This window comes from Pristiophorus japonicus, chromosome 21, assembly GCF_044704955.1.
Source record: "Pristiophorus japonicus isolate sPriJap1 chromosome 21, sPriJap1.hap1, whole genome shotgun sequence".
Lineage (NCBI taxonomy): Eukaryota > Metazoa > Chordata > Chondrichthyes > Pristiophoridae > Pristiophorus > Pristiophorus japonicus.
The window spans coordinates 65,490,595-65,607,676 of record NC_091997.1 but is presented as its reverse complement, the minus strand read 5'-3'; the positions used below and the strand labels follow the sequence as shown (position 1 = coordinate 65,607,676).

The window sequence follows — 117,082 nt, the reverse complement described above, 5'->3', positions numbered from 1 at the left end:
AAATGTCACATTAATACAAAGAGGTTGGTTTTAAGTAGCATCTTAAAGGAGGTGGCGAGGATTAGGGAGGGAATTCAAGAGCTTAGGGCCCATGCAGCTGAAGGCACGGCCGCCAATGGCGGAGCAATGGAAATCTGGGATGCACAAGAGGCCAGAATTGGAGGTGCACAGACATCTTGGAGGTTGTCAAATTAAAAAAAAATCTCATAACACTCCTTGGGACGTTTCACTACGTTAAAGGCGCTATATAAATACAAGTTGTTGTTGTGGGGCTGGAGGAGGTTAGAGAGATAGGGAGGGGGTGAGGGCCATGGAGAAAGTTAAAAACAAGGATGAGAATTTTAAAGTTGAGGCGTTGCTGGACCAGGAGCCAATCCAAGGCCACATTAGCTCCCCGATCAGTCATGCGAAGTTTACGAGCATAACTTCATATTTCACATAAGCCTTCGCAGAGGGACAGCCAAACACAACACAACACTTGATCTCAATAATTCTATTTTTTCATTAAATGTCGGTAAATCCTCTGAGGGATTGGGATCAAGGGGACGGATTGTTGTGCTGGCCCATGGCGGAGCAATGCCAAACACAATATCCGTATCTTTCGGCAGGGAACAGCTGAACCGGCAGAGGGGAATCTGTGGCCCCCGCCCCAACTATCCAACCGATGAAATAGCAGCCGACATGGGTGGGAGAGACAGACAGCCGGGTTCCTGGGGAGAGAAGGGGGATTGAAGGATAAAGCGAGATGGAAAGCACGCGGTTGCCAAGAGATTGTGAAACAGTGCCGGTCAGAGGAGACGGTAATTATCCAGCTGCAACTGACCCTCAGACACTGCGTCGCAACTCCGCTCCTTGCCGTCAACTCGCTGAGGTACAATTGGCAATTGTGATAAACAGACCCTGTAACAGGAATGGTTGCCGTTACCCGAGTATCTACTGCCATCTAGTATTCGCCTCTGGAACACTCGCAGGGGATTGGACACACATTATTGGAAAAACCAAGCGTCCGAGAAATGCTTGGCTTCGGTTTCCTGATGGAGGACGCGCTCTCTCGCCAAAGGGTCACATCACAGTCCTGTGGGGACCATCAGCAACAAACAATTGCCATTTATATAGCACCAAAGCTCTTTGCAGGAGCGTTATCAAACAAAAAATTTCACAACGAGCCACAAAAGATGGTCGCCATATTATAAAAAGGATATTGAGGCACTGGAGAGGGTGCAGAGATTTACAAGGATGATACCAGAAATGCGAAGGTATACATATCAGGAAAGGATGAACAGGCTGGATCGTTTTTCACTTGAAAAAAGACAGGGGTGATAGAAGTCTTTAAAATTCTGAAAGGTTTTGATAGAGACAGAATGTTTTCACTTGTGGGGAAGAGCAAAACTAGAGTCCATCAATATAAGATAGTCACCCAGAAATCCAATGGGGAATTCAGGAGAAACTTCTTTACCCAGAGAGCGGTGAGAATGTGGAACTCACTGCCACAGGGAGTGGTTGAGGTGAATAGTATCGATGTATTTAAGGGGTGGCTAGATAAACATATGAGGGAGAAGAGAATAGAGTGTTATGCTGATATATTTAGATGAGGAAAGACAGGATCGAGTGGAGCATAAACGCCGGCATGGACTGGTTGGGCCGAATGGTCTGTTTCTGTGCTGTATATCCGATGTAAATAAGGACAGGTGACTAAAAGCTTGGTGTGACTCCCCAATCGGGCAGCTCAGTTCCACTCTGGTTTCAATCCGTGGTATTTCAAATGAAGAAAATATAGACACACAGATTGCGTAGATTTAATATATTTTATTTGAAAGACAGAATGCAAAATGACACTTTACAAAAAGTAACACTAGCTCACAGACAAGTCCTATTTAAATATTACTGTACACTTCACAATAACTGAATTCAAAAGTCAAAGGATGTCACAGGAAACAGATACACAACAGTAAATATTAATAAAATTAGTAGTATTTTTTTTTTAAAACAGACAAGCTACTATTACAAAAAAAAGGTTCAAGAGGTCAGAATAAATTAAAAGAATTTAAAAATAAATGGACATTGATAAAATTCAATGATGATAATGAGAGCAGAACAGGGAGAGAGCTTCATACTGAGCTCAACCCAGCTTTTGTGTAACAGCCCGAGGGACGGGTCGGTGCCGCCCTGCAGATTCCCATTCTCCAACCCAACCGTTGCAATCCTCCTCCCATCTCTCCTCAAGGTGCAGACTGTTACTGGGAGTACGTTCTAGTGTGTGGACTGCCCTGTCTGACCAGCTCACGTGTCAGCCTGGACTGTGGGTCGTGGCAGGCTATTGGCCCGTGGGTCGTGGCAGGCTATTGGCCCAAAGGGGAGCCAAGATGGCGCCAGTACTCCACACGTGCGGACTGAACAGCGATTGGGAGCGGGAACACGGACTGAGAACAGCTCGCTCGCTGCAGACCTGCTCTGGGAGGGCAGACGGGGCAGTACATTTACAATCGAGCCACCGAAGGGTTTGGTTTTCAGAGGGCGGGAATTCCACATTTTTGGGGGTGGGGGGGCGAAGAAAGCAATTTTAAGCTGACCCGCCTGTCTGGAAACTGACAGGATTGGGAGCAATGCTGGTGTGAGCCCCCCCCCCCACCTCGCCCGATACTACTCCAATATCGGGCAGGGTGTAAAACTGGCGCTCCACCCAATCCCGTGGGATTCCCACCCCGTGAGTCCCGTTACAATCACCTCCACTTTGTTTCTCAGGCCTGCAGGTTTTTACAGAATGAAGCAGCGCATGCTTGCAGTGGCTTGCTCTGGTGAGGACACACCAGCCTTCCCTCAGCTCCAGAGTGCTGTGAGGCAAGTCAGTTAGAAAGGACGGCCTCAAGGATTTATTAAAGTTATTGGTAAGGGCAATAGTTCAAAATCACTTTCTGTTATACAGGACAAAAATTCTTTTTATAAACAAAAAATGCAGATGATAAAATATTGGTATTAAAAACATTTATACATCTGGGCTGAATCCATCACCAAAATATTAGGCCATCATACAGTCCGTAACCCTGTCCTACATCCCAGATTTCCATTCCCAACATATTCTGCTTCTTACTCAGGATATCGCAGGCAGGTGGACACATGGTAAAAAATGTAGTTTCTTTTTTAAAAGAAAGGATAGTGCAAATGGTGACTAAATTCTTCAATGGGTGAAAAGGATAATAGTTTCAATGCAAGACCCTCCTCCGCTATCTGCCCGTTATCTCCTAGTTTCACTCGTGTTTCTGTAGGCTGAGGGAAGCTTTCAGTTCCTCACGCTTGTCCCAGGTTTATCCCCCCTCTCGATTCCTGTACGCACAGGTCAAGGTGAAAGCGGAACAGCCAGCACTCACAGACTCAGCCAGATTCAAAGTACCCATACCTCCCGGAAAAACACTGCCTGCACCCAGCCCAGAAAGTCTCATTCAACCCTTTTACCAAATCAGCGTTTGGTTACAATTGAACAAGAGGGCGAAGCGTTTCTGCCGGTGACCTGATCAGGGCTGCGAACAAAACTGGAAAAAGCTTCCATTTGCTAATTTGAATACAGGTGTTAGAAAATGGCTGAGCGTACTGTGCAAAACAATTCCTTGGCTCTATAAATCAGTGAAAGGAGAATCTTTGCCTGTGTACAAGAGAGGGAGCTGGGAGAGAGAGAAGAATTTCTGTTCAGGTTCTAGAATACAAGACTCTGCATCTGGGATCTAGAGTGGGAGCGAACTGCCTTTGTCGAGATTCAATAATGAAACCTTTGGGTTCCAGAGTACGAGAAAGAAATTAACTGTTGTATTGATTCAAGAATGAGATGATGGTTTGGGTTCTAGAGAAAGGGGCTACCCCTGTGTCTATGAGCCGGAACCACCTTTATTCAGTACGCGAAAGCACCCATGAGTTTGAGAACGAAAGGTTGTTGGCCAGTGGCACGAGGAATCGAGAGGTGAAACCTTGTCCGGATTCTCTCTGAACCAGAGCCTTGGAGGTGAAAGGCCAGTGGTTACACGTTGCACTGTCCATGCTGGTACTTCTGACAGTACAACCTGACCAAACAGATGTGTGGCATGCAGGGATAGCATAACTCCAAACAGTAAAGAAACTGCCCCACCCCCCTCACATTCTCAAGCCAAACAGTTAGCAACAGGAAACGCAGTTTCAGAAATAGTCACGGCAGAAAACACTTAGAAGCAAGTTCATAACAAGCTGACGTAAAACTCTTATCTTATAAAAAAGAAAAATAAATGCTTTTTTAAAGCATGAAAGGTCCATACAGAATTGTGTCCGTGCATTAGAAATATACAGTTCAATTTGGCTTCACTTTAGGCGCGAGTTCTGCTCTTGACACGAGCTGCACAAAGATCCCATCAGACACATGATACAAGATTGAGTCCATTCCTTATTCTGTATTCACACCTGATCAGAAGGGACGGCCTGATCAGAAGGGACGCGCTGCCCCTTCATGCCTGTGCATTTTGCAAACAGAATTCTCACATCACAAACACCAAACCATGATAACAACCCTCAGCATTCAAGGTCCGTGGGAACACCTCAATAAGCTCTTCTTACACAATTTCTAATCACAGTGCGCTTACTGGCATAGTCTCTCGCCGCTGGCGACCAAGAAACAATCGATCCTTTCCAAAAAAAAAACACCCAGACTGTAACTATCTGTCTATTAAGGCATTCAGGGGGTGTGTTAACCTGTGTTAATCCTTGCCACCGGGTAAAGGCCTAGCTCTGTCAAGCCCGTGTGGTGGCTGATGTGTAACGGTCACCACACGTTAAAAAAATTCACGCACAGGTATCTTCCAACCCTCAACTGGAGTTCAGGACTGGAACATCGGGTCCTTCATTGAAACATCTGTGAACTCTCGTGGAAGCAAGTCATCCTCGTTCGAGGGACCACCTATGATGATGATGATAACCTGTACAGTATAGCAATTTAAAAATATAGTCTTTTCATCATCTTGATATCAGTAACTCTTGATTATATATTATTTAAATTCCTCCCCACACAACTGAGGAACTGCCGTGCGAATTAAGAGTGATAAATTATATTTATATTTAACAGGGAGGGGTAAGTCGCCGATTGCACTGACCTCCGTCAGACCGAGGGGAGGGAGAGGGGGTCCGCGGTGGGGGGGAGGAGAGCTTTGTGCACCCCAAGGCCTTTCTCTGCTTCCTTAAAATTCTAACATTTCACAAAATGTTTGGAACCTGCAGAAATAGTTTCCCTGCATAATTGGTGCGTGTTTAGTTTTGGAGAACAAAATTGCAACTCTCTAAGGGTTAATGTTGAAAATTAACCCAGTGCCCAGTGACTGCCCTCTGGTCCCAGTGCCTACCCTCCCAGTCCCAGTGCCGAGTGATTTAAATGGAAATTACTGCAGTCGATACATTTCAATTAATGCCACCTTCTAATCAAAGGATCGGGTATTTTATTTTGGACGAACGCTCTCTCGAAGGTGCAAAGCGAGCGGGATTCCGGCTCCGCTGGTGTTGGCTGCCCTCCTACACTTTGCCTGTGTGGCCATTTGTGTCGGAGCCTGGGCAGGGCATTCGATCAAAAAGGACGTGGAACTGTCCAAATCCAACACAGGTCGTTTCCAGGCCGGGGGCAGTGACTGATATCTCCTCCCCACCGCCCCCCCCGCACCCACAGGCATTGTGGCAAAGGGCAGCCACACACCTGCTGCCCCAGCCGAGACCAGCTGGAGAGCCCAGCTCAGCCTCACACCCAGCAACAAGTGTGAAACAATGCCGAAGAAATTTATATCTTAACAGGGGGTTTTAATTTGTGGTTTAGACATGTTGCAGATTTAGACAAGTGTAAAAAGACTAACATTTTATAAAATGCAGATTTTCTGGTTTAGAAGTGAAAAGCTAAGATTTAAAATCTGTAAACAATTTGCATTGCATGTCACCTAAATAAGTCAATACGGTACAATCAGTCGCCCTGTGCTGGGGTGGTTATTTTCTGGCAATGGTCAGCTTAAATTGAAGAACATTTCAACCTTAACCCAGCTAAACAGACGCACAGTTAAAAAACACAACCAAAGCCGTGACTAGTGCTTTAATGATTAAAAAAGTCTAGCTCCAAATGTGCCATTCTGTGAATGCTCTTCTTCACTCTTTAGTGTCCAGGTATATCCCCCCCCCCCCCCCCTCCCCCACCCCCCCCGCTCACCCCCAAAGTAACATCGCGGCGGTTACATCCGGTCTGTCCTGAATGTGTCTTCTATGGTGGGGTCAGCCAGGACCAGGTCCGGATCACTGAGCATGCTCAGTCCGTCTAGGCTAAGTGGTTCGATTTTTAACTCATCGTCCAGTTGGAACTGGCCATCGGTGTCAAAGGTCATGTCTGGGACGCCGGCCAGGGCGTTGCTGATGTCCTTGGACAAGCTTGGCGGAGAGTCCCCTAGAGAGCAACAGGAGGAGAATGAAGGAACGGACTGGCCCAGGGATCCCATCCGGAATTTACAAACCGTTTTTCCCTAGTTTGTCGACTGCTTTTCACGGCGCCAGTTTTTGGTTCTCTGCTGATCCCACCGGCCTTCGAAAAGCACTGAACGCTCTCCAGTCCTCAACCCAAGGGACCAATCCTTTTACCGAGAGAACATAAGAATTAGGAGCAGGAGTTGGCCATTCGGCCCCTCGAGCCTGCTCCGTCATTCAATAAGATCATGGCTGATCTTCAACCTCAACTCCACTTTCCCGCCCGATACTCATATCCTTTCATTTCCTTAATGGTGTGTCAGCTAAGGTTGTGGGATCAAGTCCCATTCCAGGGACTTGAGCACATAAATCCAGGGTGACACTCCCAGTGCAGTGTTGCAGGATCCGCTGCACTGTCGGAGGTGTGGTCTTTCGGATGAGACGTTAAACTGAAAGTGGGAAGAATGTGAAACTTGCTTCCACAGGGAGTGGTTTGAGGCGATTAACATGGATGCATGTAAGGGGAAGCGAGAGAGAGAAAGGAATGGAAGGATCGGTTGACTATCTGATCAATAAGTCAGGGTTGTGTTACCAATTATAGGCAGTGTTTACAGCCTTACTAGGAATTAATACGCACGATTAAACCAACTTTCTCTTCCAAACCCCTTGGGTACTAAAAGTCAATGGGAAGAATATTCCAACACTTGGAATCTTCCAGTAAAATCCCAAGGAAACAAAATCATTCCTGGGAAATATTCCTGACCTCAATGAGGCCAGTACTGGTGATAGAGCGGGTTACAAATAACATCCAGAGCACAAACAGGCCATTCGGCCCAACAGGTCCGTGCCGGTGTTTATGCTCCTCACAGCCCCCACTCCCACTCCTCTTCATCTCATCCCATTAACATGTTCTGACAAAGGGTCATCGACCTGAAACGTTAACCGTCTCTCTCCCTTCACCTGCCGAGTGTTTCCAGCATTTTCTCTTTTTTATTTCAGATTTCCAGCATTCACAGTGTCCTGCTTTTGTATCTATCCACATAATCCTTCCATTCTTTCCTCCCTCACGTATTTATCCAGCTTCCCCAAGCCAATGTTTGGATTGGGCTGGGTTGAATCATAGAAATTTACAACACGGAAGGAGGCCAGTTCGGCCCAGCGTGTCCGCACCGGCCGACAAAGAGCTACCCAGCCTGCTCCCACTTTCCAGCTCTTGGTCCGTAGCCCTGCAGGTTATGGCAGTTCAGGTGCACATCCAGGTACTTTTTAAATGTGGTGAGGATTTCTGCCTCTGCCACCCTTTCAGGCAGTGAGTTCCAGACCCCCACCGCCCTCTGGGTGAAGAAATTGCCCATAAACCTCCTACCAATGACCTTCGGTCTGTGCGCCCTCTGCGAAGGGTAGCTCACCTGTTAGGATGATGTTGGGGATATTGCCGGTGCAGGTAGAGTACAACATGTTGGGTTTCAGCTGGGACTGGTCCTGGAGGCTCCCGTGACTCCCGGTCAGACCCACCATGGCGGCCTGAGAGTAGTGCAGGCTGGAGCCCGGGTTGTAGAAGTTGTTGCTGCTCATCGGCAAAGTGTTGACCGGACTTTCCAACATGTTGAACTGCTCCAGCTGTTGGGGGGGGGGCGGGGGGGGGAAAGGGTAAAGGGAGAAAGAACAGGCTTGAGAATTTCACCTCTGTTGCAGGTCAGGTTACTCACAATGCTCAATGTGTACAGCAGGAGTGTCCAAACTAAGGACTGTGGCAACCAATATTCTCTCATTTATTTCTGGCGCCATGCTGCCCCTTTAAACGGCTGCGTGGGCCATTTAAAGCGCAGGGCATACGCGGTTTCTGTATTGACAAGCCGGCAAGCTGGCTGCACGGATCCCTGGAGCGCTGCATGATCGCGCAACTTACAAGGAACATTGGTGGCAACCGAGACAACTCCGGTCTGCTTGGGCTCACTGTTCTTGCTCACTGGTTTGCCATTTGAATTTTGCGAGGCCTGGAGGTTTGGAAAGAACTATTCGCAGCACTTTCACCTCACTGACAGATAAATCCTTATTCAGAACACCAGGATCTGTCAGCTGTGGCTCAGTGGGCAGCACTCTCGCCTCTCAGTCAGAAGGTCATGGGTCCCAGTCCCACTCCAGAGACTTGAGCACATAATCCAGGCTGACACTCCCAGTGCAGTGCTGAACGAGCGCCGCACTGTCGGAGGGGCAGTACTGAGGGAGCGCCGCACTGTCGGAGGGGCAGTACTGAGGGAGTGCCGCACTGTCGGAGGGGCAGTACTGAGGGAGCGCCGCACTGTCGGAGGGGCAGTACTGAGGGAGTGCCGCACTGTCGGAGGGGCAGTACTGAGGGAGCGCCGCACTGTCGGAGGGGCAGTACTGAGGGAGCGCCGCACTGTCGGAGGGGCAGTACTGAGGGAGCGCCGTACTGTCGGAGGGGCAGTACTGAGAGAGCGCCGCACTGTCGGAGGGGCAGTACTGAGGGAGCGCCGCACTGTCGGAGGGACAGTACTGAGGGAGCGCCACACTGTCGGAGGGGCAGTACTGAGGGAGCGCCGCACTGTCGGAGGGGCAGTACTGAGGGAGCGCCGCACTGTCGGAGGGGCAGCACTGAACGAGTGCTGCACTGTCGGAGGGGCAGTGCTGAGGGAGCGTCGCACTCTCGGAGGGGCAGTACTGAGGGAGCGTCACACTGTCGGAGGGGCAGTACTGAGGGAGCGTCGCACTGTCGGAGGGGCAGTACTGAGGGAGCGCTGCACTGTCGGATGAGACGTTAAACCGAGGCCCCTTCTGCTCTCTCAGGTGGATGTATAAGATCCCATGGGCACTATTTCGAAGAAGAGATGGGGAGTTTTCCCTGGTGTCCTGGGCCCAATATTTATTCCTCAAACAACATCACTAAAAAAACAGATTATCTGGTCATTATCACATTACTGTCTGTGGGAGCTTGCTGTGTGCAAAGTGGTTGCCTTGATTTCTACATTACAACCGTGACTACACTCCTAAAAGCAATTCATTGGCTGTGAAGTGCTTTGGGACATCCTGAGATTGTGAAAGACGCTTTAGAAATGCAAATATTTCTTTCTTTTATCGGTAGCTCAAGGAATCAGCAGGTTAATGGGGACCGGGATTTAAAGTCTAGGCGCTTAGAATGAACGAAAGCTTAGACACTCCTGACAGACTAAGAAGCAAACATGGATCGGCGTATTTCTGTGCAACGGCATCAGAAATTTAAACTATGACGGAATATACGTTCAAATTGTGAAGATGGCAGTGGGGGTGGGAGGTACACAGTTTATATTTAAATACTTCACACAGAGACCACACAGGGAGACAGACTGCATCAGTGAGGTCAAGGGGGAATTTGCCAGAGAATGTGACGGGCGGGAGGGATAGAGGACCTGGTACATCTTGAACATTGGATCACACATGGAGTGCAGTGGCTTCTTCCACTCTTCCACTTTCCTCTGGTCCTTTTTGGGCGCTCGCTGGAGAAGGTACTTGTAGGTGAGCTCAACGCAGCTTAGAAGGTCACAAGGTTCATGGCTATGGGATAGGCGAGGGGGAGGTGGGTTGCCGAGGGCGGCAGGCGAGGGGGAGGTGGGTTGCCGAGGGCAGCAGGCGAGGGGGAGGTGGGTTGCCGAGGGAGGGAGGCGAGGGGGAGGTGAGTTGCCGAGGGCAGCAGGCGAGGGGGAGGTGGGTTGCCGAGGGAGGGAGGCGAGGGGAAGGTGGGTTGCCGAGGGAGGGAGGAGAGGGGGAGGTGGGTTGCCGAGGGAGGGAGGCGAGGGGGAGGTGGGTTGCCGAGGGAGGGCGGCGAGGGGGAGGTGGGTTGCCGAGGGCGGCAGGCGAGGGGGAGGTGGGTTGCCGAGGGAGGGAGGCGAGGGGGAGGTGGGTTGCCGAGGGAGGGAGGCGAGGGGGAGGTGGGTTGCCGAGGGAGGGAGGCGAGGGGGATTGCCGAGGGAGGGAGGCGAGGGGGAGGTGGGTTGCCGAGGGAGGGAGGCAAGGGGGAGGTGGGTTGCCGAGGGAGGGAGGCGAGGGGGAGGTGGGTTGCCGAGGGAGGGAGGCGAGGGGGAGGTGGGTTGCCGAGGGAAGGAGGCGAGGGGGAGGTGGGTTGCCGAGGGAGGGAGGCGAGGTGGGTTGCCGAGGGAGGGAGGCGACGGGGAGGTGGGTTGCCGAGGGAGGGAGGCGAGGGGGAGGTGGGTTGCCGAGGGAAGGAGGCGAAGGGGAGGTGGGTTGCCGAGGGAGGGAGGCGAGGGAATTGCCGAGGGAGGGAGGCGAGGGGGATTGCCGAGGGAGGGAGGCGAGGGGGATTGCCGAGGGAGGGAGGCGAGGGGGAGGTGGGTTGCCGAGGGAGGGAGGCGAGGGGGAGGTGGGTTGCCGAGGGAAGGAGGCGAGGGGGAGGTGGGTTGCCGAGGGAGGGAGGCGAGGTGGGTTGCCGAGGGAGGGAGGCGACGGGGAGGTGGGTTGCCGAGGGAGGGAGGCGAGGGGGAGGTGGGTTGCCGAGGGAAGGAGGCGAAGGGGAGGTGGGTTGCCGAGGGAGGGAGGCGAGGGAATTGCCGAGGGAGGGAGGCGAGGGGGATTGCCGAGGGAGGGAGGCGAGGGGGATTGCCGAGGGAGGGAGGCGAGGGGGAGGTGGGTTGCCGAGGGAGGGAGGCGAGGGGGAGGTGGGTTGCTGAGGGCGGCAGGTGATGGGGCCATATTCTAAGCAGCATTGCTGAATAAAGTTAGTGAAAATCTAACTGGTTTGCAGCAAACACTGCCCACTGACTGATGACAGTGACAGATGAAAAACAGCTAAATGCAAACACCACAAGACCTTGATTTTTGTTGGTGGGGGCAATGAATGAAGAATGACAGGAACATGTCACACTGTGATCACTACGATATACCAGGGTGTAAAATAATTAGCGTACCATAACCCGATCATATTCTGACATCGCTAGACTGCTGTGGATCTCCATAGGCCTGCTGATGGCAAACCTCCATACCTGCTGTGATAATGGCTTGGGCTGTCTGCCAACCAACTGCTGCTCAAAATATGGATCGTCGAAGATGTTATCCATTGTGTCATTCTGTCAAACAACAAAGAACAGTTCACGCAAAAAGCTTGAAATAATATTTGACCTAATCCACTCCTGTGTTAGCACAGGAAGTAAAATAACCTGGATTATATTATATAGTACCTGTACTACAATCTATCCAGGCTGACACTCCAGTGCAGTGCTAAGGGAGTGCTGCACTGTCAAGAGATGCCGTCTTTCGGATGAGACGTTAAACCGAGGCCTCATCAGCCCTCTCTGGTGGAAAAGATCCTATGGCACTATATCAAAAAGGAGCAGGGGAGTTCTCCCCAGTGTCCTGACCAGTTTTTATCCCTCAATCAACATCACTCAAACAGATGATCTGGTCATTATCATATTGCTGCGTGTGGGAGCTTGCTGTGCGGCCATTAGCTGCCGCATTTCTCACATTACAACAGTGACTACACTTCAAAAAGTACTTCATTGGCTGTGAAGTGCTTTGGATAGCTGGTGGACATGAAAGGCGCTTTATAAATGCAAGTCTTTCATTTGTTACAACAATTTGGTCTTTACCAGTATTGTCTGAACTGATTTTTTGCAAAAATGTATAATGTGTATGCAATGTTAAATCCAGCTGGTTATCTTAACACTGAGCTAGTAGAGATGGATCCAGGCTAGTTATTATTGTAATTTGGAATGTCAATTAGCAAACAAAAGAGAGATTGTACAACCCGTGAAATGAAATGGTTCCTTTAACCAAGTGGCTAGGTGTTGTCTTATTCCATTCACCCAACAGGGGGCTTAACTAAACAAGCAATTGTCTGCCCAAGAGACCTCTTATTTGGGTGAGCCAAATCCCCGACAGCACGGACTTAAACAACAACAACTTGTATTTATATAGCGCCTTTAGCTTAGTGAAACGCTTCACTACAGTATTCTCAGATAAAAAATTTGACATCGAGCCGCGCAAGTAGAAATTAGCGTAGGTGACCAAAGGTTTGGTCAAAGAGCTATGTTTTAAGGAGCGCCTTGAAGGACGAAAGAGAGGTGGAGAGTTGTAGAGATTTAGGCACGGCCACCAATGGTGGAGCGATTATAATCAGGGATGCTCAAGAGGGCAGAATTGGAGGAGTGCAGACATCTCGGGGACGGTTGTGGAGCAGATTACAGAGATAGTGAGGGGTGAGATCATGGAGGGATTTGAATTTGAGTAAGGATGAGAATTTTGAAATCGAGGTGTTGCTTAACCGGGAGCCAATGTAGGTCAGTGAGCACAGGGGTGATGGGTGAGCGGGACTCGGTGCGAGTTGGGACACGGGTCAGTGAACACAGGGGTGATGGGTGAGCAGGACTCGGGCAGCGAGCACAGGGGTGATGGGTGAGCGGGACTCGGTGCGAATTGGGACACGGGTCAGTGAGCACAGGGGTGATGGGTGAGCAGGACTCGGGCAGCGAGCACAGGGGTGATGGGTGAGCGGGACTCGGTGCGAGTTGGGACACGGGTCAGCGAGCACAGGGGGTGATGGGTGAGCAGGACTCGGTGCGAGTTAGGATACGGGCAGCGAGCACAGGGGTGATGGGTGAGTGGGACTCGGTGCGAGTTGGGACACGGGTCAGCGAGCACAGGGGGTGATGGGTGAGCGGGACTCGGTGCGAGTTAGGACACGGGTCAGCGAGCACAGGGTGTGATGGGTGAGCGGGACTCGGTGCGAGTTAGGACACGGGTCAGCGAGCACAGGGGGTGATGGATGAGCGGGACTCGGTGCGAGTTGGGACACGGGGCAGCTGAGTTTCGGATCACCTCTTGTTTCTGTTGGGTAGAATATGGGAGGCCAGCCAGGAGTGCATTGGAATGGTCAAGTCTAGAGGTAACAAAGGCATGGATGAGGATAAAGCAGGTAACTGAGAAGTTTCTGTCTCTTCACAGAATGAGCTACAAAATGGGCAGGCAGCAGAAAAAACTTGTTTACATTTTAAAACTGAATCAGCGAACTTTGGAACAGCTTAGCTCAAACCTCCGTCCAGGGTATCAGTAATGCTGCACCATTACTGTTTTCAAATCCCTCCGTGGCCTCGCCCCTCCCTATCTCGGTAAGCTTCTACATCCCCCTCCCCCGCAAGATATCTGCCTTCCTCCAATTCTGGCCTCTTGCACATCTCCAATATTCATCGCTCCACCATTGGTGGCCATGCCTCCAGCTGCTTGGCCCTAAGCTCTAGAATTCCTTCCCTAAACCTCTCCGCCTCGCTATCCTCCTTTAAGACGCTCCTTAACATGTAAAGAGAAAAAGGTTAGTAAAGACAAACGCAGTCAGAATCAGGGGAAGTCATAACGGGGAACAAAGAAATGGCGGACCAATTGAACAAGTACTTTGGTTCGGTATTCACTGAGGAGGACACAAACAACCTTCCGGATATAAAAGGGTTCGGAGGGTCTAGTAAGGAGGAGGAACTGAGGGAAATCCTTATTAGTCGGGAAATTGTGTTGGCGAAATTGATGGGATTGAAGGCCGATAAATCCCCAGGGCCTGATGGACTGCATCCCAGAGTACTTAAGGAGGTGGCCTTGGAAATAGTGGATGCATTGACAGTCATTTTCCAACATTCCATTGACTCTGGATCAGTTCCTATGGAGTGGAGGGTAGCCAATGTAACCCCACTTTTTAAAAAAGGAGGGAGAGAGAAAACAGGGAATTATAGACCGGTCAGCCTGACATCGGTAGTGTGTAAAATGATGGAATCAATTATTAAGGATGTCATAGCAGTGCATTTGGAAAGAGGTAATATGATAGGTCCAAGTCAGCATGGATTTGTGAAAGGGAAATCATGCTTGACAAATCTTCTGGAATTTTTTGAGGATGTTTCCAGTAGAGTGGACAAGGGAGAACCAGTTGATGTGGTATATTTGGACTTTCAGAAGGCTTTCGACAAGGTCCCACACAAGAGATTAATGTGCAAAGTTAAAGCACATGGGATTAAGGGTAGTGTGCTGACATGGATTGAGAACTGGTTGTCAGACAGGAAGCAAAGAGTAGGAGTAAATGGGGACTTTTCAGAATGGCAGGCAGTGACTAGTGGGGTACCGCAAGGTTCTGTGCTGGGGCCCCAGCTGTTTACACTGTACATTAATGATTTAGACGAGGGGATTAAATGTAGTATCTCCAAATTTGCGGATGACACTAAGTTGGGTGGCAGTGTGAGCTGCGAGGAGGATGCTATGAGGCTGCAGAGCGACTTGGATAGGTTAGGTGAGTGGGCAAATGCATGGCAGATGAAGTATAATGTGGATAAATGTGAGGTTATCCACTTTGGTGGTAAAAACAGAGAGACAGACTATTATCTGAATGGTGACAGATTAGGAAAAGAGGAGGTGCAGCGAGACCTGGGTGTCATGGTACATCAGTCATTGAAGGTTGGCATGCAGGTACAGCAGGCGGTTAAGAAAGCAAATGGCATGTTGGTCTTCATAGCGAGGGGATTTGAGTACAGGGGCAGGGAGGTGTTGCTACAGTTGTACAGGGCCGTGGTGAGGCCACACCTGGAGTATTGTGTACAGTTTTGGTCTCCTAACCTGAGGAAGGACATTCTTGCTATTGAGGGAGTGCAGCGAAAGTTCACCAGACTGATTCCCGGGATGGCGGGACTGACATATCAAGAAAGACTGGATCAACTGGGCTTGTATTCACTGGAGTTCAGAAGAATGAGAGGGGACCTCATAGAAACGTTTAAAATTCTGACGGGGTTAGACAGGTTAGATGCAGGAAGAATGTTCCCAATGTTGGGGAAGTCCAGAACCAGGGGACACAGTCTAAGGATAAGGGGGAAGCCATTTAGGACCGAGATGAGGAGGAATTTCTTCACCCAGAGAGTGGTGAACCTGCGGAATTCTCTACCACAGAAAGTTGTTGAGGCCAATTCACTAAATATATTCAAAAAGGAGTTAGATGAAGTCCTTACTACTAGGGGAATCAAGGGGTATGGTGAGAAAGCAGGAATGGGGTACTGAAGTTGCATGTTCAGCCATGAACTCATTGAATGGCGGTGCAGGCTAGAAGGGCCGAATGGCCTACTCCTGCACCTATTTTCTATGTTTCTATGTATCTCTCTGACCAAGCATTTACATCTCCGTATGTGGCTTGGTGTCAAGTTTTGTTTGATAACACTCCTTTAGAGCACCACGGGCCGTTTTACATTAAAGGTGCTATATAAATGCAAGTTATCATCCTTTTTTCTTAAAATGAGCTGTGTAGTAAATTCACGAAGCTCAGTATGAAAACTTTAAACTGCCCATTCATGTATTTTTGTAAAATAATGCAATGTGTTGGTTTGAAGCCATGACTCACCTCAATAGTGTGCTTATTGACCACGATGGAAAGGTGAGATTATCAAGCATTTTGCCTATCAATCTATTAAATCTAATTTGATTCTAAAATTTGAAGGAGACGATTTGATCATTTTGTTTGGGCATTTGAGCGGGCAGCAGGTCACCATAAGTGGAGCAAAGGTCATCTTATGACATCAATTAGTGGTAAAACACTGCCTCTATCCAGTGGACGACATGAACTCTGATGTAAAGCTGTGCTGTGCACTTTTCTTGATGTGTTTTAATGCCTGAAGCTGTCAAGCTAAAATTAATGAGATTATGGTAAAATCACACACGTAGATAATTGGTTATTGAGCGAGAAGATCTGATGTAAAATGAAACCCCACAATATAACGGAGACCTCACTGAAGTGTATGATATAGTAAGCGGAATACAAAAGGTTAATCCGTTTTAAGTTAAGCTACGACTGCAGGATAAGAGAACGTAGGTACGAATTAGCAAAAGGCAAGTTCAGGACTGTCATCAGGACAGTAAGGGTAGGGGAGTGAGGCTTCAACTCTGAAGCCATTCAGGAGGTGATGTAGACACTGCGATGGGAGGACTGGAGGTTGCTTATGAAAGGGCGAGATAAATGGCTTCATTCGTCTGCACTTAATCTTTGCGTGATGAAATGTTAGGAATACTTTGTTGGCCATCTTGTGTTACAGACAAGACAGGACGCTCGCTGCATATAATAACGGAGTACTTACGCAGGGAGAGTGCAGCTCCAATGGCGATGGCTGAGAGAGGTGATGCAGTGGTGAGAGTGGCGATTGTCCCTGTGGCTGCTGGGATTGTTGCATCAGCTGCTGGGACTGCTGGACCTTGTGCTGGGATTGGTGCAGGGGCTGCTGGAGTTGTTGGTAGAGCGGATAAGGCGGCAGGTGTTCCATTGTCATATTGCTCGTGTCCAAGGGAATTCCCTGAGAACCAAAAGGCAGATTTAGACTCAATGTCAGGGATGGAAAGGGCTGGCTTCTCCCCCACAACCCGGACAGCATTAGCCCCGAACACACACTCGTCATGTCCTTCTGATTTCTGCTTTTGCACATTTCTCAAACTGGCAGCACTTTTAAACGAGCATCGCCTCGCCTCTCTGCACCTTCTTCAGCTGCCTGGCCCACAATCGGGACAAGGCTGGGCTGGGGCACGTGGCTGGCTCAGGGACCGATTTCTTGCCTCTCAGAAACATGCTGCAACCTCGAAGCAGTGCTTCCCTGCTCAATGCTTAATGGACAAAGGCTCAAAACTGCTTAAATTGGAACAACAAACAAGGCAGCATGCGGACTTTGAAAGGTTTAAGTACGATGCAAACTGCTTTTCTCCAGAAAGCATTGACTGCTGGATTGCAGCGGAGTCGGCTGCACTCAGAACCTTTGTGCAACTGCCCATTTTTGTTCTGTGAGCTTAGACTGTGAGTGTCAGCAGACTATTGGACCAAGCCCCATCGTGTCCTGTGACACACTGCACCCAAGGCTGCCTGACCGTGATCAGGAGCAGGAAGCCTGGCTGAGGCCAAGGACAGAGTTCTGGGATTACCTGACGCACCCTGGCTGGTCTGTATGGCTTTAGCATTACACCAGAGCTGTGCTGTTATTACTAATGTGCAGCTCCAACAACACTCAAGAAGCTCGACACCATCCAGGACAAAGCAGCCCACTGGATTGGCACCGCATCCACCCACCTTAAACATTCACTCCCTCCGCCTAGCCAAGGCTTCTTCGACAGCACTTCCCAAACCCGCGACCTCTACCACCTAGAAGGACAAGAGCAGCAGGCGCATGGGAACACCACCACCTCCAAGTTCCCCTCCGAGTCACACACCATCCTGACTTGGAAATATATCGGCCATTCCTTCATAGTCGCTGAGTCAAAATCCTGGAACTCCCTCCCTAACAGCACTGTGGGAGCACCTTCACCACACGGACTGCAGCGGTTCAAGAAGGCGGCTCACCACCACCTTCTCAAGGGGCAATTAGGGATGGGCAATAAATGCCAGTCTTTCCAGCGATGCTCACATCCCAGGAACAAATATAAAAAAAACCCTCCTGTTATCAGAAAGTAATTGCATCCCGTTACACCGGAGACACGTTTAAGAGGTCACACTTACTTGTGCAATTGAAGACAGGGTCGGTGACATTGTTGGCGAGAACTGTTTGTTCAGAGACCTGCGAGACTCCATCCCCGGCGAGAGGGTCAGCGGGCTGACCGGTGTCTGCCGTCGCCGCGGCGAGCTGTTCAAGGCGGTTGGGATGGACGGGTTGCTTAGCGACGAGCGGAGCGAGGAGTGGATGGAGGGGTTGCTGAGGGAGTGGTTGTTTAGAGGGGACTGCAGCAACGAGTTGCTGAGGGAAGCCTGGATCGACGGGTTGCTCAGAGAGCTGTGCAAAGAGGTGGACAGACCTAGAATAGGGGGAAAAAAAATCAAAAACTGAATAATAAGCTCAAGATCTGGAACGCATTGTCTGAAAGGGCGGTGGATGCAATAATTTTCAAAAGGGAATTCAAAAGGAAACATTTGCAGGGCTATGGAGAAAGATCAGGGGGAGTGGAACTAATGGGATCGCTCTTTCAAAGAGCCGACACAGGCACGATGGGCCAAATGGCCTCCTTCTGTGGTGTGATTTGAAGAGTTTTAACAAATATGGCTGCACAAGAACTCCTCTACATTAATTCCACTCACTAACTGTTGGTAGACATGCTCTCAGTCTAGAATGTAACCACACAGTGCACCAAGGCTCCAGGTTCAACACACAGTCTGCTGAATTAACTGGCAGTAGAGGTATGATAATCACCCTCAGTGTCCCTGGGCTCCCAGTGGGAGGGTAATGGGGAGTCTGCCTGGGTTACCAATCGCTATCCAGTGATCCCGTGCCGGACAACATAAGAACATAAGAAATAGGAGCAGGTGTAGGCCATTCAGCCCCTCGACCCTGCTCCGCCATTCAATAAGATCATGGCTGATTTGATTTTGGCCTCAGCTCCACTTCCCTGCCTGCTCCCCATAACCCTCGACTCCCTTATCATTCAAAAATATGTCTATCTCCACTTTAAATATATTCAATAACCCAGCCTCCACAGCTCTCTGGGGCAGAGAATTCCAAAGATTCTCGACTCAGTAGAAATTCCTCCTCATCTCCGTTTTAAATGGACAAGGCCGGTGTGTGTGGCCATCAGACAGGTGCTAGTTGTGTGGTGAATCACCTCAGGCACTGAGGGTTTAACTGTGGAGATACTCAGTCTTCCCTTCCCCCAGCACACCTTCAGGCTTTGAAAAGCCAAGCTTGGTCCCACCTAAGTGTTGGTCCCCGATGGACCACGTCTTGGCTCTTGCTCTTTTGGAGGTGTCTTGGATTATGGGCCTTGACCGAGGCTTCCCCAATAAATGAAAAACTAGATAGGCTGGCTGGTTAAAGCAGCGCCGATCAAACCTCTCACCTTGAGAGTTGCTGATGCCCAGGTGTGTCATGGTGGCGGCCAGGTTGCCGGTACTGTTGCCTCCGCTGATGTTGGGGAAGGCACCGTCCTCGGGGTCCAGGGGGGTCGGCAGAGGTGATGGGAAGTGGAGGTTCGTGAGGTCGGGCAGAGAGCCTCCTGTGTTCAGTGACCCTTGAAAATGTGACAACCCAACATTCTGGTCCGGGGATGGATAGATACTGGGAGGACGGAAGCACAACAACAAATTCTCGTCGCATTTGAAAACCCTCGACATGTGAACTACTTTTTCAATGAAGTGCCGACAAAACAACAGACAACAGCAGCAGCTATTACACGCACAGCAAGATCCCGCAACATCAGTGAGATGAATGAGCAGTTAACTTGTTTTTCGTTGAGGCAGAACGGTTGGCCAGGGCACCAGGGGAACTCACTGTTCTTCTCTGAGCACGGGAATCTTTAGCATCCACCGAAACCATCATGGTTTAACATCTGATCTGAAGGATGGAACCCCTCAGCACTACCCCTCCGCCAATGCAGCATGCCTTCAGCACTGCCCCTCCGACAGTGCAGCGCTCCCTCAGCACTACCCCTCCGACAGTGCAGCGCTCCCTCAGCACTGCCCCTCCGACAGTGCGGCGCTCCCTCAGTACTGCCCCTCCGACAGTGCGGCGCTCCCTCAGTACTGCCCCTCCGACAGTGCAGCGCTCCCTCAGTACTGCCCCTCCGACAGTGCGGCGCTCCCTCAGTACTGCCCCTCCGACAGTGTGGCACTCCCTCAGTACCGCCCCTCCGACAGTGTGGCTCTCCCTCAGTACCGCCCCTCCGACAGTGCGGCACTCCCTCAGTACCGCCCCTCCGACAGTGCGGCACTCCCTCAGCACTGCCCCTCCGACAGTGCGGCACTCCCTCAGTACCGCCCCTCCGACAGTGCGGCACTCCCTCAGTACCGCCCCTCCGACAGTGCGGCACTCCCTCAGTACCGCCCCTCCGACAGTGCGGCACTCCCTCAGTACCGCCCCTCCGACAGTGCGGCACTCCCTCAGTACCGCCCCTCCACCAATGCTGCACGCTGTTAGTACTGCACTGTGGTGTTGGCCTAGATTATATGTTCAAGCCCTGGAATGGGGCCTGAACCCACAATCCGCTGAAACGAAGGTGACAATGTTACCGATGAGCGAAGCTACCTCTAACAACAATGCATCCAAAACAGACACCTATTATGGCAAACCTCACTGCAGGAATAAATGTCACACAAATACAAATTGTTTTAAAGGAAATGAAATGGTGTTACCGGTTGTTACAGACAGACTCTCTCACTGGACTCAGTGAGAGGCTAATCATTCCACACCAAGATGTGACGGGTTCAGCATCATGTCTCTGCACACGAGATGTCATTCCGCTGTGAGCTTTCCCAAATTGAATTTAGGGAACGGGAGTGAGACCAGCTCCTAGCAGCCTGGAGTTCACCAGCAGCATAACAACATGCTCCAATGTTACCGGTTCAAAGGAAAGTCCAAGAAATCCTCCAAGATCTGTCTGTCCACCCGGCTCATTAACAAATTTATCTCGAGGCCAGTGAGGGAACGTCTGCATCTACAGCAAGTGTCAGCCGTGGCTCAGTGGGCAGCACACTCGCTGAGTTAGAAGGTCGTGGGTTCAAGTCCCACTCCAGGGACTCGAGCACATAAATCTAGGCTGACAATCTAATGCAGTGCTGAGGGAGTGTTGCACTGTCGGAGGTGCCGTCTTTTGGATGAGACGTTAAACCGAGGCCCCGTCTGCCCTCTCAGGTGGACATAAAAGATCCCACGGCATTATTTTGATGAACAGCAGGGGCGTTATCCCCGGTGTCCTGGTCAATATTTATCCCTCAATCAACAGAACAAAAACAAATTGTCTGGTCATTATCACATTACTGTTTGTGGGAGCTTGCTGTGGGCAAATTGGCTGTTGTGTTTCCCACATTACAACAGTGACTGCACTGCAAAAGTACTTCATTGGCTGTAAAGAGCTTTAGGACGTCCGGTAGTCATGAAATGCGCTATATAAATCTAAGTCTTTCTTCCTTTCTATCCTGGGTGAGGGAACAAGGCAGAGCTGATGGTGTAACTTGGGTCTGCTTGTTCCCCCTTGCTCTTGGCAGGTAGAACCCCAGCCTAAGCTTATCTTGAATCGTGGCACTGATTCTACAGCCTTTCAAACAATAGCTGTCCCTCTCTCGTTAGCTTATGGTGTGTTGGAACACAGATCACATTGCACCAGACAGGTGGGGTGTGGATAGATACTGGCTGAGGAAAAAACATGGTCAAAATTTCATACCAACACCTCATCGATGCAGCATCTCATCGCACCTTAAAGCACGGCACATGTGCATTATTTTTGCAGTGAAGTGACTATTATGGAGGCAAACGCAGTGACCATTTTGCACACAGCAAGATCCCACACACACACTCATCAACAGAGTGACCAGTTGAGGACATGTCGCGAGCCAATCCCAAGGGAACAAATAAAAAATCCACTCACCTGATGCCAGGGACCTCACAGGACTTGGGACGAGACGACAAGGATTGAACCTGAGGAACAGAGCAAGCAAAGAGATAATTCCGCATCACCCTCCATGCCCGAGGTCGGCGAGAGGGACTTTGGCAGCTCAACATTTAGCCGCGACGGAGAACCACTCCACACCTGCGTGTAAAAGGCGTGAGGAAAGAAGCAACCCACTCTCTCTCCGGCTCATCTTGACTTCAGCTATTCAACCAGGAAAGCAGCATGCACTTTAGGCCCTTGACTTGCATAAAGTCTCGCTTAGAGCCTCTTTCTTAGTGCGCTTTACCTCAGGGGAAATAATGCTGGAGAGCGCTCAGGTCAGGGTCAGCGACAAGACAGGGGAAGCAGCACAGACGCACACGGGCACACACACACAGGCACATGGACACACGGGCACACACACACAGGCACATGGACACACGGGCACACACACACAGGCACATGGACACACGGGCACACACACACAGGCACATGGACACACGGGCACACACACACAGGCACATGGACACACGGGCACACACACACAGGCACATGGACACACGGGCACACACACACAGGCACATGGACACACGGGCACACACACACAGGCACATGGACACACGGGCACACACACACAGGCACATGGACACACGGGCACACACACACAGGCACATGGACACACGGGCACACACACACAGGCACATGGACACACGGGCACACACACACAGGCACATGGACACACGGGCACACACACACAGGCACACTCATCATCATCATCATCATCATAGGCAGTCCCTCGGAATCGAGGGAGACTTGCTTCCACTCCTGAAGTGAGTTCTTTGGTAGCTGAACAGTCCAATACGAGAGCCACAGTCTCTGTCACAGGTGGGACAGAGAGTCATTGAGTGAAGGGGTGGGTGGGACTGGTTTGCCGCACGCTCCTTCCGCTGCCTGCGTTTGATTTCTGCATGCTCTCGGCGACGAGACTCGAGGTGCTCAGCGCTCTCCCGGATGCACTTTCTCCACTTAGGGCGGTCTTGGGCCAGGGACTCCCAGGTGTCAGTGGGGATGTTGCACTTTATCAGGGAGGCTTTGAGGGTGTCTTGTAGCGTTTCTGCTGCCCACCTTTGGCTCGTTTGCCGTGAAGGAGCTCCAAGTAGAGCACTTGCTTTGGAAGTCTCGTGTCTGGCATGCGAACTATGTGGCCTGCCCAGCGGAGCTGATTGAGTGTGGTCAGTGCTTCAATGCTGGGGATGTTGGCCTGGTCGAGGACACTGATGTTGGTGCGTCTGTCTTCTCAGGGGATTTTGCGGAGACATCGTTGGTGATTTTTCTCCAGCGACTTGAGGTGTCTACTGTACATGGTTCATGTCTCTGAGCCATACAGGAGGGCAGGTATTACTACAGCCCTGTAGACCATGAGCTTGGTGGAAGTTTTGAGGGCCTGGTCTTCAAACATTCTTTTCCTCAGGTGGCCGAAGGCTGCACTGGAGGCGGTGTTGGATCTCGTCGTCGGCGCTTGCTCTTATTGATAGGAGGCTCCCGAGGTATGGGAAGTGGTCCACGGTGTCCAGGGCCGCGCCGTGGATCTTGATGACTGGGGGGAGTGCTGTGCGGTGAGGACAGGCTGGTGGAGGACCTTTGTCTTATGGATGTTTAGTGTAAGGCGCAAGCTTTCGTACGCCTCAGTAAATACATTGACTATGTCCTGGAGTTCTCCTCCTCCTCCTCCAACATGTGGTGAGTTCCATGGCTGTGACCCCCCTGCCCTCCCACTCTGAACCCCGGTGGGCCACTGACCCTCCCAATGCCTGCCCCCAACCAGGCCTCGGACCACCTACCACCAGGGGCGCTACCCAGTGCCGAGCCTGCGGCCAACATCTCGCCGAAGGCAACTAGGCCCATATAGCAGTGTCTGGTCTCCAGTCGTCTTGGATCCCCTTGCCACTGGATCAAGACCTTACTCAGGCGCAAACACACACACACACACACACAGTCACAGGCGGACGCGCGCGCACACACACACACAGTCACAGGCGGACGCGCGCACACACACACAGGTGGAAATTAGAATGCTGGGAACAGGGGCTCAGTTTGTATCGGTACAGAGGAGGAGGGCCGACATTTCCCTCGGGGTCAGATATCCACTGACCCTGCTGCAGATTTCTAGCATTTTGCGACTTTATTTCAAAAAGTTTGTCGGCTCTTTAAAATCTAACTTTTTGCACCGATTGCTGAAGCGGTCTGTAAAGAACTCATTTCCGCTTTTGTGTAAACACTTCTCATCCCCTCAACAACTCCGGGCTCTCTGTAAAGCTCGGCGACAGCAGCCATATCTGGGGAGGCTCGTCCAGCAGACAACACACTTAGAACACAGGAGCAGGGGGCCATCCAGCCCCTCCAGCCTGTTCTCCCATCCACTGGGCTTTGGCCCACATCCCTAGATACCCTGGCATAATTTAAAATGAAATTAGTCAACAGATAAGTGATTCCTTTCTTAGCTTTGGCCTCCAACCTCTGTCTTCATCATGGTCCTTCTCATCTCCCTTCCTGTTTAGATAATAACAGAGTTACTATTCCTCTCATCCCCAGCCCCAGATCCCCTGTCCCACACTTCCTCCGTCCTCCATCCTCACTGTGCTGAAATCAAGACTGACTCTGTGCCTCAAAACTGACACTCCTTCCTTGTCTCTGTCTTCGCTTCTTCCGCTTTTAAAATCCCAACCGTGGTGCCTGCTAACCCAACTTCTCCTGAACTACTTCACCTTCTCGCCAACTCTTCTCAACTCGAGCGGTGTCCAGCATGCTGGGCCTGCATCGTAGATCCTGAGCACAGGTGGGGGAGGGGGAACAAACATTCTCAGATGCTCAGCGCAGACATTAATACAAAAGCATTACTGCGGATGCTGGAAATCCAAAATATAAACAGAAAATGCTGGAAATACTCAGCAGGTCGGGCAGCATCTGTGGCGAGAGAAACAGAGTTAACGTTTCAGGTCGATGACCATTCGTCAGAACATGTTGATAGGCTTTGATGAAGTACGGTGGGAGGAGGCTCATGTGGTTTTATTCTATGCTGTACATTCTGTGTAACACACCCTCTCACCAATACTCGCCTCACTGAGGTCAGGAATGTTTCCCCAGGAATTATGGTTCTGACAAAGGGTTATCTACCTGAATCGTTTGTTTCTCTCGCCACAAATGCTGCCCGACCCGCTGAGTATTTCCAGCATTCGCTGCAGACATGAACAGGTCAGGTTTGTAACCCTTAACGGCAGAATTAAAACTGGTGGTTCCGCACCCACCCCCCACCCCCAAACCCTGCATTTCAACATTTCACAACTGTTTTGCAAGTTTAATTTCTGTAAAATTCGAGCCCTATCACAGTGGAGGAGCCAGTGCCGAGTGGAAATGATATGAGGAAGCTACACAAAAGCAGCATGGGATTGTGGATTCCAACAGAAAGGTGCAGAAACTAGAAGCAGCGGCGATGTTGGCGAAAACCGGTTATTGCTGCAATCTGCCACTCACCTTCTTGGCTTCCCACAGCTGTTTTGGTAAAGGTTTGTTCAGCTTTAAGAGACTGTCTTCACTTGTCAGGACCGGGAATGAAAAGACTGAATAAAAAGCAGTAATCTATTAATAATGCAATGAGGATGGTGGAAAAAATAAGATTGGATCAAAAAAAAACTTAAGAAAAATAAAACGAAATGATTAGGATAATATGAAACAATTTCATAATCGAACATTGAATCGATTACTGAAATAATTAATCGATCACTGTATCGATTAACTAGACGCCCAGGCTCCACCTAATCGAAGGTTTTTATTTCAGGTGAGGTCAGAAGTTTGGTCTCAGAGCACGCCACAAAGCATCTGCTCCCCTCGAATAAATTATTTATACTGCGTCACACGCAAAAAAAACAATTATTCAAAGGGGAGACTCAGTCCTGCTGTAAACCTCTGTGCGTAGTATGAACAGCTCGACAAGGGACAAGGCTGAGAGCCCGGCTAAAGGCTCCTGGCAGAGCGTGGCTGCAGTTTTAGGGGAAAGTGATTTGGGCAGTCAGAGATCTTGTGATTGTTGGTAAATTCTAGGTTTTCCGCCGTCACTGAAGACTGAGTTTGGCAGGTGGCTGCTCATGATCGTCAGACTGCCACCGGCTGTCAAAGTGGATTAACGGGTCCGTGCCGGTGTTCATACTCCACACCAGCCTCCTCCCATCATACTTCATCTCACCCTTCGATACCTTTCTCACTCATGTATATATCTAGCTTCCCCTTAAATGCATCAATGCTATTCAAGAACAGAAGAATTAAGAACAGAAGAATTAGGAGCAGGGGCAGGCCATACGGCCCCTCGAGCCTGCGCACAGTACTCCAAGCGTGGTCTAAGCAAGGTTCTATATGCTAAGCCTGCACAGTGAACACTAGACAGCCGGGGGGGTACCACTGCTGACCATGATCCTGCCTTTATCTGTGCACCGTTCAGCAGGATTTGCTGGTCAGTGATGCCGAGCAGAAACCCTGGTTGATCCTGCCCCTCTCTGACCCAGGGATGGAAGGCAAGAGCGACTGCAGCACCCCTACTCCCACTCTGGCGGTGACCAGCTAACGCAGCACCAGCAGGGACCTGGTCCCTTCCTGCTCTGTGCGGGTCAGCACCACAGCCAGGGAGAGCAGCTGTCCCAGCATAGGCTGGGGGTGGAACCAGGAACGCGAATGCTCAATTTGGATCCACATGGGAGGGTGCAGTTACCCACTGGGGCAGCGGGGGCACCCAGTGGGGCATCGGGTGAGCGGGGGCACCCACTGGGGCAGCGGGTGAGCGGGGGCACCCACTGGGGCAGCGGGGGCACCCACTGGGGCAGCGGGTGAGCGGGGGCACCCACTGGGGCAGCGGGTGAGCGGGGGCACCCACTGAGGCAGCGGGGGAGCGGAGGGAATTGTATTTATTTCAGGAAACTTGGCTGACTGAACACAGAATTCTGATAATGTAGGCAATCAAAAGAAGCAAAGTGTTAAATATTCTACAGACCTGGGGTGGTTTGGGAATGATTCATTCGGAGTCTGCAGCCTGTTTGAAACTCTCACCTGATTAAGTTATTTTCATGTCAAAGTGCCTCAAAGCACTTTTTACACAGCAAGTCAGAGATGTGGTGGATGTCGGTTTGTCGGCAAGCAGCAACTTTTATTGCTGTAACTAGAGGGTGCCGACAGGATTACTCCACCTGCTGGTGACAAGGCTGGGTCGGAGGAAAGCCTCCAACCACTGGATCTGACAGTATGCCATCCCTACCATCTTCCCATCCCTCGCTCCTCTTAAATGAGCCCAGGAGCACATCGCCAGCTCCTGATCACCCTGACATCTAGTGACAGAAAAGGACTGAAGTCACAGACCGGGAGTAGACAGCAAGCAAGCTCTCAATTGGGATGCAACCATATGAATGAGCTCAGGTGCTGGGCGTGGATCCCTTTGCAATATTTCCAACCCTCTGACGTGACTTCAGCCTGCGCAAGAACTCGCAACAACATGAGGCCATCGAGGACTCACCTTCCCCCAGACTGTCCATCTCATAGTTTACTGCAAATATAAAGAGAAGACAATTGTAATGTATTTGCTTCATGGGTTCTTTGCTTAAGAATTCATAGCAACACATTGCTATTAAGAACAGTTGGTTTATTAGCAAAAGGTTGAACAATCACACTACACATTACCGGTTCATCCACCTGCCCCATCGTGGATCCCCCAAATCCAACTGGCCGGGGTTTTATTGAGTCTTGTGAACATCACGTGACTGGCTAAGTCACTCACAAGGCAACAGCTCTACAATTATTTTTGTAGACGTCTACAGCACCTGGTATTCCCAGTCGGTCTCCCTTCCAAGTACTAACCAGCTCTACAACTATTTTAAGTTGTGATCAGTAATTTAGTGCCCCCTGATTAAAGGGGGAGGGACACTCCAAAAACTTTTCAAGTGCCCCCTTGTTTTTTTTTTGGGGGGGGGGGGTTTGAGGGCACTAAAACACAAATTATACAAATGCCCCCTGGCTCTACAAACCTGTGAGCATATTCGCAGGTGCATTCATTACAACAATCACAGAGCAGAGCGCGTCACCAACCAGCTAACAGTCACAGAGCATCATCATTTCAACAAGATGAATCCAGCCTACACTCTGACCTTTCTGGAGCTCCAAAGAATTCCAAACTTTACTCCAGCGAAATGTCACTGGGCTGGAAAGTGAGAGAGCAAAATGTTTTATTTTTTAAATTCTCTCTTTGACTTCCTTCTCTCTGGACGATACCCTACCTGGGCACAGTTTCACGGGCACTAGCAGTCCACTGCCACCTCACTCAACAGATCATTCTTCATGTTTCAACCTGAACGATGATTGCGGGCAAGCTATTCTACCATGTAAAGCATCGCAGCCGAACTCAAACCCGCCTTCACCCGATAACCACACGCATGCCCCCACCAGCAGACTCGGAGTGGGAACCCCGACTGACAATAACATAAGCAATAGGAGCAGGAGTCGGCCATACGGCCCCTCGAGTCTGCTCCGCCGTTCAATAAGTTCATGGCTGATCTTCCACCTCAACCTCACTTTCCCGCCCAATCCCCATATCCCTTGATTCCCCTCGAGTCCAAAAAATCTATCCATCTTGATCTTGAATAGACTCAACGACTGAGCCTCCACAGCCCCCTGGGGCAGAGAATTCCAAAGATTCACCACCCTCTGAGTGAAGAAATTTCTCATCTCAGTCCTAAATGGCCGACCCCTTACCCTGAGATTGTGCCCCCGAGAGCCAGCCAGGAGGAAACAGCCTCTCAGCATCTACCCTGCCAAGCCCTCTCAGAATCAATGAAAACATCTCTTTTTCTTCTAAAATCCAGATTATTTAGGCCCAACCTACTCAACCTCCCCCCCATCCTGCCACCTCTCTAACCCCAGGACACTTCAATCGTCCCAGATGGCCAGGAGACATTCTGCGTGATCTCACCATGCCGCCGGTCCTGCTGTGGAAACAACTGGTTCCCTCCCATGAAGGCATCCTGCGGATTGGGATTCAGAGCACTGGTGTGCAGAGCAGAGTCCGAGTTTGTCCTGCAGAAATGACGAGGAGAGAGTGAGACGAAAGAAAAACAAGGCAGGCTTGCATTTAAAGCGCCCTCGGGGTCCCCAAAGCGCTTGAAGTACTTTCAAAATGTAGTTACTGTTGTAATGCAAGAAACGTGGCAGCCAATTTGCGCACAGCAAGCTCCCACAAACAGCAATGTGATAATATCCTGTTTTTAGTGATGTTGATTGAGGGATACATATTGGCCAGGACACCGGGGTTAACTACCCTGCTCTTCTTCGAAATAGCGCCATGGAATCTTTTATGTCCACCTGAGCGCGCAGACGGGGCCTCGGTTTAACGTCTCATCTGAAAGGCGGCCCCTCCGACACTGCGGCGCTCCCTCAGAACTGCCCCTCCGACAGTGCGGCGCTCCCTCAGCACTGCCCCTCCGACAGTGCGGCGCTCCCTCAGCACTGCCCCCTCCGACAGTGCGGCGCTCCCTCAGCACTGCCACCTCCGACAGTGCGGCGCTCCCTCAGCACTGCCCCTCCGACACTGCGGCGCTCCCTCAGAACTGCCCCTCCGACAGTGCGGCACTCCCTCAGTACTGCCCCTCCGACAGTGCGGCGCTCCCTCAGTACTGCCCCTCCGACAGTGCGGCGCTCCCTCAGTACTGCCAACAATGAGGGGAAGCATAGTCCCCAACACTTGGGATTTTGTTAACGACGCACGGATCACTATTCACAGGGGTCGAGGGGAGAACTTTCTCACTCCCTCTCTCCATCTCCCTCCCTCGCTCCGCCCCTCTCCCCTCCACCCGTCCCTCTCTCCACGTCCGTCCCTCCCTCCCTCCCCGTCCCTCCCTCCCTCCCTCCCTTCCTCGCTCCCTCCCTCTCCCCCATCCCTCCCTCTCCCCCGTCCCTCTCTCGGTCCCTCCCCCTCGGTCCGCTCCCTCTCCCCCAGTCCCATGGATCGTGTTTACACAATTGACCGTACCTGCAAATCACTAACAAAATTCTTAAATCATTAACAAAATCTCGAGTATTTGGAAAGTCATCTGAGCTCCTTGCTGCTGTGAGCAGCACTGGCTTGGGGGCAGGTCGGTGGCCAGTTAGGGGAGTGGGAATGAAGAAAATAGGGAGATTAATGCTGGTCCATAAGAATTAAAAGTAACACACTGTTGATATGTCAGAGGCCTGCTGATTCCTGGGAACTGGAACAGCAGGAAATCCTACTGGAAAAGGCGGTGGTAATTCTATAGGTAGAGAGCGCCCGGAGATGCCGTTGAGGATTAAGATTGTGAAAATGCGTCACCTGCTAAGGGCCGAGATCAGTCTCAATCCAGGCGGTTTCTCCTCACTGCCCCATGGCGGGATGCTCCTTTACAAAGCAGAGAAAATGGACACAAAGAGAGAGGTCTTGATTCACTTTGACTCTCCACCTACGAATGTGTTAGTGAGAGAGAGAGAAAGGCAGACAGCAGCAATCTAGTGCAGTCTATAGGTTACCAAGAGCAGAGGGAGGCAGAGCGAGAGAAGTGACCAGACGTGATTTGTTTTAGGGGACTGCACTTGTCCTGTGCATTGAGAGATCAAGGCACAAGATGAGTTGATACCAGCACCCAGCAATACCATCGCGCTCTGTTTATTTAAAGTAAGTTCCTCCCTTTCCTGAAGGCGCTGGCTTTTGCTGGGTACAGTCCCATCATCAAACCCTGGTGAAGTAGAAATTAATTTTCCGAGGGTGGGTCTCAGGCAAATTATTAGGACAGTGTAGAGGGAGCTTTACTCTGTATCTAACCCGTGCTGTACCTGCCCTGGGAGTGTTTGATGGGACAGTGTAGAGGGAGCTTTACTCTGTATCTAACCCCGTGCTGTACCTGCCCTGGGAGTGTTTGATGGGACAGTGTAGAGGGAGCTTTACTCTGTATCTAACCCCGTGCTGTACCTGCCCTGGGAGTGTTTGATGGGATAGTGTAGAGGGAGCTTTACTCTGTATCTAACCCCCTGCCCTGGGAGTGTTTGATGGGACAGTGTAGAGGGAGCTTTACTCTGTATCTAACCCCGTGCTGTACCTGCCCTGGGAGTGTTTGATGGGACAGTGTAGAGGGAGCTTTACTCTGTATCTAACCCGTGCTGTACCTGCCCTGAGACTGTTTGATGGGACAGTGTAGAGGGAGCTTTACTCTGTATCGAACTCGTGCTGTACCTGCCCTGGGAGTGTTTGATGGGACAGTGTAGAGGGAGATTTACTCCGTATCTAACCCGTGCTGTACCTGCCCTGGGAGTGTTTGATAGGACAGAATAGAGGGAGCTTTACTCTGTATCTAACCCCGTGCTATACCTGCCCTGAGACTGTTTGATGGGACAGTGTAGAGGGAGCTTCACTCTGTATCTAACCCCCTGTACCTGCCCTGGGAGTGTTTGATGGGACAGTGTAGAGGGAGCTTTACTCTGTATCGAACTCATGCTGTACCTGCCCTGGGAGTGTTTGATGGGACAGTGTAGAGGGAGCTTTACTCTGTATCTAACCCGTGCTGTACCTGCCCTGGGAGTGTTTGATGGGACAGTGTAGAGGGAGCTTTACTCTGTATCTAACCCTGTGCTGTACCTGCCCTGGGAGTGTTTGATGGGACAGTGTAGAGGGAGCTTTACTCTGTATCTAACCCACTGTACCTGCCCTGGGAGTGTTTGATGTGAGCTTTACTCTGTATTTAACTCTTTATATTAGAGACTTATAAAAGTGCTCGGATCCTGAGGTTGATTCTGCCCTATACCCCTGTGCTGTCAACACAAATCTGGCACTGATGCATTTACTGTATCTGTTACACATCTAAACTGTCAATTAGACCCAACCCCTCCCCACTGGAAGATGTTCTCGATCTGTTGGTTTACGAACAGATGCTTTTCTACAGGAGACAACACATGTACTCGATTTTAGCTCAATCTAACACAGCTACACTGAGACACAGTCTAAGTGCACAGCACTCCCTTGCCGCATTTACTTTGATTGCATGCACAGCTGCATCCCGAGCTTACATTTGCAGACCCAACTTTTCTTGAGTCACTGACATCATCTGTTTGCTGCAGACCAGCTGGGTTACATCAGTGTTTTGAAACTTCTCTGTCGGGAACCCTTTGCGACTGACGTCACACTCCCAGGACCGCAAGCAAACTCAGATGCAACACTGCAGTATTCCCACAAATATTGACATACTTTGGACCCTCTGCAATTGACACGAGCCTGAAACCTCATGCAAATACCAATTCCATGGGACCCCCTGTAAATACCAACACACTCCCAGGGACCCCCTGTAAATACCGGCACACCCCCGAGGACCCCCTGTAAATACCGACACATTCCCAGAGACCCCCTGTAAATACCAACACACTCCCAGGGACCCCCTGTAAATACCGGCACACCCCCGAGGACCCCCTGTAAATACCGACACATTCCCAGAGACCCCCTGTAAATACCGACACACTCCCGGGGACCCCCTGTAAATACCGACACACTCCTGGGGACCCCCTGTAAATACCTTCACACTCCCGAGGACCCCCTGTAAATACCTTCACACTCCCGAGGACCCCCTGTAAATACCGGCACACTCCCGGGGACCCCCTGTAAATACTGACACACTCCCGGGGACCCCCTGTAAATACTGACACACTCCCGGGGACCCCCTGTAAATACTGACACACTCCCGGGGACCCCCTGTAAATACCGACACACTCCTGGGGACCCCCTGTAAATACTGACACACTCCCGGGGACCCCCTGTAAATACTGACACACTCCGGGGGACCCCCTGTAAATACTGACACACTCCCAGGGACCCCCTGTTAATACTGACACACTCCCGGGGACCCCCTGTAAATACTGACACATTCCCGGGGACCCCCTGTAAATACCGACACACTCCTGGGGACCCCCTGTAAATACTGACACACTCCCGGGGACCCCCTGTAAATACTGACACACTCCCGGGGACCCCCTGTAAATACTGACACACTCCCGGGGACCCCCTGTAAATACTGACACACTCCCGGGGACCCCCTGTAAATACTGACACACTCCCGGGGACCCCCTGTAAATACTGACACACTCCCGGGGACCCCCTGTAAATATAGACACTCTCCCAGGGACTCAGTGTCCTAACTTTTAGAACAGGGTTACTCAGACGTAAACGGAAACAAGTTGCTTGAAACTCAACAAAGAAAGAGAAGCACAGAAAGCGGATGATCCCACTGAGCTCCTGGGGTCAGAGGTCCCAGAATTAAAACCTATGGTTTGCTCTTTGCTGGGTGTATGACGTGTTCCAGGCTACGCCACACTGCCAATACACGAGCCGTGGGATCGGGCTGGTTTGGTGGATTTGGGCACGAGACCAAAAGGGGCTGGCCATGATTCAGAAACATTCGCACTGTGGTCGAAATGACCAAGCTATTTGCTGTTGGTTTTAAAACTCAGTCTTGTTCAGACAGAACTTTGTTCCTTACTACCCGAAGATGGTGTGTTAACTTGCAGTTAGCGTCCTCAAACAGTTCTGGGGAAATATTCTGTTGAAGTGTGTGGACACCACACAGAGTATCCAACGTCCAAAAATTACAAGCAGAACATGGGGAGGTAACTGAGTTTTGAGAAGCCATTGCCTTTGCACGTCCCTCCACCAACCTTTCCAAAGAAAGACTTGCATTTATATAGCGCCTTTCACAACCTCAGGAGGTCCCAAAATGCTTTACAGCCAATGAAGCTGTAGTGTAGTCACTGTTGTAATGTGGGAAACGCGGCAGCCAATTTGCACACAGCAAGCTCCCACAAACAGCAATGTGATAATGACCAGATAATCTGTTTTAGTGATGTTGATTGAGGGATAAATATTGGCCCCAGGACACCGGGGAGAACTCCCCTGTTCTTCTTCGAAATAGTGCCATGGGATCTTTTACATCAACCCAAGAGGGCAGACGGGGCCTCAGTTTATCGACTCATCTGAAAAATGGCACCTCCGACAGTGCAGCGCTCTCTCCCTCAGTACTGCACTAGGAATGTCAGCACATATCTCTGTATTAATATGAACACAGGCAGCCTCTCGAAGCACATTTGGGGTGTGGGTTTAACTAATAGGGGCAGGAAACGATCATAATCCACAAGAGGGGCCGAGATACAGTGACCCTTCGAAAACAAGTTACCTTCTGATTTGCTGCCTTTAAGCGTGATAGCATGGGAGCACGTTGAGACACAAAATCCCGTTAAAAGGAGGACTGGGTGAACAGGGATCTCCTCTACACAGATTAGCAGCCTCACACACCATAGGTCTGATATAAAAAGGGAAAATGCTGATTTAAAAAAAAATATAGCTTCAGGAAAACCCTGATAGATACAGCTCAGTTTGATAAGTAGCTCGTATACGGAGAAAGGGAACGAAAGCGCAGTCAGAGGGAGAGACAAAGCAAACATCACAAAGACAGTCAGATAAATAGAGAGTGTGAGAAAAGGCAGCTTGTACCAGACAGATGCACACAGACAGAGAAACACAAGGACAGAGACAGACACACAAACATACAATCGGAGAGAGGCAGGTAACAGCAACAACTGGTTATATAGCGCCTTTATCATATGAAACACCCCAAGGCGCCTCACAGGATTATTATGAGATAAAACAATTTGACACTGAGCCACATAAGTAGAAGTTAGCACAGGTGACCAAAAGCTTGGTCAAAGAGGTAGGTTTTAAGGAGCGCCTTGAAGCAGGAAAGAGAGATGGAGAGGTTTAGGCAGGGAGTTCCAGAGCGTGGGGCCCAGGCTTCAGAAGGCACGGCCGCCAATGGTGGAGCGATTACAATCAGGGATGCTCAAGAGAGCAGAATTAGAAGAGACAAAAATGCACAGACAACGCACACACGGACAGACATGGACGCGAGGAGAGAGTAAAGAGAACAAGGGAGAGACATTAAAAGATACAGTATCTGAAACGGATGGTTAGATGGCGATTCTCTCAGATTCATCAGCAGCCTCTTCTGTCTCCCTTCGAGCACCTTTGCAGGAGGTGAGTGGCGTACTGACTGCTGCGGATTTATAAACCAAGGCTGACGTAAGAAAAGACTGCACACTAAGAGCTCGCTGGCATCGCAGAAACCACCAGATTCAGGCCTTCCTCCTTAACCTCTGTACAGCATGTGCGCCTGACCAGTTATGTTGCAGTTTCGACGAGAAAGTGGACTACAGCTTTATGTAGGTTTTAGTTTATCTGCCTGTGCCTTGCATTGGTCTCATGCACACAGTGAGGGGCCATTGCTGTCAGAGAAAGATTGTGTGTGTGCGGGCAGGCTATGTTTTTCTGCAGTGTGAGCACACCAGCCCACTTGTACTCCTATTCCTCATGAATCTGCACAAACGAGCAGGGCGAGTATTCCTGCACTGTCTGTGTCCGGACTGGATTCGAACAATGGTCCAGGAACAGGGTAGCCCAGCCATCCGCTGTGTATCAGAGAGGGAGGGTATTTAAAAGCTGGAAAACAGGAGGGATTACACTGCTCTGAAATCAAGCGACTTTGCTTAAAATAACAAATACCACGGAAACCCCAGTGGCATCTTGTTACAGCACTCTGCGCATGGAGCTGAAAACAAGTTTATTAATTGGAGTTAGTATAAGCTCAAGTTTGAATTTCCTCGGCAGGCTCCCTGGTTAATGGAAGGAGTTAGTAACCAGCAGGATCCGTATTATTTAAGGAATTAAAAACAATGAAGGAAGAAGACTGTGTTAAGTACAATATAACAAAGATTAGCATTTCTTAAAATAATGCACTTGTTCTCAGTACAATCAAGGCCGGTACAAGTATTAGATTACATATTTACGTCAGGAATGAATGGTGCTCGAAGCAAACTGGCAGATGTACAAACCGACAGACCTCTGCTTTCAGTTATTTTTTTCTCTTATTGCTGGTCCCAGAAGCAGCTCAACTCCTGACACCGCCAACCCCTGAGAACAATCACGTTGTTGGTTCCCACGAGTTTGTTGCAGGGCCTGACCAGGCAATGCAGTATGGGTGGCCTAAGGTTAGAGCAGGTCCAATGCCAAGTTCACTTAGTCTTCACCAGTCCAATGTTCTGCCACTGCTCCCCCCACCCTCTAGCGGAGGCTGGGGTACAGTCCCATACCTCACTCAAGCAACCACCCGTCACACGTGACCCCGGACAGCAAGTGTCATCAGGTGTCAGGGAAAACCACACCTGGTGAGGCCACACCTGGAGTACTGCGTACAGTTTTGGTCTCCTTATTTAAGGAGGGATATACTGGCATTGGAGGCAGTTCAGAGAAGGTTCACTCGGTTGATTCCTGAGATGAAGGGGCTGTCTTATGAAGAAAGGTTGAGCAGTTGAGCCTGTACTTATTGGAGTTTAGAAGAATGAGAGGTGATCTTATTGAAACATATAAGATTATGAGGGGGCTCGACGGGGTAGATGCAGAGAGGATATTTTCCCTCGTGGAGGAATCTAGAACTAGAGGGCATAGTTTCAGAATAAGGAGTCGCCCATTTCTTCTCTCAGAGGGTCGTGAATCTGTGGATTTCTCTGCCCCAGAGAGCTGTGGAAGCTGGGTCATTGAATATATTTAAGGTGGAGATGGACAGATTTCTGAACAATAGGCGCGTTAAGGATTGTGGGGAGCGGGCAGGGAAGTGGAGCTGAGCCCAAGATCAGATCAGCCATTATTGAATGGTGGAGCAGGCTCGAGGGGCCAAATGGCCGATTCCTGCTCCTATTTCTTATATGGTTGGACTGTGGCTGGAGGGGCTCGGAGCTGACCCGATCCTTTCCTCACACACACACACACACACACACACACACACACACGTGTGCACTGTCAAGCAGTCACCGGACAACAATCAAGGAGCACGGATGCTCAGCTGATGACTCTCCTTCCCAGAGCAGGACGCAGGAGGCCAATGGCAGCACCCTGGCTCAGTCAGCACAGCCCGGGGATGGAACACTGCGACCCTGCTGCACAGTAGCAGTGGACCCAGAGGATCTCCTTGGAGAAACACAGGACGGATTATGGGAATTAAGCTCTCCTCTGTGTTAAATATTAAATCACAATCACCCACCAAACACTCAATCCGAACTAAACAGTAGTGTACGAGGATCTGCAACCTTCGGACCCGGAAGCAGGGCTGAGCCAAACAGACTGAGCAATCATCAAAACATTTTATTTTTAAAATTTTAAATGATGAATGCCAAGTTTAAATCCATTTAACTTTTCCTTACGGAACAAATCCATCTATTTACATGAGAATGTGGGGGCAAGGAACTGAGAGTCAAGCTTGCATTTATATCACTCCTTATCCATCTCGGAAACATCCTACACATACTTGACGCACAATTATTCTGTGATGTAACGGTTGTAGTTACAGAGGAAAGCGCAAATAAAATGAGCGTTCATACAGAGCAAGATCCCACAAGCAGCAATAGGATTAAGGACCAGTATAGTGAGAGAGGAATGTTGGCCAGGACACAGAACTCGAATAGTGCCGCGGGATCTTTAACCGGTACACGTCGCCTAACATCTCCGAATAATGGCACCTCCGACAATGCTACACTCCCTCAGTGCAGTGTCAGCCTGCTCCAATCCCAGAGTGCCATTACAAACCCACAATTATCTGATCCGGAGGCGAATATGCTTCAACGAAGGCAAGCAAATTTTAAAATAGACAGGCACCTAACTACAAGAAACTCTCGGCGGTCGGCAAGGGCGATTCCGGGCATCAGGAATTTACTTTATGAGGAAAATCGAAGGAAGTCAGGTTTGTTTACTTCAGGATAAAGGAGACGGTGAGGTGAACCAATTGTAGTTTTCCAGATTATGAGAGGAACGGATCCAGGCACATTGTTCCCAGTGAAGTGTGCAAATATCAGGACAAAACAAGGAAGTTATGAGTAAGAACATGAGAAATAGGAGTCGGCCATTCGACCCCTTGAGCCTGCTCCGCCATTCAATAAGATCATGGCTGATCTACCTCAACTCCAACCCCTTGCCCGATCCCCATATCCCTCGATTCCCTTTGTATCCAAAAATCTATCGATCTCTGTCTTGAATATACTCAGAGACTGAGCATCCACAGCTCTCTGGGGTAGAGAATTCCAAAGATTCACCACCCTGTGAGTGAAAACATTTCTCCTCATCTCAAACCGAAATGGCCGAGCCCTTATTCTGAGGTTGTGACCCCTTGTTCTAGCCTCTCCACCTAGGGGAAACATCCTCCCTGCATCGACCCTGACAGGCCCCTTAAGTATTTTATACGTTTCAATGAGTACGAAGAGAGATCAGGCACTATTCACCCAAAGGGTAATCCAGTTGTGGAATACATTTTTCGGGAAGCTTACTGAACAAGACAGTTTAAGTGGGTTCAGGGGGCAATTCGGTGTGTTTCAGGCGAATGAAAGGATTAAATGGCATGTTGGGAAACTGAGATAATCTGTCAAAACAGAGACTTGTTACTGAGCACAATGTCCTTTTCCCATCTTTAAATCTTTCTTGACATTCCAGAACCCTCATTAACTGGAGATTACAGGAGCAATTTAACACCTGAAGTCCCAAACACTGCTTGCAACTTGAGGAAGAGCCCTCAGAGGGCAGCATGGGTCTGAGACCTTGCTCTTGCTCGGTATGGCCCGTTGCCACAATGGGCGGATCCTTCTGCAGCTCAGTTTCCTGCGAGTCGGATTGCGTTTGAAACAGGTTTTACAATCTGCATTCCAGCCACGAATTAAACAGGAAATACCTGGTGGAAAGAGCAGGGGCAGGACTGAAATGCACAGTTCGATGTTGCACCGTATGGGTCAAACAAACATTGGGCTTGTCTTCATCCTTGTAGCATTGAACTATTCAATGCAACTCCACTCCCAGTGGGTGGAAAACTTTCAAAAACTTGTGCGAACTCTTTGACCCAGTGGTCCAAGTAGTTTAATAGCAGGTTAGTTACACTGCACAGCTGATGAACCTACAAAGGGTGAAAGGGCTTAATCTGGAGGTAGCCTCACACTTCTCGGGCTGTGCCGCAGGCTTTTTAATCCTCTCATTCTGAAGCCGACCCACTCTTCCCCGTGTCTCACATGGAGAACAGCCGGTTTGGTGAGGTGCCATAGCGAGCCACAGAACGGTGTCAGAGCGAGAAAAGAGGTGAAGCCATGGTGAGCAGCCCACGGAATAAACAGCGCAGTAAATGACCACTCGTCATCAACCCGATTCCACAGAAACAGAAGGTGGCCATTCGGCCCATCGTGCCTGTGCCATCCAAGAGCGATCCAATTAATCCCACTCCCCCTGCTCTTTCCGCACAACCCTGCAAATGTTACTGTTGAATCTGCTTCCATCGCCCTTTCAGGCAGGGCTTTCCAAATCACAACACCTCGCTGTGTGAACCAAATTTCTCATCTCCTCTGCCTGGCATTTTTACCAATTATTTTAAATCTGCATCCTCTGGTTACCCCCACTCCCCCAGCCAATGTAAACAGTCTCTCCCTAACTATTCTATCAAAATCATTCATAATTTTGAACGTCTCTATTAATTCTCCCCTTAACCTTCCCATACTGAGACCAGCCTCAGTTCCATCAAACCAGGTCCCAGCAGTAAGTTGTTTCTGTACCAACCATGGCAGAGTTAAACTCTTTCAGAATTAATGGGCACATGTCGGTGAAAGTTAAGCAGGGTAACAACTCGTTACAGCGCGGGAGAAACGAATGAGAATCTCCAACACAAAAGACATCACAACAAACATAGAAAGGTAAATTGTCTTACCGTCTCCAACTTGTGTCGGGTGGGGGAGAGAGATAAACTGATCCGTACGGAGAACTGTCGAGGTGCACACGTTAAGGAGAAGTGGAGTTTTAACAATTGTTGTACATAACAAGTCTCAACATCGTCATGCATTTCATCCAGCACTGCAGGAACCACATATAACACACTGAAACATAGAGGGTGTGGGGGGGGGGGGGGGGGTGGGGGGAGATGCACTGAAGCAGACACCAAACCTTCACGAACAAGTCAGCTGTGGTTCAGTTGGTAGCATCCATGCCAGAGTCAGAAGGTTGTTCGAGTCCCACTCCAGAGACTTGAGCACAAATATCTAACCTTACGCTCCAGTGCAGTGCTGAGGGAGCGCCGCACTGTCGGAGGGGCAGTACTGAGGGAGCGCCGCACTGTCGGAGGGGCAGTGCTGAGGGAGTGCCGCACTGTCGGAGGGGCAGTGCTGATGGAGCGCCTCACTGTCGGAGGGGCAGTGCTGAGGGAGTGCCGCACTGTCGGAGGGGCAGTGCTGAGGGAGCGCCGCACTGTCGGAGGGGCAGTGCTGAGGGAGCGCCGCACTGTTGGAGGGGCAGCAACGCCTCGATTTCAAAATTCTCATCCTTATTTTCAAATCTCTCCACGGCCTCGCCCCTCCCGATCTCTAATCTCCTCCAGCCCTACACCGGTCCCGCCCCTGCGCCCGAGATGTCTACGCTCCTCTAATTCTGCCATCTTGATCATCCCTGATCATAAACGCTCCACCATCGGTGGCTGTGCCTTCTGTTGCCAAGGCATTAAAGTCCCAAACCTCTCCGTCTCTCTTTCCTCCAAGACATTCCTTAAAACATACCTCTTTGACCAAGCGTTTGGTCACCTGCGCTAATTTCTACTTTTTTAAATTCCATAATACCCCTGTGAAGTGCCTTGGGAGGTTTTACTACTATACAGGCGTTATATAAATACAAGTTGTTGTTGTTATAGGGAAGGAATCCCAGACAATTCCCGGCCTCTGCCCAGTTCCCAGTGGGCACGGGCCCATAGCATTAAACTAATTCAGCACGAATGCGCAGTGGAGCTCGGAGAGTGCAGGGTGCCCCGGGGCGGGGGGGGGGGGCGCAGGGTGCACGCAGGGTGCTGGGGGGGGTGCCCCGGGGGGGGGGGGGCGCAGGGTGCAGGGTGCCCCGGGGGGAGGGGGAGCACAGGGTGCTGATGGAAGCAAGGCAGTTGGAGCTGCTTCACTCTGCAGCCGATATCGACCTGGGAACCGGAAAGCAGCCTGCATTCCATTCCCCAGCACCTGCCACCTCATTGAGCACAAAAACACGTGTGGAAATGATCCACTTTATTACAGAGGTGACCCCAGAGAAACCGAATTGAGAATCACAGATTCCAGTAACTATAGAAGCAGCAGATAAGTTGTTACCTTATTTGGACAGTGCACAGTGCGACCCTCGACCCCAGCAGCAACAGACCTTTGCCGGCACTGGAAGGAGTTATGGAAAAATCCGCGGCCTGAACTGCCCCAGCCTCCTCCTTGAAGGAACATTGTGTGTGTGTGTGTAGGCTACAGCTCTCTCAGGGGCAGAAATATTTAAAACAAGAGTCTGTTTCTGAGCATTACATCTATTTAAACCGAACTGCCACACTGCGTCTGTCCTTTGAGGGGAGGAGAAAAAAAATGAAAACTGAAAGTTACAACTAAAAGTCAGAGAAACATTAATCGCTCACTGATCTTACTCGGGCAACCGGCCACCCCACTGTGATCCGGACAGTCCGGCTTTTGGGCGCATGGAGGGTGAGCACCCAGTACCTTCCTGCACAGTCCGGCCCTATAGTGTTCCTAACACAGATGAGGCTGCACACAGGGAGGTCAAAGTAACTGTGACCTCAGTCTTTAATAAGACACTCCAGAGTGAGGAACAGGCCTTAGGGGCCGGCTTCTATACAGTGCTCCCAAGGGATGCTGGGATCCCTTGGGACTTCAGGGGATGAGCTCCCTGGTGGCGGAACATGGGAGTGCATGCTTTACAGATACACAACAGACCCGTGCAGCAACTATACATCCCTGTCTGGAGTAAAAGTAAAACGGGGAAGGTGGCTCAACCGCGGCTAACAAGGGAAATTACGGATAGTGTTTAATCCAAGGAAGAGGCATATAAATTGGCCAGAAAAAGCAGCAAACCTGAGGACTGGGAGAAATTTAGAATTCAGCAGAGGAGGGCAAAGGGTTAATTAGGAGGGGGAAAATAGAGTACGAGAAGAAGCTTGCCGGGAACATAAAAACTGACTGCAAAAGCTTCTATAGATATGTGAAGAGAAAAAGATCAGTGAAGACAAACGAAGGTCCCTTGCAGTCGGATTTAGGTGAATTTATAATGGGGAACAAAGAAATGGCAGACCAATTGAACAAATACTTTGGTTCTGTCTTCACGAAGGAAGACACAAATAACCTTCCGGAAGTACAAGGGGACCGAGGGTCGAGTGAGGAGGAGGAACTGAAGGATATCCTTATTAGGCGGGAAATTGTGTTATGGAAATTGATGGGATTAAATCCCCGGGGCATGATGTCTGCATCCCAGAGTACTTAAGGAAGTGGCCCTAGAAATAGTGGATGCATTGGTGATCATTTTCTAACAGTCTATCGACTCTGGATCAGTTCCTATGGACTGGAGGGTAGCTAATGTAACCCCACTTTTTAAAAAGAGGGAGAGAGAAAGCGGGTAATTATAGACCGGTTAGCCTGACATCAGTAGTGGGGAAAATGTTGGAATCAATTATTAAGGATGAAATAGCAGCGCATTTGGAAAGCAGTGACAGGATCGGTCCAAGTCAGCATGGATTTATGAAAGGAAACCATGCTTGACAAATCTTCTGGAATTGTTTGAGGATGTAACTAGTAGAGTGGACAAGGGAGAACCAGTGGATGTGGTGTATTTGGACTTTCAAAAGGCTTTTGACAAGGTCCCACACAAGAGATTGGTGTGCAAAATCAAAGCACATGGTATTGGGGGTAATACACTGACGTGGATAGAGAACTGGTTGGCAGACAGGAAGCAGAGAGTCGGGATAAATAGGTCCTTTTCAGAATGGCAGGCAGCGACTAGTGGAGTGCCGCAGGGCTCAGTGCTGGGACCCCAGCTATTTACAATATACATCAATGATTTGGATGAAGGAATTGAATGTAATATCTCCAAGTTTGCAGATAACACTAAACTGGGTGGTGGTGTGAGCTGTGAGGAGGATGCTAAGAGGCTGCAGGGTGACTTGGACAGGTTAGGCGAGTGGGCAAATGCATGGCAGATGCAGTATAATGTGGATAAATGAGGTTATCCACTTTGGGGGCAAAAACACGAAGACAGAATATTATCTGAAAGGTGGCAGATGAGGAAAAAGGGAGCTGCAACGAGACCTGGGTGTCATGGTACATCAGTCATTGACAGCTGGCATACAGGTACAGCAGGCGGTGAAGAAGGCAAATGGCATGTTGGCCTTCATAGCCAAGGGATTTGAGTATAGGAGCAGGGAGGTGTTACTGCAGTTGTACAGGGCCTTGGTGAGGCCTCACCTGGAATAATGTGTTCAGTTTTGGCCTCCTAATCTGAGGAAGGACGTTCTTGCTATTGAGGGAGTGCAGCGAAGGTTCACCAGACTGATTCCCAGGATGGCTAGACTGACATACGAGGAGAGACTGGATCAACTGGGCTTTTATACATTGGAGTTTAGAAGGATGAGAGGGAATCTCATAGAAACATACAAGATTCTGACTGGACGAGACAGGTTAGATGCGGGTAAATTGTTCCCGATCTTGGGGAAGTCCAGAATCAGGGGACACAGTCTTAGGATAAGGGGTAGGCCATTTAGGACAGAGATGAGGAGAAACTTCTTCACTAAGAGAGTTGTTAACCTGTGGAATTCCCAGCCGCAAAAAGTTGTTGATGCCAGTTCATTGGATATATTCAAAAGGGAGTTAGATATGACCTTTACGGCTAAGGGGATCAAGGGGTATGGAGAGAAAGCAGGAAAGGGGTACTGAGGGAATGATCAGCCATGATCTTATTGAATGGTGGTGCAGGCTCGAAGGGCCGAATGGCCTACTCCTGCACCTATTTTCTATGTTTCACACATGAACATTCACACTCAATGCCCCGCCCCAACAAGTACACGAGGGCCTCATGGAGGAAATGCAGGGAGCCCGCAATCTAACTAGTACAGGCTGGGGGCTCACACACTGGCTCAGTTTTTAATTTATTATTCGTTCAAGGGATGTGGGTGTCGCTGGCAAGGCCGGCATTTATTGCCCATCCCAAATTGCCCTCGAGCATCTCGCTGGGCCATTTCAGAGGGCAGTTAAGAGTGAACAACAGTGCTGTGGGTCTGGAGTTACCTATAGGCCATCCTTCCCTCCAGAAATGCCCAACGAAAAAGAGCGAATTTAGTGAAGGCCAGAGATCGAACCTGGGCCCTCACTAGTCCATGTGCAGCATTTGACTGCTCCACAGTTGTGTGCTGGGGTTGGAGAGGGGATCTGTCTTTGTGTAAAAGTGTTGGACAAACCTTTTATTTTGTTCCCTGAACAGGATACAATGTGAATCATGCTAGACGGCGTCACTGGAGTGAATTGAACTGCAGCTCTTGGGAGTATTCTCCCTCAGAAGGTGAAACTGAGAGGTGCATGTGACATCAGGGTCAGGATTTTAAAACATCCGATACAATAAATCTCCATTTTGCTTTTGCCAACTGAAATATAGGCATGGTGAAATCTTTAATCCGCCCGTTTTCTCTCGCGTTACTGTCTCAGTGCGTTCGTGGTCTGCTCTTTAGTCCTAGTCTCGGGCAACAGGAGATGGAATTCATGAATTAATGTCACAGCAACCAAGACAGGAAATGTGGATTAATCACCGCTCCCCGAGGGGCTTTGAAAAGAGGATCACATGGCTGCAAGGTCTGTGAAGCGCCTTTCATCTGGGAAATGTCAGAGAGCAAAACACTGCACACATGGCTCGATTGGCAAAGCTCAGAAACCCAGCCGTTGACACCATCCTGACAACTACACAAACATACTGCATTCTGCAACAGGAAACAAAAAACAACCAGTGCTTGCAGTTGTAGAGGATTTCACATCTGCAGGAAGATATCACTAGATACCTCATAGTAAGAGGCGTAAATAAACAACACAGTGGTGGGTGAGCAGGCGGGTCCAAGGGAAAATGGAATGGGTTCGAGGGGAGTGGGTGAAGGCAGAGAGAGTCAGCACCTTCAGGGACTGTACCCCAGGGAGAGTCAGCACCTTCAGGGACTGTACCCCAGGGAGAGTCAGCACCTTCAGGGACTGTACCCCAGGGAGAGTCAGCACCTTCAGGGACTGTACCCCAGGGAGAGTCAGCACCTTCAGGGACTGTATCCCAGGGAGAGTCAGCACCTTCAGGAACTGTACCCCAGGGAGAGTCAGCACCTTCAGGGACTGTACCCCAGGGAGAGTCAGCCCCTTCAGGGACTGTACCCCAGGGAGAGTCAGCACCTTCAGGGACTGTACCCCAGGGAGAATCAGCACCTTCAGGGACTGTACCCCAGGGAGAGTCAGCACCTTCAGGGACTGTACCCCAGGGAGAGTCAGCACCTTCAGGGACTGTACCCCAGGGAGAGTCAGCCCCTTCAGGGACTGTACCCCAGGGAGAGTCAGCACCTACAGGGACTGTACCCCAGGGAGAGTCAGCACCTTCAGAGACTGTACCCCAGGGAGACTCAGCACCTTCAGGGACTGTACCCCAGGGAGAGTCAGCACCTTCAGGGACTGTACCCCAGGGAGAGTCAGCACCTTCAGAGACTGTACCCCAGGGAGAGTCAGCACCTACAGGGACTGTACCCCAGGGAGAGTCAGCACCTTCAGAGACTGTACCCCAGGGAGAGTCAGCACCTTCAGGGACTGTACCCCAGGGAGAGTCAGCACCTACAGGGACTGTACCCCAGGGAGAGTCAGCACCTTCAGAGACTGTACCCCAGGGAGAGTCAGCACCTTCAGGACTGTACCCCAGGGAGAGTCAGCACCTTCAGGGACTGTACCCCAGGGAGAGTCAGCACCTTCAGGGACTGTACCCCAGGGAGAGTCAGCCCCTTCAGGGACTGTACCCCAGGGAGAGTCAGCACCTTCAGAGACTGTACCCCAGGGAGACTCAGCACCTTCAGGGACTGTACCCCAGCGAGAGTCAGCACCTTCAGGGACTGTACCCCAGGGAGAGTCAGCACCTTCAGAGACTGTACCCCAGGGAGAGTCAGCACCTTCAGAGACTGTACCCCAGGGAGAGTCAGCACCTTCAGAGACTGTACCCCAGGGAGAGTCAGCACCTTCAGGGACTATACCCCAGGGAGAGTCAGCACCTACAGGGACTGTACCCCAGGGAGAGTCAGCACCTTCAGAGACTGTACCCCAGGGAGAGTCAGCACCTTCAGGACTGTACCCCAGGGAGAGTCAGCACCTTCAGGGACTGTACCCCAGGGAGAGTCAGCACCTTCAGGGACTGTACCCCAGGGAGAGTCAGCACCTTCAGGGACTGTACCCCAGGGAGAGTCAGCACCTTCAGGGACTGTACCCCAGGGAGAGTCAGCACCTTCAGGGACTGTACCCCAGGGAGAGTCAGCACCTTCAGGGACTGTACCCCAGGGAGAGTCAGCACCTTCAGGGACTGTACCCCAGGGAGAGTCAGCACCTTCAGGGACTGTACCCCAGGGAGAGTCAGCACCTTCAGGGACTGTACCCCAGGGAGAGTCAGCACCTTCAGAGACTGTACCCCAGGGAGAGTCAGCACCTTCAGGAATTGCACCCCAGCGAGAGTCGCACACGCACACGAACAAATGCAATTTTTAAAAACAGAAACTTCCTTTGCTGAGTGAGTGCGTTTGAGCACAAAGCAAGTTCAGTCACTGTGTCAACCTTCGTGTAAGCTGCTTATTTAGACTTTAAACACCATCTCACAAAGCACTTACAAGTTAAAATGTCTTTTTTTCCTGGTGGGATTAACTCATGGGATGTCCAGGCCAGAGTTAGAGCCCTCTGCATCGCCCCAAGTGCTACACGCGCCAAGAATGCAAGCCCAGTGCACTAGCTGACTTCTAAAAGCTCACATATCAACAAACTTTCCTCCCATTGCACAGACTAAAAGATCTGAATAATGTCCTCAGAGCAAGCAAAAGAAGGTTTTTTTGGAAAAGAGCTTCACCGAAGCACATTTTTTAATCACCGATGCTCCCAGTGCAGTACTGGGGGAGTGCCGCACTGTCGGGGGGGCAGTGCTGGGGGAGTGCCGCACTGTCGGAGGGGCAGTACTGAGGGAGTGCCGCACTGTCGGGGGGGGCAGTGCTGGGGGAGTGCCGCACTGTCGGAGGGGCAGTACTGAGGGAGTGCCGCACTGTTGGAGGGGCAGTACTGAGGGAGTGCCGCAATGTCGGAGGGGCAATACTGAGGGAGTGCTGCACTGTCGGAGGGGCAGTGCTGAGGGAGTGCCGCACTGTCGGAGGGGCAGTGCTGAGGGAGTGCCGCACTGTCGGAGGGGCAGTACTGAGGGAGTGCCGCACTGTCGGAGGGGCAGTGCTGAGGGAGTGCCGCACTGTCGGAGGGGCAGTGCTGAGGGAGTGCCGCACTGTCGGAGGGGCAGGGCTGAGGGAGTGCCGCACTGTCGGAGGGGCAGTACTGAGGGAGTGCCGCACTGTCGGAGGGGCAGTACTGAGGGAGTGCCGCACTGTCGGAGGGGCAGTGCTGAGGGAGCGCCGCACTGTCGGAGGGGGCAGTGCTGAGGGAGCCCCGCACTGTCGGAGGGGCAGTGCTGAGGGAGCGCCGCACTGTCGGAGGGGGCAGTGCTGAGGGAGCGCCGCACTGTCGGAGGGGGCAGTGCTGAGGGAGTGCCGCACTGTCGGAGGGGGCAGTGCTGAGGGAGTGCCACGCTGTCGGAGATGCCGTCTTTCGGATGAGACGTTAAACCGAGGCCCCGTCTGCTCTCTCCGCTGGACGCAAAAGATCCCCGGCACTATTTTGAACAACAGGGGAGTTCTCCACGTGGGAGTGTCATTGCAGTGAAAACTGCACCAATTTCTAAAAGTTGAATGTCCTGAGCAGGTATATAATCAAGACCAGACAAGCTCGCTGTGAGCTGTGACATGCACTGCCCAGTGCGGTACTGGGGCCCATGCAGATCAGGAAGGATCCTGGTTTGATTTTAGCCTGCGCCAAGTTCTGTGATTAAAAACTGGGATTGTCCGCAGCACCACTGGTTCAGAGAAGTGAATCGAAGCTTCCGCGCCCTCCCCCCCGCGTCCCTACCTCCCCCTCCCCGGTCTCCAACAGGACCCCCCACCCCCACCCAATCTCCAACAGGATTCCTGACCACCAATCTCTGTAGCGATCCAGTAACAGCCTTGCCAGAAAATGGGGCTGCGGGATTGTGTCTGGGAAGGATCGCGCTCGGCTCCATTACCCCTCCCCATGGCTGCACCGCTTGCTGTCGCAAGGTGGGCTGCCCATCGACCACACCCTTGCAGCAGTGCTAAGAATAGGCAGGCAGTATTAGCAGCAAAGAATGAACAGGAAGCCTTGCTCAATCTTATTGCAGCATTCAGTCACACAGCTTCTTGTGCAGGTTGGTGACTGGATAACAACTCACTGTTCTAAATGCAGGACCAATAAACAAGCTCAGCTCCAGAGGAAGATAGATAGATAGATATTGCATTTATATAGCGCCTCTCACGACCTTATGACACCCCAAAGCCCCTCACAGCCAATGAAGCACTTTTGAAGTGTAGTCATTGTTGTAATGGAGGAAACGCGGCAGCCAATTTATGCACAGCAAACTCCCACACACAGCAATGTGATAAAGGCCAGATAATGTGTTTTATTTTGTTATGTTGATTGAGGGATAAATATTGGCCAAGGACACCGGGGAGAACTCCTCTGTTCGTCTTCGAAATAGTGCCGTGGGATCTTTTACATCCACCTGAGGGGGCAGACGGAGCCTCGGTTTAACGTCTCATCCGAAAGACGGCACCTCCGACAATGCAGCACTCCCTCAGCACTGCACTGGAGTGTCAGCCTGGATTTTGTGCTCAAGTCTCTGAAGTGGAGACTTGAATCCACAACTTACTGTCTCGGAGGCGAGGGTGCGAGTCACTGAGCAACGGCTGACACCTAGCAGTTAACGTTTAGCTGCAACACACAATATAATCGAGCAGCCTGCTGCCCATTGTGCTTTTTATTGGAAAACATGACTAATTCACAAAGTGCGTCAAGTATGTTCAGCACTCGACACTTCCTGCCATAAAAGGAAAAATGTGGTGGTTTTATTTCAAAATATCAATCCAAGTGGCACAAAAGTTGTCAAATGGAAGAACCCGCTGCTGGGTCTGTGGGTTTGGGGCTACCTGAGACACCCAGCACGGAGGGAACGGATCAGCAAGTCCAGGTGGACTGTGAACTGCTCTGATCACATGTAACCTGCGTGCTTAGTGTAAATAAATGATACGGCTTATAAAAGAGCAGAAACTTGAGAAAAATTAGCTGTGAGAAAGGAGTAGGATCCACAGTGCAAAACTGCTCACAGATTGACAATCTCACTCAGACACCACGCTCGGGAAATATATTGGACTCATGCAGCAAGGATCTGGTCTGAGCATAGTGTTCGGGAAATTTACTCTGTATCTACCCCCGTGCTGTACCTGCCCTGGGAGTGTTTGATGGGACAGTGTAGAGGGAGCTTTACTCTGTATCTAACCCCGTGCTGTACCTACCCTGGGAGTGTTTGATGGGACAGTGTAGAGGGAGCTTTACTCTGTATCTAACCCCCTGTACCTGCCCTGGGAGTGTTTGATGAGACAGCGTAGAGGGAGCTTTACTCTGTATCTAACCCCCTGTACCTGCCCTGGGAGTGTTTGATGGGACAGAGTAGAGGGAGCTTTACTCTGTATCTAACCCCCTTTACCTGCCCTGGGAGTGTTTGATGGGACAGTGTAGAGGGAGCTTTACTCTGTATCTAACCCCCTGCACCGGCCCTGGGAGTGTTTGATGAGACAGTGTAGAGGGAGCTTTACTCTGTATCTAACCCTTGCTGTACCTGCCCTGGGAGTGTTTGATGAGACAGTGTAGATGGAGCTTTACTCTGTATCTAACCTCCTGTACCTGCCCTGGGAGTGTTTGATGGGACAGTGTAGAGGGAGCTTTACTCTGTATCGACCCCCGTGCTGTACCTGCTCTGGGATTGTTTGATGGGACAGTGTAGAGGGAGCTTTACTCTGTATCTAACCCGTGCTGTGCCTGCCCTGGGAGTGTTTGACTGACACGGAGAAGATATTCCATTCCCTTAAACCAATACCCCTCAACTTTACAAGGTTTAAAAATATATTTAAAAAAATGTCAAACAGGGAGTGGAGACCAAAATATAAAAATTGCAGGAAGTTTGTTTGAGCCCATGGAGCTTTATCTGATGGAGCAGAGCTGTGTCAGAGAGGAAGACAGAAACAGCATGTAGGTGTGCGTGGGTCAAAGATCTGACTTCACGATAAATCTCACAGATCTGTGAAACCAACAACTCCGCTGAATGAGATTTTATCATGGGTGGTTTTTAGTTTGTGAAATTGCAATGGACTGGAACATCCTGTCAAATTCCTGCTCAGTGAACAGAGCCAATGACACAGGAACGCCCAGTGACGATGGACTCACGTCCCAACATCACTGAAGCCGCCTTATGCTTGGTGAGAGACAGACCCCCGCTATCCCGTCCCCCGCCCCATCCCACGCTGCCCCACCCCCCCTCCTCCCCATCCCCCACCCCCTGCCCCATCCCGTCCCCCGTCCCCACCCACCCCTGCACCCCCCCCCCGCCCCAACCCCACCCCCGTCTCTCCCCCCCCCCACTGTCCCACCCCACCCTCCAGTACTTCGCTTGAGTCAGCATTCTCTCTGTGACAGCCCAGATCCTGCTTCACATGCACCGTCCCGGGATAAATCATTTACATCTTCACCCCATTGGGACGCAGCATTACATCGAATATACGGCACAGAAACAGGCCATTGGGCCCAGACAGCCCACGTGGGCCGGTGTTTATACTCCACGCTAGCCCCCTCCCATCCTTCCTCATCTAACAACAAAATACTCAATTCCCTTAGAATCATAGAATGGTTACAGCGCGGAAGGCCATTCAGCCCGTCAAGCCCTTGCCGATCAGTCCCACTCCTCCGCCCTTGCCCCGGAGCCCTGCAAATTTCTTTCCTTCAGGTACTTATCCAATTCCCTTTTGAAAGCCACGATTGAGTCTGCCTCCATCACCCTCTCAGGCAGCGCATTCCAGATCCTAACCACTCGCTGCGTAAAAACGTTTTTCCTCATGTCGCCTTTGATTCTTTTGCCAATCGCCTTAAATCTGTGTCCTCTGGTTCTCGACCCTTCTGCCAATGGGAACACTTTCTATCTACGCTGTCCAGGCCCCTCATGATTTTGAACAACCTCCATCAAATCTCCTCTCAACCTTCTCTGTAAAACGTCTAGGGACATCCTGAGGTCATGAAAGGCAATATGTAAGTGCAGCTCTTGTTTTCTGGGTTAGTGTGTGACCAGGGAACGTGACAGCGTGAGGCAATGCATTTGCTCAGAGCTCCAGAAATCTTGTTCAAATGTTATCAGCTTGTTGCTGCACCTGTTATGATGTAGAGCTCTATTAAATTCGCAGCGTCAGAAATCCCACCCACTCCCGGGCAGCTGAAGTATGTTAGAATTCCCCACTATTAAAAGGATTCCGTTATGGGTCAGGCCAATGTGCACTCAGTGACTTCTGTATCTCAGCTTTCGGAGATAAAGGGTTATTGCATTGTAAAACGCAGGGAATTGCTGCTGGAGTTTCAGTATCCATGGTCACAGCAGTCAACCCACAACTCCCCATTTCATGCTCACTTCCTCCTTACTCTGGATTTCAAAAGAAAGACTTGCATTTATATAGCGCCTTTCACGACCACCGGACGTCTTAAAAGCGCTTCACAGCCATTGAAGTACCTTTGAAGTGTAGTCACTGTTGTATTGTGGGAAATGCGGCAACCAATTGCGCACAGCAAGCTCCCACACACAGCAATGTGATAATGCCCAGATAATCTGTTTTATGGATGTTGATTGAGGAATAAATAATGGCCCAGGATATCGGGGAGAACTCCCCTGCTCTTCTTCAAAATGGTGCCAGGGAATCTTTTACATCCACCTGAGAGAGCAGAATGTCTCAGTTAAATGTCTCATCTGAAAGATGGCCCCTCTGACAGTGCAGCACTCCCTCAGCACTGCACTGGAGTGTCAGCCTAGATATTTTTGAGCTCAAGTCTTTGGAAATATAGAAACATAGAAAATAGGTACAGGAGTAGGCCATTCGGCCCTTCAAGCCTGCACCATCATTCAATAAGATCATGGCTGATCATTCCCTCAGTACCCCTTTCCCGCTTTCTCTCCATACCCCTTGATCCCTTTAGCCATAAGGGCCATATCTAACTCCCTCTTGAATATATCCAACGAACTGGCCTCAACAACTCTCTATGGTAGAGAATTCCACAGGTTCACAATTCTCTGAGTGAAGAAGTTTCTCCTCATCTCGGTCCTAAATGGTTTACCCCTTATCCTTAGACTATGTCCCCTGGTTCTGGACTTTCCCAACATCAGGAACATTCTTCCTGCATCTGACCTGTCCAGTCATGTCAGAATTTTATGTTTCTATGAGATCCCCTCTCATCCTTCTAAATTCCAGTGAATACAGGCCCAGTCGATCCAGTCTCTCCTCATATGTCAGTCCTGCCATCCCGGGAATCAGTCTGGTGAACCTTCGCTGCACTCCCTCAATATCAAGAATGTCCTTCCTCAGATTAGGAGACCAAAACTGAACACAATATTCCAGGTGGGGCCTCACCAAGGCCCTGTACAACTGCAGTAACACCTCTCTGCTCCTATACTCAAATCCCCTCGCATGCCCACTTTCAATGACTGATGTACCATGACACCCAGGTCTCGTTGCACTTCCTCTTTTCCTAATCTGCCGCCATTCAGATAATATTCTGCCTTCGTGTTTTTGCCACCAAAGTGGATAACCTCACATTTATCCACATTATACTGCATCTGCCATGCATTTGCCCACTCACCTAACCTGTTCAAGTCACCCTGCAGCCTCCTAGCATCCTCCTCACAGCTCACACCCACAACCTTCTGACTCGGAGGCGAAAGTGCAACCCACTGAGCTACAGCTGACACTAAAGTGATCAACAAAGTGATAATTCACTGCTTCAGGTCTAGGCGACGTGGATTTGAAGGAACATTTCACACGAGTGTGGGACCGAGACAGGCAGATCAGGCAGTTCCAGCTTTGGTCTGTTCGGCGGGTTAACTATCTTAGCTGGGGATTAAAAGGTGTGTGTGGGTTGGGATGGGCGGGAGGAAGTACCCAGGATTCCATCGCCTGGAGGCTCCTCACAGACTCCAACTACAAGGCATGGGCTTCAGGTGAGAGCAGGGCTTGGCTGTGATGCTTCCATGCTCAAATATCCTAGTGACACACAAGCGATAAGGCCAGGAACACGCCCTGCTTTTCTTTGAATAGTGCTACAGGATCTTTTAGTGTCTGCACCACAGCCAGAAGAGGCAGCCTCAGCTTAATCCTTTATCTGAAAGACAGCGCCTCTGACAATGCGGCACTCCCTCAGTACTGGACTGCCGAAATTGCAAGACAGGATCCCACAACCTTCTGACTCAAGAGGCGAGAGTGAGGAGGACCGACACTCCAAAATCTGTCGCACGCCAATCACATCTTGCTCGTAAGCAATTGCTTCGCCTTTCAAACCATTGCAAACAATGCACTGTCCAATCACATGCAGTAGTCCTGGTCCCTCTCTCTCTGGATTACTGGACTGTGCTGGCAACTACCTGAAAAACTGCTTTTTGAAGCCGCGATGAAGAGCCAAGGCCCACAGCACAGTATAACATGACGACTGAAGAGCTCGAACACAAAGTAATTCAAGAAATAGGGGTTGAGGTGACTCCAGGCTTAGATTGGTCCCACCGTCATCACTGGTAGTAACAGCACTGTAACCCTGAGTACTTCACCCCAGTGTCATACAGTGCTCTCTGCAAACACCACCCAAACAGGGTCAGGCAGCCTATAATCACACTGCAGGCAAAGTTCGTTCCATCCCATTTATCTTTTGACCCATTCAAAATTCTGCGCATGCGTGATTTTTTTCCCCTTTAAAACCCGGTGAGCCGGCTGTCAGCTTATAGGGAACACTGAATGAAGGCGTTTTCTATAGCTGAAGGCAACATAATAAAGTTTCACAGACCTAACATTACTCTCCCTTGAATTCCAAGTGAAACATTATGTACCATGGTCTTCATAGTGTAATGCAAGTGTCGAAGGATATCGGTCGGCCGTGTTTATCCACTGGGGATTGGCGGCGATGGGGTGACATCATGTGACTTCGCTCTCTGTGAACCCTCTCCACCAAACCGTGGTGCCGTGTTCCTCGTACAGAATCCACAGTGGGATGGAACGACGTCTGCAGTGGGGAGAGAGAAAAAGCAATTTTAAAATACTGCCCACCACTCAACACTGTTCGGTCAATGGGTCACCACCAATCGCCCCAAGCCCCATTGAGGGGAAATACCATCAACCGGAGGGGGGAGGGGGGAGAGGGGGAGGGGCGGGGGAGGCAGGGCCTCACCCCTCTCTATCTCTGCAATCTCCTCCAGCACCCCCTCCTCCCCCCCACCCCCCGAGATGTCGGCGCTCCTCCAATTCTACCCTTTTGAGCATCCCCGGTTTCCATCGCTCCACCATTGGCGGCCGTGCCTTTTGTTGCCTGGGCCCCAAGCTCTGGAATTCCCTCCCTGAACCTCTCACTCCTCCTTTAAGTCGCTCCTTAAATCTTGCCTCTTTGACCAAGCTTGTGGTCATCTGCCCCAATATCTCCTTGTGTGGCTCAGTATCAGATTGTTGCAATTAATTTCCTGTGAAGCGCCTTCGAACATTTTACTACGTTAAAGGCGCTATATAAACTCAAGCTGTTGAGTGTTTTTTCACATTTTCTTCGGCAGCACCTCCCAAACCCGCGACCTCTACCACCTAGAAGGACAAGGGCAGCAGGCGCATGGGAACACCACCACCTCCACGTTCCCCTCCCAGTCACACACCATCCTGACTGGGAAATATATCAGCCGTTCCTTCATCGTCGCTGGGTCACAATCCAGGAACTCCCTCCCTAACAGCACTGTGGGAGCACCTTCACCACACGGACTGCAGCGGTTCAAGAAGGCGGCTCACCACCACCTTCTCAAGAGGCAGTTAGGGATGGGCAATAAATACCGGCCTGGCCAGCGACGCCCACATCCCCGGAACAAATGAAAAAAAACACGTTTCAGTGGATGCAGTGTGAAGGTTTCATGCACACCCAACATTGATGGGAACAGTGAGACACTTTTCAATCCTGTTGATACCACAGGCTGCCAATTGAGGGACTCCCTCAGCTGATGACACTAGGCTCTGTAAGCCCAATTGCAGTGCAGGCCTTGCGAGTCTCCACACCTCCTGCCAGCTCCCTGAACCCGAGGACACTAAGTGCGCCGAGCTGGATCAGCGCGAGGCCCGACATCACAGCGTGAATCCCCTCCGTGGTGTCAGCGCGCACATGCGCTGCACTGTAAAGCGCTTTGAGACATCCGGTGGTTGTGAAAAGAGACAATCAGCGGCAGGTCGGGGTCATCAAAAGAGCGGCGACCCGTGGACAGCACGGCGATGTAACACGGCAAGGTACAGCGCGAGCTGGTGCAGGAGGGCGACGGCAGCGAAGAGGGATGTCACCAAGATCCAGGTCGGTGATTGGAGCGCGGGCAGGTACAGCAGGAGCGGCGAGGTCGGGGCAAAGGAGCGGCGAGAGATTGTAGAGGGACGTGATGGGGGCCCAGGAGAGGCGAGGGCCCAGGGGCAGCACGGGCCCAGCCCACACTGCGATATGTGAGCACTAGGTCCGTGCAGCAGAGCTGGTCTCCAGTTGTCTTGGGTAATCCTTGCCACTGGACCAAGACCTCGCTCTGTCAAGCCCGTGTGGTGGCTGGTGTGCAACGGCCACCCCACGTTAAAAAAATCCACGCACAGGCATCTTCCACCCTTCAGGATGTAGTTCAGGACCTCAAATATTAGGTCCTTCATTGAAACACCTGTGAACTCGCCCCTTTTTGGCGTGGAAGCAAGTCATCCTCGTTGCAACGAGACCTGGGTGTCATGGTACATCAGTCGTTGAAAGTTGGCATGCGGGTACAGCAGGCGGTGAAGGCGGCAAATGGTATGTTGGCCTTCATAGCTAGGGGATTTGAATACAGGAGCAGGGAGGTCTTACTGCAGTTGTACAGGGACTTGGTGAGACCACACCTTGAGTATTGTGTTCAGTTTTGGTCTCCTAATCTGAGGAAGGACATTCTTGCTATTGAGTGAGTGCAGCGAAGGTTCACCAGACTGATTCCCGGGATGGCAGGACTGACATATGAAGAAAGACTGGATCGACTGGGCTTATATTCACCGGAATTTAGAAGGATGAGAGGAGATCTCATAGAAACATTAAAATTCTGACAGGATTGGACAGGTTAGATGCAGGAAGAATGTTCCCGATGTTGGGTAAGTCCAGAACCGGGGTCACAGTCTAAGGATAAGGGGTAAGCCATTTAGGACCGAGATGAGGAGAAACTTCTTCACTCAGAGAATTGTGAACCTGTGGAATTCTCTACCGCAGAAAGTTGTTGAGGCCAGTTCGTTAGATATATTCAAAAGGGAGTTAGATGTGGCCCTTATGGCTAAAGGGAGCAAGGGGTATGGAGAGAAAGCAGGAATGGGGTACTGAAGTTGCATGATCAGCCATGAACATATTGAATGGTGGTGCAGGCTTGAAATGCAAAATGGCCTACTCCTGCACCTATTTGCTATGTTTCTATGTTTCGAGGGACTGACTATGATGGTGGTTGTGAAAGGGGCTATATCTCGGAACCCTATCAACAAGAGCAGGCATCGAAGACGAGATCCAACACCGCCTCCAGTGCAGCCTTCGGCCACCTGAGGAAAAGAGTGTTTGAAGACCAGGCCCTCAAAACTGCCACCAAGCTCATGGTCTACAGGGCTGTAGTAAAACCCGCCCTCCTGTATGGCTCAGAGACATGGACCATGTACAGTAGACATTTCAAGTTGCTGGAGAAATGTCACCAACGGTGTCTCCGCAAGATCCTACAAATCTCCTGGGAGGACAGGCGCACAAACATCAGCATCCTCACTCAGGCTAACATCCCCAGCATTGAAGCACTGACCACACTCGATCAGCTCCACTGGGCAGGCTCTACTCGGAGCTCCTTCACAGCAATCGAGCCAAAGGTGGGCAGCAGAAACGCTATAAGGTCACCCTCAAAGCCTCCCTGATAAAGTGCAACATCCCCACTGACACCTGGGAGTCCCTGGCCCAAGACTGCCCTAAGTGGAGGAAGTGCATCCGGGAGGGCGCTGAGCACCTCGAGTCTCGTCGTCGAGAGGATGCAGAAATCAAGCGCAGGCAGCGGAAGGAGCGTGCGGCAAACCTGTCCCACCCACCCTTACCCTCAACGACTATCTGTCCCACCTGTGACAGGGTCTGCGGCTCTCGTATTGGAATGTTCAGCCACCAAAGAACTCACTTCAGGAGTAGAAGCAAGTCTTCCTCGATTCCGAGGGACTGCCTATGATGATGATAAATGCAAGCCTCTTCTTTCTTTCTAAAAACCGTCGAGCGCACACAATGCAGCACTGTGTGTGCCCGGCACATGCCCAGTGTTCTCCCGTGACCCACAACAGATGAGATGCAAATCTAAAGTTGTCGCAAGTGACAACTCGGAAACATGTGTACACCTCACAGCAGCAACTTTAGACGGAGCCTGGGGCAATCACACCTTCCACCGCCAGCTCCTCCCACTGGGCAGAGATCGCGTAAAGCTGAATGGGCTCTTGAACTACAGACAATGTGCTTGGAGCAATTACCTGAAATTCGAGCTGCAACATTGAAGTGCGCCATTGTCTCGATGCCACAATACAAAAGACTCCCTGACAAAACGCTGCTTTGTAATGTAGAACACGTGGCAGCCAGATTCTGTGCATCAAACAGCAAGGCGATAATGACCAGACAATCTGGTTTGTAATGATACTTTTTGAGGGAATAATGTTGGGGTGGGGTGAGAGAGAGTGGGGGTGTGTGTTGGGGGTGTGTGTGTGGGTGTGTGTGTGGGGGCGCGCGTGGGGGGGCGTGTGGGGGGGTGCGTGTGTGTGGGGTTGCGTGTGTGTGGGTGTGTGTGTGGGTGTGTGTGTGGGGGTGTGTGTGGGGGGGTGTGTGTGGGGGGGTGTGTGTGGGGGGGTGTGTGTGGGGGGGTGTGTGTGGGGGGGTGTGTGTGGGGGGGTGTGTGTGGGGGGGTGTGTGTGGGGGGGTGTGTGTGGGGGGGTGTGTGTGGGGGGGTGTGTGTGGGGGGGTGTGTGTGGGGGGGTGTGTGTGGGGGGGTGTGTGTGGGGGGGTGTGTGTGGGGGGGTGTGTGTGGGGGGGTGTGTGTGGGGGGGTGTGTGTGGGGGGGTGTGTGTGGGGGGGTGTGTGTGGGGGGGTGTGTGTGGGGGGGTGTGTGTGGGGGGGTGTGTGTGGGGGGGTGTGTGTGGGGGGGTGTGTGTGGGGGGGTGTGTGTGGGGGGGTGTGTGTGGGGGGGTGTGTGTGGGGGGGTGTGTGTGGGGGGGTGTGTGTGGGGGTGTGTGTGTGGGGGGGTGTGTGTGGGGGTGTGTGTGTGGGGGGGTGTGTGTGGGGGGGGGTGTGTGGGGGGGGGTGTGTGGGGGGGTGTGTGTGGGGGGGGGTGTGTGGGGGTGTGTGTGTGGGGGGGGGTGTGTGGGGGGGGGTGTGTGGGGGGGGGTGTGTGGGGGGGGGTGTGTGGGGGGGGGTGTGTGGGGGGGGGTGTGTGGGGGGGGGGGTGTGTGGGGGGGGGTGTGGGGGGGGTGTGGGGGGGGGTGTGGGGGGGGGGGGTGTGGGGGGGTGTGTGTGGGGGGGGGTGTGTGGGGGGTGTGTGTGTGGGGGTGTGTGTGGGTGTGGGGGGGTGTGGGGGGGTGTGGGGGGGTGTGTGTGGGGGTGGGTGTGTGGGGGGGGTGTGTGGGGGGGGTGTGTGGGGGGGGTGTGTGGGGGGGGTGTGTGTGGGGGGTGTGTGTGGGGTTGTGTGGGTGTGTGTGTGGGGGTGGGGGAGTGTGTGTGGGGGTGGGGGAGTGTGTGTGGGGGTGTGTGTGGGGGTGTGTGTGTGTGGGGGTGTGTGTGGGGGTGTGTGTGGGGGTGTGTGTGGGGGTGTGGGAGTGTGTGTGTGTCCTGTTGCCTCCCCCAGTCAGAGCTGGTGTGGAGCAGGAGATGCCAGTGGTGCAGGGCTGTGGTCCCCAGTGAGCGGGGCAAGCGGCCAGGGCTGTGGGGGTGGTCCCCGGAGCCCAGGTCCGGGAGGGAGGGAGGGAGGGAGCCTGGAGGCTGGGACCCGGGGCTGCAGGAACCTTGGCCGAGCTTGGAACTCCCACCATCACCACCAGGATTAAAAAGCTGCTCCGCTGGCCCTCAATCCAACTGTGGAGTGGCAAACATCACGACGCCGGCAAGAGCATCACCGACAAGGTGACTCTGGAGGTGGTGCTGGGCATCACGATCTCTGGAAGCAGTGGGCTTGCTTGTGACTCACGGACAGGACTCGTGGCCTATCCCTCAGGCGGCAGTCGGGGCCATAAAAGGAGCGTGGGGGGCATACAATCTGAAGGAGCAGCACGAGCTGTGAAGCCAGAGAAGAGTGACGTCATCAAGGACCAGGTCGGTGATTGGAGCGTGGGCAGGTACAGCAGGAGCGGCGAGTGACTGTGGAGGGATGTGATCGGGGCCCAGGGGGAGGCGAGAGTTCGGGGCCAGGGGCCCAGGGGCAGCACGGGCCCAGCCCACACTGCGATATGTGTACTCACTAGGTCCGTGCAGCAGAGCAGGTCTCCAGTCGTCCTGGTTAATCCTTGCCACTGGACCAAGACCTCGCTCTGTCAAACCCGTGTGGTGGCTGGTGTGCAACGGCCACCCCACGTTAAACAAATCCACCCACAGGCATCTTCCACCCTTCAGGATGTAGTTCAGGATCTGGAATATTAGGTCCTTCATTGGAACACCTGTGAACTTATCCTTTTTTGGCGTGGAAGCAAGTTATTCTCGCCTCGAGGGACTGCCTACGATGATGATGAATGTTGGGCAGCAGAGAACTCTCGTGCTGCTTCTCAAACAGCGCCCTGAGACCTTTTACACCCAGCTGAGAGGGCAGTTTAACGAAAGACGGCACCTCGGACAGTTCAGCACTCCCTCAGTACTGCACTGGAGTGCCAGTCTGGATTATATACTCAGGTGTCTGGAGTGGAGCTTGAGCCCACACAACACAAAATGTTAACAAAAAAGATACATTTCTTCGTTTTTTATTTTATGAGCAGATGAGATTAAAAGCCACTCGGGTACTCAGTCCGAATTGCAATCGTGGAAGATAATAAGCAGCAAATCCACTGCTTCTTCTGTTTTGTGGCTTCACTCCTTGCGCAACATTAAGAGGGGTTAAAAGTGACAGGGAGTCACTGGACCCAAGCTGGTACATGTCACAGCGGATCAGCCAGTAACAGCTTGCACAATACCACGGTTTTTTTGCACAAGCAGATCAGGAAGGACACATGGGAGAGTATCACGGAGATACGCACGATCGGAAACAGTATCCAACAAGGTACAGTTACAGTACGACCTCATGTTAAACCGTGACAACAGGATAATGGGACAGAGGGGTTCCAGTGTCAGTCCTTGCTCACTGGGCAGCACTCTCGCCGTTCGAAGGTCGTGGATTCAAGCCCCACCCCAGAGCGCATAATCTAGGCCGGCGCTCCCTACCAGTGCTGAGGGAGCGCTGCACTGTTGGAGGTGCCATCTTTCGGATGAGATGTTAAACCGAGGCCCCTCAGGTGGACAGAAAAGATCCCATGGCCACTATTTCAAAAAAGAGATGGGGAGTTCTCTCCAGTGTCCTGGGCCAATATTTATCCCACAACCAACTGCTGTTTGTGGGAGCTTGCTGTGCGCAAATTGGCTGCCGTGTTCTCTACATTGCAATAGTGACTACACTTCAAAAAAAAAGTGCTTGATTGGTTGTAAAGTGGGTTCGGAACGTGCCGAGATTGTCTGCCGGTCCTGCGCAGGCCGCTCACAGGCTTTTACATTGTACGGAGCGTACACAAACATGAATGTGTCGTGCTCTGGAGGTGGCTGGCCACAGGAGGCAGTACAGCTTACGGCCGGCCTCCCACATTCTACCCCGCGCAAAATCGAGGTGATCCAAAACTCGGCTGCCCCGTGTCCTAACCCGCACCGAGTCCCGCTCACCCACTGTGCTCACTGACCCATGTCCTAACTCGCACCGAGTCCCACTCACCCATCACCCTCTGTGCTCACTGCCCTGTGTCCTAACTCGCACCGAGTCCCACTCACCCATCACCCCCTGTGCTCACTGACCCATGTCCTAACTCGTACCGAGTCCCACTCACCCATCACCCCCTGTGCTCACTGACCCGTGTCCTAACTCGCACCGAGTCCCACTCACCCATCACCCCCTGTGCTCGCTGATCCGTGTCCTAACTCGCACCCAGTCCCGCTCACCCATCACCCCGTGCTCACTGCCCCGTGTCCTAACTCGCACCGAGTCCCACTCACCCATCACCCCCTGTGCTCGCTGATCCGTGTCCTAACTCGCACCCAGTCCCGCTCACCCATCACCCCGTGCTCACTGCCCCGTGTCCTAACTCGCACCGAGTCCCACTCACCCATCACCCTCTGTGCTCACTGCCCTGTGTCCTAACTCGCACTGAGTCCCACTCACCCATCACCCCCTGTGCTCGCTGACCCGTGTCCTAACTCGCACCCAGTCCCGCTCACCCATCACCCACTGTGCTCACTGCCCCGTGTCTTAACTCGCACCGAGTCCCGCTCACCCCCTGTGCTCACTGACCCGTGTCCTAACTCGCACCAAGTCCCGCTCACCCATCACCCCCTGTGCTCACTGACCCGTGTCCTAACTCGCACCCAGTCCCGCTCACCCATCACCCACTGTGCTCACTGCCCCGTGTCCTAACTCGCACCAAATCCCGCTCACCCATCACCCCCTGTGCCCAGTGTCCTAACTCGCACCTAGTCCCGCTCATCCATTGCCCCCTGTGTTCGCTGACCCGTGTCCTAACTCGCACCAAGTCCCGCTCATCCATTGCCCCCTGTGTTCGCTGCCCCACACTAACTCTCGGTTAAGCAACGCCTCGATTTCAAAATTCTCCTCGTTTACAAATCCCTCCACGGCCTCGCCCCTCCCTGTCTCTTTAAAACCTGCCTCTTTGACCAAGCTTTTGGTCACCTGCACGAATTTCTACTTGATGTCAAATTTTTAAATCTCATAATACACCTGTGAAGCACCTTGGGATGTTTCAGATGCTATCAAGTTGTTGTTGTTGAAAGGCGCTCTACAAATGCAGGTCTTTCCTTTCACGTTTATCTATTGTTACAATTTGCATTATATGCCCCGCCACTTTAGCACTAAGGAGCCTACCTTTCTCCAGCCTTTTCGAGTAACTCAGTTCTTCCAATGCTGGACATCAAGATCCTGGCTCCTTGCTGCATCACTGCCAGCTCCCTGCTCACAAAGAGCTGCCAGCTACCTATCCTCTGGCTTTCTCTGCGGCAGGCTCGGCACTGTGGCATCAGCGCGGCAATAATCTGTCTTCCAGGATCGTTGCGGGCAGACAAGCCCTCAGCAGAGCGAGCTGCCGGATAGACCCTGCGCAGGTTCCAGCCCCACACCGAGAGCCAATAATGCAGCATCAGGGAGGGCCCACAACCAGAGGCCCAGAGAGCACAGCCAACGGGATTAAAGCACCCAGTCAAGTTCATCAGAAGTTGCTTGTGTTGCACCATGCCACATCTCTCAGAAACAGGCATGGTTGTTATGCTGGCAAAGATCCAGCTATTTGGACACAGCAAGATCCCATAAGCAGCAGTGAATCCGCTTTGTTTTTTTGGGTGCTGTTGGTTGAGGGAAGAATCTTGGCCAGGGCACTGGGCGAACTCCTTGCTCCACTTAGTACCACGGGATCTTTAACATCCACCCCAACAGGGAGGGGCCTCGGTTTCGCATCTCATCCGAAAGACGGCACCTCCGGCAATGCAGCGCTCCCTCAGCACTGCACTGGGAGTGGCAGATCACGTGCTCCAGTCCCCGGTTGGGACTCGAACCCACAACCTTCTCACTCGGAAAAAAAGACGACTACTGCTGAGCCAGCTGAGGCTATAAAACGGGGTGAATTCAAAGCATTGGCAACCTTAATGTACAGTAATAAAGGTTTGGCAATAACACGCAGGCACTCTGTGCCTTTAAAGACAGTGACTGGTGTTTTGAAATCCCAGTGGGGCTCTGCATGCGATATTTTGATAATTAACTCCATACCCAGGAAAGGAGACACGGTGGGGGCAGGGCAGCACCAGAACACAAACAGAAAGACCTTGGACAGGACAACTGAGCAGGCAGGAGAGGACAGTAAACACAGATAGAGATGACAAAGCTCAATCCCGGTGACCTTCTCAAGGACGAGAGTTTCTGCCACACAATTGCCAACTGCACTGTGTTTAGCGATTACATTTCACCCACAAATCCCAGTGCGTGACTGACAACAGAGCTCACCAGGGAAACCGCAGACTGCCCTTCCCAGGGTGTCGATTCCTGTTGGGGTGCACGCCCACATGGTGCTTCCTCATGGACAGTTGTGGCTATTTGACAATGGAGGGCACTGCAGCATCCTGCACGGGCACTTTCTAGCAGGGGTCAGCTCACTAGGCGGCACTTGCATCGGAGTCAGAAGGCCGTGGGTTCAAGGCCCACTCCAGAGACTTGAGCACAAAAATCTGACAGTGCAGTACAGTACTCATCACCATAGGCAGTCCCTCGAGTCGAGGATGACTTGTTTCCACGTCAAAAAAGGGATGAATTCACAGGTGTTTCAATGAAGGACCTAATATTCCGGATCCCGAACTACATCCTGAAGGGTGGAAGATGCCTGTGGGTGGATTTTTTTTTTCACACCAGCCACCACACGGGGCTTGACAGAGCTAGGTCTTGGTCCAGTGGCAAGGGTTAACCAAGACGACTGGAGACCAGCTCTGCTGCACTGACCTAGTGCGCCCACATATCGCAGTGTGGGCTGGGCCCGTGCTGCCCCTGGGCCCTCGCCTCTCCTGGACCCCACTGAGTGCAGTAATGAGGGAGTGCTCAAAGAGCGGGGGAGTTCTCCCCGGTGTCTTGGCCAATATCTATCATTCAATCAACATCACTAAAACAGATTAACTGGTGACTATCACACTGCTGTTTGTGGGAGCTTGCTGTGCGATAGTTTGGCTGCCGTGTTTCCCACATTACAAAAAGGGGGCACCCTGGATCATGAAGCCCATTCCTAGCCCAGGAGGTACTGAGCCAAGTACAGGGTCTGCTGCTGCCTGGGCCAAGATCAACCCTCACAACTCTGAAATGTGCAAGGTGTTCATTGACATTGACTCCACGGAACAAACCAGAAATACTGGATCTTAAATCACTCAACACTACTTTACGTGCAACAATTATGTTGGAACTTCATCTTTCGATGAGACACTTTACAGCCTTCCAGTCAACATCGAGTTCAACAATTTCACATCAGAACCTCGCCGCCTATTGTTTCGGGCAGTAGCTGGTGGTGATTCTGCCATTCCCATTTACACCTCCTCCAGACCCATCTTCTGTTTCTTTACTGGTCCCATTACCGTCTCCCTTTGCCTCATCCCCTTCATCCCTTGTCTTTTAATCTCTCCTGCCTTCCATCCGGCAGTATAGTGAACAGTGAGGAGGAGAGAGAGAGAGAGACTTTAGGAAGACAGACCAGCTGGTGAAATTTAACGCAGAAAAGTGTGAAGTGATATATTTTGGTAGAAAGAATTGAGAGGGAACAGATCACCGAAATGGCACAATCCTGAAGGGGTGCACAAACAGAGAGACCTGGGGGTCTGTGCGCACAAATCGCTGAAGGTGGCAGGGATTTGGAGAAAACAGTTAAAAAGGCTTACGGGATCCTGGGCTTCATAAATAGAGGCATAGAGTACAAAAGGGCGGAAGTTATGATGAACCTGTATAAAACACTGGCTCAGCCCCAACTGGAGTATTGTGTCCAATTCTGGGCCCTGCACTTTAGGAAGGATGTGAAGGTCTTGGTTGGGCCAGAAAAGATTTAGGAGAATGGTTCCAGGGATGAGGGACTTCAGTGACGGGGATAGACTGGAGAAGCTGGGGTTGTTCTCCTTGGAGCAGAGAAGGTTGAGAGGAGATTTGATCGAGGTGTTCAAAATCATGAGGGGTCTGGACAGAGTAGATCGAGAGAGAAACTGTTCCCATTGGTGGAAGGGTCGGGAACCAGAGGACACAGATTTAAGGTGATTGGCAGAAGAACCAAAGACGACACAAGAATAAAACGTTTTTACGCAGCGAGTGGTTAGGATCTGGAATGCGCTGCCTGAGAGGGTGGTGGAGGCAGACTCAATCGTGGCTTTCAAAAGGGAGTTGGATAAGTGCCTGAAGGAAAAACATTTGAGGGCTACGGGGAAAGGGCGGGGGAGTGGGACTGGCTGAGGGGCTCTCACAGAGAGCCGGCATGGGCTCGACGGGCCGAATGGCCACCTCCTGTGCTGTAACCGTTCTATGATTCTATGTGTGAACTAGCCCAATCTAATTTGTCTGCTTTCCTCTCTCTTCAGAGCTGGAATTGGTTACACAGTCTGTTTTTTTTGAACACTTTATTACAGCACAGCTTCTCACAATCCCAATCACCATGGTTAACTTGATGGTGTTGTCACAACACAAGTACATCTGGTATTGTCATCAATCAGGCTCCGAATATCAGTAAATCACCAACATTTACAACACCCATAATTATCCTCACCAGAAAATAGGGACCTTAAAACTGGTAGTCAACAGTAAACAAAAACATAAGGCCAACAAACCTGTCCCATGGTCTTAGATCAGCTAATCAACCCCAACACCCCCCCACCTCATCCCCACTGCCCCACCCACCCCCTCACCTCATCCCCACTGCCCCACCTCATCCCCACTGCCCCACCCACCCCCCTCACCTCATCCCCACCGACCCACCTCATCCCCACTGCCCCACCCACCCCCCTCACCTCATCCCCACTGCCCCACCTCATCCCCACTGCCCCACCCACCCCCCTCACCTCATCCCCACCGACCCACCTCATCCCCATTGCCCCACCTCATCCCCATTGCCCCACCTCATCCCCATTGCCCCACCTCATCCCCACTGCCCCACCCACCCACCTCACTCCCACCCCTCTCACTCCCACCCCTCTCACCTCACCTCACCCCCACATCCCTCAATCTCTTCTCTCTCCAGAAACACAGCTAACTGACTCGACCCCATGTTATGTCCTTTCCTGGGAACGTATTCCACAACTCAGTTATTGAGCTCCCTTTTGACTCCCAACTTCCTTATTCCCACAATTTGCCGATTCCGATAATCTTGAAAATTTCAGTCTCGTTTCCAAAGGGAGCAAGGCAGCTTACCCTGCTTATTGCAGTCACATCGACTGCCCAGTTAGCCCAATTAGGTGTTATTAAATCACACTGATTAGAATACTGGAATCCAACGTAAGTACATTGAACCCGATACAGTAAAACTCATTGAAGGCTGCCAGATGTAATCGCGCGTACACCCACCTTCCCCACCTCAGCTCTCTCCTCCCCCGCCCCACCCAAGTTGCTGGAACGCAGCAGAACATCGTGCCCCTGGTACCTGACCTAAATGACGGGAGCCTTGACTGTGCGTGTCAGAAGGCTCTTCTACCACGAGAGCATCACAATTGACTCTGATAAAGCCTTCATCCAATATGCACCCTTTCCACTGGCCACCGCCCAGGAACTGGCACTCGAGTCGAGACTTATTTTCCCCGGCCCAATTTGCCGGATTCAGTCGCAGTCCACCAGCTGTGCTCAGCGAGCTCGGAACAGACTGAGGATCAAAGCTCCAATCTTTCTTATTAAGCAGAGTCAGCATGGATTTATGAAAGGGAAATCATGTTTGACAAATTTGCTGGAGTTCTTTGAGGATGTAACGAGCAGGGTGGATAAGGGGGAACCAGTGGATATGATGTATTTGGATTTCCAGAAGGCATTCGATAAGCTGCCACATAAAAGGTTACTGCACAAGATAAAAGTTCATGGGGTTAGGGGTAACATATTAGCATGGATAGAGGATTGGCTAACTAACAGTAAACAGAGAGTCAGGATAAATGGGTCGTTTACTGGTTGGCAAACAGTAACTAGTGGAGTGTCGCAGGGATCAGTGCTGGGGCCTCAACTATTTACAATCTACAGTAATGACTTGGATGAAGGGACCGAGTGTAATGTAGCCAAGTTTGCTGATGATACAAAGATGGGTGGGAAAGCAAATTGTGAAGAGGACACAAAAAATCTACAAAGGGATGTAGACAGGCTAAGTGAGTGGGCAAAAATTTGCCAGCTGGAGTATAATGTGGGAAAATGTGAGGTTATTGGCAGAAAAAACAGAAACATAAAAACATAGAAAATAGGTGCAGGAGTAGGCCATTCGGCCCTTCGAGCCTGCACCACCATTCAATAAGATCATGGCTGATCACTCACCTCAGTACTCCTTTCCTGCTTTCTCTCCATACGCCTTGATCCCTTTAGCCGTAAGGGCTATATCTAACTCCCTCTTGAATATATCCAATGAACTGGCATCAACAACTCTATGTGGTAGGGAATTCCACAGGTTAACAACTCTCTGAGTGAAGAAGTTTCTCCTCATCTCAATCCTAAATGGCTTACCCCTTATCCTTAGACTATGTCCCCTGGTTCTGGACTTCCCCAACATCGGGAACATTCTTCCTGCATCTAACCTGTCCAGTCATGTCAGAATTTTATTTCTATGAGATCCCCTCTCATCCTTCTAAACTCCAGTGAATACAGGCCCAGTCGATCCAATCTCTCCTCATCCAGTCCTACCATCCCGGGAACCTTCACTGCATTCCCTCAATAGCAAGAGCACAAATTATAATTTAAATGGAGAAAAATTGCAAAGTGTTGCAATACAGAGGGACCTGGGGGGTCCTTGTGCATGAAACACAAAAAGTTAGTATGCAGGTACAGCAAGTAATCAGGAAGGTAAATGGAATGTTGACCTTAATTGCAAGGGAGATAGAATATAAAAGCGGAGAAGTCCTGCTACAACTGTACAGGGTATTGCTGAGGAAACACCTGGAGTACTGCGTCCAGTTTTGGTCTCTGTATTTAAGGAAGGTTATACTTGCATTGGAGGCAGTTCAGAGAAGGTTCACTCGGTTGATTCCGGAGATGAAGGGGTTGACTTATGAAGATAGGTTGAGTAGGTTGGGCCTATACACATTGGCGTTCAGAAGAATGAGAGGTGATCTTATCGAAACATGTAAGATAATGAGAGGACTGGACAAGGTGGATGCAGAGAGGATATTTCCACTCATAAGGGAAACTAAAACTGGGAGACACTGTCTTAGAATAAGGGGCTGCCCATTTAAAACTGAGATGAGGAGAAATTTCTTCTCTCAGTGGGTTATAAATCTGTGGAATTCTCTGTCCCAGAGAGCTGTGGAGGCTGGGTCACTGAATATATTTAAGGCGAAGATAGACAGATTTTTGAGTGATAAGGGAATAAAGGGTTATGGGGAGCGGGCAGGGAAGTGGAGCTGAGTCCATGATCAGATCAGCCATGATCTTATTAAATGGCGGAGCAGGCTCAGGGGGCCAGGTGGCCTTCTCCTGCTCCTATTTCTTATGTTCTTATGTTCTTTCCTGGTCAGTGAGGCTGGATTACACCCACTGCCAACCTGCTCACTTCCAAACAGATTTGATTTTGACATCACTCTACACAACACATTTGTGACTCACAGTACATGAATTATTTGGCGCAGTATTAAGTCATCGGAAAAATTAATTCGACATTTAATCTCATGTTAGTCTGACGTTGAGTCTTCAATGGAAAAACAACACTAATTAAAAACAGTAAGAACATAAGAAATCGGAGCAGGAGTCGGCCATATGGCCCCTCGAGCCTGCTCCGCCATTTAATAAGATCATGGCTGATCTGATCATGGACTCAGCTCCACCTCCCCGCCCGCTTCCCATAACCCTTTATCGGTTACCCCAAACTACATCAGTCACTGAACACCCAGATCACTCACATCCAGCTTGGTAATGCTGTCCGCTATTGACCTTACCTCATTTCACCTGGCAATGTCCCTTGCATTTCTGGGTCATTGAATATATTTACGGTGGAGACCAACAGATTTTTGAATGATAGGGAAATCGAGGATTATGGGGAGCGGGCAGGGAAGTGGAGTCAAGGCCAAGATCAGATCAGCCATGATCTTATTGAATGGCGGAGCAGGCTCGAGGGGCCACATGGCCGACTCCTGCTCCTACTTCTTATGTTCTTATGTTCCCCGCTTTAGTTGCCGAGAGAACTACACCTCCTAATGCTACCCTCGTTCTCGAGTGCCATCCTGCTCAAAGTGCACCTCGCCCAAAATTCTGTAGCCCCCGTCGTTCCCCGCACCGATCCCCGCCCGTCCATCACTCCTACCCCCAACATGCTGAACTAAAAATCCGTGTGTTCATTGACAAATCACTCCGTGGCCTCCCCACATCACCCTGCAGCCTCCTCCAGCCTTGCATCCCAGCCCGACTCAGGTATATGCATCCTCCCTCCCTCCCTCTCTCCCTCTCTCCGCTCCCCCACTGGTGGAAGAGATCCCAACTGATGCAGCCCAACCAGCAGAAACACGAGGTTTACCCCTGAAGAGGCTGAACACACAAATGCTGACATACTCAACCAGACTCTCCCAACTATGTCCACTGATCAACATTGGACGAGTTTGCAAAGAATTTGCTGGTGTAAATTTCAAGTGTGAGATTTTAAAAGTATCGGATTCCAGTGATGTTCCAGAGCTAGGGGGAAAAAATCCCCGCCCACGCACCCCGCCCCCCCCCCCGCCATTATGGGATCGCTACCCATCCCCCCATTAGTTTCAAACGCTTTCCCCTTATTTACAAATCCTTCACCTGACCTCTAACCAATTCCAGACACGTATCCCATCTCACACTCGCCTCGAGTTTGTCTCTCTGTACATCCTTCCGTCTCTGCACCAACAGCACCCTGTATTCTGCAATTCTCTGCCTCACGACATCGCATCCCACATTGCTGCTCAGTTCCCAATCCTTCCCCCAGCCTCGGTGAAGCTGCTTAAACCACTGAACTGCAATCCGAGTAGTTGCTCTGATACCTTCACACGCTCCCCTTGGCAAACAATGTGAGGCAGTGGGAGGGAGGGTTGGTGGGCGGGCTGATTAACAGTCAGACGGGCCGTGACGTGAACGCTCCTCCCATGGCCGTCGCCAACTATACACCAGCCAATGGGGGGGGGGGGTGGCAGTCCCACACGGAGGAGGGATTTATGGCCACACACACCCACGGCACATAAGTATCCCGCTGGATGCTAATCCGGGAATCAGAGGAGGAGCAACGGTCTCCACTCGCCGGGACTGTCTGGATTGCCATTCGAACCTGTAATGTATTTGCTTCCTGGGTTCTTTGCTTAAGAATCCATAGCAACACATTGCTATTAAGAACTAGTTGGTTTATTAGTAAAAGGTTTAACAATCGCACTACACATTACCAGTTCATCCACCAGGCTCACAACCACCTGCCTCATCGTGGATCCCCCGAACCCAACAGGCTGGGGTTTTATTGAGTCTTGTGAACATCACGTGACTGATTAAGCCCCTCCCAACTCAACAGCTCTACAAACCTGCGAGCGTACTCACCGGTACATACAGTTCAAAAGCCTCCACCACCTGATTCACAGGTGGCAATGCACCAATAAGGCTGACCCCATCAATAAAGTGCATGCCAGTTTACTGAAGCCTCCAAGACTTGAATATACATTTCATAGAATTCATAGACACTGCCGTGCATGTCACATACAAGTTAAACGAATATTGCTGGCCCTGATTGACTGAGCCAGATTTCCATGAAATGTCCATTCATTATGGAGTGCAGATATGTCCTGCTGATACTTGCTGATGATTACAGCACAGTAATCCAATGAGGGGAGGTGCTGTAATCATCGGCAACCAAGTTCAAGTAGTTCAGAACTGTCATCGGATCCACCAGATTAGATTACAACCTCAAAATGACTCAGATATTAATACAAACAGGATCATTTAAACATTTACTCAGCAGTTCCGCTGTGTTTACTTTGTGAATTTTTATCTTCATCAAGGCGAGTGATGTTAGTGCTAGGGAATGGAGCACCCCATCAAACATTCCCAGGGCAGGTACAGCACGGGGTTAGATACAGAGTAAAGCTCCCTCTACACTGTCCCATCAAACACTCCCAGGGCAGGTACAGCATGAGTTAGATACAGAGTAAAGCTCCCTCTACACTGTCCCATCAAACACTCCCAGGGCAGGTACAGGGGGTTAAATACAGAGTAAAGCTCCCTCTACACTGTCCCATCAAACACTCCCAGGGCAGGTACAGGGGGTTAGATACAGAGTAAAGCTCCCTCTACACTGTCCCATCAAACACTCCCAGGGCAGGTACAGGGGGTTAGATACAGAGTAAAGCTCCCTCTACACTGTCCCATCAAACACTCCCAGGGCAGGTACAGGGGGTTAGATACAGAATAAAGCTCCCTCTACACTGTCCCAACAACACGCCTGAGATCAGAGGAATCCCAGAATCCTTCTTTATGCACCAACGTGACTATTTTTGCATTTCCCACACCAGACGTGTTGCGGTCTCTCAAACAAGGTTCCCAATTTAATTGCAATTTAGGGGCACTTTTGTGCTACCAAGGGGTCAAGCAACGTTCAATGGGCTGCAGGAAAACTGGGCAGTGAGCAGGATACTGGCTGAGAGCTGTGTGATACAGCACCTTCAGGAGATGTGGACAGAGAATTGGAGGGAAATGGGGGAAAAAAACACAATCGGATTCATAATTAGCTGCAAATACAATGAACATTTTTGGAACAATTTCCAGGAAATTGGGAAATATGCCAGAAAAAAAATCACTGCACCAGTAACTTACACAACAGTAGAGATCTTCTATTTATACAACACTTGTAATACAGAAAATGTCCCCATGCCCATCATAGTGAAGAAATGAATGGTGAGGAGCAGCGTGGGAGTTGGGAGAGGATCGAGGAATGGGGGTTCCCAAGGGGGTTCTACCACTGACGGATAAGTGAGAGAGGGGGAAGGGTGGGAGAATGCCAGAGGCAGCCAGAGCTGGAGGACAGAAAAACAGGGTTTGGGATATCGAGCAAGGAGCCATTTGTGAATGAGAGGGAAGGATGTGGAACTCTGCTCCTCAGTGCTTGGCCCCCAGGGCAGTTAGTTACCTGAAAGTCACTCGTGCTGGTTCCAATCTGATTGACGTTGGGTAGCGATCCTCCATAATACTGTGCTCGGGTCTGTGCCAGTCGCAAGTGGTGTAGTTTGTGGAACTGTACCTAGGAGCAAATCAGGAAACAGAGTCAGTCGACAGTGACCTGCAATGCTCAAACATCAATGACAATGTTGTTGATGGGATTATTGGCACATAGAATTACACGGCACAGAACAGGCCATTCGGCACAACCAGTCCATGCTCCACTCCAGCCTCCTCCCGTCTTCCCTCACCTAACTATCAGCATAACCCTCTATTCCCTGTGCGAGAACACCACCGCAGGTCGGGACTATAAATAGAGCTGGAGCGCCGGGCCCTGGAACATCCTGGGCGAAGGTGCGGCGAATGAGGGTACGGGGCCCAGAAGAGTTGAGGGCCCAGCCCACACTGCAATGTGTGTGCACACTAGGTCTGTGCAGCAAAGCAGGTCTCCAGTCGTCCTGGTTAACCCTTGCCACTGGATAAAGGCCGAGCTCTGTCGAGCTCGTGTGGTGGCTGGTGTGCAACGGTCACCCCACGTTAAAAAAATTCACACACAGGCATCTTCCACCCCCTCAACTGGAGTTCAGGACTGAAACATCTGTGAACTCTCGTGGAAGCAAGTCATCCTCGTTCGAGGGACCGCCTATGATGATGATGATTCCCTTCTCCCTCATATACGTATCCAACGTTCCTTTAGATGCATTTATACTATGTAGGCAGAGTGTTTGAGCTTTTCTACAAAACTGAGACAGTACAAACTGGGCAATATGAATTAAGCGCAAATAGAACAAGGTTGCCTGCGCTTTAGGGCTCAGGGGGCTATATGTTGTGCAGTTTGAGCACCCCGGTGCTGGAGGAAATATTGTCAAAACCCTGGGTAGCACGCTCGCCTCTGGGTCAGAAGATCGTGGGTTCAAGTCCCACTCCAGGGACTTAAGCCCATAAATCTAGGCTGACATTCCCAGTGCAGTACTGAGGGAGTGCTGCACTGTCGGAGGGGCAGTACTGAGGGAACGGCGCACTGTCGGAGGGGCAGTACTGAGGGAGCGCCGCACTGTCGGAGGGGCAGTACTGAGGGAGCGCCGCACTGTCGGAGGGGCAGTACTGAGGGAGTGCCGCACTGTCGGAGGGGCAGTACTGAGGGAGTGCCGCACTGTCGGAGGGGCAGTACTGAGGGAGCACCGCACTGTCGGAGGGGCAGTACTGAGGGAGCACCGCACTGTCGGAGGGGCAGTGCTGAGGGAATGCCGCACTATCGGAGGGGCGTTAAACCCGTCTGCCCTCTCAGGTGGATGTAAAAGATCCCATGGCACTATTTCGAAGAAGAGCAGGGGAGTTATCCCCAGTGGCCTGGCCAATATTTATCCCTCAATCAACATAACAAAAAACAAATTATCTGGGCATTATCACATTGCTGTTTGTGGGAGCTTGCTGTGAACAAATTGGCTGCCGGGTTTCCCACATTACAACAGTGACCATGCTTCAAAAATGCTCCATTGGCTGTAAAGCGCTTTGGGATGTCCGGAGGTCGTGAAAGGTGCTATAGAAATGCAAGTCTTTCTTTTAGTCCAATGCCCGTCTTGCTCCACACTTCAGTCCTTGCAGTGAGCTTTAAATTTGGTGTGTGTAAAGTGCTTTGACATGTTTGGTTTTCAGGAGAGCTGGGAGGTGCTTATCGAGGTGCAAATCTCCGGGGAAAGTGCAATGAAATCAGGGGTGCTGTCGTAAGGGGCGAGCTGCCAAACCAGTCCTGAAACCAGTTTTATTACCGCTCATGACTGCCTGTTCTACATCAGACGGAGGAGTCAAACACAGGGAGCAAGAATAGTCTGCAATGGATACCTGCAAGAACTCAGTAAATGATTACAAAGAACACAGGCACATTTAACAAAAATGTAAATCCCTACTTTGCTTTATTTTACAACGTTAATGCTGCATTCATGTCAACTGAAGCTCACTGGGCCACTGTGCAGTGTTAGAATACGAGTCAGAGAGAGCAAATACTGGCTTCCTAAACATGCCCCACCCCAGCCCGGACAATCCGACTCCTTCTCGCCTGGAAGCACGGACTCAAACTGGGCTGTGGTCCCATGAGCACCCGACACCCTCCAGCAACCAAGTGGGCCAGACAGCTGGCGCCGAGCAAGCTGCTCGACTCCGGAAGGCATCGTAGCCAAGCCTGCCCCTGTGGTTGCCCAACTCCCAGCAGAGAGAAGGGCAAGGAGACACTGGACTGCGATCGGGAGCGGGAACGCTGGCTGATTTTTGTGATTGCTCGGAGCTCCGAGGTTAGTTTGAGCATCCCCCTGTTGTTTTCCTGCGGCGATCAGAGCCCGCAGTGCTTCATAGAATTTTACAGCACAGCAGGAGGCCACTGGGCCCATCGAGCCTGTGCTGGCTCTGTGACAGAGTGATCCAATCAGTCCCAATCCCCACTCTTTCCCCACAGTCCTGCTAATTATTTTCCTTTTCAAGTATTTATCCAATTCCCGTTTGAAAGTTACTACTGAACCTGTTCCCACCGCCCTTTCAGGCAGCACGTTCCCGATCACAACAACTCGCTGCGTAAACATGTTTTTCCTCATGTCACCTCTGGTACTTTTGCCAATCACCTTAAATCTGCAATCTCTGGTGGCGACCCTTCTGCCACTGGAAACAGTTTCCCCTTAATTACTCTGTCAAACCCCTTTATGATTTTGAATACCTCTGTCAAATTTCCCCTTAACCTTCTCCGCTCGAAAGAGAACAATCCCAGCTTCTCCAGTCCCTCCACGTAGCTGGAAGTCCCTCATTCCTGGTACCATTTGTTATATATGTGAGCCTGTATATACGTTGTGCAGCCACCAGAGGGCTCATCCCTTGGAGTCCCAAGGGATCCCACAATCCCTTGGGGGCACCTGTACTTAAGGAGACCTCACAGGCTGGAGAGGCACTCTGGAGACCTGCAGTAAAAGACTACGGTCACACTTTACTTTGAGCTCACAGTATCTAGTCAGACTCTTTATTCACACATAACACCATTCTCGTGAAGCTCCTTTGCAGCCTCGCCCAAGGCCTTGACATCCTTCCTAAAGTGTGGTGCCCAGAATATGGCGCAATATGCCAGCTGAGGTCTCAGCAGCGATTTATAAAGCATAACCACCTTACTGTTGTACTCAGACTATTTATAAACACAAGGATCACATAAACTTTTTAACAGCTATATCCACTTGACCTGCCACCTTCAAAGATTGGTGTGTGTGAAGTCCCAGGTCTCTCTGTTCCTGCACTCCCTTTATAATGGCAATATTTAGTTTATACAAAAGCATTTAGTTTATATTGCCTTCCCTCAGTTTTCCTTCCAAAATCCATCACTTCACACTTCTCTGCATTAAATGTCATCGGCCACGTGCCTGCCCATTTCCCCAGTCTGTCTCTGTCCTCCCGAAGTCTGCTGCTTGCCTCTTCACTCTTAACTACATTTCCAAGTGTTGAGTCATCTGCAAACTTTGAAATGTTGCCTCCAATACTCTTTGACGTCATTAATATATATCAAAACAAGGTTTTTGTTACTGCATTCCTAATCCAGACATTTGAAATAATAACTGCAATGGAGAGTCAGCCAGTGGCTCAGTGGGCAGCACACTCGCCTCGGAGTCAAAAGGCCCTGGGTTCAAGTCCCACTCCAGAGACTTGTGCACACAAATCTACGCTGACATTCCCAGTACAGTACTGAGGGAGCGCTGCACTGTCGAGGGGCAGTACAGTACTGAGGGAGCGCCGCACTGTCGAGGGGCAATGCTGAGGGAGTGCCACACTGTCGGAGGGGCAGTACTGAGGGAGTGCTGCACTGTCGGAGGGGCAGTACTGAGGGAGCTCCGCACTGTCGGAGGGGCAGTGCTGAGGGAGCGCCGCACTGTCGGAGGGGCAGTGCTGAGGGAGCGCCGCACTGTCGGAGGGGCAGTACTGAGGGAGCGGCGCACTGTTGGAGGGGCCGTCTTTCGGATGAGACGTTATACCAGATGAATACAAAAGATCTCACGGCACTATTTCGAAGAGGAGCAGGGGAGTTCTCCCCGGTGTCTCGGCCAATATTTATCCCTCAATCAACATCACTAGAAAACAAATGATCTGGGTCATTATCACATTGCTGTCTGTGGGAGCTTGCTGTGCGCAAATTGCCTGCCACATTACAACAGTGACTACACTTCAAAAAGTACTTCATTGGTTGTAAAGCTCTTTGGGACGTCTGAAAGTCTTTCTTTTATCTTCTTTTTCTCTGAAGTGGGCCCAGCGAGAGTGCACCATCGTCCCGAGAGGAGATCAGGGTGGGGATTATATGCAGGCTTTGCCAGCAATATCCACATCCAAGAAAGATTTTTTTTTAATTAAAAAGCATGAGCTTGCCTGGGCTCTGTTGCTCCATAATACTTGAAGTACAGTATTTACCCGGGGACAGGGGGAGCGGGGTATTGAGCCGGGGACAGGGGGGGGGGGGGAGGGGTATTTAGCCAGGAGAGAGTATTTACCCGGGGGGAGGAAGGGGTATTTACGGAAGGGGGTATTTACCCGGGCGAGGGGAACGGAGTGAAGCTGCAGCTTTGAATCCAGCACTGGCAGGGCGGCACATCACCCTGAAGCAACGGGGCCCTGAAGATGGTGCTGTGTATGAGACACACAGGGCTCAGCTCTTCACAGCATAACACGAGGAGAGAGCGGGTAAAATCAGACCCCAAACCTAATCCCACAAAAAGGTTTAACAAACAAAAACCGTGGGCAGGTGCTTTTGTTTTCAGCGTGGATGTGACCTTTTGTACACTGGTAACTTGCCAAAAACAATTTTCATCCTCAAGCTCATCTTGTTTCCATAAAACCTATCCTTTCTCAACTGATTGCCGCCATCCCGACATGTGTGTAGGCTAACATGCCAAATCAACTTCAATGGCTTGCTGTTTAAACAAAGAATGATTTGAGACATTATGTGGCTCCCAGCACCCCTGAGGGAGTGCTGCACTGTCAGTGGTGCCCTCCTGGGGAATGTGACTGTGAACCCAACAACCCGCCCACCATAGGTGTCCTCACTGCTGCTACGTAAAATACATTCCACCAAGCCCTCAGTTTGCCAGCTTCCTGCGCAATCGGGAGTCACTGATTCACAACCTCACCTGTCTTGCACTGCCTTCTTTTATAATTGACAACTGCTTGGTAAGACCTTCTGATCGTAAGATTGCCACAATCGTACTCGACATTCCTAGCCGGGGCTCCTAGAGTGGGCAGCACTCTCATCTCGAAGTCAGACGGTTGTGGGTTCAAGTCCCACTCCAGGGACTTAAGCACAAAATCCAGGCTGACACTCCCAGTGCAGCACTGAGGGAGCGCCGCACTGTCGGAGGGGCAGTGCTGAGGGAGCGCCGCACTGTCGGAGGGGCAGTACTGAGGGAGCGGCGCACTGTTGGAGGGGCCGTCTTTCGGATGAGACGTTATACCAGATGAATACAAAAGATCTCACGGCACTATTTCGAAGAGGAGCAGGGGAGTTCTCCCCGGTGTCTCGGCCAATATTTATCCCTCAATCAACATCACTAGAAAACAAATGATCTGGGTCATTATCACATTGCTGTCTGTGGGAGCTTGCTGTGCGCAAATTGCCTGCCACATTACAACAGTGACTACACTTCAAAAAGTACTTCATTGGTTGTAAAGCTCTTTGGGACGTCTGAAAGTCTTTCTTTTATCTTCTTTTTCTCTGAAGTGGGCCCAGCGAGAGTGCACCATCGTCCCGAGAGGAGATCAGGGTGGGGATTATATGCAGGCTTTGCCAGCAATATCCACATCCAAGAAAGATTTTTTTTTAATTAAAAAGCATGAGCTTGCCTGGGCTCTGTTGCTCCATAATACTTGAAGTACAGTATTTACCCGGGGACAGGAGGAGCGGGGTATTGAGCCGGGGACAGGGGGGGGGGGGGAGGGGTATTTAGCCAGGAGAGAGTATTTACCCGGGGGGAGGAAGGGGTATTTACGGAAGGGGGTATTTACCCGGGCGAGGGGAACGGAGTGAAGCTGCAGCTTTGAATCCAGCACTGGCAGGGCGGCACATCACCCTGAAGCAACGGGGCCCTGAAGATGGTGCTGTGTATGAGACACACAGGGCTCAGCTCTTCACAGCATAACACGAGGAGAGAGCAGGTAAAATCAGACCCCAAACCTAATCCCACAAAAAGGTTTAACAAACAAAAACCGTGGGCAGGTGCTTTTGTTTTCAGCGTGGATGTGACCTTTTGTACACTGGTAACTTGCCAAAAACAATTTTCATCCTCAAGCTCATCTTGTTTCCATAAAACCTATCCTTTCTCAACTGATTGCCGCCATCCCGACATGTGTGTAGGCTAACATGCCAAATCAACTTCAATGGCTTGCTGTTTAAACAAAGAATGATTTGAGACATTATGTGGCTCCCAGCACCCCTGAGGGAGTGCTGCACTGTCAGTGGTGCCCTCCTGGGGAATGTGACTGTGAACCCAACAACCCGCCCACCATAGGTGTCCTCACTGCTGCTACGTAAAATACATTCCACCAAGCCCTCAGTTTGCCAGCTTCCTGCGCAATCGGGAGTCACTGATTCACAACCTCACCTGTCTTGCACTGCCTTCTTTTATAATTGACAACTGCTTGGTAAGACCTTCTGATCGTAAGATTGCCACAATCGTACTCGACATTCCTAGCCGGGGCTCCTAGAGTGGGCAGCACTCTCATCTCGAAGTCAGACGGTTGTGGGTTCAAGTCCCACTCCAGGGACTTAAGCACAAAATCCAGGCTGACACTCCCAGTGCAGCACTGAGGGAGCGCCGCACTGTCGGAGGGGCAGTACTGAGGGAGCGCCGCACTGTCGGAGGGGCAGTACTGAGGGAGCGCCGCACTGTCGGAGGGGCAGTACTGAGGGAGCGCCGCACTGTCGGAGGGGCAGTACCGAGGGAGCGCCGCACTGTCGGAGGGGCAGTACCGAGGGAGCGCCGCACTGTCGGAGGGGCAGTACCGAGGGAGCGCCGCACTGTCGGAGGGGCAGTACCGAGGGAGCGCCGCACTGTCGGAGGGGCAGTACCGAGGGAGCGCCGCACTGTCGGAGGGGCAGTACCGAGGGAGCGCCGCACTGTCGGAGGGGCAGTACCGAGGGAGCGCCGCACTGTCGGAGGGGCAGTACCGAGGGAGCGCCGCACTGTCGGAGGGGCCGTCTTTCAGATGAGACATTAAACTGAGGCTCTCTCAGGTGGACTTAAAAGATCTCATCGCACTCTTTTGAAGAAGAGCAGGAGAGTTCTCTCCAGTGTCCTGGGGCCAATATTTATCCCTCAACCAACATCACTAAAATAGATTATCAGGTCATTATCACATTGCTGTGTGGGAGCTTGCTGTGCGCAAACTGGCTGCTGCGTTTCCCACATTACAACAGTGACTACACTTCAAAAGTACTTCATTGGCTGCAAAGCGCTTTGGGACGTCCCAAAGCATCGTTCCCTCGAAACTGTGCGGCCGGGCAGCTCTCTGCTGGTCCCACACAGCCCAGGACCGGCTATTCCAAGGTGACATCCTGTGCGTGCACGACAGAGAATCATTACATTATTTATTTTTAAATTAGGTAGAACACTGCACTCGATGCGTGGCATTAATGCACGTCTTTCTACCTTTTCCTTGCAGCAACAGCAAGATACGTTAAGGCAATGTACAGCAACGTTACACTGAGTACAGACCTATGGTACAAAATAAAATAACACTGCAAAGTCGCAGTAATTATTAGTTCAATGAAAACAGAACGTGGTTGAAATATACCAGAGGTCTGTCTGTCAGGGAATGGACTGGTTTCCATTTGAGGTGAGCAACTGGGCCAGCTCTGATGAAGGATCCACTCCCAAAACCAAGCGTTAAATGATGAGGAGAGATTACGTAAACTAGGCTTCTTCTCCCTGGAATATCGGAGGTTATGAGGTGATCTGATTGAGGTTTTTAGGATACTCTTGTTTTCAAATCCCTCCGTGGCCTCACCCCTCCCTATCTCTGTAATTTAGAAATTCTGAGTTTAGAAGAATGAGAGGGTGATCGCATTGAAACATTCACAATTCTTACAGGGCTTGTCAGGGTAGATGCAGGGAGGATGTTTCCCCCGGGCTGGGGAGTCTAGAACCAGGGGTCACAGTCTCAGGATAAGGGGTCGGCCATTTAGGACTGAGATGAGGAGGAATTTCTTCACTCAGAGGGTGGTGAATCTTTGGAACTCTCTGCCCCAGAGGGCTGTGGAGGCTCAGTCTTTGAGTATATTCAAGGCTGAGAGCGATAGATTTTTGGATGTTAAGGGAATCGAGGGATATGGGGACAGTGCAGGAAAGTGGAGTTGAGGTAGAAGATCAGCCGTGATCTCATTGAATGGAGGAGCAGGCTCGAGGGGCCGAATGGCCGACTCCTGCTCCTAATTCTTATGTTCTGAACTAGTCTTTGCCCTTTCAGTTTCTGAGTGGCTGGTTGTGCAGTTCCAGTTTTCCTTTCAGCTTTTTGCAATTTTTCCTGCTGTCCATCCTTGTTCAATAGAAGACAAAGACCTTTCCCTCCCCCCTTGGCTACAAATGATTTTGGGCATGCTTTGGAATCAAAGAAACATTAACTTGTAACTGTTGTGAGATCAGCTGTGAATCGCCCTGCTCCTTGCCGAGTAGCAGAATGTGACACTGATCATAACGTTTCCTTGAAGGTGGTGTGCAAACCGATCCAATAGGGACCAGGAGGCTCCAGGCACCAATCTCAGGTATGTGCTGATCTCGCCTGTGCCAGCAGCTGGTGGGGTCAGAACAGGCTGGGGAAGAAGGAAAGCTCCTCCGGGATAGAGGGGATTTGAGGGGAAATGTCTTCATCCAGGGGGTGGTAGGGGTCTGGAACTCACGGCCTGAAAGGGTGTTAGAGGCAGAAACCCTCACCACATTTAAAAAGTACCTGGATGTGCACCTGAAGTGCCGTAACCTACAGGGCTACGGACCGAGAGCTGGAAAGTGGGATTAGGCTGGATAGCTCTTTGTCGGCCGGCGCGGACACGATGGGCCGAAATGGCCTCCTTCTGTGCTGTAAATTTCTGTGATTCTATGATCCAGAGCCCCCTCCAGTGATCTCTGCTGCCAAGTACGAGGATGTGTCCTGTAAGGTCAGGATCAGACTGTGAAGCTCCCACAGTCGCATAACTTGCTAACGCTGTGGCAGTTAAAGAATGACCATTTTAGTTGAGGGACCATAACCCAGCAAGCCTTCAACTGAGAACGTTTCCCACATTACAACAGTGACTACACTTCAAAATGTCTTCATTGGTTGTAAAACGCGTCGGGACATCCAGTGGTTGTGAAAGGCGCTACAGGAATGTAAATCGTTCTCTCTTTCCTTCATTAATTTGTAATCCTCCCCATCCCCAGTTAACTACCTATTTTATAAAAAGCTCGGAAGTATAAATGTAATGCAGGTGAATGGCACCCAGAGTGCTGCTGTTAAAGAAAAGCTTCACAGTGAAACCAGTTATCCAAATAATCACACTCCCCAGATTAATCATTGACTGAGTCAGGTCCAGTTTAAAGTCACACTTTCCCTTCACAACACAAAGCCCAAACACCCATTAACTGAGTACGGTGAAATGGGCTCCATCAGAAATAATGGCTTTCTGTTACATGTTGTTCAAATGCAAAGTCATATTATGCAGGCTTTCACCACTGGGACCACGATTCAAATCCAGCCCAGATACACGGAATGAAAGACTTCTTTGTCTAATGGCTGTCCGGCTCCCAAATCAACTGGATTTGAGCGGCAGCTCATAACTACTCCTGATTAACATGCAAACTTACTCACAGGTCGCAACATGGCTCGCGTAGATACTGGAGCAATGTCACAGTGGTGTAACGGAACGACTTCTGAGATTGTACCTGCAAGGTACTTCCTTGGGAGCCTAACTCTGTATCTAACCCCGTGCTGTACCTCCCCTGGGAGTGCTGGATGGGACAGTGTAGAGGGAGCTTTATTCTGTATCTAACCCATGCTGTACCTGCCCTGGGAGTGTTTGATGGGACAGTGTAGAGGGAGCTTTACTCTGTATCTAACCCCGTGCTGTACCTCCCCTGGGAGTGTTTGATGGGGACAGTGTAGAGGGAGCTTCACTCTGTATCTAACCCCCTGTACCTGCCCTGGGAGTGTTTGATGGGACAGTGTAGAGGGAGCTTTACTCTGTATCTAACCCCGGGCTAGGCATCTCCTTGCTGTTTGCGCAAAATGACTGAATTACAGAATAGTCACTGCGCATCAGGGCCCTTGACGTCCCCGAGAGGTGAGATCAGGCAATATATAAATGCAAGTCTTTCACACCAGGTAAGTGCTTCAAGTGAGGCCAAAAAATATTTCACCTTAACCGCTGCAATATAATTTGCGCATTGTGTGAGGATCAGTAAACACTGACATAGGTCGAGAGGTTTAAGATTACCGGGGTCTTGCAAGTTACGATGCCCAAATGGGCAGTGCCCCCTGTGCTGACAGGTTTTTAATGTGGTGGGACAGTCTAAACAGACTCAACAAAGTTGCCTGCGTCTCGGGACTCGTGCACTTTAATCTCTTTGTTACAGAACCATGTTAAACAGCACAGAGTACAACTTTGGTTAGGTGTCGGAGGTTGCATGGGAATAACTGGGTAAAACCATAAGAGCTGTGCTCTGACAAAAGCTCGGAGCTTCAGAACACTCTGCAGATGCTGTAAGCGTTGTGCAGGAATCCCCCGCCTGAACCACACACAGCTCTGACTCGAGCACGGAGCCCCAATGCCCCAGTCCCACTTACCGTGTTGTACAGGAACACTAAATTGTTCATCACTTACTTCTGATGTATTGCTCATAATGTGCCGCAGGGCATGACTTTTGTAACTCAAAAAACTAACCGCTTCTGCCAATCCTCCCTACAAACTTAACAACTTGCATTTATATAGTGCCTTTAACATTGTAAAACGTCCTAAGGCGCTTCACAGGAGTGTTATCAGACAAAAGACCAACACCGGGCCACAGGAGATATTAGCACAAGTGAAATGGTCAAATATATCGGCTTTAAGGAGTGTCTTAATGGAGGAGACAGAGGTGGAGAGATTGAGGGAGGGAGTTCCAGAGCTTTAGGACCAGGTAGCTGAACGCACAGCCACCAATGGTGGAACAAAGAAATCGGGGATGCACAAGAGGCCAGAATTGGAGGAGCGCAGAGACCTTGGAGGGATGTGGGGCTGGAGGAGATTACAGAGATAGGGAGGGGCGAGGTCATGGAGGGATCTGAACACAAGGATGACAATTTTGAAATTGAGGCGTTGCTTAACCAGGAGCCAATGTAGGTCGGCGAGCACAGGGGGTGATGGGTGAGCGGGACTGGATGCGAGTTAGGATACGGGGCAGCGAGCACAGGGGGTGATGGGTGAGCGGGACTGGGTGCGAGTTAGGACACGGGGCAGCGAGCACAGGGGGTGATGGGTGAGTGGGACTGGGTGCTTGTTAGGACACAGGGCACAGGGGGTGATGGGTGAGCGGGACTGGGTGCGAGTTAGGACACGGAGCAGCGAGCACAGGGGGTGATGGGTGAGCGGGACTGGGTGCGAGTTAGGACACGGGGCAGCGAGCACAGGGGATGATGGGTGAGTGGGATTCGGTGCAAGTTAGGGCATGGGGCAGCAGAGTTTTGGATTAGCTGAAGTTTATGGAGGGTGCAAGGTAGGAGGCCGGCCAGGAGAGCGTTGGAACAGTCGAGTGTGGGAGCACGGTTGCACAGGAGCCGGCTGATGTGATCAGACCCCAATCAGGTCCAATGGCCTTCCACCTCAGTGCTGTTGGCGAGATCATGCCGCGATGCTGCATTCACAATAAACACTGCATTTCAAGACAATGACTTGGGCGTGGCGCGGTCAGTGCTGTATAAACACGCGGCTTTCCAGCGAGAACCGAATAACAAGCGCCTAAGTTCACAGCTGTGCATCTGGAACCAGGGAGAGCAACAACTGAAGGCTGAGCAAGGCCAAGAGAACAGGAATTGGCAAGGAAGCTTGGTGCTCGACGTACAACTCAACCATCAAAGCCATGCAGAACAAAGCCTTAAAGCCTCGCTTCTGACTCATGTCAGAGCGTTCAAAGTTTGAGTTTGTTTAGAACACACAGCACAAAGTCTTTGGAAACCAGACCAAAAGCAGTGACGACGAAAAGCGGGACAGATAGTTCCCCTGTAGAGGCTGCACCAACAGCCCAGTTTGGAAATGCACTGGGTGCGGTTATAAGCCACACACACACACACAATCCAAGAGCATCCTAGGTTTAATCCTAGGCAAAATCTAGCAGCTCTGCTGCTCCTGGTCATTGGACAGTACCTCGTGCAGGGAAGGGCCCTGGAACTGTCAGCAAGTGGAATCAAGTTCGGGCTCAGTTGCGATGCCCCTGCAGTTAAATTGCCAGCTGACACACGCACTCCAGGTCCTTAAAGGCCACCCCAACACATTATGGAATCCTACCCATGTGTCAGCTGTGGCTCAGTGGGCAGCACACTCGCTGAGTCAGAAGGTTGTGGGTTTAAGTCCCACTCCAGAGACTTGAGCACATAAATCTAGGCTGACACTCCCAGTGCAGTACTGAGGGAGAGTCGCACTGTCGGAGATGCCGTCTTTCAGATGAGACGTTAAACCGAGGCCCCGTCTGCTCTCTCGGGTGGACGTAAAAGATATCATGGCACTATTTCGAAGAAGAGCAGGGGAGTTCTCCCCGGTGTCCTGGGGCCAATATTTATCCCTCAATCAACACCACTAAAACAGATTATCTGGTCATTATCACATTGCTGTTTGTGGGAGCTTGCTGTGTACAATTAGCTGCCGTGTTTCCCACATTACAACAGTGACTACACTCAAAAAAAAGCACTTCATTGGCTGTAAAGTGCTTTGAGACGTCTGGTGGTTGTGAAAGGCGCTATATAAATGTAAGTCTTTCTTTCTTACCCCCAGCATCAGTCAAAGCCTCTGGGAGAAAGGGGAGGGAGGGAGAGATCCCACGGTCAACCTCTGAATGTTTGCTCGAGGGCTTGCCCTTGCACCGCGACCAGCTCCAAGCTGGAGTGGCTCTTTCACCACACGCGCTGGGAGATCAGCCATTGCTCAAGGTTCCCGTTCAGCTGGGTGATCTCACAGCGGTCTGGAGGGCCCGTGCAGGCCGCTCACCGACTATTAACATCAAAAAACCGCACGCGCGCGCGGAAATGTGAAAGGGCCGTTAAAGGGGCCGTGTACCCAAGTAAATACATTGAGGGTATGTTGCCACGAGGCTAAATGAGTGGGCAAAAATTTGGCAGATGGAGTATAATGTTGGAAAGTGAGAGGTCTTGCACTTTGGCAGAAAAAAATCAAAGAGCAAGTTATTATTTAAATGGAGAAAGATTGCAAAGTGCTGCAGTACAGCGGGACCTGGGGGTACTTGTGCATGAAACACAAATGGCTAGTATGCAGGTACAGCAAGTGATCAGGAAGGCAAATGGAATCTTGGCCTTTATTGCAAAGGGGATGGAGTATAAAAGCAGGGAAGTCTTGCTACAGCTATACAGGGTATTGGTGAGGCCACACCTGGAGTACTGCATGCAGTTTTGGTTTCCATATTTACGAAAGGATATACTTGCTCTGGAGGCAGTTCAGAGAAGGTTCACTCAGTTGATTCCGGAGATGAGGGGGTTGACTTATGAGGAAAGGTTGAGTAGGTTGGGCCTCTACTCATTGGAATTCAGAAGAATGAGAGGTGATCTTATCGAAACGTATAAGATTATGAGGGGGCTTGACAAGGTGGATGCAGAGAGGATGTTTCCACTGATGGGGGAGAACTAGGGGGCATGATCTTAGAATAAGGGGCCGCCCATTTAAAACTGAGATGAGGAGGAATTTCTTCTCTCAGACGGTTGTGGATCTGTGGAATTCGCTGCCTCAGAGAACTGTGTAAGCTGGGACATTGAATAAACTTAAGACAGAAATAGACAATTTCTTAAACAATAAGGGAATAAGGGATTCTGGGGAGCGGGCAGGGAAGTGGACCTGAGTCCATGATCGGATCAGCCAAAATCGTATTAAATGGCGGAGCAGGCTCGAGGGGCCGTATGGCCGACTCCTGCTCGTATTTCTTATGTCCTTATGACATCCTTGCATTATACTGCAACTGCTTTGTACGTGTGTTGCCGCAACATAAAATGCCCCACATCATTAATGCAAATGTTGTTGCTTTTTCGGCCATTTGTTACTGCAGCAGAGAAAAGGCCCCTGTTTCACTGAGGGCAAAGCAGACCCAGGTGGACCCAGGCACATCGCTCGGAACTACCAAGTGTGAAGTTCGCAAATTAGTTCGTCAGGCCGGAGACTCAAAGCTGCTAATTATCTTCAACGGTTATCCAGATTCTACTAAAAATGATTAGATTACAGATCATTAGATTGCTCGGTGAATTGTACGAAGTTGGCAGGGCTCGGGGAGCAAATCGCTCGGGAGACACCAGTGAAGCTAAAGGCTCAATCAAGCGCTGGTGAAGTGAAGTACAGCCATATCTACGCTGGGAGGGGGGCAGTGGATTTAGGGACAGCTTTCGGCCCCCTGAAGCTTTCGCTTGTCACAACCCCGCAATACAAAATACACCCGCGTACTGAGAAATGAGATTAGCTACGTATTTCTGCGAACCTATTGATCAGAGCAAGGTCACAGTTGGCAGCTACATACTGCCCATCACACTTCCTCCACACGCTCAACTCTCCACAGCACACTTCAGAGAAAAGTATAAAGAAACTCCGTCTCTTAACGGGCATTTGCTCAAACCAGCCCATTGTTTACTTAACAATTAAACTTTAGAGGCTTGAATCTATGGGTTGTAAATCTGTGGAATTCTCTGCCCCAGAGAGCTGTGGAGGCTCTCGGGCTTTGAATATGTGTAAGGCGGAGAAAGACTGATTTTTGAGAGATAAGGGAGCCGAGGGTTATGGGGAGCGGGCGGGGAAGTGGAGCTGAGCCCATGATCAGATCAGCCATGATCTCATTGAATGGCGGAGCAGGCTCGAGGGGCTGAATGGCCGACCCCTGCTCCTATTTCTTATGTTCTTAAAGCGACGTGCACTAACAAATTACACGCGAGATTTGCTCGTACATTACAAGAAAAACTTTAGTTACACGCACACCTCCTGTTACTAATAGATAGAAAAATATTGCATACAGGCGCACGTTTTGCATCATCACATTTTATTACAGATGCAAAGCAAACCCACAAAATATGGTAAGAAAGTCATTTAGTGCTTGGTGCATCCAACTGGAGCCATCAATCTACACAACTCCCTCATTAAACAATAACCTCCCATCCCGGACAGGCGTCGTTTACTTAACTGTTAGACTGCCTTGCCTTCCGAGAGTCAAATCTGCACCTGTGCAGAACAATGCATTCGCACATCGCAAGGTATAGAAAGACTTGCATTTATATAGCGCCTTTCACAACTACCGGATGTCTCAAAGCGCTTTACAGCCAATAAAGTACTTTTGGAGTGCAATCACTGTTGTAATGTTGGAAATACAGCAGCCAAGTTGCGCACAGCAAGCTCCCACAAACAGCAATGTGACAATGACCAGATAATCTGTTTTTTTGTATTGTTGATTGAGGGATAAATATTGGCCCAGAACACCGGGGAGAACTCCCCTGCTCTTTTCGAAATAGTGCCATGGGATCTTTTACGTCCATCTGAGGGAGCAGACACGGCCTCGGTTTAACGTCTCATCCGAAAGACGGCACCTCCGACAGTGCGGCGCTCCCTCAGCACTGCACTGGAGTGTCGGCCAAGATTTTTTTTGTGCTCAAGTCCCTGGGAGTGGGACTTGAACCCACAACCTTCTGACTCAGAGGTGAGATTGTTACCCACTGAGCCACAGCTGACACGATCTCGTCTTAATAAAACAGCAGCAACATCTGATTTACCACAAGCAATTCCGCAGAACACATGGACTAGGAATCGCAGGACAAGAAAAGGTCTATCTAGTTCGCCTTCTCCCAGCCTGGTAGTTGCAGGATACAAGGATAATGGATAAACCAATCTTGATCAATGAGTCTACAACAGACCCAGACACGAGGTGAGGAAAACCCCCAGTGGGGGGAGAGCTTCGTGAACCAGATGCCCAAAGTCCCCTGTTCCCCCGAGATCGCTACACCCCACATGCCACGTCTCACATTACTGACATACTGTGTCCCCAAATGTTATTTTCTGTAAGAAATCTATCTAAATTGCATTGTAATGAATCAATACAAACCACTTCCACCATCTCCCTAGAGTCTGATCCATAGATCAACCACTCGCTCACTGAAATATTGTTTCCGCAGATTAGTTTTGAATTCAGCACCTTTCCGGCACTGGCCAGTCAGCTAGTGTCTGATAAATTTCAATATTGTCACAACAATTATAAAATCCCATGAAATTAAACTTCTGTTCTCCAGTAGGTCACTGAGTAGCAAAAATTGTAAAGTAAAGAGGGGACAATAAAGCAACACTGAAGCACAACATCAAGAGTGCAAGATAATGACCCCAGTATGGCTCAGGGGATAAATGCACTTCACAATCAATAGTCAAGCTACATCGGCCAGTTGGGGCGACACAAGGGGTTTGGTCTCCTTATCTGAGGAAGGATATACTTGTCTTAGAGGGGCTGCAATGAAGGTTCACTAGATTGATCCCTGGGGATAAGGGTTGTCCTCTGAGGAGAGATTGAGTAGTTTGGGCCCATGCTCTCTGGAGTTTAGAAGAATGAGAGGTGATCTCATTGAATCAAGATTCTGAGGGGGATTGGCAGGGTAGATGCTGAGAGGTTGTTTCCCCTGGCTGGAGAGTCGAGAACTAGGGGGCATAGTCTCAGGATAAGGGGTCGGCCATTTAAGACTAAGGGGAGGAGGAATTTCTTCACTCAGAGGGTTGTGAGTCTTTGGAATTCTCTGCCCCAGTCAATGAGGGAGGGAGAGGACAGAGACTGATGGGTGCCCTTACAGACCAGCACTGGTTCACTGGACCTGTGCGGGTTATTTGCTGTTTTAAAGAAAGACTTGCATTTATATCGCGCCTTTCATGGCCACCAGGCATCCCAAAGTGCTTTACCGCCAATGAAGCACTTATTGGAGTGTAGTCACTGTTGTAATGTGGGAAACGCGGCAGCCAATTTGGGCACAGCAAGCTCCCACACACAGCAATGTGATAATGTTTTAGTGATGTTGATTGAGGGATAAATATTGGCCCAGGACAGAGGGTGGCTTTTTACAGCAATTCTGGATAATTACAAATAACGTGAATGAGCACAAAACACACTGCAGAATAATTGCAGAACGGTCTCGAGGGGCCTCCTGCTGTGCTGTAACCATTCTATGATTCCACTTAAAAATATATTTAAGTTGAATACAAACATATTGAACAATTCAAGTATAAAGGCAATATTTTAAATTATCAGTATAAAAATTAATTTTATTACATAATAAATATTAGAGCATATGTAATTAGAGCATATATAAATATATTTAATGTTTTAAATATTTAATTGTTCAAATATATATATTTTTAAAGACTTGCATTTATCGAGCACCTTTCACGACCACCGAATGTCTCAAAGCGCTTTACCGCCAATGAAGCACTTTGTGAAGTGCAGTCGCTGTTGTAATGTGGGAAATGCGGCAACCAATTTACGCACAGCAAGCTCCCACACACAGCACTGTGATAATGACCAGATAGTGTGTTTAGTGATTGAGGGACAGATATTGTTTTAAATAATTAATTGTTTGAATATATTTAATGTTTAAAATATTAAAATATATTTAATGTTTAAAATATTTTTGTTTGAATATTTAATGTTTAAAATATTGAATTGTTTAAATACATTTAAGTTAATTGTTTAAATATATTTAATGTTTAAAATATTAAAATATATTTAATGTTTAAAATATTTTTGTTTGAATATTTAATGTTTAAAATATTGAATTGTTTAAATACATTTAAGTTAATTGTTTAAATATATTTAATGTTTAAAATATTAAAATATATTTAATGTTTAAAATATTGAATTGTTTAAATACATTTAAGTTAATTGTTTAAATATATTTAATGTTTAAAATATTAAAATATATTTAATGTTTAAAATATTGAATTGTTTAAATACATTTAAGTTAATTGTTTAAATACATTTAATGTTTTAAATATTAAAATATATTCAGTGTTTGAAATATTGAGTTGTTAGACTATATTTATATTTATATATATTTATATTTATATATATTTATATTTATATTATATATATTTATATATATTTATATTTATATATATTTATATTTAAACACTGCTTGTGTTTGGGGCGCTGCTCACGAAGCTCGGGATCTCTCGGACAATATTCCGGGTTTGTTGTAGGCTCAGCCTCGCTAGGCCCCGAAGCCTGGGCCTCGCGTGATTGCGGCCCCGGGGGGTCCGGCCACTTACCCGGGACACGCTGAGATCCTTCATCACCTCCTCGAAGGCGGCTGTCTCCTCCGCCTGCTTCTGGTTGTGCAGCGCGATCTTCTCGCTGAACTTGCGGGGGTTGGAGGCGGCCGAGCCGGGCCCGGGGCCGGGGCCGCTGCCGGAGGGGCCGGAGCCCGAGCCGGGGCCTGGGCCGGAGCCCGAGCCGCCCGAGGCTCCTCCAGTGCCGGGCCCGGGGCTGCAGCTGCTCCCCGCCATGTTGTGGGGGAGGAGGAGAGACACCGCCGCACAACACCCGCTCTCTGAGGCGATGGAGCCGCGGGAACTCGCCCCGCACTCTGCAGCCGCCTCCTCACTCACTCCTCACTCACACCAGTCCCTCACACTCACTCCTCACTCACACCAGTCCCTCACACTCACTCCTCACTCACACCAGTCCCTCACACTCACTCCTCACTCACACCAGTCCCTCACACTCACTCACTCCTCACTCACACCAGTCCCTCACACTCACTCCTCACTCACACCAGTCCCTCACACTCACTCCCTCACTCACTCCTCCCAGTCCCTCACACTCACTCCCTCACTCACTCCTCCCAGTCCCTCACACTCACTCCCTCACTCACTCACACCAATCCCTCACACTCACTCCCCACTCACTCCTCCCAGTCCCTCACACTCACTCCTCACTCACTCCTCCCAGTCCCTCACACTCCTCACTCACTCACACCAATCCCTCACACTCACTCCCCACTCACTCCTCCCAGTCCCTCACACTCACTCCTCACTCACTCCTCCCAGTCCCTCACACTCACTCCCTCACTCACTCCTCCCAGTCCCTCACACTCACTCCCTCACTCACTCACACCAGTCCCTCACACTCACTCCCCTCACTCACTCCTCCCAGTCCCTCACACTCCTCACTCACTCACTCCTCCCAGTCCCTCACACTCACTCCTCACTCACTCCTCCCAGTCCCTCACACTCCTCACTCACTCACTCCTCCCAGTACCTCACACTCACTCCCTCACACCAGTCCCTCACACTCACTCCTCACTCACTCCAGTCCCTCACACTCACTCCCCTCACTCACTCACTCCAGTCCCTCACACTCACTCCTCACTCCCTCACACCAGTCCCTCACACTCACTCCTCACTCACTCACTCCAGTCCCTTACACGCACTCCTCACTCACTCACTCACAATCACTCCTCACTCACTCCAGTCCCTCACACTCACTCCTCACTCACACCAGTCCCTCACACTCACTCCTCACTCACTCACTCCAGTCCCTCACACTCACTCCTCACTCACTCACACCAGTCCCTCACACTCACTCCTCAATCACTCACACCAGTCCCTCACACTCACTCACACAAACCTTCCTCACAAACTTTCCCCCCTCACACCCAGACCTTCAAACCTTCCCTCTCAAACCCAATTCACACAGACCTTCCTCCTCACACACACTTTCCCCCTCAAACCCTCCTCACACAGACCTTCCTCCTCACAAAGTCAACATCAACATTCTCCAGCAAAATGAAAAGCCTTTGCACAAACTTCCAGTTGTCCAGCCAAGGTAATTCTCAAGATTGCTCCTGCTTTCCCTCAGGAGTTGGGAGAGTGACATCCAAACTTCTTGGTCATCCTCTCATCAAAAATAATCCCTTTTCGCTTCTCAAAACAAAAAATTCAGCCTGGGTTTTCTGTCACGGCTCGAACCCACACACAGTCAGAGAAGAGAAAAACAAAATGAAAGGTTGGGGAAATGTTCCTCCTCAACTCCACCACTAGAGGAGACAAGAGACCCACTCACTATAAATCATTAGCTCCTCAACAGGTTGTTTTTTAACCAGTGGGGGGTGGGGGCTTTTCATCAAATGGAATCTGCACTAAAGTAACGACTTTGCTCGGTGTCTTAACGTAAAAAAATTAGATTTCCAAATGGCTCTATTTTTATGTCTTTAAGTCCCACTCATGGGACTTGAGCACAAAAATCCAGGCTGACACTCCAGTGCAGTGCTGAGGGAGCGTTGCACTGTCGGAGGTGCCGTCTTTCAGATGAGACGTTAAAATCTCTCAGCTGGATGTAAAAGATCCCATGGCACTATTTCGAAGAAGAGCAGGGGTGTTCTCCCCGGTGTCCTGGGGCCAATATTTATCCCTCGACCAACATCACTAAAACCGATGATCTGGTCATTATCACATTGCTGTTTGTGGGAGCTTGCTGTGCGCCTGCCGTGTTTCCAGCATTACAACAGTGACTACACTCCAGAGGTACTTAATTGGCTGTAAAGCGATTTGAGACGTCAGGAGGTCGTGAAAGGCGCTATATAAATGCAAGTCTTTTTTTCCATGTCAATTCACATCATCATCATCATCATAGGCAGTCCCTCAAAATCGAGGAAGACTTGCTTCCATTCTAAAAGTGAGTTCTCAGGAGACTGAACAGTCCAATACAGGAATTACAGTCTCTGTCACAGGTGGGATAGACAGTGGTTGAGGGAAAGGGTGGGTCGGACTGGTTTGCCGCACACTTTGAGATGAGAAACTGATTTTTTCCCCACAGGAAGACAGTAAGCATTTGGAATGGATTGTCAATAGGAGGTCAACTGACACCTTTAAACGCTCTTTTAAATTGTTTGCTGACGTTCCCTGCCCGCTCCCCACATTCACCTTGCTAAAACCAGCTCACTTATTCCACAATTCCACCCATATTTCTGTTCATCTACAATGCTGTTTTACTAAGGGAGTGGGGCCTGTTAGTACTATGAACATCAGGGCTTCCTCCACTGTTTACACTCCCATAGAAATAACTGACAGAGGATTACACGGGAGATACGGCACAGAAACAGGCCGTTCGGCCCAACCAGGCCATGCCGGCGTTTATGCCCCACTCGAGCCTCCTCCCGTCTTTCCTCATCTAAATCTATCAGCATAACCCTCTATTCCCCTCTCCCCCATATGTTTGTCCAGCCTCCCCTTATATACATCGATACTATTCACTTCAACCACTCCCTGTGGCAGCGAGTTCCACATTCTCACCGCTCTCTGGGTAATGAAGTTTCTCCTGAACTCACGATTGGATTTCGTGGTGACTATTGATGGCCTCCAGTTATGCTCTTCCCCACAAGTGGAAGCATTCTCTCTGTCTCTACTCTATTGAAACCTTTCATAATTTTAAAGACCTCAGTTAGGTCACCCCTCAGCCTTTTCTTTTCAAGAGAAAAGAGATCCAGCCTGATCATCCTTTCCTGTTAGGTATACCCTCGCATTTCTGGTATCATCCCTGTAAATCTTTTTTGCACCCTCTCCAGTGTCTCTATATCCTTTTTATAATATGGTGACCAGAACTGTACGCAGTACTTTGTGTGGACTAACCAAGGTTCGATACAGGTTTAGCATAACCTCTCTAGTTTTCAATTCAATCCCTCTAGAAATAAACCCGAGTGCTTGGTTTGCTTTTTTACAGCATTGTTAAACCGTCGCAACTTTCAGTGATTTGTGTATTTGTTCTCTCAGATCCCTTTGTTCCTCTACCCCTCTCCGATTTGTATTTTCAGTAATATTTGACCTCCCTATTTTTCTTACCAAAATTTAATGCCTCATATTTATCTGTGTTGAATTTTAGTTGCCAATTATATGCCCATTCTTCAAGTTGATTCATGTCTTCTTGTAATTTGTTGCAGTCCTTCTCAGTATTGATTGCCCACCCCTCCCTCAGCCCCAATTTGGTGTAATCTGCAAATTTAGAAATTGTGTTTTGATTCCAAAGTCCAAATCGTTAATATAAACTTGCAATATAGTATACAAGCAGCGCAAGAGGGATCATTATCTCTTGTGAAGCGGAATTCAGGGTTTAACAATTACACTGCTGGCAAGGGGGAAGGAAGTTAGTGTTCATGTTTTGCATCAACTGGTGGTGTGCAAGGGAAAGTCCGGGGTAGAATAATTCTACATTGACCTGATGAGCTCAACAGCCTTTTCTTATTCAGAATTATTTTATATATTTACGAAAAATAAAACTTATGAATGTGATGATGCAAAATGACTTTTAAATACACTTGCCTTTGAAATCAACATGACAATAAATGGCTCCTGGCTCTTATCAACTGGAAAAAAAAGGTTCCAAAGCACAAGGTCCAGCGCGAGCTGGTGCAGGAGGGCCACGGCAGCGAAGAGTGATGTCAGCAAGGTCCAGGTCGGTGATTGGAGCGTGGGCAGGTACAGCAGGAGCGGCGAGAGACTGTGGAGGGACGTGATCGGGGCCCAGGGGCAGCACGGGCCCAGCCCACACTGCAATATGTGGGCGCACTCGGTCCGTGCAGCAGAGCAGGTCTCCAGTCGTATTGGATAACCCTTGCCACTGGACCAAGACCGAGCTCTGCCAAGCCCGTGTGGTGGCTGGTGTACAATGGCCACCACACGTTAAAAAAATTCACGCACAGGCATCTTCCACCCCTTCAGGATGTAGTTCAGGATCTGGAATATTAGGTCCTTCACTGAAACACCTGTGAACTCATCCTTTTTTTGGCGTGGAAGCAAGTCGTCCTCGTTGCGAGGGACTGCCTATGATGATGTGGTGATAATTAGCTACATGTCTACACTGTGTGGTATGCAAAACGACCTCAAGACAAATCATTCATCTCTGGTCGCTGATGATCTGGGAAATGCTCCAATCACATTGCAGACCGGGCCAGGTTCTACAGGGGGACCTGGGGGTCCTTGTACATGAAACACAAAAAGTTAGTATGCAGGTACAGCAAGTAATCAGGAAGGCAAATGGGATGTTGGCCTTTATTGCAAAAGAGATGGCGTGTAAAAGTAGGGAAGTCCTGCTGCAACTCTACAGGGTATTGGTGAGGCCACACCTAGAGTACTGCGTACAGTTTTGGTCTCCTTATTTAAGGAGGGATATACTTGCATTGGAGGCTGTTCAAAGAAGGTTCACTCGGTTGATTCCTGAGGTGAAGGGGTTGAGCGGGTTGAGCCTACACTCATTGGAGTTTAGAAGAATGAGATGATCTTATTGAAACATATAAGATTCTGAGGGGGCTTTGACAAGGTAGATGCAGAGAGGATGTTTCCCCTCGTGGGAGAATCTAGAACTAGGCGACATCGTTTCAGAATAAGGGGCCGCCCATTTAAAACGGAGATGAGGAGGAATTTCTTCTCTCAGAGGGTCGTGAATCTGTGGAATTCTCTGCCCCAGAGAGCTGTGGATACTGGGTCAATAATTATATTTACATAAGAACCTAAGAAATAGGAACAGGAGTTGGTCATTCGGCCCCTCGAGCCTGCTCTGCCATTCAATAAGATCATGGCTGATCTGATCCTGGGCTCAGCTCCACTTCCCTGCCCGCTCCCCATAACCCTTTACTCCCTTATCTTTCAAAAATCTGTCTTTCTCAACCTTAAATATATTCAATGACCCAGCCTCCAAAGCTCTCAGGGGAAGAGAATTCCACAGATTTACAATCCTCTGAGAGAAAATAAATTCCTCCTCATCTCAGTTTTAAATGGGTGGTCCCTTATTCTGAAACTATGTCCCCTAGTTTTAGATTCCCCCATGAGGGGAAACATCCTCTCTGCAGCTACCTTGTCGAGCCCCCTCAGTATCTTGTATGTTTCAATAAGATTATCTATCATTCTTCTAAACTCCAATGAGTATAGGCCCAACCTGCTCAACCTTTCTTCATAAGTCAATCCCCTCATCTCTGGAATCCAACCGAGTGAACCTTCTCTGAACTGCCTCCAATGCAAGTATATCCTTCCTTAAATACGGAGACCAAAACTGCACGCAGTACTCCAGGTGTGGCCTCACCAATACCCTGTACAGTTGTAGCAGGACTTCTCTGCTTTTATACTCCATCCCCCTTGCAATATGTAACCAACCTGGCTCACTCATACAACCTGCAGGGATGGACCTGTCCCTGGGCGATGGAATAGTTCCCACCCTGGTCCCAGATTCCCCTGCAAACCAAAGCCCTCATGGGTAGATGGTCGCAACTCGGCAGGTAGCAGCAAGTATCCGAGCGGTCTACTCAATTCGTGACTTTAGTGAGTTAAACTTTAGCAGAGCCTCACCACACACTCAAGGCTCCTGAAACGTTGCCCCCCACCCCGCCCTAAGCCCTCTGGACATAGGTAAGTGGGCACACAGCATGCACTTTATATACTGCATTCAAACCACAACATTTTACTGTGACTTATCATTAAACAACTCGTAGAGGTTCCTTTGAAATCTAAATTTAACTCATGTTTCCACATCACGGGACACAGAAGTGGAAAGAATGGAGTTCTGTTTCACTGTCTGGCTTTCATTTGTGGAAACTTGTGTCAGCCGTGGCCCAGTGGGTATCACCCCTTGTTTCTGAGTCAGTGGGTTGTGGTTCAAGTCCCACTCCAGAGACTTCAGCACAAGATCCAGGCTGATACTCCAGTGCAGTACTGAGATGGTACCTGTAGAAACTCTTACTATCTGCTTTTATATTTCATGCAAGTTTACTTTCATAATCTATCTTCCCTCGCTTTATCATTCTTTTAGTCATTCTTTGCTGGCTTTTAAAAGTTTCCCAATCCTCTGGCCTCCCACTGGTCTTGGCCACATTGTATGCCCTTGTTTTCAATTTGATACCATCCCTTATTTCCTTAGTTAGCCACTGATGGTTATCCCTTCTCTTACAGTCTTTCCTTCTCATTGGGATATATTTTTGTTGCGAGTTATGAAATATTTCCTTAAATGTCTACCACAGCTCATCAACTGTCCCATACTTTAATCTATTTTCCCAGTCCACTTTAGCCAACTCTGCCTTCATACCTTTGTAGTCTCCTTTATTTAAGCTTCGGACACTGGTTAGAGATCCAACTTTCTCACCCTCCAACTGAATTTAAAATTCAACCTTTACTAGATCAATTATTAATCCTGTCTCATTACACAGTACCAGATCTAAGATAGCCTGCTCCTTGGTTGGTTCTGCAGCGTACTGTTCAAGGAAACTATCCCAGATACACTCTATGAACTCTTCCTCAAGGCTACCCTGGCCAATTTGCTTTGTCCAATCAATATGAAGGTTAAAATCACCCATGATTATTGCCGTTCCTTTTTTACAAGCCTCCATTATTTCTTGATTTATTTATGTCCAACAGTGTAGCTATTGTTAGGGGGTCGATAGACTATGCCCACCAGCGACTTTTTCCCCTTATTATTCCTTATCTCCACCCAAACTGATTCAACATCTTGATCTGAGCCAACATTGTTTCTCACTAATGCACTGATCTCATCCTTTATTAACAGAGCTACCCCACCTCCTTTTCCTTTCTGTCTGTCCTTCCGAATTGTCAAATACCCCTGAATATTTAGTTCCCAGTCCTGGTCACCTTGCGACCACGTCTCTGTAATGACCAGATCATACCCATTTGTATCTATTTTGTTACGAATGCTACATGCATTCAGATAAAGAGCTTTAAAATGTGTTTTTTTACCATTTTTTCCTGCTTTGACCCCACTTTCTGATTCACCTGTATGTTGTCCCTTCCTGGCATGCTCTGGTTTTCATTTCCCCCAGTGCTACCCTGCTCTATTGTCTTCTCCTAATTCTTTGACATTTTACATTTTTGCTCACCTGAATCCTTTCCCCCCCCCCCTCCCCACTAATTAGTTTAAAGCCCTCTCTACAGCCCTCGTTATTTGATTCGCCAGAACCCTAGTCCCAGCACGGTCTAAGTGGAGCCCGCCCCAACGGAACAGCTCCCTCTTACCCCAGTACTGGTGCCAGTGCCCCATGAAACAAAACCCATTTCTCCCACACCAGTCTGTGAGCCACGAGTTTAACTATCTGATCTTATTTACCCTGTGCAAATTTGCTCGTGACTCAGGTAGTAATCCAGAGATTATTACCTTTGTGGTTCTGCTTTTTAATTTGGGACCTTCATCGCCGCTGGGTCACAATCCTGGAACTCCCTCCCTAACAGCACTGTGGGAGCACCACAAGGACTGCAGCGGTTCAAGAAGGCGGCTCACCACCACCTTCTCAAGGGGCAATTAGGGATGGGCAATAAATGTCGGCCTTGCCAGCGACGCCCACATTCTATGATCGAATAATAATTTTTAAAAAGCTAAAACAAATTATCCGGTCATCTATTTTATTACTGTTTGTGGGCTCTTGCTGTGCACAAATTGGCTGCTGTCTCCCTACATTTACAAAAGTTACTGAACTTTAATAAGTACTTCATTGGCTGTAAAGTGCTTTGGGGCATACTGAGAGCATGCAAGGCGCTGTATAAATGTTTTTCTTTGACTGGACACTGATCGATTGGCAGTGTGGTGGTGTTGTCTGGATGTGTGTCTATATCCTTTACAAGATGTACAGTCGTGGCTTCTAACTGTCTCGCCCATATTATGATACAAGATGGTACAGAGGTGGCTCTGTTTCAGTAAATAACTAGGGTTTCCTTTTGAAAGTTACCATTGAATCTGCTTCCACCGCCCTTTCAGGCAGTACATTTTAGATCGTAACTCGGTGTGAGAAAAGCATTCTCCTCAGCTCATTGTTGGTTCTTTTGCCAATTACCTGAAAGGAGCTTTCAACCATATCTGCAGCGTAACTCAAACCGGCTATTTCCATCTCCATAACATCGCCCATCTCCGCCCCTGCCTCAGCTCATCCGCTGCTGAACCCCTCATCCGTGCCTTTGATACCTCTAGGCTTGATTATTCCAACACACTCCTGGCTGGCCTCCCACATTCTCCCCTACGTAAACTAGAGGTGATCCAAAACTCGGCTGCCCGTGTCCTAACTTGCACAGAGTCCCGCTCACCCATCACCCCTGTGCTCACTGACCGACATTGGCTTCTGGTGAAGCAACACCTCGAGTTCAAAATTCTCATCCTTATGTACAAATCCCTCCACGGCCTCGCCCCTCCCTATCACAGTCTAAGGATAAGGGGTAAGCCATTTAGGACCGAGATAAGGAGAAACTTCTTCACCCAGAGAGTGGTGAACCTGTGGAATTCTCTACCACAGGAAGTAGTTGAGGCCAATTCACTAAATATATTCAAAAGGGAGTTAGATGAAGTCCTTACTACTCGGGGGATCAAGGGGTATGGCGTGAAAGCAGGAAGTGGGTACTGAAGTTTCAAGTTCAGCCATGAACTCATTGAATGGCGGTGCAGGCTAGAAGGGCTGAATGGCCTGCTCCTGCACCTATTTTCTATGTTTCTATCTCTGTAATCCCCTCCAGCCCCAGAAACCCTCTGAGATGTCTGCGCTCCTCTAATTCTGCCCTCCTGAGCATCCCTGATTATAATCGCTGTGCCTTCTGTTGCCTGGGCCCCAAGTTCTGGAACTCCCTCCCTAAACCACCCCGCCTCTCTCTCCTCCTTTAAAACGCTCCATAAAACCTACCTCTTTAACCAAGCTTTTAGTCACCTGTGCTAATTTCTACTTATGCAGCTCGGTGTCAAATTTTTATCATAATTCTCCTGTGAAGCACTTTGGGAGTTTTAACTACGTTAAAGGTGCTATATAAATACAAGTTGTTTTGTTGCTTCTTTTCTCTTCGAATGCTCATGTTGACTACAATAAGCTGGGCTATCTTGAATGTTTCTGTTTTCATTGTTCCCTCAAACGTGTCCGGTTATATCAAAAACCCTCCCTCCAGCCTAAATATGGAGTGATCGAGAAAGCTCTCCCCAGACCTGCTGAGTGTATCTTGCTCTCTTTAGGAAACCGATGCGTAGCAATACATTCCTCTTCAGATTAACACAAGGGCCACCATGTTACTGATACGGCAAATTATTTTCTTGCCAAGGAATGGAAACCCAATAAGAAAATTGCACATTTATTGAAAGGGTTTGAAGTTTGCTGAACTCTGACTTGGGAGTGACATCCCAGTCGTAGACCAGACAAAGCGCTCCAGTTTGTGTTTATTTGTGTTTCTGTTTGGCTCCTCTGGTCTCCTGGATACACACAGACCCATCCTTGGGCACAACCCAACACCTGAGTCAGGAGCAGATCAGCGTGGCGCTTGGCACAACAGAGAACACACGACGATTGACGGGCAGAATCACGACAAAACAGCTCAACTCCTCACCTGATCATCGGTTGCCTGGTTACACAGGAACAACTTGGTAATGTAGCTGCTTTAACATAGTAACACGTCCCAAGGTGCTTCACAGGAGCCTGATCAGACAACATTTTGACAAAGGTGCATAAACTGAGACTATCACCAACGTGGGTGAAAAGGGGAAGGAGAATTGCTCACACACAAGACAAGTACGACATGGAATTTTTCACCAAAAGTAGCCGTTTGAAGCAATGAATATGACAAGACTTATTTATATAGCGCCTTTCACAACCATTGCAAGTCTCAAAGCACTTTACAGCCAATGAAGTACTTTTGGAGTGTAGAAACTGTTGTAATGTAGGAAATGCAGCAGTCAATTTGCGCACAGCAAGCTCCCACAAAACAGCAATGTGATAATGACCAGATAATCTGTTTTTGTTATGTTGATTGAGGGATAAATATTGGTCCCTGGACACTGGGGAGAACTCCCCTGCTCTTCTTCGAAATAGTGCCATGGGATCTTTTATGTCCAGCTGAAAGAGCAGATGGGGCCTTGGTTTAATGTCTCATTCGAAAGATGGCTCCTCTAACAGTGCAGCGCTCCCTCAGTACTGCCCCTCTGACAGTGCAACGCTCCCTCAGGACTGCCCCTCCGACAGTGCGGCACTCCCTCAGTACTGCCCCTCTGACAGTGCGGCACTCCCTCAGGACTGCCCCTCCGACAGTGCGGCATTCCCTCAGTACTGCCCCTCCGACAGTGCGGCACTCCCTCAGTACTGCCCCTCCGACAGTGTGGCACTCCCTCAGTACTGACCCTCCAACAATACGGCACTCCCTCAGTACTGCCCCTCCGACAGTGTGGCATTCCCTCAGTACTGACCCTCCAACAATACGGCACTCCCGCACTACTGACACTGGAAATGCCAGCCGAGAGTTTGTGTTCAAGTCACTGGAGTGGGATAAAATCATTTAAGAGGGAATTTGATCAGTATTTGAAAAGGAAAAATGTTAAAGGAGAGTGGGAAAGGACTGGGGAATGGATTAATGGGAAGAGCTAGCACCACACAGGCAGTGGGCTGAAAGGCCTTCTGCCGTGTTTGTTGTTTCTATGTATCTATGAACTAGGCCAAGGCAACGGAAGCAGCTCCAATGATACTGGGTTGATCTTTGATCTATATTGCCTGTTCCTAGGCAACCGGTTGCATGGATTCCACAGATACAAAGTCGATCTCACAGGCCTGCCGTTATGGAGTGAGCAAAACCAGATTCATTCCTGGTACAAGTGTAATGGGAAATAAAGATATATTCTCAACTCCAGAAAACAGCTGGACTTAACTGAGATCTTTAGTCCTCCTTTATATTTTATTTTAGCTTGTCTGCTTGATCGACAGGTTAAAGAAATTGTTGTACGTGGTCCAATCGTTTGTTTGTGTAAGGGGAGCTTTACTCTGTATCTAACCCCGTGCTGCACCTGCCCTGGGAGTGTTTGATGGTACAGTGTAGAGGGAGCTTTACTCTGTATCTAACCTGTGCTGTACATGCCCTGGGAGTGTTTGATGGGACAGTGTAGAGGGAGCTTTACTCTGTATCTCACCCCGTGCTGTATCTGCCCTGGGAGTGTTTGATGGGACAGTGTAGAGGGAGCTTTACTCTGTATCTAACCCCATGCTGTACCTGCCCTGGGAGTGTTTGATGGGACAGTGTAGAGGGAGCTTTACTCTGTATCTAAGCCCGTGCTGTACCTGCCCTGGGAGTGTTTGATGGGATAATGTAGAGGGAGCTTTACTCTGTATCTAACCCCATGCTGTACCTGCCCTGGGAGTGTTTGATGGGACAGTGTAGAGGGAGTGTAATGTCTGTGAGCTTGTAATGTTTGTAGCTCCACACTGTGGATGTGGACGTATTGTGTACTGCAAGTGCAGGTTTAATAATAAACAGCCCAGGCACCTTTCCGGAAACTTCCGAGAGAGCTGCCTGCCATGTTAGGAAGCTGTGTGTGCTGTGCTCTGTGAAGATATCACATTTGGCAACGGAAGATGGGATTTTTCGGATGATTTAAAGCTAAAATTTTATTGGTGAAGGATTCAGCCAGCCGACAGAGAGACTTTGGAAGTTTCTGTCTTTGAAAAAAGCTACAAAATCCGAGGTAAAATACATGGTGTGAACAGCTAGAGATTAAAATGGCAGGTGTATTTGGATATTTGGGAGAATATAGACACGACTGGGAACGTTTTAAAGCGTATGTGGATCGGCTAGAAATGTATTTCACTGCAAATAATATAATCGAAGTACCAGACAATGCAGTCCAGAACCGGGCTGTGTTGGAACGTAAGAAAGCGATCTTCTTATCTGAGGCGGGTCCGACATTGTACGAAACCCTTGTAAATCTGCTTGTGCCTGACGAGCCAAAGGACACAATGCTTAAAGAGATTTTAACGAAGCTGGAGCAGCACTATAACCCCAAACCGTTAGAAATTGTTGAAAGCTATCATTTCAGGATTCAGAATCAAAAGGCTGATGAAGTATCAGTGATTACATCGTAGCATTAAATAAGCTATCGATGCACTGTAATTTTGGAAACTTTCAAAACCGAGCATTATGGGATCGTTTTGTTTGTGGGTGAAAAATGATGCGATCAGAAGGAAGTTATTGACGACGGATGACTTTGACTTTTGAGATTGCTTGTCAGACAGCGAGGTCGATGGGCATAGCCCAACAATATTCCCGAGAATTAAATAATGATTACAGTTGTCAGTCAACCGAGGTAAATCCCTGCAGGTTCAAAGTAAAAGACGATGGGGCCCAAAGTCTTAAAAACTGAAAATTCTAACAGAGCATTGAAGTCGTGCTATAGGTTCCTGGGACAACACATTGCTCAAAGTTGTCCATACGTGAAGGCAGAGTGTTTCTTCTGCAGGAAGACTGGGCATTTTGCGAAGGCATGCCAACTGAAGGGTAAACCGGCTTTTAAAGCTATGAGTCCAGCTATGAGTAGAAATCCCAAGAGACTACATAGCATGGAAGAACAACAACAGGATGAGGAGATGTTAGAGTTACACGTCATCAGGAGCACGAGGTTAACAGACAGCGATTCGGAAAGCATCAAAATCCACATAGATGTTGCGGGATTCAAGATACCAATGGAAATCGACATGAGTGCAGTACCGGAGTCACTATACCGCGACAAATTGCGTGATTTTCAACTGGAGAAATCCAAGATAGAGCTGCGAGGCTACTCGGGAGATAAAATTCCTGTGGTAGGTGAAATATAAAGATCAATTTCAGAACTTGCCTCTAATAGTAGTGAAAGGAGATAAGTCTGCCTTACTAGGAAGAAATTGGTTGAGCTCACTGAAGCTGGATTGGAGGAAGATTTTCTGTGTGAAAGCGAGATTTTCATCAACGGATGAGGTTATCAAGAAGTATCCGAAGGTGTTCTGCGAAATGGGCAGTACGATCCAAGGCGAGTGTCAGGGTACAGAAGGACGCTAGATCGGTTTACTACAAGCCACGTTCTGTACCATATGCACTCAAGGAGAAAGTTGAGCAAGAACTCAAAAAATTAGAGACTGAGAACATTATTTGTAAGATAGATCGATGTAATTGGGCTACACCCATTGTTGTTGTACCTAAGTCCGATGGTAAGGTAAGATTGTGTGGTGATTATAAGGTAACCATAAACCAGATTCTAGAGTGTAATGTCCCCAATACATTGCCGAATATAGAAGACTTGTTCACAACACTGACAAGTGGTCAGATCTTCTCAAAACTGGATCTTACGAATGCCTATTTACAGCTTGAACTAGATGAGGAGTCCAAGTCATGTTTGACTATAAATACTCATCTAGGCCTATATCAATTTAATAGGCTACCGTTTGGAGTGTCTTCTGCCCCTGCGATATTCCAAGGGGTGATGAACCAGATTTTGCAAGGTATTGAAGGGGTAGTATGTTATTTGGGTGACATACTTATTTCAGCACCAAATAGGCAAATTCATAATAACATATTGAATGAAGTCCTCAAACGGCTAGAGAAGCACAGAGTACGAGTGTCTGCTCATAAGTGTGAATTATTTAAAAACTCAGTGGAGTACTTAGGGTACAGAGTAGCCAAAGATGGTTTACATGCAACCATGTAAAAATTGGATGCAATTAGAAATGTACCCACTCCCAGGAATGTCACTGAACTTCGTTCATTCTTGGGTCTTTTGAACTATTATGGGAAGTTCCTACCAAATTTGGTTACAGTATTACAGCCACTGAATTAACTTTTGAAAAAACAGGTCCATCGGAAGTGGTCAAAAGAATGCAATACAGCATTCAAGGAGTGTAAAAGCAAATTGGTAGAGAGCACCATGTTAATTCACTATGACATATCTAAGGAGATTAAGCTAGCATGTGATGCCTCTCCGTATGGAGTTGGGGCAGTAATCTCTCATGTATTAAGTAGTGGGGAGGAGAGACCAATTGCTTTTGCTTCACGCACTCTCAGTGCCAGTGAGAGTAATTGAAAGAGAAGCTTTGGCATTAATATTTGGGGTCAAGAAGTTTCACAAATACTTATATGATCGTAAGTTTACCATCATTACAGACCATAAGCCCCTAACAGCAATCCTCCATCCAAAGTCCCCAGTTCCAACATTAGCTGCAGCCCAAATGCAGAGATGGGCTTTGATTTTGTCAGCATAAACATATGATATTGAATACAGACGATCAGCTGATCACAGTAATGCTGATGCAATGTCTAGATTGCCTTCCCCATCACAAGTTACACCCGATAAGGAAGAAGTGTTTTATTTTTCATACATTAATGAACTGCCAGTCACAGCTGAAGAAATTAGTAGAGCAACCAAACGTGACCCAGTGATGTCAAAGGTGTATGAGTATATTGCAAATGGATGGCCAAACCAAGTAACAGACAAAGATACACATCCATTCTTCATTCGTAGGAATGAATTATCAGTCGATAAAGATTGTATCATGTGGGGTGCAAGAGTGATTATACCAAATAAATTCAGGTCCAAATTATTAGGAGACCTCCATGACCAGCACCTGGGAATGTGGTTGATCAAGAGTTATGCACGCAGTTATTTATGGTGGCCAGGTCTTGATAAAGATATAGAGTACATCGTGAGTCAGTGTACAACATGTCAATCGGTAAGCAAGCAACCACCACCAGTACCATTACAGCCATGGAAATGGCCTCCCAGGGTGTGGCAAAGGCTACATATTGATTTTGCTGAGTTAGAAGGACAACAATTGTTCATTGTGATTGATAGCCATGGGTTCGAAGTGGGTTGAGGTGTTCCAATGTGGAAAACAAGTAAAACATTGGACATTTTACAAAAATTATTTTCTTCATTTGGCCTCCCTGAAGAAATTGTTTCAGATAATGGACCACAATTTCGTTCAGAAGAATTCGCACAATTCATGAGCAAAAATGGTGTGAAACATACCAAGGTTCTACCATAGCATCCTGCTTCGAATGGTGCAGCAGAGCGCACTGTACAAATTATAAAATGTGCCCTCATAAAACAAATGTTAGATCCAAATCCAAGGAAACGACAGTTGTCATTCGATCACAAATTGGCTAATTTTTTGATTACATATCAAAATACTCCTCATACAACTACTGGTAGAACACCAGCAGAGTTGTTTCTCAAACAACAGCCACGAACCAGATTCTCGTTGTTAAAGCCAAATTTGGCACAGTCCGTAGAAGAGACACAATTAAGACAGAAAGAGAACCATGATAGAGGTAGAGTAAAATAGAGAAGTGTGAAATTAAACCAGAAGGTGAGAGTGAAGAACCATCACCATAAATGGTTAAAGTGGTTACCAGGAAGAATGGTGAAGATATGTGGTCCTCGCACATATTTGGTAAAGATGTTTGATAATGGACAGGTTAGGTTTGTTCATCTTGATCATATTTTACCTACAGACATGGAAGGAGTTGAAGGTGGGAATGATTCAATTATTTCTGACTCATCAGAGAGTTTTGATGCACCAGGAGCAAATCCTAAATCCAATGTACTGGAAACAAATCCAGGAGAGAATCAGAATGAAAGTCTGAGTCCAAGTCAGGAAAACAAAGAGGCTGAAGTTAGAGTGTGTTCAAATGAAAATGAAGAAAATTCCATGGAGGAAAACATTCCTCAGGATGAGCATACAAATTGGCCAGAAATAGCAGCGAACCTGGGGACTGGGAGAAATTTAGAACTCAGCAGAGGAGGACAAAGGGTTTGATTAGGGCAGGGAAAATGGAGTATGAGAAGAAGCTTGCAGGGAACATTAAGACGGATTGCAAAAGTTTCTATAGATATGTAAAGAGAAAAAGGTTAGTAAAGACAAACGTAGGTCCCCTGCAGTCAGAATCAGGGGAAGTCATAACGGGAAACAAAGAAATGGCGGACCAATTGAACAAGTACTTTGGTTCGGTATTCGCTAAGGACACAAACAACCTTCCGGTTATAAAAGGGGTCGGGGGGTCTAGTAAGGAGGAGGAACTGAGGGAAATCCTTATTAGCCGGGAAATTGTGTTGGGGAAATTGATGGGATTGAAGGCCGATAAATCCCCAGGGCCTGATGGACTGCATCCCAGAGTACTTAAGGAGGTGGCCTTGGAAATAGTGGATGCGTTGACAGTCATTTTCCAACATTCCATTGACTCTGGATCAGTTCCTATGGAGTGGAGGGTAGCCAATGTAACCCCACTTTTTAAAAAAGGAGGGAGAGAGAAAACAGGGAATTATAGACCGGTCAGCCTGACATCGGTAGTGGGTAAAATGATGGAATCAATTATTAAGGATGTCATAGCAGTGCATTTGGAAAGAGGTGACATGATAGGTCCAAGTCAGCATGGATTTGTGAAAGGGAAATCATGCTTGACAAATCTTCTGGAATTTTTTGAGGATGTTTCCAGTAGAGTGGATAAGGGAGAACCAGTTGATGTGGTATATTTGGACTTTCAGAAGGCGTTCGACAAGGTCCCACACAAGAGATTGATGTGCAAAGTTAGAGCACATGGGATTGGGGGTAGTGTACTGACATGGATTGAGAACTGGTTGTCAGACAGGAAGCAAAGAGTAGGAGTAAATGGGTACTTTTCAGAATGGCAGGCAGTGACTAGTGGGGTACCGCAAGGTTCTGTGCTGGGGCCCCAGCTGTTTACACTGTACATTAATGATTTAAATGAGGGGATTAAATGTAGTATCTCCAAATTTGCGGATGACACTAAGTTGGGTGGCAGTGTGAGCTGCGAGGAGGATGCTGTGAGGCTCCAGAGCTACTTGGATAGGTTAGGTGAGTGGGCAAATGCATGGCAGATGAAGTATAATGTGGATAAATGTGAGGTTATCCACTTTGGTGGTAAAAACAGAGAGACAGACTATTATCTGAATGGTGACAGATTAGGAAAAGGGGAGGTGCAAAGAGACCTGGGTGTCATGGTACATCAGTCATTGAAGGTTGGCATGCAGGTGCAGCAAACGGTTAAGAAAGCAAATGGCATGTTGGCCTTCATAGCGAGGGGATTTGAGTACAGGGGCAGGGAGGTGTTGCTACAGTTGTACAGGGCCTTGGTGAGGCCACACCTGGAGTATTGTGTACAGTTTTGGTCTCCTAACCTGAGGAAGGACATTCTTGCTATTGAGGGAGTGCAGCGAAGGTTCACCAGACTGATTCCCGGGATGGCGGGACTGACCTATCAAGAAAGACTGGATCAACTGGGCTTGTATTCACTGGAGTTCAGAAGAATGAGAGGGGACCTCATAGAAACATTTAAAATTCTGACGGGGTTAGACAGGTTAGATGCAGGAAGAATGTTCCCAATGTTGGGGAAGTCCAGAACCAGAGGTCACAGTTTAAGGATAAGGGGTAAGCCATTTAGGCCCGAGATGCGGAGGAACTTCTTCACCCAGAGAGTGGTGAACCTGTGGAATTCTCTACCACAGAAAGTTGTTGAGGCCAATTCACTAAATATATTCAAAAAGGAGTTAGATGAGGTCCTTACTACTAGGGGGATCAAGGGGTATGGCGAGAAAGCAGGAATGGGGTACTGAAGTTGAATGTTCAGCCATGAACTCATTGAATGGCGGTGCAGGCTAGAAGGGCCGAATGGCCTACTCCTGCACCTATTTTCTATGTTTCTATGAATGAGTTTAGATTCAACACAATGTTTGGAAGGTTCTGTTCGAGAGCGAAGGTATCCTCTTCGAAACAGAAAACAAGTGGTAAAGTTAAATTTGTAAATAAGGAAAAAAATAAGTTGATATCCTGTGTTATATATAAACATGAAAGTTATGTATGATGTTTGTTATGATGGCTTCTTCATTAAGGAGGGAGAAGTGTAATGTCTGTAAGCTTGTAATGTTTGTAGCTCCACACTGTGGATGTGGACGTATTGTGTACTGCAACTGCAGGGTTAATAATAAACAGAATTAGGCACCTTTCCAGAGACTTCCGAGAGAGCTGCCTGCCATGTTAGGAAGCTGTGTGTGCTGTGCTCTGTGAAGATATCACAGGGAGCTTTACTCTGTATCTAACCCCGTGCTGTACCTGCCCTGGGAGTGTTTGATGGGACAGTGTAGAGGGAGCTTTACTCTGTATCTAACCCCGTGCTGTACCTGCCCTGGGAGTGTTTAATGGGACAGTGTAGAGGGAGTTTTACTCTGTATCTAACCCCGTGCTGTACCTGCCCTGGGAGTGTTTGATGGGACAGTGTAGAGGGAGCTTTACTCTGTATCTAACCCCGTGCTGTACCTGCCCTGGGAGTGTTTAATGGGACAGTGTAGAGGGAGTTTTACTCTGTATCTAACCCCCTGTACCTGCCCTGGGAGTGTTTGATGGGACAGTGTAGAGGGAGCTTTACTCTGCATCTAACCCCGTGCTGTACCTGCCCTGGGAGTGTTTAATGGGACAGTGTAGAGGGAGCTTTACTCTGCATCTTTCGGGAGGTGGGGAGTTTAAGAGGTTTGAGATGCTGGGAAAGAGCGAGTCAGAGGAGAAGAGGGAGCGATGGGTCTTTTCAATATGGCGAGGATGTAGAGTGTGTAGTTCGAGGGAGTTGATGAGGAACAAGAGGAGTGTTGTGAAGAGAACTGGACATAAAACATACAATTATTGGATCTGAGGACAATACGCAAGAGTCTGAAATTGAATCTTTATTTTTTTTCTGGTATTTCTACAAATACAAATATCAATTTTGAAAGCATCAGTGGGGCAAATAATTTAGCCAGCGACTGCACAACATGGTTGCTTTTCTCTGTGCAGGCTTGTGCTGATTGGATGCGAGGGAGGCCGTGCTCGCTGGTTTACCGCCTGCAGCCGCACCTCTTTCGCAACTTGGCGGCAAGTCGCTGCCCAGCGCGGAGAGAATGCGTCCCCGAGCCGAGCTCAGACCTTCTGTCAAGGACATCTGACCCCACCGAGACTCGCAACGTTTCGTGTGTGACAGGGGGAGAGTGTCGGGGGAGGGTAATTTTAACCTCAACGCGTCTGTTGGGAAACTGACGGGATCAACGCAGGTTTGACTCCCTCCTCGTAAAGGATGCAGAAAAGGAGGCCGACAAATGGGACCCAACTCAGAAACTGACAGAGGCTTAGGGGAAACAAAAACTCAGACCCAGGAAGAATTGAAAAATGATCTCGCCTCCCAACACACGACTTGCCCCGAAGAGGGGCAAGGGAAGCCGGCACGAGGACGTGGCCTTCACTGCCCTGAATCCCTGCATCATTTGCAAAGGGCTACAGGCAAGTCGATCATGGAATGCTGCACACCACGGGGAGGCAGGCGGGGAAAAGACCACAGCCCATAGCAACATAAACTGATAATTGGGAGACTGAACTACAAGCCTGTAAATGCCGGAGAGGGTCACGCTACATATATATATATTACTGCTATCAAACTGTACTTTGGGTCCGTGAGCAAGTATCTGCCGGGAGTCAGGAGATGTTTGCCTTGTGTCGGACGCGTGTGTGCTCTGTGCAATGGTCGAGTCTCTGGCCAGACAATACTCTGGCAGTAAACTTATTCACAAGGGCCAGGGCCGGTGGGGGGCAGGAATGAAATCTGATCCAAATGAACTTGGATTTAACCAGCCAATAATATTTTCTTTGGTACAGATAGGTGCACAAGCTTTGCAGAAACCCACCATCCCACTCACAGTCATGAAGGAATTGGCATGGCTGCCAATGAAATGGGGTCAGTTTGGGATTGGGCGTGGGCAGGCCGAGAATGCAACGTTCGGACACCGCGAATCGGCCGAACCCTTCAGTGCGGGCTCAATTTACTGACCATCAGCAACAGTGCCTTGGAATACAGAGCAGGAGCTCCGACAGCAGGGTGCAAAAGGCTTGCGGAAAGGACAGCATTTCTGTACAGAAATAAAAGTCATTGCAAAGGAGCAAAAGTAATTTATATAAAAATAGTAAGAGGTTGTTTTTTAAAAAAAAAATCTTTACGCCTCTTAAGCAGTACACAGACAATTATTGATGCATAAAATACAAAGTCTATGGACGTCCCAGCAATATAATACTACATATATTATTGCACGCTGGTCCAGGGAGCCCTACACTGCCCCGAATGTCCAAAGGTGCCCACTTCTGATTGGTGCAGAGCCGACAGACAGGGAGAGGGTCAGACAATGGCGGCTCCGTCAGTGGTGTCTTGGCGAGTCAGGTGACCCCAGTGTTGGTCCCCGCGGCCCCTCAGGAAGAGCGGGGGAGGGGGGAGGAGGGGGCTGTTCTACTTCCCGTAGAACTTCTTGTTGAGGAGGAAGATGAGCAGGTTGACGTTAACCTTCGCCTTATCGAACAGCTTCATGACCGCGACGCCCTCGTACTGCAGCTGGAGGAGGTCCTGGACAGGGAGAGAACACACAGGGTGAGTGCAACACTGAGAGCCGCCCCCAACCCAGGGCCCGAGGGGCAAACTGATCCCCATGGGCCGACAGTTATCTTTGTTCATGTTCATTACATTCCGTGTATGATTCTGATTCTGAAAACATAAGCCGGTATATTCAACAATGAAAGTATATATTCTGTATCGGGTAGGTATATATTCTGCTTCTGGTAAAGTTGCAATACTAGATTCCTATACATATATGCAAATTTCTCTCAATAACATGTGAAATAAAACAGGCTAGTACATATCCTGTTCTGTATATCGGTACATTAGTGTATATCGGTACATTAGTGTATATCGGTACATTAGTGTATACCGGTACTTCTGTATATCAGTAGTTCTGTATATTGGTACGTTAGTGTATATCGGTACATTAGTGTATATCGGTACATTAGTGTATATCGGTACATTAGTGTATACCGGTACATTAGTGTATACCGGTACTTCTGTATATCGGTATAAACAAGTGAATCTATTTTCCTCGGTCTTGTTTTTCCTCTCTATTGTTGATTCTATTCTGCTTATTTGGGAGGCCTTATATTTTGTTTCCTACATTTGTTGGGTGGGCCTGGGGCTGAAGTCCAATCCGCCCCGTGGTTACTCCGCCCCTGTTTCCGCTGTGAGCTCCCACCAGCCCCTGCCATTAGCTCAGGGTGGCTGCATTGAGGAGATTCAGCCACAATCCCCAACCCGAATCACAACCCAGTGCCTCCTGTGCCGAGCGATGATTGCTGAGCAAAGCATCAAACTCCGCTCAACATAAGAAATAGGAGCAAGAGTCGGCCATTCGGCCCCTCGAGTCTGCTCCGCCATTCAAATACGATCATGGCTGATCTGATCATGGACTCAGCTCCCCATAACCCTTTACCGTTCAGAAATCTGTCTATCTCCACCTGAAATATATTCAATGACCCAGCCCCCACAGCTCTCTGGGGGGGGGGGGGTCCCTTCATGGTCAAACAGCCCATTCCAGTGCTCACACTCTCTGGCCTCTCTCATTGGGTGAGGCGCTGGAGGGTGACCGGTGCCCAGGGAACTGACCCCAGCGAGAGTCAGCGCTTTGAGGACAGGAGGGAGCCAGAGGAGCCTGCAAAACAAGCACTCTGCTCCCAGCTCCGACACGGCAAGCGAGCCCCAGGTGGGCCGAGGAAACGCCGCAAGGACACTCTCAAAGCCTCCTTGACAAAGTGCAACATCCCCACCGACACCTGGGAATCCCTGGCCCCAGGCCGCTCAGAGGGGGAGGAAGTGCATCCGGGAAGGCCCCGAACACCTCGAGTCTCTTCACCAGGAGCACGCGGAGGCCAAGCGCAAACAGCGGAAGGAGCGTACGACAAACCAAACCCCCCCACCCACCCGTCCCTCCAACCACCGTCTGCCCCAGACACCGCCTGTGACACAGACTGTGGGTCCCGCATTGGGCTCATCAGTCGCCTGAGAACCGGTGATAGTGTGGGAGCAAGTCATCCTCGACTCCGAGGGACTGCCTCAGAACAGCCTCCATTTATACAGCTCTGTTAATGTCGTCTAACGTCGCAAGGCGTTTCACAGGAGCGTTAATCGGACAAAAACTGACACCGAGCTACATAAAGAACACTTGGTCAAAGAGGGAGGCTTTAAGGAGCGTCTCGAAGGACTGGAGAGAGGTTTAGGGAGTGAATCTCAGAGCTTGGGGCCCAGGCAGCTGAATGCACCGGTGTGGTGGAGTGATTCTAAATGGCAATGCACCAGAAGCCAGAATTGGAGGAGCGCAGAGATCTCGGGGGGCGGTCGGTAACTTTGTCGCTAAGCCGCGCGACGGTCTGGAGGTCCCGCGCCGGCCGCAGAAACCGCGCAATGCGCCAAGATTTGAACGGGCCGCGTGGCCAGTTAAAGGGACAGCGCACGGAACAAAAATGAGGAGAAACATTGGTTGGTGGTGGGGGGGGGGGGCTACAGGAGGTTGGAGAGAGAGGGAGGGGCGAGGCCACAAAGGGATGTGACTGCCAGGAGGAGAATGTTAAATTGGAGCCGGTGCTCAGCTGGGAGCCTGTGAACAATAAGATGCAGGTAGAGCCCTGGTAACCAGGTGAAAGCAGGGCGGGTTGCAGACAGTTATACCTGATAGTGGAGCATGAAGGAATCCATTTGGACGCCCATAAACTTCGCCTTCACCTCAAAGTCACCCACCTCCTCCGTCGGACAGATGTCAAAGATAACATTTTTAAACCTGCAAACAAGAGATACGTTTCATTAAACAACTGGACAGGCAGCCAGAACCAACCGCGTGTGAGTGGGGGAGGGTACCTTCTGACAGATTGGCTCAGCGGCCAGCTCTCCTGCCCCCCTCCGGGTCAGAAGTCGTGTGTTCAGGCCCCGCTCGCTCTATGATCTGGGTTCCTCTGCAGTGCTGAGGGAGTGCTGCACTGCCAGAGGCGCCGTCCTATCGGCAAGGGCCTGAACCGAGGCCCGGCCTGCCTGTTCTGGTGGATGTTAAAAGATCCTGTCTCAAACAGCAGCACCAAAGACCATCGCTTTGTCAATCATCTCCTCTGGTGTTTTGGGGTCTTGCTACGGGCAAATTGCCTGCCACCGGGGTGGTAGAAATCTGGATCTCTCTCCCTCAAATGGCCGTGGATGCTGGGGGGGGGGGGTCAACTGAAGCTTTCCAGGCTGAACGATATAATTTCTGTTGGGTAAGGGTATCATGGGACGTGGAGCATAGGCTGGGAAGTGATTTACAGATCAGCCACGGTCTCACGGAATGGCGGAACAGGCTCGAGGGGCCGAATGGCCTCCTGTTCCGATGTTTGCCTGCATAACAGGGACTTCAAAGTAGTCCTCTGGTTGTAGAGTACTAAGGATGTGATGAGCTGCTATATAAATGCACATTCTTTCTTTGAGGAATATGAGATAGTTTGCAGGGCAGAGAAGCTAAACCCAAGAACAGGGCAAAAAAGAAAAAGATTTGCATTTATATAGCGCCTTTCACGACTACCGGATGTCCCAAAGCGCTTTTCAGCCAATGAAATACTTTTGAAGTACTGTTGTATTGTGGGAAATGCGGCAGCCAATTTGCGCACAGCAAGCTTCCAAAAGCAGCAATGTGATAATGACCCGATAATCTGCCTTTCCGAGGAACCTTGCGTAATTGTGTAAATTTGGGGAGATTTGAGGGGAAATTTCTTCACCCAGAGGGCGGTGGGGGTCTGGAACTCGCTGCCTGAAAGGGTGGTAGAGGCAGAAACCCTCCCCACATTTAAAAAATACTTGGATGTGCACTTGAAGTGCCATAACCGACAGGGCTATGGACCGAGAGCGGGAAAGTGGGATTAGGCCGGATAGCTCTCTGTCGGCCGGTGTGGACGCGAGTGGCCGGAATGCCCTCCTTCCGTGCTGTAAATTTCTATGTTCCAAACGCCGCCACTCACTGGTTGCTGTTGAGGTCCTCGATTTCCAGCAGGACTCCCTTCTCGTGAAGCCTCGCCGCGGTGTACCGCTGGGATACCTGCTTGCTTTTCTTTGCTTTAACATCTCCTGGCTTCTTCGAAACCCTAGAAACAGCAGCAAAGCCCAGAGAGGGTGAGAGTTAACCTCTCAGTGTACAAAGCACAAGTCTACACGTTCGACATGTTCCTAAAGCCCAGGCCCCCGGCCCCCGGCCCTGAGCAGGCCGAACACAAGCAGGAGCCAAGATCTCTCTCCGATTTATTCTGGGCTTGTCCCAGATTTTCTCCCAAATTGGCCTGGATTTTTAATATTGGTTTTCACCTCTTCCCAGATCATCGCGTGGTTTTGGGAGGGATGGGCAGTGGATATATTGTCATACAATGTTCTCCTCAGAGCAGAGAAGGCGAAGGGAGATTTAATAAAGGTGTTCAAAATTACAAAAGGTTTTGATAATAAACAACTAGAGTTTCCAGAGAACCAGACGGGGAGATTTTTAATGTGATCGGGAACACGCTGCCTGAAAGGGCGCTGGGAGCAGATTCAATCGTAACTTTCAAACCAGGAATTGGATAAATACTTGAAAAGGAGAAATGTGTCGGGCTGTGGGGAGAGCGCGGGGAGTGGGACTGATGGGATCGCTCTCTCACAAAGCTGACACAGGCTCGATGGGCAGAATGGCCTCTTCCTGTGCGAAGAGATCCGAGCATTCTGCTCGGTCTCAGCCTGTGGTGGCCCGGGAGTGGGGAAATGGGGTACGTACTTTCCCTTGGAGGCCAGGTTGTCCATGCAGGTCTTGATGTACTGGTTGTAATAGTCGATCTGCTCCTCGAAGAAGGCGGTTTTGGAGATCAGTCCGCTGTAGGTTTGCTGCAGTCGTATCAGCTCAGCCTTTCGCCTCTGCCGGTATCGTCGCTGATTCCGGATATCCTGCGGGCCGGGAAATGGGAGGGAGAGAAACATGGGAATTTAGTTCAACATGGAGAGAGAGAGACGGGGAGAGAGAGAGAGACGGGGAGAGAGAGAGAGAGAGAGACGGGAGAGAGAGAGAGAGAGAGACGGGGAGAGAGAGAGAGAGAGAGACGGGAGAGAGAGAGAGACGGGAGAGAGAGAGAGAGACGGGAGAGAGAGAGACGGGAGAGAGAGAGAGACGGGGGAGAGAGAGAGAGAGAGAGACGGGAGAGAGAGAGAGAGAGACGGGAGAGAGAGAGAGAGAGAGACGGGAGAGAGAGAGAGAGACGGGGGAGAGAGAGAGAGAGAGAGACGGGAGAGAGAGAGAGAGAGAGACGGGAGAGAGAGAGAGAGAGAGACGGGAGAGAGAGAGAGAGACGGGGAGAGAGAGAGAGAGACGGGGAGAGAGAGAGACGGGGAGAGAGAGAGAGACGGGAGAGAGAGAGACGGGGAGAGAGAGACGGGGAGAGAGAGAGAGAGAGAGAGAGAGAGAGAGACGGGGAGCGAGAGAGAGAGAGAGAGAGACGGGGAGAGAGAGAGACGGGGAGAGAGAGAGAGACGGGGAGAGAGAGAGAGACGGGGAGAGAGAGACGGGGGAGAGAGAGAGACGAGAGAGAGAGAGAGAGAGACGGGAGAGAGAGAGAGAGACGGGAGAGAGAGAGAGAGACGGAGAGAGAGAGAGAGACGGAGAGAGAGAGAGAGACGGGAGAGAGAGAGAGAGACGGGAGAGAGAGAGAGAGAGACGGGAGAGAGAGAGACGGAGGAGAGAGAGAGAGAGACGGGGAGAGAGGGAGAGAGAAAGAGAGAGAGAGAGACGGGGAGAGAGAGAGAGAGAGAGAGAGAGAGACGGGGAGCGAGAGAGAGAGAGAGAGACGGGGAGAGAGAGAGAGAGACGGGAGAGAGAGAGACGGGGAGAGAGAGAGAGAGACGGGGAGAGAGAGAGAGAGAGAGAGACGGGGAGCGAGAGAGAGAGA

General features: G+C 49.7%; 2 protein-coding genes across 4 annotated transcripts; both read right to left on the bottom strand.

Annotated features, from left to right (window-relative positions):
• Positions 1-1,821: 1,821 nt before the first annotated feature.
• Positions 1,822-91,609, bottom strand: crtc3 (CREB regulated transcription coactivator 3). Of its 3 annotated transcripts, none has more exons than XM_070864906.1 (16): positions 90,783-91,609; positions 72,246-72,356; positions 54,061-54,195; positions 39,654-39,715; positions 30,173-30,238; positions 28,799-28,902; positions 27,350-27,379; positions 25,327-25,412; positions 21,793-21,842; positions 19,270-19,487; positions 17,942-18,234; positions 16,542-16,754; positions 11,361-11,519; positions 7,851-8,061; positions 6,194-6,424; positions 1,822-4,931 (listed from the first exon to the last, which is right to left on the bottom strand). In XM_070864906.1, exons 1-15 carry the CDS (start codon positions 91,017-91,019, stop codon positions 6,216-6,218), a joined length of 2,184 nt encoding a protein of 727 aa, XP_070721007.1. In that variant the 5' UTR covers positions 91,020-91,609; the 3' UTR covers positions 1,822-4,931; positions 6,194-6,215. The 3 variants fall into 3 exon arrangements, with proteins under 3 accessions (XP_070721007.1, XP_070721009.1, XP_070721008.1); XM_070864908.1 differs by having other exon boundaries at positions 11,436-11,519; XM_070864907.1 differs by lacking the exon at positions 30,173-30,238 and having other exon boundaries at positions 90,783-91,608.
• An 18,355-nt stretch (positions 91,610-109,964) lies between these two features.
• On the bottom strand, positions 109,965-116,083 carry LOC139233694 (ras GTPase-activating-like protein IQGAP1). The gene is made up of 4 exons (XM_070864103.1): positions 115,921-116,083; positions 115,142-115,264; positions 113,832-113,940; positions 109,965-111,686 (listed from the first exon to the last, which is right to left on the bottom strand). The coding sequence occupies exons 1-4, from the start codon at positions 115,944-115,946 to the stop codon at positions 111,573-111,575; spliced, it is 372 nt and encodes a 123-aa protein (XP_070720204.1). The 5' UTR covers positions 115,947-116,083; the 3' UTR covers positions 109,965-111,572.
• Between the last annotated feature and the right edge of the window lie 999 nt (positions 116,084-117,082).

Bases quoted from the DNA above. Each gene is read 5' to 3' on its own strand.
- crtc3 (XM_070864906.1), bottom strand. From the start codon at position 91,019: ATGGCGGGGAGCAGCTGCAGCCCCGGGCCCGGCACTGGAGGAGCCTCG. The intron at 25,413-27,349 runs GTGAGTCCTCGA...CTTTTTATTCAG, and splicing joins GATGGACAGTCTGGGGGAAG to TCTTTTCATTCCCGGTCCTG. The intron at 11,520-16,541 runs GTAAGTACTCCG...GTTGTTTGACAG, and splicing joins TGGAGCTGCACTCTCCCTGC to AATGACACAATGGATAACAT.
- LOC139233694 (XM_070864103.1), bottom strand. From the start codon at position 115,946: ATGGACAACCTGGCCTCCAAGGGAAA. The intron at 115,265-115,920 runs GTACGTACCCCA...TGCTGTTTCTAG, and splicing joins AACCTGGCCTCCAAGGGAAA to GGTTTCGAAGAAGCCAGGAG. The intron at 113,941-115,141 runs GTGAGTGGCGGC...TCTTGTTTGCAG, and splicing joins GAGGACCTCAACAGCAACCA to GTTTAAAAATGTTATCTTTG.